Source organism: Crinia signifera, chromosome 7, assembly GCF_055691185.1.
Source record: "Crinia signifera chromosome 7, ASM5569118v1, whole genome shotgun sequence".
Lineage (NCBI taxonomy): Eukaryota > Metazoa > Chordata > Amphibia > Anura > Myobatrachidae > Crinia > Crinia signifera.
Genome location: NC_139223.1, coordinates 47,026,609 through 47,170,787, shown reverse-complemented (window position 1 = coordinate 47,170,787; position 144,179 = coordinate 47,026,609). Strand labels below are relative to the sequence as shown.

The 144,179-nt window shown below is 47.4% G+C and overlaps 1 protein-coding gene across 3 annotated transcripts; it reads left to right on the top strand.

Moving 5' to 3' along the window:
- Positions 1-46,061: 46,061 nt before the first annotated feature.
- LOC146020119 (glucagon receptor-like) lies at positions 46,062-142,360 on the top strand. Of its 3 annotated transcripts, none has more exons than XM_083152965.1 (15): positions 46,062-46,567; positions 47,765-47,893; positions 103,164-103,224; positions 115,762-115,858; positions 117,305-117,412; positions 119,494-119,615; positions 123,946-124,052; positions 125,650-125,806; positions 127,498-127,657; positions 129,652-129,712; positions 129,976-130,045; positions 135,136-135,224; positions 139,095-139,233; positions 139,645-139,686; positions 140,559-142,360. In XM_083152965.1, exons 1-15 carry the CDS (start codon positions 46,512-46,514, stop codon positions 140,628-140,630), a joined length of 1,470 nt encoding a protein of 489 aa, XP_083009091.1. In that variant the 5' UTR covers positions 46,062-46,511; the 3' UTR covers positions 140,631-142,360. The 3 variants fall into 3 exon arrangements, with proteins under 3 accessions (XP_083009091.1, XP_083009093.1, XP_083009092.1); XM_083152967.1 differs by lacking the exon at positions 46,062-46,567 and adding an exon at positions 84,743-84,905 and having other exon boundaries at positions 47,763-47,893; XM_083152966.1 differs by lacking the exons at positions 46,062-46,567; positions 47,765-47,893 and adding an exon at positions 89,100-89,322 and having other exon boundaries at positions 140,559-141,392.
- Positions 142,361-144,179: the final 1,819 nt, after the last annotated feature.

Here is a 144,179-nt window from a genome sequence, read left to right as displayed (position 1 = left end):
TGTGCCCCAATTTCTCCCGAGTATGGCAATGCCTCATGTGTGACCAAAAAGTGGCAGGACTCAGAAGGGAAGGAGTGATATTTGGATTTTGCAGCACAAATTCTGGTGGAATGTTGGTGGGTGCTATGTCGCATTAGCAAGACCCCCAAAGCACCAATACAGTGGAACCCCCCCACAAGTGACCCCATTTTGCAAACTACACCCCTCAGGGAATTCATCTAGGGGTATAGTGTACATTTCAAACCCCCATGGGTTTCACCAATTTTGATACAACTGGGCAGTGAAAATGAAAAATTACATTTTTTTACACAAAAATGCAGTTCTGGCTCAAAATTTTTCATTTTCATAAGGTATGAAGGAGAAAAAGCACCCCAAAATCTGTGCCCCAATTTCTCCCGAGTACGGCAATGCCTCACATGTGACCAAAAAATACCAGTTGGGTGCATGGCAGGACTCAGAATGGAAGGAGTGATTTTTGGATTTTGCGGCTCAGATTCTGGTGGAATGAATGGTGGGTGCTATGTGGCATTAGCAAGACCCCCGAAGCACGGTGAAATGATGAACCTAAAAATCCATAGATGTGTGGTATATTTTAAAACACTCCTTTATACATAGGCCGGGTTTGTCGGGGCAAGTGTCACACTGGAAAATAGTTTGCTTTCTTATTCCCTTTTTATAGCAAACTTTGCACCTTTTTTGTGTCCTGCCCTTTTTTCCAGTGGAGGGGATTTCATCAGGAAAATGCTGCCCTGGTACAATACGGGGGCCAGTACTAGAAGTACTGGGGCCCTCTGCCTGCTGGTTCCCAAATACTAGGCCCTTTATGACTTCCTCTTGAAAGTGCATAAATGTCCCCCTCTGGCCGGTAGAACGGAATAGCACGTAAGCGTTATACAGTGCCATCTGGATGATATACACGGCCAGCTTCTTGTACCAGATTTTTGTTTTCCGCAGGGCACTGTACGGCTTCAGTACCTGATCTGAAAGATCCACTCCGCCCATGTACCTATTGTAATCCAGGATACAATTAGGTTTTGAGGTGTGGGTACTGGTACCTCGTACAGGGACGGAGGTGGTACTGTCTCCGTGAATTGTTGTCAGTATAAGGACATCCCTCTTGTCCTTATATTTGACCAACAACATATTTTCGGTGCATATTCCCCTGCTTTCACCCCTTCTCATTACTTGGGCAATGTGCGTTTTTGGGAGGCCTCTTTGGTTCTTGCGCACAGTACCGCAAGCTGCTGTACCTCTTGAACCAAGGGCCTTAAACAGGGGGATGCTGGTGTAAAAGTTATCCACATAGAGGTGATAACCTTTATCCAGGAAGGGGTGCACTAAATCCCAGACAATTTTTCCACTAACACCTACGAGGGAGGGGGGGCATTCTGGCGGTTCAATTCTTGAATCCTTCCCTTCATATACCCTAAACCTGTGGGTGTACCCTGAGGTGCTTTCACACAGCTTATATGCCATACCTTGCCCTCTTACTGGGAAGGTACTGGCGGAATTTAACCCTTCCTTTAAAATGTATAAGGGACTCGTCTATGCAAATGAATTTATCTGGGATGTACATCTCTTCAAATTTGGCACTGAAATGATCAATGACCGGCCTGACTTTGAATAGCCGGTCAAAGGTGGGACCATCTCTGGGTGGGCACTGTGCATTATCGTTGTAATGCAAAAATTTAAAAAATCGAGCCCGGGGCATGGCCATACGGTAAAATGGGGTGCTGTACAGAACATCTGTACTCCAATATTGCCTAATTTCTGGCTTTTTTACTATGCCCATATGAAACACCAGACCCCAAAACGTCATCATCTCTACTGCATCTACAGGGGTCCACCTAGCAAATGATGACGTGGGGTTTTGAGCAATAAACTGCTGGGCATATAAATTAGTTTGGTCCACCATTAAATTTATAAAATCATCAGAGAAAAATAATTTGAAAAAGTCAATTTCTCTGAGACCTGTGGAATCAAATTGGATTCCTGGCATGGCCAAAAACTCAGGAACCTGGGGCTCAAAATTGTCTGGTGGTGGGGTCCATACGAGATCAATTATTGGGGGGGGGGTCTCAGCTGCTCTACGGGGGCGTCTTTGAGGGGGTCCCTCATCACTAGAGGAGGAAGAGGAGCTTAAGACGAAGCCTTCAAATTCCCCGCTTGCATCACTGGCTGTGTCAGAGTCAGAGGCAAGCATGGCATATGCCTCCTCCGCTGAATACATTCTTCTGGATGACTGGGATGACATTTGGGATGACATTTGGGATGACATTTGGGATGCCATTTTTATTTTTGTGTTACTGGTAGTGAAATGTTTCAACACGTGTATAGTGTAGGGGGGGGTACAAACTTTATTTCAACCCGGTGGGTATGTAGTGTGTAGTGTGTATGTAGTGCAAAAAAAAAAAATACTTTATACAAAAAAAAAAAATTGAAGGGGTTAAAAAAAAAAAAAATTGAAGGGGTTAAAAAAAAAAAAATTGAAGGGGTTAAAAAAAAAAAAAAAAGGTCCTGCGCCAAAAATTGAGCACAGATGTTGGTCAGTAACGTCCGTCACTGAACAGCGCTCAAAGGCAACAGGAATTTGATCAAAAAAAAAAAAAAAAGATCAACCCTGTGCCGAAAAAGCTGATCAGTGATGTACGTCACTGATCAGCGCACAGTGGCCACAGGACACCCACAAAATCACAGTGTGTGTAAAAAAAAAATTAAAAAAGACCCCACAGCAGCCTCAAAAAAAAAAAAAGTGATCAGTGATGCGACACTGATTACCAGTGAGGGGCAGCAGGTGCACAACCTTTGGTGCAACTGACAGTGCAACTGGCAGCAACTGACAGGTATATATATATATAAAAAAACAAAAAACCTCTGCACCCCCAAAAAGTTGCTGATCACCTCAGATATAGTGATCAGCACAAAAGGCGGGGGCAGCAGACACAAAATTTAGCACTCTCTATCACTCTCTGTCACTATCTCTCTCTATCTCTCTATCTCTCACTATCTATCACTCTATGACACTGCAGCAGCAGCACTGACAGTTATATATATGAAAAATAACCCCTGCACCCCCAAAAAGTTGCTGGGGGTGCACAAAAGGGGGGCAGCAGACACAAAATATAGCAGTCTCTATCACTCTCTGTCACTATCTCTCTCTATCTCTCACTATCTATCACTCTATGACACTGCAGCAGCAGCACTGACAGGAATATATATATATAAAAAAAAAACCTGCGCCCCCAAAAAGTTGCTGATCAGTTAATTTATACTGATCAGCACAAAAGGGGGGGCAGCAGTCAGTTATATAAAAAATATATAGCACAATCTGTCACTATCTCTCTCTATCTCTCTCTCTCTATCTCTCTATCTATAACTATATCACACTGCAGCAGCACAAAATATAGCACTCTCTGACACTATCTCTCTCTATCTCTCTATCTTTCTCTATCTATCTCTCTCTATCTAACGCTATTACACTGCAGCAGCACAAGTTCACAACACAGGAAGTCACAAGTAGTAACAGGATCCAGGAAGCATCCAGCACACTACAAGCAGTGATGAAGCAGTGATCAGGTAAGTATTTTGCTCGGTTCAGGTTAGGGATGGACATCGGAAGCCAACCATCAAATGATGGCAGTGCTTCCACCATTGAAACTTTCGATGCGATGGTAACTAACCATCGAATCAAAAGTATTCGATGGTGAAAACTAGTTATATGACTAGTGCATGCGCAAAAGCCTGTATTGCCATTTGTAAGGTAGTAATTGAGTTTGGTGGCAGGGCCCAGGCTCTGAGCAACATATTACTTTATCATTGGACATTGTGTGTATAATATACATATATAATATTCACACAAAGCCCAATGATGAAGTAGTATAATAATTTTGTACACATTATTAACACTTTAACAGCAAGTAATCAAAATGTAATAAAATTAGATAAATTGTAAACTAACTCGTTTTAGGTTTCACTATTTTTCCAGATAGGAAAATGTCTATTTATTAAGGCAAGTGTAACTACACACACACACAAATAAGGGAGATGATATAGTGGTCATCACATCATTTATATGATGAGATAAATATTGCAATGAGCAGGGCTGGCTCTACCATTAGGCAGCTGCCTAGGGTGCCAGGATCTGTGGGGGCACCACTATAATGCTACACACTAGGCGATTCTAGCTTCCATCGTCAGCTATATGGTCGCTCAGTGACCATATTGCCGGTGATACCTAGCGACCTTCGCCGTGTGTGCGCTCCCACCGCAGCCCAGCGACGGTCGCTGGTCGCAGGAACTTGCTAGAATCACTGGTCCCCAGTAAAATACTGATAACCAGCAATTCGGTCACTGAGCGACCAATCGCTAGCGACAAGGTCACGTAATATAAAAAATAGTTCACTATATATAAAAACAGTTAAGGTGCCCCTACACTGAGGCGATTTGGTCCGATTGTGGCCAATTGCGACCAATCGACCCCTTAAATCGGACCAAATCGCCTCTCCCTGACATGCTGTTGGGTCCCGTGCGCATCGGACCCGACCAGGTGCTCAGACCGGCAGGCAGCCACCCGTTCCTCCTGGCGGTGAGGCGGGTGGGAAGCAGGGATGCATGCAATCTATCACAACGGATCGCATGCGTTCCTGCCGCCGGGAAGGTCCCTGCAGCCTGCAGGCTGTCCTGTGTCCGTACACTGCTGCGAGACGTCACAGCAGTGTATGGGCACCTTTATCTTGGTTCATTCCACTGGTACCCCAGGACTGTGTATATTGTTCCTCACTATCTCACTATGGGGCAGATGTATTAACCAGCGTTAAGTGCAAAAATGCACTTAACGCTGGTTAACTGGGGGGGATTACGTCTGTCCCTAATGTATTACTAGCGCACCTAACGTGCGCTAGTGACAGCCCGCCGAGTTACGCTCGGCGGGGCTGTCCCTGCAATCCCCCCCAGGGATTAACGGCCGGGGCGATGTATTAACAGCCTTCAAGGCGTTAATTCGCCCCGGCCGCTTCGCCAGCTCAGGGCTAGCGTTGTCCTATCCCCCACTATGTGGACAACGCTAGCCCTGCGTCTGACTTGGGCTGCGCTGGAGATCTTGCGTTTTTTTGCGAGATCTCGCGCATGCCCAGTAAGCCGGGCAGGGGGGGCGACGGGGAGTGCGCATGTGCGGGGCGGCGAGGGAGCCGATAAGGAGAGCCGTTAACGCTGGGCATAACGGCTCTCCTTATCGGCTTGGGGGATGTTAATACATCTCCCCATAATGAGTGCCCGCTTCTCCTCATTATGCAGGAGAAGCGGGACTCGTTATTTCACAAACGTAACAAGCTTAATGATACATCTGCCCCTATATTCACAGAAACAGACAATCTCTGACCAACACTTCACTGATGATCATATAGTGGTTGCTGCCTGGTAATACTAATGCAGTATATTAATGAGTGTTGTATGTGACTGACATTCACAAATATCTGTAGCTAGTTGTATTGTGTACCTATTATTATTATTATTGTAGCCTGCCTGAGCTGGTATAACATTCAGTGACTTCTCCTCCTCTCTGAATCCTCCAGAGCTCAGTGTGTCTGTGAAATTTGCTGCTGTTTGAGTGACTGGTGCTGCAGGGTGAGGTTTGTGCTCTGATTGGCTCTCTGAGTCAGGGAGAGCCAATCAGAACTAGCAGTGGGCCCTGTTGCCTAGAAGCTACAGCAACCATAGAGAGGGAGAGGGAGGGAAGCAGAGAGAAAGTCAGACAGCCTCCAACGAACCTAGGAAGTTTCCCTGACACAGACACAGCAGCCAGGGGAGGCATAGCTTTTGTGAATTACAAAAAATAAGCCACCATCGGTACACCATCGAATGATTAGCATTCGATGGTGACAAACATCGGAAGGTCACCATTAAATGGTAAAAACACTAACATTGAAAGAAAAACATCGATGTTTCCGAAACATCGACCATCGATGTCCATCCCTAGTTCAGGTCAGTATACTGCGGCAGCTAGGCACGGTGACCGCACTGCACGCAATTCCAGACCGGAATGGCGTCTGCAGTGCAGTCACCGTTAGTTTAAATCCCCCTCCTTGGCTGTGATTGGCATCGCAGCCCCCCCTGGGCATCGCAGCCCCCCCTGGGCATGCAGGGACATGTCTGCTGTCAGGGACAGCAGACATGTTGAAACTGTCACCGCGTCTATAGACGCGGTGACAGTTACAAGCCATGACGTACATTTACGCCATGTGTCGGGAAGTACTTCCCGACCATGACGTAAATGTACGTCAAATGTCGGGAAGGGGTTAAAGTCGGATCTGTTTTGTCAGAGTCCAACTTCAATGCTGATGGAAATGCAGGATTTAATTATCCTGTTGGAAATAGTGACCAAGATTGAATATCCCCCATAGTCAAAATGTATGTATGCACCTTAAGAGACAAGACAGTGATACATCGCAATACTGAAGATGAGCGTTAAAAAAAGAAAAAGAAGAAGATAAAATCATGAACGGATTACTGGTTAGGGAACGTTGGCTCAGGCTGTTATGCACTGCTGCTATCATGTTAAATAGAGCACAGAATAAGAGGTAGTAATGGAATAATTGCTCAATGACACAATTTACATGGAAAAAGTATAACAAGAAAGTATACATTAATAAAGCACTCATCTCTCGTTCCCCACCCCCACTCGACCTGGAAGGCTTCTCCATTAGTCAAGAACAAAGGTCTAGCATGTCACCCGGAGCAAGCTCATGTCATAGGCTCCCCAACCATATATACATTGACACATTGTACCCCCCCAGAGGGGTTGGGGGTGGGGCTCGGGGGACCATTGACCTCTCCACAGGGGAAAAAAACATAAACACAATTTCCCCCATGGGAAAAAAACACACACATTGCATTGGCTCCCATGCGGAAACATAACAAAAATTAAACCACTGATCGCCTGATGCCCCTCACCACTCAACACCTTGAACCCCGTGACCTGTCTCCTCCCAATTCTTTCCTCTTTTGTAACCTTCCCCTTGTACCTGAAATAACCATTCGGAGTCAAGTAATTTTGGCGAATTAATTGGTCACAATTTATTAACTTGTTTACAAATTTTCTGTTACTTAATTTGGGTGGCAAAGATAGCACTGCGGTCCACCAGCCCCATATCAACTGAATCATGTAACCGCCTGGGAGACCGGGATCCCCTTCTCGCAACTGACGACCTGTACCCGTGGGTGATCCCGTTTTGCCCCCCGACGCCAGGCCTGGCGCCCTCCGTTGGCTGGCCCGCAGTACTTCCGCCCCCGACGCCAGGCCTAGCGCCATACCATGGCTGGTCCGCATTACTTCCGTCTGCTGCTTTGCCATCTTGACTTTGCTTGATGTTGTTCCTTCTTCCTCTTGGGATGGGTGGGTGGGATCCTTGCTGCGATGACTCTGAGTTTGCTGACCCCTATCCTCCCCCCTCCTTAAGTATGGCCTATACCCTGGGGAGGGGCTGCCTTTTCCATGGTCTTTTCCCTATCTCCCTCTTGCCCCAATCTGGCCCCTTCCCCCCCTGCAGCACCTATGTCTCTATTTTGTGGGGCACAGGCTAAGTTTTTATCCTCCTTCGCTGCTTTTTGCAGCTCATTCTCTTAAAGTAGAGATAAACCCTGATGCAGTATAGGCCCACCACTACCAGCAACCTAATCAAGATTGTACCCCAATGACCTAATACAGGACAAATTAGCAATGCTTTGAATGGTAGAACTTTATCGACTTTATGGATATAGGCCCTTATTCTGGTTGACTCGCTCGGGTGTAAATTTGCACGAGGATCGTTGTTTTGCGTATGTGCATGTGCAGCAGCATTTCTGTGCATTTGTGTATACGCTGGGTGCATGTAAAAAATCGCTTCGCTGGGTGCATGCTCCCTGCCTTTCGAGCAGGGGGTGGAGAGGGGTGTGGGGTGCCGGGCAGGGCCATTAGCATATGTGAACGCCCAGTGTTTCATGTGACGCACATGCAGGGGGCGGACAGCTAACATAACCAGTTGTCAGCTGTCCGGCCTATTCCCTGGGAGTCTACACGAGTGGTCTGGACCACCGATACATATGCGTGCTCTTTCAGCATTATTCGATGGACGTGACCATCGAAAGATGGGGGAGGTTCCCACTAGCATGCAAATTGATGTTTATGGTATGTTTACCATGCGCAAGTGTGCAATTTCGCGCCCGAGTGAGTCAACCAGACTAAGGGCCATAGGCTTATTAAAGTTTTAAGAATTAGTCCTCTATTCTTCTGTAATGATGATCTCTGCGCCCTTTTGGTAAAACCTTTTGTGCGGAATTATTGGAAACATCATAAGGAGTCACCGATCCTTTGAAAGGAAGTAATTTAATTCTGGTTCTATGGTTTAGGCCCGAGACATGAAACACAGTAATTACAAGTCTAATTGAGATGTGGGAGCAGTTGCGTATTTGGAGGCAGTGAATGCTAATGCTGCAGAAACAAGTGTTGGTACTTGTGTACTATCACGGCTCCCATCTCATCCCATCTCATTGCATACCATAAGGCTTAAGATGGTATGCAATGAGATGTGCTGCGATGGGACCCGATCTTATACAATTTAAAATTGTATACCATTGTATATGGCATACGATGAGATTTTAAATTGTATAAGCACACTAATGGGTGTTTTCAAGGTCAATTGGCCCCCCTATAAGATTTTTAATTGTATAAGCACCCTAATGGGTGCTTACAATGTTAAATGCACCCCCACGCCACCCCCATTATCAACGCCAACCCCGAAGCGTGGTGAGTGCAGCGAGCCCACGAGGGGCGGCGGTAGGCGTCCTCCGACCTTTTCATACCCCCACTATCCATGTCGGCGTGGAGTTGATTTTATATAGTGTGGCGAGCCACCGAGCCCGAAGCGTGGCGACGGGACGCGTAATACATGTAAAGTATTACGCGTCCCCTCGCGGGGCTCGCTGCGCTCGCCACGCTTCGGGCTCGGTGGCTCGCTGCGCTCGCCACACTATATAAAATCAACTCCACGCCGACATGGATAGTGGTGGTATGAAAAGGTTGGAGGACGCGTACCGCCACCCCTCGCGGGCTCGCTGCGCTCGCCACGCTTCGGGTTGGCGTTGATAGTGGGGGTGGCGTGGGGGTGCATTTAACATTGTAATCACCCATTAGGGTGCTTATACAATTAAAAATCTTATAGGGGGGCCAATTGACCTTGAAAGCACCCATTAGTGTGCTTAAACAATTTAAAATCTCATCTCATCGTATACCATTGAATGCCATATACAATGGTATACAATTTTAAATTGTATAAAATCCCATAAGATGGAAATCGTGGGAGCCGTGATAATACACAAGTACCCAAGTGTTTGTCCATCAGCGGCATATATGCCATCGTCGGCAACACAGGCTGCACATCGGTCACAACATCGATGGTTGCTCAGAATGACTGTTGGAACTAAGATAAAAGGGCCAGAAATGTGCGTGTGTAAATCTGCAGTCACTGGTAGAGACACGGCTAGAGATTGCATGCCCACACTTGACAAGCCACACACCCCCTGTTACCTTCCACAAACAGTAGCTACTGTACCTGTCACTCACTTTGCAATTAAATCCTCATTGCGTTCACCATCGCTAACCAATCACGTACGTCCACTGTTTGACTCTGATGAAAAAAAAAAGGAAAATCTCTCAACTGTGGAAACATCGCCACTGTGCGCTACTCTGAATAAGGCCCTATGACTTTAAAAGGTCTCTTCCACTTAAAAAGTAGCATAAATACATTAGGAATAATTTGTTTGAATATCTATTACTCATGTGCACTGTACATCATTAATATTATATTAGGATAAAAATGAATTTCTATATTACAGAGTACAGCTGGGAACACATTATCGTGCATTTCGTTTGGTGCATACCTGCAATATTGATAACCCTTTGAGGTACAAGTCAATTTGTCAAAATAGGTGTGAAAATGGGCAGCAAACATTTCTTTTCATCATAGTGACCTTTACCTTATACAGGAAATATAATCTTTTACACAAAATTTCTTATTTGAAATTATATAACAAATGTGAGCGACACTGGCATTTTATGAGATGTTGGTACTCAAAGGGTTAACAATGCATTCTTCTGCGGGTTGCTGATGATCTTCCATATTGTCTGAACATGCAGTGAAATCATGCAGTAAAATCAGATTGCCTCGTCAACGACTGCATGTTCCGGAGGAGGGGGGAGCAACAATATCGTTCGGAATTTAAGCACTATAAATATATTGTTCAAACTGGAGTACAAGCGATATTGGGGCCAGTGGCGTAGCCACAGCACCGCAGCCCCCGCGGTCGCGGGGAGGCGCTGGGTAAGTGCGGGCGCCGGGGGGCTGCGGTGCTTTTATAATGCCCCATCCCCCGCAGCTTTACCTATGTTCGCTGCGGTGGTCCCGGGTCCCCTGGCTTCATTCTGATGCTATTTCCACGGGCTATCATAAAATGTCCGCCCCAATATAGCACACAGTTCTATGAAACTGTCTGCTGTATGGGGGCGGCCATTTTGTGATGGTCCGTGTTTAGCATCAGAATGAAGCCAGGAGGGGAGCCGGGACCAGCGCAGCGAATACAGGTAAATATGCGGGGGATGGGGAGGGCATGGGCGGCCTGGGTGGTGGGGGGGGGGGGGGGCGTGATTTATTATCGGCGGGGGGGGGGCTCCCAAATTATAGTTACGCCGCTGATTGGGGCAGATGTATGAACCAGCGTTAAGTGCAAAAATGCACTAAACGCTGGTTAACTGGGGGGATTACGATTTCCCTAATGTATCACTAGCGCACCTAACGTGCGCTAGTGACAGCCCACCGAGTTACGCTCGGCGGGGCTGTCCCCTGCAATCCCCCCCAGGGATTAACGGCCGGGGCGATGTATTAACAGCCTGCAAGGCGTTGTCCTATCCCCCACTGTGGTTGGGCTGCGCTGGAGATCTCGCAGTTTTAGCGAGATCTCGCGCATGCCCAGAAAGCTGGCGGGGGGGGGGGGGGGGGTGTGGCGGCGAGTGCGCATGTGTGGGGCGGCGAGGGAGCCGATAAGGAGAGCCGTTCACGCTGGGGATAACGGCTCTCCTTATCTGCTTAATACATCTGCCTATAACGTTTGCCCACTTCTCCACGTTATGCTGGAGAAGCAGGACTCGTTATTCGCCAAACGTTATAGGCAGATTAATACATCTGCCCCATTGTTAGGTATATGGTTCACTAACGATATTGCATAGTGTGTACCCAGCTTAACCCTTTCAGGTCCAGCATCTAGTCAGGCTCAACAGCACCAGCGCTAGGTAGCTTATCCAATGGTGAGACACTTTAACATAAGAACATTAACATCGTTCAACATTCAATGTAGACTGTGAGGGTACGAGTTCCTCAATCACTCAGACACCGAGCAGATGAAACCAGAAGAACGGTTTATTTTCCACAGCACGCACAAATAAACAATAAACAGTGGTAAAGGTAAATTGCAGAGTAGAAAGATATTCAGGTAGCAGGCCCAAACAGACAGTCCTTGTATAGTCACAGTCCCAGATCAGTTCCACAGGGCAAACTATCACTTATCCCACACCGCAGTGATAGCATATAAGTCCACACGATACCTAGACAGAGCATAACCTCTTAGTCCAGGACAGTCCATCAAATTCTCCCCTCCTGGCTAGTCTGCAAGTCATTTTAAAAACTTCTCAAATTCCCACGGTGATCGCATCATCTGTGGGGTTGCCCAAGTTCCTGATTGGTGGATTCAAGCATAAGGTATATCCCACCTTCAATCCACAGTTGTCCAACTGCTGCTCTCAACCCCTGCTGGGTCGGTTCCAGTAAGTCTGGAAGTGGCCAGGGATATGCAGAGCAAGATACAATACAACACAAGATTACGTTATGGGCTGATCACCCCCTGTGGTGCCGGGTTCCACTAAGTCTGGTATTGACACAAAGGAGCTGAAGGTAGAGACACAATCATAGTCGGATTACATTATGTCCTGATTACCCCCTGTGAACATTTCCTGTTGGTAGCAGGGGAATTGGATCACCCCCTGTGAAGATTGTCCCTCAGCTAACACCCTCCTGTGATAGCAGGAACAAAAGTATGGTAATGGGACATAACCTTTTGGTGAATTATTTCCTGGGTATTCCCTGGCAGACCATATTAGGGCAAGAGCGATCTGATCTGGAAATACACACAGATTTGGGGGATAGAAACATCTATGGAGAATAAGAGGGTACCGACGGACTAAAATAGTACATTAATTACTACACCTAATAAAATATAGTAATTACAGATTTACAGTGAGTATGATAACCTCACATTCCTTCCCCTACTATTGTAGTCCCGGTACCAAGCTGTTCTGGAACCAATAACAACCTGGAATAGCGGGATGCAGAGCAGAGAATCTGGGGTTTGGATTTACCACCTGAGTCCCACAGGGTGACATCATACCAAACCCATCTTGTAAAAGGCGGCTGGTTTGCAGAACCAGCAAGGGCATGATTACAGTCTAAGTCATACATTGGAACTAACAAGGGATGTAGCGATTCCTCTTCTTCGGATTCTGGGTACCCCCCCTCTGCAACATTGTAACCTACTAATACTTTTGCCTCGGGCACAATGGGGCAGGGACCACTTTCCACCTCCCCCTCTTGCCCAAGGAACAGGGGCCAAACAGCAGGCCAATATAGGGGCTCTGGCCCTGGCACTTCCACCACCCCGTCCTGTCCTTCCTCCCCCAAACCCAAACTAGGGGCATGGCAAATTTCAGTCCAGCATTTGGTCTCAATGTCCAGGGCTGAGGAGGGACCCTCCATCACAAACAATTCCGCTGGTGGCTGCAGGACAGGCTGTGTCAGCTCTGTCCCCTTAAAAGCCAGATGCTCACCTGCAGCTACTTCTGCGCACACCTCCTTCTCCGCGATAGCCTCCTTCCCCAGCTGAGTATGCTGGGCAGCCCGAAACACGACATCATCTGCGACTGGTATGCTTGTGGCCTGGATGTTGTTGGATACTCCTCTAACCACGGTGATCTCCTCCTGGACGCAGTCCTCATAGATCCCCTGGCAGCAGGTTAATAATTCTGCATCTCCCACCTCAGCAAAAGGGAAGCAGTAGTGCAGCTCCTCCCGGGGTGCCTGGCTCAGAGGCCTCACTTCCTTCACGTTGGGGATAACCTCCCCCTGCAGAGAACACTGAGCAGCTTCCTCCCTAGGATGGGGGAGAAGCAGTTGCAAACGGTGCCTTTCATCACGCCCCCTGCGACACTGATCTTGCCATGCTGGGGTATCCAGGAGCCCGCGATCAATCGCCTCTTCCTCTGCCACCACGAAGCACTCCTCCAGACACTGCAATTGTTCCCACACACTCAGCTGTGCACCGAAATGGAGGATCCATGCCCGATAATCAGCAAATGCATTTGTAGGATCTCCCTGATCGTGAAGGATCTGCTGAAGGATTTCCCCGCGAGTGCAGGATTGAACTGGTATACCCCGCAGCTGACATTCTGCTATCAGCTCCTCCATACTCATTTCTTCAAGGGCAGTTAGGGGCCCCCCTGACAACGACCCTTCTCTTGCAGTAACAATTAATTCTGTGGCAGACCCCTCGGTTGTCTGCCCAGATTGCAGTAGCCCCCTTCTAGACCTTTCCTCTGGTTCTATCTGGGGCATCAATTTATTCTGGACTTGTCCTTCAGCCTCAGAATATTGTCCTCTTTGTAGCATCTGGGTAACTGTAGCAATCACTTCCTCTGTAAATTCTACAAACTCTGGCTCTCCCAGCAGATTCCACGAGGTGGCCTCACCTTTACAGTGCAGGAATGCATCCCCCAGGTAACACAACTTGTCCTGTATGCTGGATACTCTCCACCCGCTGACCATCTGCTGAGCTTCTTGCCAGTACTCCCAGATATAATGCATCTTTCTGACAATAAATAACAGATCCGGCTTCCCAGCCTGCCGATACACTGAAGAACCTCTATCCCTGAGCTCCTCTGCTCCTTCCCTTGGAAACATTTTCCCTTTCACAGGACTGACACCTGCTCACTTGCTGAACATCACCTTATTGCATTTTCCGTTTCCTTACATATGGTCTGATCCTCTGTTCTCTGTGCTTTCTGTGCTCGATGGTTGGTGTCTGAATGATCCCACTGTCGCTGCCGCCAAATGTGAGGGTACGAGTTCCTCAATCACTCAGACACCGAGCAGATGAAACCAGAAGAACGGTTTATTTTCCACAGCACGCACAAATAAACAATAAACAGTGGTAAAGGTAAATTGCAGAGTAGAAAGATATTCAGGTAGCAGGCCCAAACAGACAGTCCTTGTATAGTCACAGTCCCAGATCAGTTCCACATGGCAAACTATCACTTATCCCACACCGCAGTGATAGCATATAAGTCCACACGATACCTAGACAGAGCATAACCTCTTAGTCCAGGACAGTCCATCAAATTCTCCCCTCCTGGCTAGTCTGCAAGTCATTTTAAAAACTTCTCAAATTCCCACGGTGATCGCATCATCTGTGGGGTTGCCCAAGTTCCTGATTGGTGGATTCAAGCATAAGGTATATCCCACCTTCAATCCACAGTTGTCCAACTGCTGCTCTCAACCCCTGCTGGGTCGGTTCCAGTAAGTCTGGAAGTGGCCAGGGATATGCAGAGCAAGATACAATACAACACAAGATTACGTTATGGGCTGATCACCCCCTGTGGTGCCGGGTTCCACTAAGTCTGGTATTGACACAAAGGAGCTGAAGGTAGAGACACAATCATAGTCGGATTACATTATGTCCTGATTACCCCCTGTGAACATTTCCTGTTGGTAGCAGGGGAATTGGATCACCCCCTGTGAAGATTGTCCCTCAGCTAACACCCTCCTGTGATAGCAGGAACAAAAGTATGGTAATGGGACATAACCTTTTGGTGAATTATTTCCTGGGTATTCCCTGGCAGACCATATTAGGGCAAGAGCGATCTGATCTGGAAATACACACAGATTTGGGGGATAGAAACATCTATGGAGAATAAGAGGGTACCGACGGACTAAAATAGTACATTAATTACTACACCTAATAAAATATAGTAATTACAGATTTACAGTGAGTATGATAACCTCACATAGACCATTTTTGAATAATAATAATTTTTAAAAATGACAATTCATTTAAACATTGAAACCAGACTGTTTAAAAAAAAATTTGGACTGCAAAGGGTTATGGGCCGCATTTATCAATCAATATTTGCGGCTAAATCCCTGAAAACACAAGTTTTTGGGGGTTAGCCGCAAATATTAAGTATCCCCCGAATGTATGTAGGAGGGATCACAGCAGGAATCTCCAATCCCTGCTGCGATTCCTGCTGCACCACCGCTTTCCACAGCATCATCGGATACACAGCATCGGGCAGTCTGGCTTTGAATCCCTGGGCTACCGCCATTCTGAGATGGCGATAGCCCATTGTAGCCTATGGGCTACGGATCGCACTGCCCCAGCGGCAGTGCGGTCAGCAGAGGGCAGCACTAACCATGCAGACCCCCTTTTGGAGACCTCTCCCTGCGTGTCAGGATTACATAATACAATGCGATCCTGGGCAGTAATATTCCGCCCAGATCCCATTGTAAATGCGATCAATGGTAAATGGGCCCCTCAGTCACTTCTTATACTGTGACTATAGGCCTTATTCTAGTTTACTCTTTGTGACAAAATCCTTCTTAGATGGCCAAAACCATGTGCACTGCAGGGGGGCAGATGTAAAATGTGCATAGATAATCAGATTTGGGTGAGTTATTTTGTTTCTGTGCAGGATAAATACTGGCTGCTTAATTTTTACACTGCAATATAGATCTCACTTTGAAGTAAAACCCCACCCAAATCTAATTCTCTCTGCACAAGTTACATCTGCCCCCCAGGGCCGGCAAAAGAATTCTTGGGGCCCCATACACTGATATCTCTGCGGGCCCCCACCCCCTATGCTGAAACACATACCAGCAGCGCCCTGTGCCTATTACTGGATTGCTGCGGAGCAGGGAGGGAGGGTTAAATTGAGATGGAAAACTGCCTGGGAAATTTTTGGGAGCAGCCCTATTTCTGCAGCCTGCGCTTTATCAGACTGACACTCTACCTCACCTTGTGGCCTACACTTTATCACACTGACTTAAACCCTCACCTGCGGCCTGCGTTCAATCACACTGACGCAATCCCTCACCCTGCGGCCTGCGTTCTATCACACTGACGCAATCCCTCACCCTGCGGCCTGTGTTTTGTCACACTGGCGCAATACCTCACCCTGCGTTCTATCACACTGATGCAATCCCTCACCCTGCGGCCTGCGTTCTGTCACATTGGCGCAATACCTCACCCTGCGGCCTGCGTTCTATCACACTGACGCAATCCTTCACCCTGCGGCCTGCGTTCTATCACACTGACGCAATCCCTCACCCTGCGTTCTATCACACTGACTTAATCCCTCACCCTGCGGCCTGCGTTCAATCACACTGACGCAATCCCTCACCCTGCGGCCTGCGTTCTATCACACTGACGCAATCCCTCACCCTGCGGCCTGCGTTCTATCACACTGACGCAATCCCTCACCCTGCGGCCTGCGTTTTGTCACACTGGCGCAATACCTCACCCTGCGTTCTATCACACTGATGCAATCCCTCACCCTGCGGCCTGCGTTCTGTCACAATGGCGCAATACCTCTCCCTGCGGCCTGCATTGTATCACACTGAAGCAATAACTCACCCTGTGGCCTGCATTCTGTCCCATTGACACGCTCACTCACCCTGTGGCCTGCGTTCTGTCACATTGACACGCTCACTCACCCTGTGGCCTGCGTTCTATCACACTGACACGATCCCTCACCCTGCGACCTGTGTTCTATCACCCTGTTGCAAACCCCCACCCTGTGGTCTGCATTCTATCACACTAACTCACTTCCTAACCCTGCAGCCTGTGCTCTATAACACTGACGCGCTTCGTAACCCCCCCGCAGCCTAATCCTGACCCTCCTTGCTAGTGCCTAACGCATGTACCCTGTGGGTTAACCCACCCCCCTCTGCCCTCAGCTCAACCCACTATATATATATATATATATATATATATATATATATATAGGCGAACAGCCGGCACTTGCTATCACAGCGTTTAGTGGGGTGGTGCCTGAACAGAGACAGGATGCATACAGGCGAAAAACGGCACTCACCCACAATCCAATAACTCACGGAGGCTCAAATGTGCATTAGCAACGTTTCGGTTTTTTTTATTAAACCCGTCGTCAGGCAGTACAGAATAACAATGAACATAAAACAACACATACCTTTATACCTGAAGCGTGTCGCGCTGAACACTCAGCCAGTCCCTCAGTTTCCGCCCCTCTACCGGAAGTTCAGAGTGTGTAGTACTCCTGCTTCCCCCGGGAGTATGATGCGTTGCCATAGTTACCTGGAGCGTCAGCGTGTCCGCGCTGCATACAATACAATTCACCTGTGACATAATATAGAAAAAATTTTGGTACTTGTGAGTTATCCGGGCGTCCGATTTTTTGATTGTATGCCTTAAGTTAAGGCATACAATCAGATGCGATGCGATGCGATATCGCATCGCATCGCATCGCATGCGACCATCGGATGCGATGACCCGATTTTTCCATAGGAATCAATGTTAAAATGATTCCTATGGAAAAAGGGGTCCTTTTCATACCCCTACTATCCAAGTGGGCATGGAGTTGGATATAAACCTGTGGCGAGCGTAGCGAGCCACCGAGCCCGAAGCGTGGCGAGCGAAGCGAGCCCCGCGAGGGGACGGTATTCCGTGTCCCCTCGCGGGGCTCGCTACGCTCGCCACGCTTCGGGCTCGGTGGCTCGCTACGCTCGCCACAGGTTTATATCCAACTCCATGCCCACTTGGATAGTAGGGGTATGAAAAGGACCCTTTTTCCCATTGAATTCCATGTTAAAATGGACTCAGTCCATTTTAACATTGATTCCTATGGAAAAATCGGGTCATCGCATCGCATCGCATCGCATCCGATGGTCGCATGCGATGCGATGCGATGTCCCGATCCGACCCGATTTAAAAATCGGACGCCCGGATAACTCACAAGTACCAAAATTTTTTGTTACATATAATACATATATACAAAAGGATGGTTATAACTGTGCAATTCTTCAATCAACAATGCCACTAAACCGTCATATAATATTTAATGAATAAAGAATTGGTTATTCCGTTTATAAAAACATACTTAAATTAAGCTGCTCGTTTAATCCTCTAGGATACACCGTATCAAGTATGTGTATCCATTTGGATTCAAGGCATAACAACTTTTTACCCCTGTCACCCCCTCTGTGATCATCGGGGACATGATCAATAATCATGTGTTTAAAGTTAGATATAGTGTGATGTTCAGCAAGAAAATGTTTGGCCACAGGTTGGTCATTGCCCTTACCGCTAAGGGCTGCCCTTATGGCCGACCTGTGGAGTGCCATTCGTTCATTGAAGGGCAAAATGGTTTTACCCACATATGCTTTGCCACATGGGCATTTGATCATATAGACAACATAGGGGGTGCTACATCACACTGACGCAATCCCTCACCCTGCGGCCTGCGTTCTATCACACTGACGCAATCCCTCACCCTGCGGCCTGCGTTCTATCACACTGACGCAATCCCTCACCCTGCGGCCTGCGTTTTGTCACACTGGCGCAATACCTCACCCTGCGTTCTATCACACTGATGCAATCCCTCACCCTGCGGCCTGCGTTCTGTCACAATGGCGCAATACCTCACCCTGCGGCCTGCATTGTATCACACTGAAGCAATAACTCACCCTGTGGCCTGCATTCTGTCCCATTGACACGCTCACTCACCCTGTGGCCTGCGTTCTGTCACATTGACACGCTCACTCACCCTGTGGCCTGCGTTCTATCACACTGACACGATCCCTCACCCTGCGACCTGTGTTCTATCACCCTGTTGCAAACCCCCACCCTGTGGTCTGCATTCTATCACACTAACTCACTTCCTAACCCTGCAGCCTGTGCTCTATAACACTGACGCGCTTCGTAACCCCCCCGCAGCCTAATCCTGACCCTCCTTGCTAGTGCCTAACGCATGTACCCTGTGGCTTAACCCACCCCCCTCTGCCCTCAGCTCAACCCACTATATATATATATATATATATATATACAGGTTGATGGGGGCGGCGGCACTCAGACAATGATTACACACGGAAAACCAGCAACTTGTTTGCCAACGTTTCAAAGCCGTGTGGCTTTTTTATCAAGGCATACTTGTGAAGAACAAACAATACATGTAGACATACTTACATAAATAGACTCTCCAAGGTCCGTTCACGCGTCCCGGCGCGGCTCCGGACGGTCCAACATCTGATGACGTCATTCACGTCGGCGTCTGCCGGGGGGCGTGGAGGGAACAATTACACCTGACCCAAACGGGCCAATCAGTGCTGCATAAGTTGCATAAGGTTTAAAATTCGACATAGAGTGAGTTGCACCACTAAGTCAGTTGTCTATTTAATTGAATGTCCGTGTGGCCGACACTACGTCGGCAAAACTGACGGTATGTTTAAAACTCGAGCCACGGCACATAGATCTGCCATTAAATTGGCAATCCAATCTGGCCACAGTGACCAACCGGTGGCCAGACACTTCGTGGAAGCACGGCATACACTCACTTCACTTCGTTACAGGATCATTGATCACATCCCCCCCTTGAAGCGAGGTGGGGATAGATCTAAATTGTTGTTACAAACGGAAAGCCGATGGATATATAGGCTGGATACACTTGTGCCCAGAGGGCTAAATGAAAGCCTAGGTCTATCATGTTTTTTATGATATTGCTATTAGCATTATTAACATCATTTTTCATTAATAGCATTTTAGGAATTCATTGGACATTTAATGCATGTGAGGTTTAGCGCACTGAGGATTGTGCGCCTGTATATATCTGTTAGCAGCAGACACAGAAAGCGCTGACAGTGGTCTGCACAGAGGCAACTGTTAGTTTATTATAATTATGCCACTTAGTGAAGAAACCATTTACTTATGTATACTATGGATGTATTATGGTGCCCCTGCATGTAACTTTGTGCACTTTTGTACAGTTTATTTTCTTTTTTTAACACGGGTGTTTATGTTTATATCTCCATAGCAACTTATGCAGCACTGATTGGCCCGTTTGGGTCAGGTGTAATTGTTCCCTCCACGCCCCCCGGCAGACGCCGACGTGAATGACGTCATCAGATGTTGGACCGTCCGGAGCCGCGCCGGGACGCGTGAACGGACCTTGGAGAGTCTATTTATGTAAGTATGTCTACATGTATTGTTTGTTCTTCACAAGTATGCCTTGATAAAAAAGCCACACGGCTTTGAAACGTTGGCAAACAAGTTGCTGGTTTTCCGTGTGTAATCATTGTCTGAGTGCCGCCGCCCCCATCAACCTGTATATACAAGGACCGGGATTCCGCTCCTTTCTGGAAGGCACCAGCGTTTTTCTCCTTCTCCTATACTCCAAGCCTATCGGAGTGCCTCCTCAGGAAATTCTACATTAAGCATTGTGTGTATTTACACAGTACTGGAAGGCACCCACTGCTGCAGCGTTATTTAACCCTCTAAGAACCGGGGGAATTGCATCAACACACTTGTTCCGTTCAGGACAGTGTCGGAGTTGCTGATTTTAACCATCACATCACTGAGGTGAAAGTTGCATTTTGCGGGACTGTGATCATCCAAGTGCTGTTGCACGTTGTGGTTGCCATGGACAGCAGCCAGCTGCCATCACTATCTGTACCTGCATCGCAAACCAGAGTTGAGTTGACGCATGGATCAACTCACAGCTTTTCTGACTCTGATTATGAAAGAGTCTTGTTCAAAGATGACATGCAAATGTCGAGTGGAACACCTGATCATGCTCAGCTGTATCATGAATGGCTTAATCTAAAGAGAAGGGAAACTGATTATTATTTCCATGGGGTAACATTATCAGACTATGTACGCGAAAAGAAGATCCCTAGAGGATTTCGCGTTAAGAATGTACCCACCATCGGGCGATTTAACATACCCTTTTGTAAGACATGGACGTCAATACTCAATAAATGCTCGTTCGACCTGATGGTCGCCGTGATAGAGGAGGTCTCACGGGAATTAACGGTAATCCGGACCAAATTAACCGAATTTGAATACCAGCATAAGGAGCCATTGAGTAAAGACACCAGCGTCAATTGGTCAGAGAAACTGACACTACAAATAGATAAATATAAAAAGGAGTTAATCGCCTTTAAAAGAAGTAAAAAGGAAAAAGTCAATAGTGATTACGAAAAGCACGCGGTCTACCCGTGGTTGACGGGAGGCGACACTAACACAAGACCTTATAATAAAAGGACATTCAGACGCTATAACAGAAGAGGATTGGACACTGAATCATCCAAAGAGGACAACTCTTCTGCTAGCGACATGGAACAACCTAGCACTAGCGCTGAATCGCTCCCTCCCAGGGCCCGCCAGAGAGGCCAACCTCAACGCGGGCCAGAAGGCACACACGCCGAGGGGGCCAAAATAAAAGGTCGTGGAAGGGGCATCAAGTCCAGGTTCCAGCCGATACGCAAACAGAAGAATTAATCTTTAATTTATCAAATCGACCATTGTCAACAATTGAACATCAAGTTTTGTCTAAGGGACTGAACTTTGTACCTGTAACTAAAATGGATCCATTCAAAGTAAAAACTGAATTATTCAAACTTAACCGCCAACTCAAGCTACGCGAGTTTTTTCAGGATAAAAATGCGGGGGAACAATTATCATGTGAATACCCTAGTGTATTGAAAAAGAAGTCGAAGTTTGATCCGGTATCATTGAATCCGGCAATAAAGACTTTTAACAACATGATGGAATATGGCACTAACTGTGTCGACACTACTGCAGCAGAAGGACATTCTAATTTTAGCCCAGCAGAATGGAAAGCTCTCAAGTCCTTGAGTGATGACCAATCTATTTCTATTAGGCCAGCCGACAAGGGGGGAGCCACCGTCATCCTCAACATGAGCGATTATGTTGCTGAGGCAGACCGTCAGCTGAAAGATGTCGACACATATATGTTATTGGATAAGGATCCAACAATGGATTATAAAAGCGAATTGGATAGGATGTTACAAAAAGCAACACAGGAAAATATAATATCCAAATCCACCATGGAGGCTCTAAGCACTCCTTTTCCTATTTTGCCTTTATTATATCTAATTCCCAAAATCCACAAAAGTTTAGTCAACCCCCCGGGCAGACCCATCATATCGGCCCGGGGTTCCTTATATCAAGCCATCTCCATCTATCTCGACTACTTTTTACAGCCCTGCATTCAAGCCACAGAAACTCACCTGAAAGATACAAACTCTCTACTCCTTAAGCTGGCGGATCTGACAAATATACCTGAACATTGCCTTTTGAGCACCATAGACGTGTCTAGTTTATATACGTGCATCCCGCACGATATGGGTCTGGAAGCAGTGCGAACCTTGATTACCGATAATCCATTATATACAGGACCTGCTATACCACTGTTTATGCAATTGTTACATCTTACGCTTAAACGTAATTATTTTACATTTAATGGCAGATTTTATCTGCAGTTGAGAGGCTGTGCGATGGGGTCCTCGGTGGCCCCATCGTTCGCCAACGCGTTCATGTACACCATTGATTGCAGTCTTTTCACCAGGAACCAAGCGGTAACATCGTCTGTCTTTTTCTATATGAGATATATAGACGATCTGCTGCTGTTCTGGGTGGGGGACAGGACCACCTTGGTGGATCATTTAGAAACTCATAACAACACACAGTCTCCTGTAAAACTTACTTATGAGATAAATACCAGTGAGGTGCATTACCTCGATGTATGTATCAAGGTTGCTGATGGCAACATCAGCACATCGTTATTTACAAAAAGCACTGATAGGAACAACATGCTTCTTGCTTCCAGTCATCACCCTGAACCACTCAAAAAAGGATTGCCCTTTTCGCAAATGCTGCGGGCCAAGCGTATCTCCAGTGATGCAAACAACTTGGAGTGCGCTCTCAACGATATGGTGGAAAAATTTACAGCTAGGGGATATTCCCGCCCTGCATTACTAAAAACCAAACAAAAAGTTTGTAATTTGCCCAGAGAACAAACCTTTACCTCCATTAAAAAATCTAAAACAGAGGAGAAAATCATTTGGGTTAATTCCTTCCACTCAAAAAGTCGACACATCCGCCAATTAGCTCAATCAAACTGGCCCATTATTACTACTGATCCTGCCCTGCCGTCACTGCACCGTAAATCTATTATGTGTGCTTACAAGCGGGGAAAAAATCTCAAAGATCATTTAGTAAAAAATGATGTTAAATATCCATTGCCCAACCCTACATTTTTGGGCACACCAAAATTGGGCTGCTATCGCTGTTGCGGATGTGTTACCTGCAGCTTCATGGTCCAGGGTGACAATTTCCATCACCCCTATTCTGGCAAAAGGTTTAAAATTCGACATAGAGTGAGTTGCACCACTAAGTCAGTTGTCTATTTAATTGAATGTCCGTGTGGCCGACACTACGTCGGCAAAACTGACGGTATGTTTAAAACTCGAGCCACGGCACATAGATCTGCCATTAAATTGGCAATCCAATCTGGCCACAGTGACCAACCGGTGGCCAGACACTTCGTGGAAGCACGGCATACACTCACTTCACTTCGTTACAGGATCATTGATCACATCCCCCCCTTGAAGCGAGGTGGGGATAGATCTAAATTGTTGTTACAAACGGAAAGCCGATGGATATATAGGCTGGATACACTTGTGCCCAGAGGGCTAAATGAAAGCCTAGGTCTATCATGTTTTTTATGATATTGCTATTAGCATTATTAACATCATTTTTCATTAATAGCATTTTAGGAATTCATTGGACATTTAATGCATGTGAGGTTTAGCGCACTGAGGATTGTGCGCCTGTATATATCTGTTAGCAGCAGACACAGAAAGCGCTGACAGTGGTCTGCACAGAGGCAACTGTTAGTTTATTATAATTATGCCACTTAGTGAAGAAACCATTTACTTATGTATACTATGGATGTATTATGGTGCCCCTGCATGTAACTTTGTGCACTTTTGTACAGTTTATTTTCTTTTTTTAACACGGGTGTTTATGTTTATATCTCCATAGCAACTTATGCAGCACTGATTGGCCCGTTTGGGTCAGGTGTAATTGTTCCCTCCACGCCCCCCGGCAGACGCCGACGTGAATGACGTCATCAGATGTTGGACCGTCCGGAGCCGCGCCGGGACGCGTGAACGGACCTTGGAGAGTCTATTTATGTAAGTATGTCTACATGTATTGTTTGTTCTTCACAAGTATGCCTTGATAAAAAAGCCACACGGCTTTGAAACGTTGGCAAACAAGTTGCTGGTTTTCCGTGTGTAATCATTGTCTGAGTGCCGCCGCCCCCATCAACCTGTATATACAAGGACCGGGATTCCGCTCCTTTCTGGAAGGCACCAGCGTTTTTCTCCTTCTCCTATACTCCAAGCCTATCGGAGTGCCTCCTCAGGAAATTCTATATATATATATATATATATAGAAAGAGGGGGGTTCTATTGGAGAGCGCTGATTGGTGTACCACCTAATTACTTCAATGCAACATACAACACTGATACAATTTGTGTAATAACAGTTGATTTTTGTCACTTTTCCGAATGAGACGTGCCAATCAGTTCAAGGTATAAAAAAGTTCTTTATTGAAATGGGGTTTCAATAAAGAACTTTTTTATACCTTGAACTGATTGGCACGTCTCATTCGGAAAAGTGACAAAAATCAACTGTTATTACACAAATTGTATCAGTGTTGTATGTTGCATTGAAGTAATTAGGTGGTACACCAATCAGCGCTCTCCAATAGAACCCCCCTCTTTCTAAATCTCTTGTTTGACTCCCACTAACAGGGGAGTCCTATCGGAGCAGCAGCAGATTATTGTCAGCGCAAAACGAGGTCCATACTGTATTTCTATATATATATATATATATATATATATAATCACATCAACTCTCTGAAAAAGGCCACTAGGCCGACACGCGTTGGAGGACATTATTTCACCTCACACCATCTACAAGTCTCCTCCGGCGAGTGGAGTTGAGCGCATGGTGCCCGGCCCAGGTCACGGTCACCAGGCAGTCAGAGTGGAGCGACGCCGTCCTGCTTCGTGGCCGCACCTCAGCCACGCGGCGCTGTGGGGATTGGAAAATTGCAGCAGACAGGAGAGCAGTCAAAGGACGGTGACGCCAGCCTCCCGCACCACGGTTACCTGGATTGGAGCATTTAACATTCTGTTCCCAGTGACTTTACCCACTGCCCATCCACTCACCTGTCCTGCCATCGGCCACAGCCCGCATATCCATACCCTTACCTACCTACCCCCCAAACTACGAGTGTTATTAATATAATTAAAAACCTGTTTTTTTTACCCACTTGCAGTCGGGTGTGGTATAATTACCCGACAGTCGGGATTCCGACAGTCATTACTCAGACGCTGGAATCCCGACTGCACAGCGTGGGGAGCGCAATGAAGCCCCTTGCGGGCTCGCTGCGCTCGGCACGCTGCGGACACAGTGGCGAGCTGCGCTCGCCACTTATTTTATTCTCCCTCTATGGTGGTCGTGGACCCCCACGAGGGAGCAGTCGGGATTCCGACGTCGGAGTATTGACTGTCGGAATCCTGTCTGTCGGGGAGCCGTCCGGCACCCCTTGCAGTCACCATTTATAAAGCATTTCAGTGTTTCTATTACCAACACAGTTTTTTTCTGCCACTGTAAATCATATTGCACACTCTGTTTAGAGAAATAGCCATTCAGCGCAGGTCTCCACACCCCTATTTTGCACATATAAATATATATATATATATATATATATACACAACTGGAAGATTGGCGGCACTCGGACGACTTGAAAAAACTGGAGACCACACACTTTCAAGATCTTTCGAGATTTAATCTCGTCATCAGGAGGAGATTAAATCTCGAAAGATCTTGAACCTGTGTGGTCTCCAGTTTTTTCAAGTCGTCCGAGTGCCGCCAATCTTCCAGTTATATTTGCCAACCCTGTCGGGCTAGTGCTTGGGAAGGCACCGGGCGCCCATATATCACAAAGCAGAGGAGTGCCGGCTATTCCACTATATATATATATATATATATATATATATATACTCTTACCTTTAAAATAACAGTGCAGCCTGGCTGGGTGGGTGGGCCTGGAAACGCAGCAGCCTCTCCAGTTTGCAGACAGCAGCAGTTCCCTGAGTCAACTCTAGCTCCGCCTCCCGAGCCCCGTATAGCTCCGCCCCGCCGAGTCCCGTGAAGCTCCGCCCCCATAAAGCGCTGTGTTGTAGCTCCTGCTCCTTCCAGTTATGCCTGGTACATATGTGGAAGTCTAGTTGCACACACGCCATTTTAGGATAGTATGGCCGCCATTTTGGTTCGCAGAGTTGCGCAAATAAAGTTTCCATACCCGAGTATGTGTGACAAAGTGAACCAGAAGAGTAGCCATACTATCACACATAAATTCATAAATACATACTGACACTAAGTAAAATGTAGTTAAAGGTTTAGAACGCCACACATAGCTTAGTTAGCCCTGCATACATCTGTCTGTGTCATGTTTAGTACCGTTCCGTTCCGTTCATTGTACGAAGTATTCCAGTCATTGCGAATATTTCACAATATACACGGCCCGATAGTTATGGACATAATCCATATTCCAGGGACAGTTTCTGTTGAAAGTATGTAACAAAGGAATCTGGATGAAACTGGTTCTTATCACTGCTGACGCCGAAACCATCAAACAAAGGACTCTTAAAGTTCACTCCCCTGCACCTAGTCAAACCAGTTGTATCATCTTACCCCCAATCACAGTGGACCTGACATACGACCTCTGACCAATGAGAACGGCCTTTGACCTCCCCTTTCTGACCCTATAAGATAGGCGACCCAGAGCAGCCAGAGCTTCTTCGGCACATCTACCTTTTCCCTGACTTTCTACCGGGCTATAGTTCATCCCTGAACGATAGCGAGCTCTGACCGGACTGCGCTTCGCATATTTGATGAGACGGTAAACGGTTGCATTAACGGTATTTATCCTTAGTGTATTGTTGGCTGATTGTGTCTTGTATCTGTTTTTCTTCCCTTAGTAGAGCCTGTATAGTATATACTTTGTTAGACTATTGTATAACTTGTTATACCTGTATTTTCTATTTCTGTAACCCCCTTTTGTCCATTAGGGACTTAAATACATCTTTTTGTGGAGTTCCTATCTCCTTACTTCTATACCGTGGTTGTGTCTGTTATTCGCATTTAGCGATAAAGGTTTATTACGGACTCTGTCCTTAAAAGGTATATTCGCAGATCAGAGTCAAAGTACTGCGAAAGGATCTCTTATTAAGGTATTGGTTCTTTGGTGTATAATACACGATAAAGGTACGCTACGCTGCGCTACGTTTTGTTCGCACGTAGCTAGGCATAAAGGGTACGCTGGTTACGGACTTAATACGTAACTCGCGCTTTTCACTTATTGTTTCTTTGGTCATATTAAATCGCCATTAACAATTGGGGGCATCGTCCGTCCGCTCCACATTCCAGAACTCAGTACCAGGCGTGCGACCTGACCTATACCAGCAAAAGGGTGGAAGTATTTATTGTTTCCATTGCTGGATAGGCCAGGTCCGCGGCAGTGCGGGGTTCGGGAAGTGCTAGCGTTGAACCCGAAGCACAATAAGTGAAAGCCACGTGTTTTAAAGCATATATTAAGTGTTTAGTAAACTGTACTTCTGCCTGCCACAAGTAGTTTAACGGGGTATAGTGTCTTGAGTTGCTTGTTCATTACAGTATATGTACCACGTGCGATAAGGTTCGCACACGTGGAGTCTGTGTTTATTATAGTACATAGAGGATCCCCTCTGTGCAAAACTATAACTGTTTATTGTTAGTTACTGCAAAAACAGGGACTCCGCCACGTGGCGACAAGTCCTGGGCTTTTTGCAGTAACGTAAAGCGTCTATTGTGTATTACGCAAGGTGCGCGCGCACGTGCCCATATCGGGAAATTTTCGCATCTTTGTACGTGATTTACGGATTAAGTGCGGGATTTATTTCGCATCTTGATACGTAACTTTCGGACGGAGTTAAGGGATTTATTCCACATTTAGGCGCAATTACTGCGTATAGCGAAACCCGAGCGCAACCTTGCAAATACACTATAGAACACGTGGGTGGCCGATTCATCGGCGGCCTGTGAACAACGCACGTACACACGTGGCTGTTCATTGGTACTGCACATGCAGCACACATAGGAACTCAAAGGTGAACAGTATTGAACCATCAGCTTTATTTAAAACAGTATAGCAATATACTGTGCATAAGGCGGTGATTAAATAAAGAGAAAATAAGTTTTTTTTCTTTTTGTTCATTTTCTCATTAAGCAAGCAACTCAAGCATTGTTTTAATAGATTCCTATAGCTTATTATAAGGGATTTATACCTGCATAAGTATCTAGTGAAAAGCTACCAGCCTGGGAAGATTTTCTGTACAGAAATATTTCAAATATAAGCATAAGACCAAGGTGTAACTAGCGCCCAGTGTGAAAAATAACTGAGGCGAACGGGTGTGTGACGGCACGACTCAAGCGCAGTGTAGTCCAGTGTAGGACAGTCCAGGTAGGACAGGGTTCACGTGACGACGTGCCCATAGGAACTGCCCCTTCCGTGGAACTACCTATTTTGATCCACTGGAAGGGTACAAGAGATACATCGGAACCCAGTGATCCGATTAGCTACTTTAGAAATACCAGTTTTTGGGGGTACAGGAAAAACAAGTTTTGCTGTGCCCTGGAAAAACTGCCGCACCTTGCAAGTTGGCTAGCAGTTCGCTACTAGTTGAAAGACTTGGTGATTGAGTACATTACCTCGCATAGTGGGCTTCACGCTTGATTGCGGAATAGTGCCATTTTGTGGAGAAGGAGTGATTTGGGAGTGACTCACTGATAAACGGCCCTCCGGTTTCTGCTAGCTGTGAACCTTTATTTCTGTAATTATGGGTAATAACGGGTCACACAGGGATACCGAGTCAGTTAGGGAGGAATCTAGTCGACCCAAAGGGTCGGCGGCTTTCATTATGTGCAGGAAGCACGGTGAACTCGCAGTTGTTTACCAAAATAAATGGAGAAGAATGACACAAGGCAGCAAGTTAGAATTTCCCAGTGTTGGTAGCTTCGATCCAGAAATCTTATCTGCAGTAAAGGATGAAATATGTCTACTCTCCAGTCGTAAGAAGAGAGTGAAGCACATGGAAATTCTTAAATTGTGGCAGAAGGAAGGGCAGGAACAATGGGGAATCAAATGTCTGGCAGTGCCAGATACAATCAGCCACAATAAAAATGCAACCGTAGCCGCAACCTCCCCCACCCCCATATGTGCCGAAGGGGTTAATGACTAATAAGCGAGACCTGAGTAGTAATTTACCTGTTGCTAACTTGTACCCTGTCTTATCCCCTTATAAGGAAACCCGAGAGGAAAACGAGCAGCTGTTGACACTAGCCGTCTCCCATGCAATTAATATGATTAAAGGAAAGGCTGAACCGGCTAAACCTGCTGCTGGGGCTCTAGCACAGGAAGAGGAGACGGCTGATGCCAACAGCATAGTCTTGGACCCAGGTAAGGATGCACCACACAGCACAGACACGGACGACTCCCAAGCAGGTCCCAGTAATGCGGATGTGGTACAAACATATCCTATGCGCACACTGGAGGTTCCCTACGGTAAGGCAGACAGAGAGGGTGTGATACCTACCAGGAAGATGACCATGCTAAACCCATGGACACGGTTAGAGCTGCGGTCCATCATTTCAGATTTCCCTGATCCTAGGAAAGATCTGACATTATGTCAGAAATTTGTAAGGGATCTGGGAAACTCTGATGAGCCCACCAACAAGGATTGGAGAATCATGTTGAGGGCCTGTCTCCCCACTCACATCGATATCCCGAAATTCATTCGGGATAGTGGATTGAAGGTGGACAAGGAGATAAATGATGAGATCAACCAGGAAAATATACGCCTAATCAACTTGCAGTTGGGAGTGTATTTTCCTGCAGCAGTGGAATATAGCAAGATATTCACTATCAAACAAAAAGATAGTGAATCAGCTAGCGAATATTTCAACCGGGGTTTGATGACGGTATCAAAACACACTGGTGTCGCCGATCTTAAGGATAACCCACACCTGAGGGAGATGGTTGTCTCTGTGTTAGTGGAGGGGCTGAGAGAGAAATTGAAGAACAGGGTCCAAACATCGTTCCCAAATTGGCGAGGAATGACAGTAGATGCCCTACGGGAATCTGCCGTAGCCCATGACAAAAACATATCAAAACACAGGGAAATGCAAACTGATAAACTGATGATGGTTAGCATCCAAGCCCTTACAAATGCCCCAAATAAAGCTGCATACCAACGAAACACCAGGGACACAGTTAGAAAGCCAATTATCTGTTACAACTGCAATAGGGAAGGTCACTACACAGCTCATTGTAGGTCAGGAAACCCCAGGAGTTATCAGACACATAAGCGAGAATGGGAATCTCACAAAGGTGAGACACGAAGATACCCAGCCCCTAGACAATGGGAGGAGACAGACAGGTCACGCAACATGCCTCCTCCCCATCTGATGGCTGACACTGTGCTAAGGGCAACCCAGGTCAGGCAATAGGAAACAGGTCATACCTGTATCCTACAGCCAGTTAGATTAACTCAACACCTTAGAGAGGAACCTCAGGTGAAGGTTGATATAGCTGGAGTAAGGCAAACCTTCTTGGTTGATACAGGGGCGGCCAGATCTGTTCTCAACACTCCTCTTCACTTGGGTTTCACCAACCAATCAGTAGCAGCAATTGGGGTAACAGGAAAAATACAACATTACCCACTGACGAAACCAGCGGAGGTTACAATCGGGCCTTTGCATACCAAACATTCTTTCCTGTTGGCTGCAGCGGCCCCGACTAACCTCCTGGGTAGAGATTTACTATGCAAAATGGGATGTGTCATCTATTGCACCCCCGATGGGGTATTTCTGGACACTCCTAGAAATCTTACACAAGAAGTGCAAGATATGCTGGACAGTCCTCAGAGGCTAATGTTGTATTCCACTGTTGTAGAATCAAATCCATCTAGGGTAGCTGAAATTACAGCACAAATACCGAGTTCCCTTTGGACTAAAGATGGACAGGACGCTGGGCTGATGGCAAATGTAGCTCCAGTAGAAATCCGCTTAAAAGAAGGCAGGATAGCCCCAAAAATACCGCAGTACCCTTTAAAACCTGAAGTTGAGCTAGGAGTATTCCCAGTGATCCAACGATTGCTCCAACAGGAAATCCTAGTTAGAACTTCCAGCACGGCCAATAGTCCCATCTTTCCTGTGAAAAAGAGCGGGGGGAGGGGCTACAGACTAGTGCAGGATTTAAGAGGGGTGAACAAAGTAGTTGAGAGCCAATTCCCCGTAGTGCCAAACCCAGCTGTCATCCTAATGCAAATCCCACCTCACTGTACTCATTTCACAGTCATTGATTTGTGTTCAGCGTTCTTCTCCGTCCCTTTGCACCCTGACAGCCAGTATCTGTTCGCCTTTACTTACAGAGGAGTACAGTATACCTGGACACGACTCCCCCAAGGATTCATAGACAGCCCCAGCATCTTCTCCCAGGCCTTGCATGATTGTTTACAATCCTTTCAACCCATGAGTGGTTCGATACTGATACAATATGTCGATGACTTATTGTTGTGTTCTGAGTCACTGGAGTCATCAGTGGATGACACTAGACAACTACTGATGCATCTCTCAGAGACAGGACATAAAGTATCAAAGGATAAGCTGCAATTAGGCCAGACCAGGGTTAAGTATCTGGGCCACTGCCTTACCCAAGGGCTGAGACACCTCACCGACGACCGAATCCAAGCGATTCGAAACATGGCACTGCCACAGACCCAGCACCAGATCCGTACGTTCCTAGGCATGTGTGGATACTGTCGCAATTGGATCCCAGGATTCTCTATTCTGGCATTACCACTACAAGAGATGGTTTCCTCAACTAAGCCAGATCGGGTCTCTCATACTGAGGAATCTGAGCTGGCTTCCGAGGAACTAAAGGTGAGCCTAACAAAGGCCCCAGCACTGGGAATGCCAGATTATGGGAAACCCTTTGAACTGTACGGAACTGAATCAGGTGGGTGTGCGGCAGGAGTACTTGTACAAAAACATGGTGATGCCAACGGACCAATAGCGTACTACAGTGGCCAGCTGGACACAGTAGCACGCTCACTCCCAACTTGCTTATGAAGTGTGGCCGCAATAGCACAACTAGTAAGCAAGAGCGAGGACGTGGTGTTGGGACACGATTTAACTGTTCATGCTCCCCATGCTGTCTCTGCCCTCCTAAATTCTGCCCATGTGTCCTCAGCACGGTTCACCAAGTGGGAACTGGCGCTGATGGCCCCAGTAAATATTACCATTAAAAGATGCAACACACTAAACCCAGCCACATTCCTCCCTCATGTGCCCTCCAAGGCACAAAGGGTGGAGGGTGATGGGAATGTTGCTGAATATGGTAAAGCAGAGTTTAGTGAGAGTGAGGACAAGCATGATTGCATGACCTACCTGAATCAGACCTTTACAGCACGTCCTGACATAAGCGACAGCCCATTAAGTGAGGTAGACATAACCTTATTCACTGATGGTAGCTGTCATAGACAGACGGAGACGGGAGAGCTGTGCACAGGCTACGCGGTAGTAGATGGAGAAGGTATTGTGGAAGCTGAACCCTTGGGACCACCTCACTCAGCACAAGTAGCGGAATTGGTGGCACTGACCAGAGCATGTGAACTGGCCAAAGGAAAATCAGTTAACATATATACCGACTCCAGATATGCTTTCGGAGTAGTGCATGATTTTGGAGCCCTATGGCGCCTCCGAAATTTCATGACGGCAGCTGGCACACCAGTGGCGCATGCGACATACATTAGGAGACTTCTGGGAGCTATTCAGCTTCCAGACAGAGTGGCTGTTATCAAGTGCAAAGCTCACACATCAGAGAAGGACCCGGTGTCACTTGGTAACAGCCACGCTGATGAGGCAGCGAAAAGGGCCGCATGCCCTGTAAATATTTTCACCCATCCTACCAACCTTTGTACACTGAACATGGTATCCACATCCAAACTGATAGACATGCAGAATTTGTGTTCCCCACAGGAAAGAGCAGTATGGAAGTCGAAGGGATGTGGCCAAGAGTCCACCGGACTTTGGAGAGATGGACACGGGAAACCAGTGGCCCCCAGGGCATACCTTCCTAGTCTAGCCGAGGCGGCCCATGGGCTGACACATCTTGGGAAGGAAGGTATGTGCAAGCTGGTAAAGGCCTACTGGTGTGCACCAGGGTTCGCTTCTCAAGCAGGTAGAGTGGCAATGTCATGCCTCACCTGTTTGAGGAAGAACGTGGGAAAAGCCATCCCAACAGAGCCATCCCACATCCCTCCTACAGAAGGCCCTTTCCAGGTAATACAAATCGACTTCATACAGTTACCACCCTGTAGAAATTTGAAATATGTATTAGTTTGTGTTGACATGTTTTCCAGCTGGGTGGAGGCTTTCCCCGCTGCCTCCAACACTGCTACCTTTACAGCAAAGAAAATATGTCAGGAGTTTGTCTGTAGATATGGTATCCCAAAGGTCATTGAGAGTGACAGAGGCACTCATTTCACAGGAGAGGTCTTCCAAATCATGTGTAAACTCCTGGGGATTAATAGTAAACTTCATACTCCATATCGTCCCCAGGCGAGCGCCAAAGTTGAGAGAATGAATGGTACTATTAAGAACAAATTGGGTAAAGTTATGGCTGAAACAGGGTTGTTATGGCCAGAGGCATTGCCTATTGTGCTGTATAGCATTAGGACCACTCCCAGGACTCCGCTCAACTTGTCCCCCTTCGAGATATTGTTTGGTCGGCAGCCACACATCATGATAGACCCACAGGATGATCTCAAATGTAATAATGAGTTAACTGTACAGTATATCCTAAAGCTAAACAAACAGCTAAGGAAACAACAAAAGCAGCTGAATTTACTGAACCCTGATATGCCTACCGAGAATTGTCATAATCTTAAACCAGGAGACTTTGTCATGATCCGAAATTTTTTACGCTCAGGTTGTTTGATAGACCGTTGGGAAGGACCGTACCAAGTTTTGTTGACCAGCACTACATCAATTAAAGTCGCAGAGAGAGAGACTTGGATACATTCGTCCCACTGCAAGAAAGCCAGTAACCCAGAATCCCAGTGTGCAGAGAGCGAAAGAGAAGAAGTGTCGCTAGAAGCATTGTTTCGAGAACACTGAGAAGCAACCAAGGTCGAGCAACCTGAGCGAACAAAGGTCCAAGAGCAGAGCAAAATAAAAGTCCCCTGGTAGAGATGATGGAAGGACTCCAAGCAACAGGTTCACAGTTATGCATATATTTCTTTGTTTTCTTTCTGTGTTCTTTTCTTCATCCCAAGATACAGTACTCGGTGGCTGCCACATTCTAGAGCGATCGGAGCGGAGTTCTGACAGTGTAATAATGGACCCAGATATGGGTGAGGTAGAATCCCTAAACCAGCTTGACACTGTGCCCATGACAGGAGAAGGTAAAAGGTATGAGGGAAACGTAGTTCAAGGGCTATGTGATGAGTTATTGTCTGGTGAGTACTGTGTCTGTAGATATTGTCAACCTAAAATGGAAGAAGAATGCATCCAGCGATGTCGGTCGACAAGTAAGGCAACTACAGGCCGACATCCTTTGAGTGATTACCACTCACTAGTGGGTAAGGTCTTAAACCAAACAGAATGCTGGGTGTGTTCACAAGTGTTACATAAAAGGAGTAGTGTAGGCCTAGTCCCATACCCGCTTAATATTTCTGAGATTAGTGTACTAAATAAAGGGAGGCCACTGGATAAGAGATACCTGTATACCAGGTCCCCTAGTCTTAGATTACACCCATACCAAGTGGACAAATCCCTGGTATGTATGAACTTCTCCAGTTCCAGAACGATTGGTACTTGGGAAGTGACATGGCACAACCAGACAATAACTTACTCCCAGCATCCAGATGGAGAGCCTATTGATAAGGAATTATTGTTAAAGATCCGAACCAGTGGGAGACACTATAAATATGTCTACACGGAGTATAGAGTATCAGCCGGCTACTGTAATATGACCCTACAGCCAGAAACATGTGAGGAACGAGTCAGGGAGCAGGGGACGGGGATGTTCTTATGGATAATGTGTGACAAGATCATGAAATACTCTGTCCCCTATTTTCTCCCTGACGATGTTTATTATATTTGTGGTAGAAGGGCGTACAAATGGCTCTCCATGAACTACGTTGGAATTTGTTACCTAGGCAGAGTGTTACCTGAAGTGATGACCCTCACCCATGATGAGATGGTGAGCATACACAGAGGCATACCTCCTCCTTACACTCATACCCATTATGATCAAATCCATAAAAGGGATTTAACAATCAGGAAAGAACCCCTAGCTTCTGAAATGATACACGAGTCATTCGGTATCCAACTTCTCATTGCATTAGATATCACCCATACCGCCAGAGGAGTCATAAATTTTAAGTATATACAAGCATTAGCCAGCTTGGTAGATAACATCACGGAGATTTATGATGACACTTTTAGATACACTGGGAAGGAGTTGCAAGCATATAAAAGAGAGCTAGTCCAACATCGGATGGTGTTGAACTATCTGACAGCTATGACAGGAGGATATTGTGTCACCCTCTCTACACAGTTTGGGGTGAAATGTTGTACATATATCACCAACAATACTGAAGACCCAGAAGAAATCATCGATCATCGGATGGATGAGATTCTTCAGCTTAAATGGGAATTTAGAAGGGAACATAATATCAGCCTGGCAGAAATAGGTAACAAAGTTAGCGAATGGACCTCCTGGTTGAATCCAATGCACTGGTTCTCCGGTTTAGGAGAATGGGCGCAAGGAATCATCGCTAACATAGGAAAACTCCTTCTCTGTATCGGTGGTGCCATCATAGTCTTTGTGCTGCTGTTCAAATGTTTAAAGGTGATGACCCGGGGAAGGACAAAACGTACCGAAATCATGAGTGTAAGAACGAGAGATGCAGAGGAAGACCAGGGTTTGGTATATGACCCTAGAATTGAAACCACCTCCCTTTAAAGAAACCATAATTGTGAACGTGTATATGTCGTAACCTCCCTTGTTTTTATTTTTATCCCAAAATTGTACATTATCCTTCGTGACCCTGAGTAGATTGTTCGATAAATGCGGCCCATCGTTTATCCGTGATCCTGGATCGGCCAAGAGCAGATGGTTTACTCCCCTTATATGTTTATTTCATGGATCCCAATTTCTTTGTCAGGATTATGAATTTCTGTATTGTCGTGTAAAATGTTTTGTAATGTAACAGTTTTATATTTACTGTTAAAGGGTGGACTGTGGAAGTCTAGTTGCACACACGCCATTTTAGGATAGTATGGCCGCCATTTTGGTTCGCAGAGTTGCGCAAATAAAGTTTCCATACCCGAGTATGTGTGACAAAGTGAACCAGAAGAGTAGCCATACTATCACACATAAATTCATAAGGTACATATGTATTATCTGGGCTCCCATGTTAAATGCACCCCATTTTTTCATACCCCTACTATCCAACTACGCATGGAGTTGATTTTATATAGTGTGGCGAGCGCAGCGAGCCACCGTGCCCGAAGCGTGGTGAGCGCAGCGAGCCCCGCGAGGGGACACGGTCTCATAAGAAAAACGGGAGCCCAGATATTACATAAGTACCATTCATAAATACATACTGACACTAAGTAAAATGTAGTTAAAGGTTTAGAACGCCACACATAGCTTAGTTAGCCCTGCATACATCTGTCTGTATCATGTTTAGTACCGTTCCGTTCATTGTGCGAAGTATTCCGGTCATTGCGAATATTTCACAATATACACGGCCCGATAGTTATGGACATAATCCATATTCCAGGGACAGTTTCTGTTGAAAGTATGTAACAAAGGAATCTGGATGAAACTGGTTCTTATCACTGCTGACGCCGAAACCATCAAACAAAGGACTCTTAAAGTTCACTCCCCTGCACCTAGTCAAACCAGTTGTATCATCACCCCCAATCACAGTGGACCTGACATACGACCTCTGACCAATGAGAACGGCCTTTGACCTCCCCTTTCTGACCCTATAAGATAGGCGACCCAGAGCAGCCAGAGCTTCTTCGGCACATCTACCTTTTCCCTGACTTTCTACCGGGCTATAGTTCATCCCTGAACGATAGCGAGCTCTGACCGGACTGCTCTTCGCATATTTGATGAGACGGTAAACGGTTGCATTAACGGTATTTATCCTTAGTGTATTGTTGGCTGATTGTGTCTTGTATCTGTTTTTCTTCCCTTAGTAGAGCCTATACTTTGTTAGACTATTTTATAACTTGTTATACCTGTATTTTCTATTTCTGTAACCCCCTTTTGTCCATTAGGGACTTAAATACATCTTTTTGTGGAGTTCCTATCTCCTTACTTCTATACCGTGGTTGTGTCTGTTATTCGCATTTAGCGATAAAGGTTTATTACGGACTCTGTCCTTAAAAGGTATATTCGCAGATCAGAGTCAAAGTACTGCGAAAGGATTTCTTATTAAGGTATTGGTTCTTTGGTGTATAATACACGATAAAGGTACGCTACGCTGCGCTACATTTTGTTCGCACGTAGCTAGGCATAAAGGGTACGCTGGTTACGGACTTAATACGTAACTCGCGCTTTTCACTTATTGTTTCTTTGGTCATATTAAATCACCATTAACACATACCAGGACGACTAGGGCCCGATCCCATCAATCTAGATCCAATTCCGACCAATTGGATGTAGATTGTGTGGTGATTGGGCCCTTTTCTGTCCTGGTGTGGACCGATACCGATCCGATGCACGGTCCCGCAGGTCGGTCGGTCATTATTCAGATCCTACCTGCAGCAGGTAGGATCTGAAGAACGACCATACAGCCGGGTGCGGGTCGTCATCGGATCGGACCAGCTCACGGTGCACATCGTGAGCGGGTCGTGCCCCCCCGCATCATCGTGAGCGGGTCTGAAGAAACACTGACGACCCGCTCACAATGTGCATCGTGAGCGGATCGTCGTGGTGTGTACCCCACATTAATCCTCACTGACTCAAACCCTGCATCTTGGTGTTCTGGCCGGGCGGCTGAAGGGACCCGGTGAGGGAGTGGAATGTGCTCCCTCACCACTCAGAAGTACTGAGCGGCAGGGGAGCATGCTTTGTGACGGCTGTCCCCCCCCCTTGACACCCCCCCCCCCAGTCGGGGCGGCACGTACAGACTGTGCACACACAGTAGATGACGGCAGTGTCGGACTGTCAGTAACGCAGCTTATAGATGGGCCCCGGCCATGGCAGGGCTCTGGGGCCCTTCAGATCGCCGGGGCCCGTCACACATGTCCCCCTTGACCCCCCTGTCGCCGGCCCTGCTAGCCCCCTGCAGTGCACATGGTTTTGTCCATCTAAGAAGGATTTTGTCAGAAAGAGTGAACTAGAATAACCCCCTGAATGTCAGGATCCCTGTGCACCAGCTTGTCTCAGGGTCCGTCAGCTGATAATGCAGCAAGTAGGTTACAAGACCTCTTTAGAGAGAACACTCATGCTTTTAAGCAGCGCTTGTCTTATTCTGTTCTGTAATATTTATAATGCCAGAGGAAGCATGAATGTAATGAGACCTTTATGGGATTACATTAAAGCTTCAGCCAAGGCAGGTAAGAAACTTGGTTATATAAGTTATGTCACAATTAATGAAGCCTGGTATCTTGATATCCGTACTGTTAATTGGGTCAATGACATATTTGTATTGTAACATACCGTAGGGCCTGAATCACAGCTGAAAATAAGATTTCCATTTCATTATCAAAAAGGAAAACAGATGCTTGTAAATAATTGTATTTGATATGTTTCCTCTAATTAGTTATACTGTACATCAGTGGTGTCAAACTCATGGCCTGGCCCTGCCACAGATTTTTTATCATGGATTGCTAAAGCTGTGGCAGGGCATGCTGGGATGTGTAGTTCCACAACAGCGGGAGGGCCATGAGTTTGACACCACTGCTGTACATGGTATATGTAAATTTTGCATTTATTATTAACATTGGGGGTAATTCAGACCTGATCACACGGCTGCAAATTCCCGTGGCAGCTGATTATCGATAGAATGCGCATGTGTACGGTTTGCAGTACATGTGTGCAAGGCTGTGCTAAGATAAAGTAGGTGTCTGGGGGTGGAAACCAGCTGTTTAGTGGGAGTGCTAAGAAAAACGCATGCGTGCCTAGGAAAAGCTGGCAGTGTCCAGGAAAATGCTAGGCGTGTCTGAGCATTTTAGGCGAAGGTGTGTGACATCAGCTCCAGACCGGATATGCCTTTTCCCATTGCACTGCGGACAGCGATGGACTGGGCCGTCGAATCGGCCCTGGCATTTGTGCACGCACGAAACCTTTGTTCCTCAACTGCACATGCCGGGCACGCGCATGCACACACACATGCACCACACATGCGCGCGCTGCCTCACCCGGCTTGCAGAGGAGAGGGGAATAGCAGCATGTGATGCACAGAGAGAGCCACCAGACCCGCCGCCAGACCAGTGGCTCTCTCTGTGCACCAATCGGGAGGCAGAGCCGCCAATTGCAAGAAGACATTTGGGAGTCCTCCTGTAAGTCGCTGCTCTGCCAGCATGTAATAGACACTGTGCAGGGGCGTAACTATAGCACCGCAGCCCCCGCCACCGCGGGGGGCGCTGTGCATGTGGGGGCGCCGGGGGCTGCGGTGCTATAGTTTCCCCCCCCATCCCCCGCAGACTTACGTATCTGGTCCCGGCGGCTCCGTTCTTCTGATGAGGACCACAACAAAATGGCCGCCCCCATATAGCAAACAGTTCTCTGAAACTGTCTGCTGTACGGAGGCGGCCATTTTGTGGTGGTCCTCAGCAGATGAACGGACGGAGCCGCCGGGACCAGCGCGATAGGTAAGACTGCGGGGGAGGGGCGGCGGCGGGGGGTGGGTATGGGCGCCCCCCCCTAACGGCGGGGGGGGGGGGCGCCCAAAACGTAGCTACGCCACTGACACTGTGCTCCTATTTTTTTGGGGTAGTCACAATACAGGAAAAGTGGGCACTCCTTCTGCATTCTGCCCACTTCCTAGTGAGATGCGTAGAATGGGGAAGTAAACAGTGTATTTTCAGCCCTGGGGGAGGGGACAGGGTCATGATGGTGTGATTTTATGCTAATGGTACTTCTTGCACCCACTATAGTTACACCCATGGTAAAACTGGCTGAAGCACTAAATGACGCATATTTGTGTCATTTAGCCCTGTCACTGGCTACACAAATCGGAAAGGGAAAGAGAGAGAGAGAGAAGGGGAGGAAGGGAGAAAGGGAGGGGGATCGCAGAGAGAGAGAGAGCGAGAGAGAAGCAGCAGTGTGAAGAGAGTGGGACAGCACAGAGGGCCTTATTCTAGTTCACTCTTTCTGACAAAATCCTTCTTAGATGGACAAAACCATGTGCACTGCATGGGGGGCAGATGTAAAATGTGCAGAGAGAATTAGATTTGGGTGAGTTATTTTGTTTCTGTGCAGGGTAAATACTGACTTCTTTATTTTTACACTGCAATATAGATCTCACTTTGAAGTAAAACCCCACCCAAATCTAATTCTCTCTGCACAAGTTACATTCTGCCCCACCTGCAGTGCACATGGTTTTGTCCATCTAAGAAGGATTTTGTCAGAAAGAGTGAACTAGAATAAGGCCCAGAGAGAGGAATGCAAAGAGAGAGAGAGAGAGATGGATCACAGAAAAAGAGAGAGTGAGGGATCACAGAGAAAGAGAGAGGGATCACACACATAGAGAGGGATCGCAGTGAGAGAGAGAGAGGGATCGCAGTGAGAGAGAGAGGGATCACAGCGAGAGAGAGAGGGATCGCAGTGAGAGAGAGAGGGATCGCAGTGAGAGAGAGAGTGATCACAGCAAGAGAAAGTTGGAGCACAGAAAGATAGGAGCAGAGAGAGAGAGGGAGCGCGAAAAGAGAGGGAGCAAGAGAGAGGGAGAGCAGTGGGGGAGCAGAGAGAGAGAGAGAAAGACAGAGCCGGTGATGTCACCATTATGCCGGGAGGGGAGGGTGGTGTAAAAGGGTCCACAAGCCAGGTTCAACTCGGCTTGTAGATATAAAAGGGGTATCAGAGGGACTTCCGGGGCTGGGGATGAAGCCCCACCCCATTACAGCAAATGCTGCAGTTCTTAGGGGAGGGGGCTGGGCTAAAATTACATGATTTGCATAATTTAGCCCCTCCCTGAAAGCCGCAAATCAGGTGAAGGCAGATGCTGTGGGGGGAGAGGTCGATGTGGCGGGGCGCAGGGGGGGGGGGGGGGGGGCGTGAGTGAGACCCAATCTCCAGGAGCCCCCTGGCCATTCTGAGACGGTAGGCCAGTATATTTTGTACACATATTTCATGATGGTAGCCACCAACACTGTCAGAGATACCAAAGTGCCTGAACTGTGTGAAAGGGGTAAAGGTTACATAAAGATTACATTTGTTAAATATATGTTATACAAAAAGAGTACCACTAGAAAGAGTCTTCTACTTGGCATTCCTTTGCTCTTTGGGAAAAGAGAATGAGCTGCAAATAGCAGCGAATGAGGATAAAAGCTCAGCCTGTGCACCACAAAAGAGAGACAAAATTGCTGCAGGGGGGAAGGCAGGTAGGGTAGGTGCCAGCTTAGAGCAAAAGGGAAGATAAGGTAAAGGACAATAGGTAAACGGCCCCTCCCCAGGAGATAGGCCATACTTAATGAAGGGGGAGGATGGGGGTCATTACACTCAGAAGCAACTCCAGCAAGGATCCCACCCACCCACCCCAAGAGGAAGAAGGAACAACATTAAGCAACTTCAAGAAGGCAAAGCAGTAGACGGAAGTACTGCGGACCAGCCATGGTATGGCGCTAGGCCTGGCGTCGGGGGCGGAAGTACTGCGGGCCAGCCAAGGTGGGCACCAGGCCTGGCGTCGGGGGGCAAAACGGGATCACCCGGCGGTTACAGGTTGTCAGTTGCGAGAAGGGGATTCCGGCCCCCCAGCCGGTTACATGATTCAGTTGTGATAAGGGCTGGTGGACCGCAGTGCTATCTTTGCCACCCAAATTAAGTAACAGTAAATTTGAAATCAAGTTAATAAATTGTGACCATTTAATTCGCCAAAAATACTAGACTCCGACTGGTTATTTCAGGTACAAGGGGAAGGTTACAAAAGGTGAAAGAAGGGGAAGAGATGGAGCTTTGGGTTCAAGGTTAGTTGACTGGTGAGGGGCATCAGGCGCTCAGCGGTTTATAGAAACACAATACACACACTTTGGCACATGAAATAAAGCTTATATTACACCTCATTTAGATGGCTTTTGTGTTCTTGGAACCTTGGTTCAGCCCACGTATAGCTGTTTGCACTGCGTGTAGGTGACAGGCATAATGTAAGGATGTATCTTTGATCAGCCGCAGATAATTGCTATGGTGACTTGCTGTGTCTACCGTAACACCCACACTAGGCAAGACACCAATTTAAGATAGATTTGCGCTACCTTAAAGAACCCGTACAAGAGAATCAATCATCTGACATTCTCTATGTATGAATATAAATATAATTGTTACTCCAGTCTACGAAAAAGTAATTATCCTACTCGGCAATGGGATCCCCAGGGAATATATTTGATTTATTGTTGTTCATACTTTAATTGATAGTACATTTTGTTTACTGGAGAAAAGTGACAAAGAGGTTTAATTGGCTGGTTTATAGAAGACGGTACTTTTAACCTGCAGATTGTTCGATACTGGTGCTAACCATCCCTAAATGACTTCCCGCAGTGCATGAGGAATAAAAGCTTTGATTCCAGTTCACCTGTACTGTTCTTTTTCAATAAGCCATGCCATGAAATGTACATTAGCTCACTATTGCGTAGGTAGCCAAAGGCAAAAACTATTTGCTTCATTTGATCCTCTCATGAAGGACTCCATCATTCAATGTGTGGTTCACAATTGTGTCTTTGTATTGGAACTGAGCTGACAGTACATTATTAGAGATGGCACCTGCTGTAATAAATGCATGGCTGAGGGCCTGACCTTTAACACTCTTTTAGGCAAACTCCTATTGGTAAATGCCAGAGTATGCCACTTTGCTTAATCTGCTCAAATAATTAAAACAAAGAAAACAAATAAAATCATGTTGTTTGGAAACATTGAAAAACAACTCTGCGGCGCTGCGTTTTTCCCGCAGCCCTTGGGTTTTTCTGTACAATAAGTAAAGAGAATATTTCCCTGCACCCCCAGAGCAAGGGTGATTTTTCCTATAGTTAATCACTGGGACTTGCTCTGGCACCCACTGGGATAATTTAGGCAATTGGAAGTTTACAATTAGCAAAACTAGTCAGTATTTACCCACCTTCCAAATCGATGTCTTCTCCAGCCTCAGGAAACAGACTTCTGCAGAAGTGGTGAAAATATGGGGTAAATTTTCCAAGGTGGAAGTTCTATTGAAGTTGCCCAACCAATACAATTCTATCTATTATCTTCTAGAAGGTGCTAAATAAATAGATTCTGATTGGTTGCCCATAGCAACATCCCATCTGAAACAAAACTGAGCAGGGATAAAAAAGAGAGAGTATTAGGGATAGAGAGAGAGAGATAAGAGAGTGGGGTTTACTTTAGAAGGAGAGTGTCAGGGATCAGTGGCGCTTTTTACCTATTGGCTACTGGGCTGCAGCCCCCAGGTAAAATCCACCACTGCAGTGAAGCCAGATGCAGTCTGTAAGATGCACTGGCTTCACTGTGACTGGCAGTGACTTCCTAATGGAAGTCCAACCTGCCAGTCACCAAGGCAGTCCCATTGGGAGGTGTACCTTCCCTCCGGGACGCCTTTCTGCAGGCTGCAAAGCAAATTTCCCAATTGCACATGCGCAGTAACTACATTGGTACTGCGCACAAGCCGGTCCCGGTGCCTGTCATTTGTATTACACAGGTGCCGGGACCATGATTCTCTTTTATGGGCTGTTGCCGGAGAAGCCCATAGAAACTGGCCACATGCACAGTACATATGTTTGTACTGCGCATGCGCCAGTCCCAGTGCCTGTCATCATAGCTGGGGACCAGGAGGAGAGGCAGTTGCGGTGGCGGTGACGGTCCCCAAGAAGGTATGAGCCGCCACTGTCAGGGATAGAGAGAAATGGGGGATGAGAGAGGGAAGAGAGAGAAGGGGGTGAAAGAAGGTGTCAGGAATAGAGAGCAAATTCTGTTGCGCTTTACCATTAAAAACAGTGAAGAAACAAACTGGGTATTTACAGACAATCAAAATGGTAGGAAGACACTGCTTGCCAATTGGTGCCTTATTCTAACCCTCCCTCTCCACAGCCTAACTCCAACCTTCCCCACCCCACAGCGACAGCCCAAGTCTAAGTCCCCCCCACTAGTTTCTAAACCTAACCCCCCTTTCCCAGCTGCCCGCTAGCAAGACCCGCATAATAAGCAATCGGGGACCCTGCTGTCAGTGTTTTGGTGTCGGGATCCTGATCTATTCAGACTTCTGCCACCAGTGTTGTGAGGTCAGCTCAGGTGTCAGTTTATTGAATGTCGGCATCTGGACTGCTGGGATGGCCTATGGCCACATTCAATTGCAGTGTAGGAAACCAGATGAAGTGTGTCCTCTATGGCTTGTCCATTATCCTTATATTGTCATAACACCAGAATTATTAATGTCAAGTCACAACTATTATCTGTCCGTATCCTCAGTAGCTGTTGCTATATAGAGATTGTAATCCACATCTATATTTTTAGGAGCAAACTGAATTTGGTAAAATAGCTAATTAGTATTATTAAATGTGCATTTGGGATTCTGAAGTTGATATTCCACTAGTATACGTCTTATATTTTCATTTAATTTGAAAAGTACATTTCTTTGTCAGCTGTAAATCAGCTTTTGTTTCTAATGGAAACTGTGGCTCTTATTCTGATTGACACATAGCGCTGCGAAGTTCGCAGAGCTTAGTGTCTTTTTAAGATCGCCCGCCGCTCGCACAGACCGGTGCCCCTCTCTGCAGGGCAAATTCCCCGCATTGCTGAGGATGGATGTTTTTCATAAATATGCATTCGCAGTCTACGGGGCAACACCCACATCAATCGATGGTCACTGACCATCGAATGATGTGGAGCGCACATGCTAAACTAAGATTCTCTCAGGCGTCTTAGGTTTGCGTGTGCCCTGTGCGAGGACAAAAGGGCATTCCCCTGCTTCAGCCACGTGCAGGGCCGCCGACAGGGGGGTGCCAGGGGTACAGCTGTCCCGGGCCCTGGCCTCTGCAGGGGCCTGGGCAGCTGCCCACAGTGGCATGGCAACCCCCCCACCCGCACAGTATCCTCCATCCGGCGCCGGTGACCAGACGCGCACAGTACACAGTGCAGCCTGCAGAGTGCCGAGCCTAGGATACAGAGGGGCTCTGCAGGCTGCACTGTGCAGTGAGTGCTCCGAGCCCCGAGTCCCAAAGGGAGAAGATACTACGCCACCGCCACCGCTGGTAAGTAATAGTAATGGGGAGGCGGGGTGCCGGCGCTTGAGGGGGGGGGGGGTGTTCTGGCACGCGCGAGGGGGGGGGGGTTACTAGTGGCGGCCCTGGCCACGTGTCTGCCCCCGCCCAGGCCCGCCGAGAGGGGAGGGGGGCGGGTACATTTTACCTGGGCCCGGGCCTATCAGGGGGCCCGGGTCCGAGGACACACAAAAAAAAACACTTTTATTTTTTTTGTTATTTTAGCAACGGCTGCCGTTGCACAGCGCGATTCTGTGTAGAGGGAGCGCGGGCGGCAGTAGATCGAAGCAGGAGAGGGGAGCGGGTGCTTACTGTTTGCTGACTGTCACTTCACTTCATTGTAAGTGCGTGCAGTCAGCGTACAGACGCGGCGCTCCACCGCTGCGGAGCTTCCGTGTAGAGACTCTGGCAAGATGATGATTACATCATCTTGCAGGTCTCCTGTGCGTGTGACCGGTTGCTGCAGCCTGCTTGTTGTGCAGCTCAGTCAGCTCTGTGTGCCAGAGCTGGGCTGACAGTGACTGTGTGTCCAAGCCAGGGCAGCAGCAGCACCGACTGTCAGTCAGACAAGTTCAACTTCTGACAGCCGGACGAGTTCCCTCCTAAGGCCCCCAGCAGCTCAGCTTCCTGCCCGGGCTCTGCAGTAGCCCCGCCCCCAACTCTCTTCCTGTCTTCTACTGACCTCCTCTGGTCCTTGCTTCCTCCTACTACACCGACCGCACAGGATGGACTGGAGAAGGCTGGAGTGGACCTGTGATCAACTGCAGATCGTAACTACAAGGTACCACTACTCCCTGACCCCTGCAGTCTACCTCTACCTTTCCCCTGCTGCAGTTTATTTCAATATCTTCCCTGCGGTCCCTCCCACTCTCTCCCTCATCCCTGCTGTCTCTCACTAACTCCCCTGTGGTCTCTCTCACTCTCTCCATCTACTCTGCTGTCTCTTTCATTATCTCTCCTGCTGTCTCTCTCTCTCCCATGCTGTCTCATTAACTATATCCCTAGTGGTCTCTCTCCCTCTCCCCTGCTGTCTCTTTTACTATCTCCCCTGCTGTCTCTTTTACTATCTCCCCTGCTGTCTCTTTCACTTTCTCTCCTGTGGTCTCTCATTCTCTCCCCTGCTGTCTCTTTCACTCTTTCCCTGTGGACTCTCTCCCTATCTTCCACCCTGTGCTTTTTCTCTCTATTTCTGTCTCCCCTGCGCTCTCACGCTATCTCTCTCCTGCGCTCTCTCTCTTGCTATCGCATTCTACCCAGTGCTCTCTCTCAGACTCTCACTATCTCACTCTTCCCTGCGCTCTCTCTTTCTATCTCCCCCTCCACTGTGCTCTCTCCCACTATCTCCCCCCCCCCCCCCCCTCTCTTTCTCTCGCTATCTATCTCTCTCCCACATGTGTTTTCCCTTTCCGGAGTGGGCTGCTCCCACAGCACTGCTGTGTGAGGGATTCAAAACGGATCCCTCCCAGGAAGCCCTGTGGCCACCTGGGTCTGTGCGCATGCGCAGGGGGACTTCTAGGTAAGAAACCCGGGAGTCCAGGCAATGTTGTGGATCACAGTTGCCAGTGCTTATCACTTTGTGTTGCTTATCGCATACAGATGGGGCAGGTCCCATCTTTGCAGGGGATGGCGACGCCAGCCCCCATCCCCCACCAGCGCCATCTCTATAGTGAGAAGGGGACGCACACGCACGAGAGGCGCGCACGTCCCCTTCTGATGGCGCTTCCCCCGGAATTGAGATTGAGACGCGTGTGCGCGTGAGACGCACGCGCGTCTCAATCAGATGGTGAGGCAGGCTGCTGGTGGATCGCCAGCGCTGACGTTCTGGGGATTTGCCAGCAAAGAAGAGGCCTGCCCCATCTGTATGTCAGTAGATATGCGATGAGCATTGTGACGATGGGCGGCAGGATGTACCATTACTGCTTGGTGCATCCCGCCCTCTATCGGAGTGATGGGCCACTCTCTTATGTTTTCCCCCCAGGCTAAAAGTTGCCAGCCAGCCCCTGGTGGTGGGACTCCGGAGTCGTGCACCAGGAGGAAGGCGAAGGTGCAGTCACAGTGGAGCCGGCCCGAAGGAGCTTACAGCTGAGCTCACTATAAACTGCCAATTGTAAGTGCATTTGTCTCCTCTGCCTGGGCTGGCTTAGTAGCTATGATTTATTTGCATAAATAAATGACAATATAATATTAATATTTTATGTACACACACACACACATATGTATATATTTGGAAGACAGTTAACCGGCACTCTAAGCTTGCATCCACAGCTTGCACCCGTTGCATATCATCCCAGCGTGTCCTGGATATACAATGTCCAAACCGACTGCACACAAGGGTTATCCACAAATAAACTGCTCCTTTTCATGCATCATAGCTGCTATGATGGCGTGAAAACGAGCAGTTTATTTGTGGATAACCCTTGTGTGCAGTCGGTTTGGACTATATATATATATATATATATATATAGCGGGCTGGTGGGATATATATATATATATATATATATATATATATATATATATATATATAGCGGGCTGGTGGGGCGGCACTCACAGACTGCACATTAGGACTTGAAACGGTGTAACAAGTGCATTTAATGATAACGTTTCGAGGAGCTAGTCCCCTTCCATCTCCGTCCAGCGCCTGTCATGCAGACTTCCGGCAGAAGTGATGTGTTGGAGGTGGCTGCCTCCAACTGCCGGAAGTCTGCGTGACATGAGCTGGACGGAGTCTGCGTGACATGAGCTGGACGGAGGCGGACGGCGCATACGGGACCGCGACGCGCCCGGCATGGATTGGTAAGTGATCCAGGTATCCTTGAATCAGCTGTTGAGCAGAAGCGATTGTGGTTTACTTATACCATATTAAGGATTAATCCTGAACCATTTCAGAACGTCATTCTACTTACTATTCCACACTTGGTATAAGAAATTGGTGTGCTTACACCACAGTAAGGAGTAATCCTGAACTCCTTCAGAACGTTTTTCACCTATTTGTCCTACGCTTGTTATAAGAAATTGATGCTGACAAGCATTATGATTGAGATCTGTTAAAGATCCACTCCTTCATGTTCTTTCAAATGAAAGCTGTATCACACTGTGACTGAAAAAACATTAAGTTACCTGTTGACGGTTACCCCTGAGGAAGTCGTTTTAACGGCGAAACGCGTTGGGTTCTGTGTATACTGACCGTTATAGAAATCCATGACTCCATACAGATGAAAGAATTTTACTGTCATATTTTATCTGTTTTATATTAAATTTGTTGTATCGTGACCACATTGTCACCATTTGTTCTATTGGTGGTGGATACACTATAGGAGGGCGCACTTTGTTCATCTTTTGCTATTTCTCCTTTTTCCCCTACTAGCAGGGGGGATATACTTAGTTGCTGCCCATACATTTTCTGTAGCGCATTGAAAGGGTATCCCCTCTATTTGTGTATATATATATATATATATATATATATATATATATATATATATATATATATATATATATATATATATATATATATATATATATGGGTTTCTTATGCTGCTTTCCCACTGCCTACCCGGGTAAAGACCCGTTTTTTTTAAACGTGTCTTTACCCGGGTAATAGCCACAAAGACCCTTTCCCACTGCAGCTTTTAAACGTTAAAATAACGTTTAAAAGCAGTTTTTGTCCCATTCACACTTACCCGTGTAAACCACAAAGCAACACGTTTAAACTCTCTAGTAAACCTTGTCTGTCATTAAAAACATCACATGCACCAATCATGTTCTTAACCTTTATTATTATTTCTAAATACCGTTTAAAACCCTTTCCCATTGCCAAAAAAACGGCTCTTACACGGTAAAAACACTGCTTTTTACCCGGGTAACAAATACCGGTATTTGTTACCCGTGTAAAGCACCCTGGAGCTTTCCCACTGCAGCTCTAGCCGTTTAAAAAGGCTAAAAAAACGGCATTTTACCGTGTAAAGCCTGCAGTGGGAAAGGGGCATCAGGAAGGCAACCAGGCAGTAAACCTCATCTTCAGAGTGCCAGACAATACAGACTGTATATATATATATATATATATATATATATATATATATATATATATATGTGTCCAAGAGACCGGCACAGTCCACAGCAGCTATGCAGAGGAAATTGGCTGGGTGCCTGCACAGAGGGATAGCATACTTGGTGGGGATGGAGCGGCACTCTCAGCAGGAAGAAACACAGGTACACGTTGTTAGATAGAGCGACGTTTCAACGTCCTTTATTTGGACATTTTCCTGAAGAAAATGTCCAAATAAAGGACGTTGAAACGTCGCTCTATCTAACAACGTGTACCTGTGTTTCTTCCTGCTGAGAGTGCCGCTCCATCCCCACCAAGTATATATATATATATAGATATATATATATATATATCTATATATATATATATATATCTTTGTTAGGGGGGGGGGGGTTCTGTCTCTCTCTGTTTTGAAGCTGCTGTGCTGGGTGCATGAAAATTGTACAATAGATGGGTGAGGAGCGGCACTCCTAGCAGCTTGTCCAAAAAAAAATCACTTAATGCAGCATCTTGTGACAACGTTTCATTGCCTTTATTACGGCAATTTCTTCAGGTGATATACACCTTCAGGTGATATGCCCTTACTTTGTGCTGTAATATGCGCCTTTCCAGAACCCACCACATCGCTGACAGGACTTTGTTATCTGCAGCTCTTCCTGCTGCCTGCTGCGCTGAATGGCCTGCCCCTCTCAGCCCTCCCGTGTTCCCCAGCGCCTCTGCCGCTGCAGCTGCGAGTGTATGAGAGCAGAGCTTGGTGGGCAGCACCCTACCCTAAAAAATCCTAGAGTGAACACTATATTTATATGTCTATATTTGTATGTCTTAAATATACAGTATGATTTAATCAGGTGAAAGCCCCTCCACTATAGTGAAATCCCACCTTGTGAATTAATGTGCATGCTGTGTTAATAGCATGCACAATTCCATTAGGTACAAAATACTCTATTCCTGGACTTCCCTGCCAGTGGCAGTTACAGAGGTTGGACTCCAGCACAGTAAAAAATTCAAAGAGGGAGGTCACATCAACTGCCAGTGAGTCCAGGACAGTGATGTTTGGGGTGGCAGTATATGTGGCTCCCCTTTTAGAATTTTGGACTGTGTTGCAGCCCCACCTCTGCAACTGCCACCGGCAGGGAAGTCCAGGAACAGAGCATTTTGTACCTAATGGAATGGGCCATGTTGGAGGGTATGTGTAAATCATTTGCAAAGAGCATGTAACCCCTGGCAGAGCAGGTTAATCCCATGGCAAAGAGCATATTATTCCCTGGCAGAGAATGTTAACCCCTGGCAGAGCATGTAACGCCTGGCAGAGCATGTTAACCCCTGGCAGAGCAGGTTAATCCCATGGCAAAGCGCATGTTAACCCCTGGCAGAGAATCTTAACCTCTGGCAGAGCAGGTTAATCCCATGGCAATGAGCATGTTAACCCCCTAATATGCAATGATCATTACGGTGTGTGGCATAACGTGTAATTAGCATTATGGCATGTGGTATAATATGTAATGGGTGTGTGACGTGTAATAGGCATTACAGTGTAAATTTTTGTCCCTGTATCCACCTTGGAAGCAGTGGCGTAACAACGGGTCCGCAGAGTGTGCGGGGAGCTCCGTCCATGGGGGCCCCAGGAAGTTCTTGTACCGGGGCCCAGGATTTCTCTTGGCGGCCCTGCCCCCGCCCGTCCCATCTAGAGCGAACGGCTTAACGATTGTGGAACTCGCCGAAGCCGTTTGATCCCAGGGTTTGGACATGTGCATAAAAGCGCATGTGCAAATCCCAAACATCGGTAAGGGGCCAAATTCATCTGAATCAGCCCCAAAAAGCTGTTCTGCCAATAAGGTGCGCAGTAAAAGTATTTGGGACATGTTTCCTCTGTTAGTTTAAAGATGCTGTGACCAGGGATGTGGATTATTAGGTCAGAAGAAAATAGGTCAACAGCCAATAGATCGACAGTGAAAATGTCGACACAGGAAAAGGTCAATCATGCAAAAGGTAGGACAAAACACATGAGAACAGTCACGTACGCACAATGTGTAAAGGATGGAGAAAGGAAAGGGAGATTATTTAATTAAGCAAAATCCAATTTACTTAAAGGTGTGATGACTCGTGACAAAGCTGTATTGTAATTTGCAGAAGATTGAAACTGAAGCCTTGTTAACCAGGTGGAACTGAATTCCCAGTGTTTCTCTACACCAAGGCGTACACCTTCCATGTAATATATAAATCTATTCCTTAATGGAAGGTGAGGTCACAGACTTCCAATGCACTGGTATAACCCTTTTGATACACTATTGAGGAATTTGAGTAGGGACTTCCTATAATGTGTAAGGAGGCCGTGATACATATCCAAAATCCAAAACTATACTTCCTAGAATACAGTAGTTGTAGATACAGAAATAATTTTCTCCCAAAAGGGGTGTAAAGTTAGGCAAGCCCACCATAGGAGAGCCTTCCGCTGAGTTGCAACACCAACCTCTATCAGATACTGACTGCAGGGAACATTTTAGCTAATATTTTAAGGCACCGGTACCAACGTGTGATCACTTTATACTGGGTGTCTATTACTGAATAACTGATTAAGCCAGCTAAAGAATAATCAAAAATCTGAAGCCGATCTATGGGGGTTAGGGATATCTGTAGATCACGTTCCCAATCACCTAGAAAGTTAGGAAAATCGGGGAAGGCATTATCAAGAAGTAATCTGTAGCATAAAGATAACAGATGTGGAGATTGTTCGGGGGCTAGGCAAAGCTCTTCGCTACTTTGTAGATACCGCCAAACCTCTACTGCCGGCAGAGCCCATTTAGTTTAAAGAGAATCGAAGGGCAACTCCCGTACAGAATCCATCAGCATGGCCGTGATCAGATAGAATGCAAGGGGAGAATTCCAGCAGTTTTAGAGTAGTGATGCAGTCCAGTAAGTTTGAGCAAGATGGGTTGGTCGGGTCACTTGCTGAGAGTGGAGGGTGGATGATGGATGTCACAAAAACAGATGAATCCATTATCTTGTATAATCAGGTCTCATCCAGTCCAATATGATGCCACCAGCATGGTGGCATTATAGTAAGTAGTGAAATTAGGGAGGTGAGGACCCCCTTGTTCTTGCCCCTGAAAAGTATATTATGTTTGAAGCAGGGCTTTCTTCCCCCCCCCCCCAAACAAAGGCCCTAATTCAGGACCGCTCGCTAAGCAGCGGTCTTTTGCTGCTTAGCCAGCAGTTTAACGCCACCTGCCGGAATAATAATAAGACTCGGGACAAGACATTCATCTTCATCACACTCACCTTCCAACCCAATAAAAAAATTTTGCGGACCAGTTACTCAGGTCAGTTCTCAAAGACTGAAGCAGGGGGCGTAAATTATCTGCAAATACTGTAAGTTGGAGATATCTATTCTCCGGCTGGTGCGGTGGTGGGAGCGGAGAGTTTAACACAGCACGCTGCAGCTATAATAGTGGCTTCTGGTAAAGGTTGTCTTGATGCCCAGATTCCAATGTGCAAGGTAGGCCACAACCTGCAAGGTCTGGAAAAACCCATCTCCCCAGCACCCACCCACCCACCAACTCTGGGAACCAGTAACAGCAAGGTGTGTGAGGGCAATTTTTCTTTAGGGAATGTGTGGCACCCCGCTCCACCCCTTTTATTCCTGTGCCCCCAGGGAGTTAACATTGCAGCCAATGCTGCCAGAACAGGTCCTTTCCCCTGTCAGCAGGGCTGTGAGGGGTTAACAGACTCAGCTAGTGTCCCTGCACATGTGACAGGAAGCTGGGAGGTCAGAGGTGATCCCAGCAGCAGTGTGAGAGAGAGGACATGTGGAGAGAGGGTAAAAGCTTTGTGAAGAAGAGCTGCAACAACTCCAGTGTCAGAGAGAAAAGGAGAGTGCTGCCTAAAGACAGAGGGAACAAGTGCACTGAGGCATGTGAAAGGAAGATAAAGGAGGTTGCTGTCCCAAGTATGAGCAGAAAGAAGAGAGAGAGAGAGCACACTGCAGCACCCAGCAGAGGGGCCAGACAGCATGCCGCAGTATAGCCAGAGATTCATGTGGCAGAAGCCAGCAACACCCAAGGTACTTATCCAGTCCCCCTGAGACAGCATCTGCACCCTTGTAAGGGGATATCAAGAAATAGAGCCACCTCATAGACTCCCACTACAAAGGCTAGTACCCTACTGAGCCCTTCAGACAGGACAAGGTCTGCCTAACCCAGTAAAAGTATATAGAAGCAGGGCAGAGAAGTGCCTGCTAGATTCAACCTGTCCAGGACAGATCTATATTGAGGCTATCCCTGCAGCCTGTTTTACAGTTACAAACAGGAGGTTACCCCTGAGCCGGAAATCTGCCTGCCCCTCAGTGAGGATTGTTGTTGTCATTCACCCTTCCCTAGGAATCATAAATAAGTGTGCACACTATCATAGGGACATACACTTATATGTTTGAGGACCCGTCGACGAGGGTTTACTATAAATGCCTGTTTATTGAGTATTTGTTACATCATTTGCAACTTATTGAAATATTGCAGCGGCCAGTCAGTGTAGTTATAAATAAAATTACTGTCGCTGCTAATTGTGGTACTGTTGCTTTTGTGGGTCCTCCTTGGGTTGTGCCATTTCCTGCCACAGGTTCATCCAAGAAGAGGCCGTGAAGATCTGAAGCCGGCAAGTCCAGAGTCCAGGTACTCATCACACCACACCGTGTCAGTGAGTCTGTCACACTTGGCGTCACGAACAGGATCGGACATGGAAGTGCATAAAGGCAACCCCACCACATATGACCAATCCATCAGTGAAATGTCTGTCGCACTGGATGGAATCATCAAGATGATGACGGAGATGAGGAAAACCCTAGCTGACCAGAGAATAGAACAGGAGGAATATGAGCATAGAAGATGGCGACGCGAATGCGACAGAAGGTGCAGACAGCAGTGGAATCCCCCATTGAGGTCAGAACGACTACCCTCTGACCGAGTCATCGTATGCCCACAGACTGCGAGAAGACACGTGAGAGGAGGTCCACCGACAGTGTTTCAGAACACAGCAAGAACATCCGGTGTGATACAGTCAAGGGATAGACCGCGAACCGGCCCAAGAAGAATGTCAGGTCGTGTCCTGTGGTTCAACGTACCACGTGGGTATGGCTTCATTCAACGCACAGATACCGGGCGAAGCGTGTATGTGCATTTCACCGCCATTCAGCATGACGACCCTGAGCACAACTTCCGGAGCCTGAAAAATGGCGAAGCCGTAGAGTTTGAACTGGTGAACGGGAGGAGAGGCACCAAGGCCGTCAACGTGACCGGCCCGAATGGAATCCAGGTGCACAACAACAGACACGCTCCAGAGCAACATTGGCGCTACCCGCACCATAAAGAGCCTCCACAGTACCATCAGCAAGGCTACCAGCACAACAGGACAACAAATGGCAAGAGTGACAGATTTACCGCCAACCCTCCTCAACCGGAACAGATGCCCCGCCCACCGGAACCTGACGTCACGAGGCAACGTGAACCGATGAGAGAAAGCGAGAAACCGTTTGTGCTGAGTGAGGCAGTCCACCAGAACTGGCAAGAAGTGACCAGGCCTCACCTTCCCCCTGAGCCGACGCGGGAGTATGTACCCAGAATGGACAATGCCGACTACCGGGTGGCAAACCTAAGGCAGACAAATGCCAGGGTGATCGACCTGCAGAGAAGCCCTGAGATGGTGGTCCACATGGCTGCGACACAGACAGTGGAGCCATCAGAAGAAGAACGAGCAGAACCAGCTATGCCACCACCCGAACCCAAGGCTGAGATAGAAACGCCGAAGAGAGATGAGAAGGCCGAGACCTGTTCCATCAATGGGAAGCCTGTAACGAACAGAGAATATACAACCATATCAGGAGAAGAATTCGCCTTCAGGGTCCAGCAGGCGATACTGAGATCTAAGAAGCAAGACCGAGAGGCGAGATGTGCTTAGAGCCGATTGCACACCGTGAGAGTGGGCACCATCCATGGACAACAGTGAAGCACCTGGACCGCAGAGGGATGGGAGTCCTGTGGCGGAGGGATGGTTGACCCAGGGAGCCCACTTTAGATAGCCAGGTGACAGCAGAAAGGTAGTAATGCGTACTTGTTATTGAATGTATAATTGTACCTGTTTTATTTGACCGTTCAAATATTTTGTCATGGACATTGAAAGACTGTACTCAGGATTGAATGCCCCTGGTTGGTTGCCTGGGGACAGGCAAATTTCTAGCATGGAGGTATGTGGCACCCCGCTCCACCCCTTTTATTCCTGTGCCCCCAGGGAGTTAACATTGCAGCCAATGCTGCCAGAACAGGTCCTTTTCCCTGTCAGCAGGGCTGTGAGGGGTTAACAGACTCAGCTAGTGTCCCTGCACATGTGACAGGAAGCTGGGAGGTCAGAGGTGATCCCAGCAGCAGTGTGAGAGAGAGGACATGTGGAGAGAGGGTAAAAGCTTTGTGAAGAAGAGCTGCAACAACTCCAGTGTCAGAGAGAAAAGGAGAGTGCTGCCTAAAGACAGAGGGAACAAGTGCACTGAGGCATGTGAAAGGAAGATAAAGGAGGTTGCTGTCCCAAGTATGAGCAGAAAGAAGAGAGAGAGAGAGCACACACTGCAGCACCCAGCAGAGGGGCCAGACAGCATGCAGCAGTATAGCCAGAGATTCATGTGGCAGAAGCCAGCAACACCCAAGGTACTGATCCAGTCCCCCTGAGACAGCATCTGCACCCTTGTAAGGGGATATCAGGAAATAGAGCCACCTCATAGACTCCCACTACAAAGGCTAGTACCCTACTGAGCCCTTCAGACAGGACAAGGTCTGCCTAACCCCAGTAAAAGTATATAGAAGCAGGGCAGAGAAGTGCCTGCTAGATTCAACCTGTCCAGGACAGATCTATATTGAGGCTATCCCTGCAGCCTGTTTTACAGTTACAAACAGGAGGTTACCCCTGAGCCGGGAATCTGCCTGCCCCTCAGTGAGGATTGTTGTTGTCATTCACCCTTACCTAGGAATCATAAATACTGTAAGTGTGCACACTATCATAGGGACATACACTTATATGTTTGAGGACCCGTCGACGAGGGACCATTGGTTTGAGCCAGAGACTGGTATTCTGTGGCAGTGTATGTTAAATGATTTGTTGTTAGAGTATATTGAGATTTTTGAATCATTTAAATTAATTGCTGAAGTAGAGAGTGATTATTTTTTGATTTTATGCTTTACTATAAATGCCTGTTTATTGAGTATTTGTTACATCATTTGCAACTTATTGAAATATTGCAGCGGCCAGTCAGTGTAGTTATAAATAAAATTACTGTCGCTGCTAATTGTGGTACTGTTGCTTTTGTGGGTCCTCCTTGGGTTGTGCCATTTCCTGCCACAGGTTCATCCAAGAAGAGGCCGTGAAGATCTGAAGCCGGCAAGTCCAGAGTCCAGGTACTCATCACACCACACCGTGTCAGTGAGTCTGTCACAAATGGAGAAATATCTGTGCTTAGAGCCAGATGCTCAGGAGCCCACTAGAATCACCTCTGTCTATCCTGGTTGCCCGCAAAGCAAAGCCACGCCCCCAGTCACTATATAGTTTTGACCAAACAACAATTTTTTTTTAACGTATGTTTGACGAAGGCCATACACTTCATTGGAGGCAAAGATCTGCAGACGAAACCCAGAGCATACAGCTAATTTCTGCCGATCCTACTATTAAAAAAGAAAAAGGAATGTATTGTATACACAGAACTTCAAACATACCTTCCAACTTTTTACATTACAGAAGTGGGACCTGCGCGCAGCTGGCCCTGAAAAAGGGTGTGGCTATGTGCAATGGGGGCGGGACTGGGCATCGAGGCCCTGGATTTTCCATCCTTTTTGGACGGTGTACCCAGCCCCGTCTCTCCTCACTGCGCACGGCACCTATCCAGCAATCACCGGCTGTTCCACAAGGCAGAGCAGCCATGATCACCTTCGCCCCCCAACTGTCACCCACGGGAGGGACATCAGTGCAGGCTCCAAATAGCGAGACTGTACAACTGTAATCGGGACAGTTGGGAGGAATGCTTTAAATATAGGATCATGTAGCGTCTGTTATTTCTATAGCACGCTTGCCTACCCTCCCGGAATTGCCGGGAGGCTCCCGAAAATCGGGTCCCCCTCCCGGCCCCCTGGGAAGGTGGGCAATCCTCCCACATTGCCCAAACAGCCCCCCGCAGCCCCCTTCATTGCTGCACAAAATGCCGGGTCCGCGGTGGGCTAAAATTATGCAAATTGCGTAATTTCACATCATTTTAGCACCTCCCCCAGTTCGAGGAACCGCGAATTGCACTGTTTGCTGATTATGGGGGGCGGGGCTTGTTGACATCTGTCCTGCGCCCACACCCCTGACATGCTAATATCGGGTCTCCTCTCCGGGCATCTCTCCCGGAGAGGAGTACTCAAAAGTCGGCAAGTATGTTCTATTGTCCGACTCTACCTGTATGACTAATTTGGAAGGTTAGCGGTGATGCCCTAATTGTTTGAACTTTAGGAAAACACAGAGGCTGCTTCTTTTGCACAACGTTTGGGAATTTATGATATTTTAGTTTTCGGGACTTGTCTGCTCTGTTACATAACAGTTGGTACTTGTGAAATAACTGGGCGCCCGATTTTGAGATCGGGTCGGAAACCAAATCGCATGCGATGCGATCGACGCGATTTTCAATAGGATTCAATGTTAAAATGGTCCTGTTCATTTCCCCACTATCCAAGTGGGCATAAAGTTGATTTTATATAGCGTGGCGAGCGCAGGGAGCCACCGAGCCCGAAGCGTGGAATACATTTTAAGTAATCCGCGTGCGCTCGCCACGCTATATAAAATCAACTCTATGCCCACTTGGATAGTGGGGAAATGAACAGGACCATTTTAACATTGAATCCTATGGAAAATCGCGTCGATCGCATCGCATGCGATTTGGTCACGATGCGATGCAATGCAATCCCCGCAGACCAAAATCACGTTGCATCGCATCTGATTGTATGCCTTAAGGTAAGGGATACAATCAAATAATCGGGCGCCCAGATATTATAGGGTGCCGGATGGGTTCCCGACAGTCGAGATCCCGACAGTCATTTACCCGACCACGGGATACCGACTGTCAAAACGCTGACAGCCGGGTGCCCGACGTCCACCCGCTATTTTCCCTCGTGGGTGGTCCACGACCCCCATAGAGGGAGAACAGAATAGGTGGCACGCGTAGCGAGCCACCATGCCCGCAAGGGGCTTTTTTGCGCTCGCCATGCTGTCTGACTCCGGGCAGTCGGAATAATGAATGTCGGGATCCCGACTGTCGGAGTCACATACCACACCCGATATTACACAAGTACCTAACAGTTTATAGACGCTGTGACCAGGGGCGAGGTTCATTAAGTCAACAGTAATTTGGTCTATTGGTCGGCAGGGTAAAGGTCGACACACGAAAAAGATCGACCTGGTTTAAGTTGACATTGACAAAAGGTCGAAACAAGGAAAAATGGGAAAAGGCTGCATGAAAATGGTCAACACAGGAAAAGGTCGACATGAGTGATTAAAAAATTGTCTATGTGGAATAAGTCACCCATATGTTTTATTCATTCAGAATTCTACGCTAATGAAATAAAGACTCGGACACAAATAATTTGACTCGTAGACAATAAATAATGACTCAGACAACTGTGTAAATTGGAAAATTAAGGTCACAGCCAAAATTTATTTAAACGAATGGCTGGAAAATCAAGGATTAATCAAAAGTGGCCCAAGAAGCATGGTCCTCGGCAATCGCCTAAGTATCAATGCAAAAATGGGCGTGGCCATAGCCACGCCCTGCGTAACCTAACTGAGTAGCTCAATTTTCCCTTAACTGGCAGAGCACTGGTCCCTCCCTAAGATGGTGACCTGGTCCTCCCCTAAGGTAGTGACCGACTCGCCTCTCTCCCAGGGAAAATGCTAGCCAATTTCTGTCACGCTAATCTCTTTCAACCGAGGAGCCATGCTCTCCGCCCTCCATCACTCTTGCAAGGTCCTAAACCTTTGCACTCTTCCTTCGCCCTTCAATTTGCAAGGCCCTCAACCTTTGCAACTTCTCCTTTTCCTCCTCCTGCAAGGTCCTAAACCTTTGCACTTACACAACAAAATTTCTTACTTCAGGTGGGTGGGTGGGAATCCAAAAATGGCAAGAGGGATAATTTACCTCAGCCAACACTTATATAACCTTTCAAACTCCTCCCCCTACTCTGTCACTACTGGCTAAACCCACCTGACCTGCAACCAACCAGCACCTAGCACTAAACCACCAATGACAACTGCTCTACTAATTCTTACTACAAAAACAGGGTGCTTATTTCATCTCAAGCTTAGGTAAGCTTTTGATTCTATTAAGTCACCCATATGTTTTATTCATTCAGAATTCTACGCTAATGAAATAAAGACTCGGACACAAATAATTTGACTCGTAGACAATAAATAATGACTCAGACAACTGTGTAAATTGGAAAATTAAGGTCACAGCCAAAATTTATTTAAACGAATGGCTGGAAAATCAAGGATTAATCAAAAGTGGCCCAAGAAGCATGGTCCTCGGCAATCGCCTAAGTATCAATGCAAAAATGGGCGTGGCCATAGCCACGCCCTGCGTAACCTAACTGAGTAGCTCAATTTTCCCTTAACTGGCAGAGCACTGGTCCCTCCCTAAGATGGTGACCTGGTCCTCCCCTAAGGTAGTGACCGACTCGCCTCTCTCCCAGGGAAAATGCTAGCCAATTTCTGTCATGCTAATCTCTTTCAACCGAGGAGCCATGCTCTCCGCCCTCCATCACTCTTGCAAGGTCCTAAACCTTTGCACTCTTCCTTCGCCCTTCAATTTGCAAGGCCCTCAACCTTTGCAACTTCTCCTTTTCCTCCTCCTGCAAGGTCCTAAACCTTTGCACTTACACAACAAAATTTCTTACTTCGGGTGGGTGGGTGGGAATCCAAAAATGGCAAGAGGGATAATTTACCTCAGCCAACACTTATATAACCTTTCAAACTCCTCCCCCTACTCTGTCACTACTGGCTAAACCCACCTGACCTGCAACCAACCAGCACCTAGCACTAAACCACCAATGACAACTGCTCTACTAATTCTTACTACAAAAACAGGGTGCTTATTTCATCTCAAGCTTAGGTAAGCTTTTGATTCTATTAAGTCACCCATATGTTTTATTCATTCAGAATTCTACGCTAATGAAATAAAGACTCGGACACAAATAATTTGACTCGTAGACAATAAATAATGACTCAGACAACTGTGTAAATTGGAAAATTAAGGTCACAGCCAAAATTTATTTAAACGAATGGCTGGAAAATCAAGGATTAATCAAAAGTGGCCCAAGAAGCATGGTCCTCGGCAATCGCCTAAGTATCAATGCAAAAATGGGCGTGGCCATAGCCACGCCCTGCGTAACCTAACTGAGTAGCTCAATTTTCCCTTAACTGGCAGAGCACTGGTCCCTCCCTAAGATGGTGACCTGGTCCTCCCCTAAGGTAGTGACCGACTCGCCTCTCTCCCAGGGAAAATGCTAGCCAATTTCTGTCACGCTAATCTCTTTCAACCGAGGAGCCATGCTCTCCGCCCTCCATCACTCTTGCAAGGTCCTAAACCTTTGCACTCTTCCTTCGCCCTTCAATTTGCAAGGCCCTCAACCTTTGCAACTTCTCCTTTTCCTCCTCCTGCAAGGTCCTAAACCTTTGCACTTACACAACAAAATTTCTTACTTCGGGTGGGTGGGTGGGAATCCAAAAATGGCAAGAGGGATAATTTACCTCAGCCAACACTTATATAACCTTTCAAACTCCTCCCCCTACTCTGTCACTACTGGCTAAACCCACCTGACCTGCAACCAACCAGCACCTAGCACTAAACCACCAATGACAACTGCTCTACTAATTCTTACTACAAAAACAGGGTGCTTATTTCATCTCAAGCTTAGGTAAGCTTTTGATTCTATTAAGTCACCCATATGTTTTATTCATTCAGAATTCTACGCTAATGAAATAAAGACTCGGACACAAATAATTTGACTCGTAGACAATAAATAATGACTCAGACAACTGTGTAAATTGGAAAATTAAGGTCACAGCCAAAATTTATTTAAACGAATGGCTGGAAAATCAAGGATTAATCAAAAGTGGCCCAAGAAGCATGGTCCTCGGCAATCGCCTAAGTATCAATGCAAAAATGGGCGTGGCCATAGCCACGCCCTGCGTAACCTAACTGAGTAGCTCAATTTTCCCTTAACTGGCAGAGCACTGGTCCCTCCCTAAGATGGTGACCTGGTCCTCCCCTAAGGTAGTGACCGACTCGCCTCTCTCCCAGGGAAAATGCTAGCCAATTTCTGTCACGCTAATCTCTTTCAACCGAGGAGCCATGCTCTCCGCCAAAACGAAGGCCGCCACCGCAGGCCAGAGTCCGCCACCCAGCTAGAAATCCTCACATACCCAGCGCTCCCAACAAGGCTGTGACAAATAACTTCATCCCTTCCCTATTAAGATGCACTTCATCTGCTCTATAAAGCTCCGCCTGCTCATATTTGATCCCCGGGTGCTTAATTACAAAACCTCCAATGCTCCAGATAAACTTGGACACTGCTGCATTGAGCTTTCTCCTCACCTTATCCAATGCAGCTCCTCCTTGTGTCCCTCTCCATACCCTCCTCGGAATCATCTCCGACCAATACAACCTCACTTCGGGCCATCTCTCTTTTATGCCCTAAAGATCAATCTTAATTGCTATAATCAATTCAACGCCTTTGCACGACCCTAAGTCGTTACCACCTGCGTGAATGATCAGCACATCTGGAGCACCCCACTTCTTCTCTGAGATCAATAATAAGTCCCATAATCTGAACCAGCAAAGACCTCTCACACCAATCCACTTTACCCTACCAGCCCCTTTGGTCCTGTTCTCGTGCTTTCCTGCCCAATAAACATATGAGTGTCCTACAATCCACACCCTACCCACCACATCAGCCGAACCTAAAATAAAATTATACAAAATAACCATTAGAAAATTAAATTACTTAACATATCTAAAGCAACTAGCCAAGGTAAGGTAAACTGAGTTGTTTAGGCTACCCAGATGGATGTGAACAACACAAAACCTCAGATTTTAAGAGGAAAAAAGTGAAACGCCATCCAATCCCCCTTCATAAAAGGCAGGCGGCTTATGGCCCTGGGTTACCTAAAAAACAAACTCGCCAGGAGCGCGCTCTCTATAACTTATCCCCTCTTATATACGCCTTAAAAGCTGACGATCTCCACCTACCCAGCCTCTTTATTGCCTCCTCTGAACTGCCTGCTACCGCTGCGCAAGTTGCTGCTCCTATTCTAAAGGAATGAGTACCATATTCTTCCTCCGGGATGCCCAAGGCCACCAAACATTTACCAAAAACACTAGAAAATTGAAATTTAGTTAACGGCGTACCATCCCTATGCACTAACCACTGAACCCCCCCCTTTGGCCTAACCAAATTGAATTTGTTTGCTAATTCCACCGGACAGATCCCCTTATGCTCCTCTGCCTTCAAAGAAATCCAGCGCCCCTTACCCAGCTGATCCGTTTTTGATCTCTGAATCTTTATCAACGCTAAATCTTTTTTAATCACCAAATTCTCTTTCAAAACCCCAGAGACCACACACAATTTGTTTCTTGCCACTAACTCCCCAATCCTAAACGCCCCAAAAAACGCAAGCACAAATGCCAAACCAAAAAGGGCTGATTCATACTCATCCACTGCCACCCCCGAAACTGCCGTGACTAAATCCTGCAGCAAACCCTGATCTATTGGCCTTCTCGAATCTCCTTCCACCCTCTGTTCTCTGGCCCACCCCTTCAATGCCTTAGACAACAGGAATGACTTGGTAGGATCTTTTTGACCCTTCAATTTAGCGAAATAAGCGATTCCCGCCAAAGCCCCGGACATTGCTGCCCTAGATCTACCTTCCTGGTGGCAAGCCCACACGAATTCCAACATGACTTCCTCTTGGCACTTACCCTCACCCCACCTTGCTGAAAAAAACGACCATTCATTCCAAGCCGCCGAGTAACTTCTCAGCGTACCTGGGGCCAAAGCCTTCATGGCTAGACTCTCGATGCCGGCTCGATGATCTGCCATAATTGAGAAGGACATGACACACCGTCAATATCTGCTGTTGGCGCCAGCCTCCTGAACCTATCCCATTGGAACCTCGATAATGCATCCGCTATTTCATTCTTTACCCCCGGAACATGCCTTGCTGAGAAAGAAATATTCTCCTGCAAACATCGCAGAATGAGATGCCTAAGTAAACGCATTACCCTTGGACAATCCGACCTCTGATTGTTAACTGAATGAACTACTCCCAAATTATCACACCAAAAAACAATGTTCTTGTTAGCAATCTGCCTAGCCCATAGTTCCACTGCCACGATTATTGGAAAAAGCTCTAACAGCAACATACTAGCAGTAAATCCTTTCACCCTCCAATCCTCCGGCCACGCCTCTGCACACCATTGCCCCTTAAAATACGCTCCAAAACCTACTGCCCCAGATGCATCCGTGAATAATTGCAGTTCGTTATTTGCCATCGCCTCCTGCCAAATCCTAACTCCATTAAAATCCTGCACAAAAACTAACCAAACTTTCAGATCTTCTTTCAACTCCGCGGAGATTCTTACTTGATGATGAGGCTTCCTAACCCCCGCCGTAGCTCTCTCCAACCTTCTACAAAAAACTCTGCCCATTGGGATCACCCTACAGGCAAAATTTAACAACCCCAGCAATGACTGCAACTGCTTCAACGTGACTCTTTTCACCTCTAAGAACTCTTCCAACTGCCCTTTCAACCTCGACACCTTTTCCTCTGGAAGCCTGCAAATACCCAATCCTGTGTCTATCTCAATACCTAAGTAAGATAGCCTACTAACAGGCCCCTCCGTCTTTTCCTTTGCAATTGGCACCCCCAGTACCCAAAACAATGCACTGGTTGAAAAAAGTAACTCACTACACACCTCACTATCCGCCGGACCTATTAACAAAAAGTCATCCAGGTAGTGGGTAACCCCTTGCTGCTTGCAACCTGCCTTAATACACCACTGCAGGAAGCTGCTAAAACGCTCAAAGAATGAGCATGAAACCGAACAACCCATCGGTAAACATCTGTCTATATAAAACTCCCCTCCTAACTTAAAACCCATATACTTGAACGATTCCGGGTGCAAAGGCAAAATCCTAAAAGCTGACTCCACATCTACCTTAGCCATCAGGGCTCCCTTACCATACCCCTGCACCAAACTTAATGCATGCTCAAACAATTCATAGCTGACGCTACAAACCTCCTGATCCAATGCCTCATTCACTGAGCCCCCCTCTGGATAAGATAAATGCTGAATCAACCTATATTTCCCAGGCTCTCTCTTAGGTACCACCCCCAGCGGAGAGATACATAGATCCGCGATTGGGGGCTCCTTGTATGGTCCTACCATTCTGCCTAAGTTTACTTCGCTCTGCACTTTTTTCCGAACCACCTCTGGGAAATCCCTAGCCGACTTCAGGTTCCTATTTGCCGATGCAATAACCCTATCTATAACCGGTAAACGAAAACCCTCTGAAAAACCCTGCAATAAAAAGGCTGCTTCCTCCCTAAGAGGATAGAGCCTTAACCACCTCTTTAACTCCTCAATCCTAACTGGCGACTCCGCCTTGCCTATTGCCAGGCCCAGCCTCTCCTCTCCCAGCTGCTTGCCCCCTTGGTCTTGCACACTCCTTTGCTGGGTGGGCCCCGCTGCATTGCAAGCACACGTGCCTGTACCTACACCCTGCTCCTTTTGAGCACTGCCCGTTGTTAAACGCATAGCATTTTCCCCTCCCGGGCACACTGTACCCGGGCTTGTTAAGAAAAAGCTGCCTTCGCCCCCCCCTGCTTCACTTGACCCCCTCATTTGTTGGGTAACTTCCAACCACACTTCCACGTCCTTAAACCCTAAACTAAAAACTTTTTGCCCATCCTGCTTTTTCCTAAAAAGCTCATCGTACTGCCTCCATGCATTAACCCTGCCTGTTGAATACATGTTATGTATTAGATGAAAATACTTAAACATATTCATATGCTCCGATGACCTGGTTTCCGTGTAGCATGCTGCAAACACATAAGCCCCTGCCAGCCAGTTGGTATAAGACCTCCTAGCCTCCTCTGCTGCCGGGCCTTTTGCCTTGGTCGCATCCAATTCTTTCTTTGCTTCATGTGTTATAGCAAACATGTCCACGAAACGTCCCTTCTTTATTTTGTCTCTAATTTTTGACCTCACACCCCTCAATATGGCCGTGTTAGAACAATGCACCGCGTCACCCGATGCATCCGGACCTACCCTGGCTGTGCTGCTAGCTACGCTCCTCGAACCCCCTGCTCCCTTTTTCTTTCCCCTAATTTTCTGCGCAAAGTACTTCATCAGCTTGCGCGGCCTACCATCTGAGCTGGATGAATCAGATGAACTGTCTGAATGCGACCCTTCCGCTTGCTGCTGCGCTGTGTGCGAGATCTCACCTGCTCCCGATGTTGACGGCCCCGCCTGCTCTTCAGCTCTAACCGACTGTCCCACGCCGCGCAGTGCGCCCACCGCGACTTGACTCGATGACTCCAGGACTTCAGATACGCTTCCAGGCCCTACGCCTTCCGAAACCGCCTGCAAAGGAATACTAACAGGAACAGAGCTCATAACATTCTCTTCATCAGCATCTAATGTAATAACCTCTTCACTGCCACCATGCTCCCTGACAGGCCCCCCTCCCTGCCCAACCTGCTGAAGCGCTGCAGTTACCATGGGGGGTGCGGCCTCTGGCATGGGCGGGGGCGGTGGTGGGGGTGGCAATTGAAAATTGCTTTGCTGCGCTGAGGTGATTACGCCCTGCTGTCCACTAACCCCATAAAACCCACCTGGAGCTTGCCCAAATCCCTGATTTATTGCCCAAAACTGCTGGCCCTGGTTACCAGGCACCGTGCTCAGCCAAGCCTGACCCTGTGGTTGATAAAATGGCTGCTGCATGCTCCCCCACTGCGGCCCCACTGGCCACTGCCCCTGCATCCCTTGCTGCTGGGCTGCAGTGTTAAAATAGGGGGACCAACTCCTGAACTGAGCTGCCTGGACCGCTGCTACATTGTTCACTACCCCACCCACTGCCTGCAGCCCTGCAGGCTGCACTACCGACACCGGCCCCTGCACTAACACTGGTGCAGGTGGGGGCTGGGCGAAGCTTGACAAAGGAGAGGATCTAACCCTAACAATAGGTGAAAACGCACCTCTCACTGACTGAGGTGACTGCCAATCATTTATCCTAAAATCCTGCTGCCTGCTGACAGGGGACAAGTTACTTGACTGCCCCCGCTGCTGCATGTCCCCAGCTCCTAAAGCTGTAGGACTGCCCCTTGCATGATAATATTCAGTGGACAAAATGTCCGCCTGAGATAAGGGGGCGGGGCTAGCCGCCACCTCTGTACCCCCACTGTCCGACCTGGGCCCCCCCCTCTGTGTATTGCTGACCACCGAGGGTGACCCCCTGCCCTGCGCCCCCCTAGCCAACCAAGCCTGCAGGCCGGAAGGCGAGGGGGCCGGGCGCGGCGTGCCTACTACCGCGGCCGCCATTACAGAGTCCTGTCCCCCGGCAGAGCGAGCAGCCGCCCGCCCTACCGACCCACTGCGTCCGCGCGCCCTCCCTCTTACTCCCGCCATGTTAACTGGGGGAGCAGGGGCCAGGCGCGAACCCCCCACCGCCGCCGCCGCTGACAAGCGTGCTCCCCTGGAGACCTGGGAGGACGCGGCGGCCTGTAACGGCCTGGCCGCTTCCACCAGCCGCCGGGGAGGGGGCGCATTGCGGCAAGGGCGAGACATCCCACTACCTACAGAAAAACTTTTACCACACTATGCGCTGAAAGCCAGCAGGTGCAGCAAATGACTGCAGCCAGCAGCCAGACACTGAAAAAGGGGAGAATGACAGAAAAATAAAACACTCAAAAACTAAAAGAAGAATTTATACACGGAGATAGACAGAATAAGAAATAGAAAGCTTAGAGCGAATAGAATATAGAAAAATAGTAATTAAAGCGATACTTAGCCTATCCAGACTCCAGAGGGACCGCAATCTCCAGGGAATCCAAAAATGGCAAGAGGGATAATTTACCTCAGCCAACACTTATATAACCTTTCAAACTCCTCCCCCTACTCTGTCACTACTGGCTAAACCCACCTGACCTGCAACCAACCAGCACCTAGCACTAAACCACCAATGACAACTGCTCTACTAATTCTTACTACAAAAACAGGGTGCTTATTTCATCTCAAGCTTAGGTAAGCTTTTGATTCTATTTCTGTTGACACGAGCACCGTATAGGTGTACCGCGACACGGACACACAGCTCAAATTTATATTCACTTTCTCTTTATTCACTTTTTTATTTTTAACGTATTTTGCTGTTGTATATTAGTCAGTAACAAGTAATTTTCTGACCATGAATACAATGTATATTTATAACAATTGGTGTCACCCTCCCAATTGTTTTAAATATACATGTATTGTTCTAAATATACATTTTATTAATTGTCAGAAAATTACTTGTTACTTGACTAATACAACCAACTTGACTAATGTCAAGTAACAAGTAATTTTTATTTTTAAAAACCAAAAACTCAGGCTGCTCCCGGATCCGAAGGCGCTACACCCCACGCCCTTGCGACAGCGTCCCTAACTATATACTGCTTGCGCTTCCCTAACTTTAATCTGTAGGGTCACAGGAGGAGGACTCGAACCCGTGGCGGCTCAGCCTGAGCGGCTGTCCCAGTCGCTAGACTAACGACACACGCCACTGTGTCAGCCAATCTAAGAGAGACTCTCCGTGTAATTCGTAGCTCCAATGCAGTGACGTCATTCACTCTTTAGTCCACTGCCCTGTTGTAACAATTGTAACAGTTGTATGTATATATACATGGCAACACTCGGGTACTTTTATGTGTGCGCACAAGGGGGAGGGGGGGGGGTCGCACCTCCAATCAGGAGTGTCGGAATTTGGGAAGCAAGGGGGCAGCTTGACAGCCCCAAATAGGAGAAAAGCGCTGATACAGTGGAGTAGAGGAGCGGCAGGCAACGCGCTGCGCCGCTGACTTTTTTTTTTTATCTGTCAGAGCAGTTCAGGGCAGCGCCAGCGGGTTGTGAGCTGCAGCCTGCGGGGCGGATGGTGAGAGGACTAAACTCCTCAGCAGGCAGCGGCGGGGGCGGCATGGGGAGTTAGTGAGAACCAGAGCCAGGGGGCGGGGCAGACCTGACATTTGTGAGATGCGCCTGTAAGTACCGGCCGCCAGGATGTGTCCACACAGTTGATCCCAACACCAACAGCCCTTCTCTGCCTGCCAGCTGGTCCTCCTTCCTCCCCCGAGTACATGCACGCTGCTCTGTCTGACAGCACTAGGCTGCCAGTACACTGACTGCACTGCAGGAATCAGGTGTGGGCTGGCGTCTCCTAACACTAGCCTGCCCTATTCTTTCCTCCCCCATCCCTCCCCTCTTCTTGCCCCTCAGCTCTTTCACCCATGCCTTGTTTCTCCCACCCTGGCCTTAGAACCAAAATGCTTTCCTCCACTGCAGACCCCTTTGTTTGTCTGTCCCTGCGCAAAAAACCCCATCGCCCCCCACCCTCTGGCATAGAGCCTGCCAGTGGCGTAAGTTCGTCCCAGTTGCCCGGAGGCAAGATTAATATTGGTGCCCCCCTCACACACACACAACCTTAGAGATATTGACGGTTTTCAATTAACTGATTTAAACTTGCAGGGGAGGAGAGGTGCCCCCTTGGGAGCAGGAGCCCGGCGGCAGATGACTCCATTGCCTCCCAGAGTTCTGCCTCTGGAGCCTGCTGTGCTGTCACCTGGGCATTAGTAAATGTGGACTTTATATTACAGCCTGACCTCTCCCTACTTTATCGCAGTCTGCCCTCTGACCACTCCCAACCTGTCACAGCCTGCCCTCTGACCCTTATTACCTATCACAGCCTGCCTTCTGACTCTTGTTACCTATCACAGTCTGCCCTCTAACCCCTCCCTACCTGTCACAGCCTGCTCTCTGACCCCTCACTACCTGTCTGTCACAAACCGCAGATCCCACCATCGGAAACATCGCTCATTACCATCTCGATGGTCTGTGCTGCGTGAGAGGCCTGTCATCCGCATGGCTTCTGATGTGTGGCGCGATGTCCCCTGTGTCCCCGCGGCCCGTTGCCATGGTTCCCTGCCAAGCGCACGCCGTTCCCGGGCAGCATGGGTGCCGCCATGACACTCTCAGGTCAGCTGATTCCCCAGACCAATCCCCGCTGCCCATCCACGTCACCTCTGACCCACACACCTGTACCTGGTTTAAGGTGTGTGCTCCTTTCTCCAGCATTGATTGGTGCTGCAGCCGGCAGCCAATCACAGACAAGCAAGGGGGATAAAGCCGGTCTGCGGCCTTCCTTCCTTGTCTTGAACAATTGCTTACCTGCTCTCAGTATTCTCCTGTGACAGAGAAGTTCCCAAGACTCCGAGATCTCCAGGCTCTCCTGTGTTTCTCTCCAGCGTTATCTGCACCCGCTATACCTACCTGGGTTATCCATCTCCAGAAGACTCCTGCCTTTCCACCTCTGCAGTCGAGTACAGGTGCCTCGCCATTACCACCATTGGCTTCCAAGCCTTTCAGCGACATTCTCCATCTTGTCCTGAACTAGCGACTGGCTCCGTCGACACCAGCGTCGACATTCAGCTGCTGTGCTCTATAGAGACTTTACCAACTACGTCCTATTGCTCCAGCATATACCTGAGCCACCCACCAGCCGTCGGCACCATTGTCGGCACCACAGTCTACCTCAGTTGTCGACATCCTGTGCAATCCTCCGCAGTTTCCAGATTGCCTTTTCTTCTTCATTATTACCTCCAGTATCATCTCCCTTGCCTGCGTCCAGAGGACCAGGGCAGGGGGCCGCGACCTGCCTGTCAGACGCAGCTAAGTCCAAAGTTCCTTGCGGGGCTCCCTGGTGAATACCGCTGGCAGGTTAGACTCCGCGCCCCTGTTCCTGGTCTCCGTCAACTCTCTGGTTCGCTGTGCCCTGATCTCCCCGTGTATGTCCTACATCAAACCTTCTGCCTTTGGCTCTCCAGCGCCCTCCACTGGTCCACCACGGTCACAGCCGGGAACACAGAACCCGCCTGCGCTGACAGTTTGTTCAAGACCGATGGACTCGGCTCAAGACCCCAGTGTGGGACCAGCGGTCATTCAAAATGTTACCGCCCGAATAGAGACTCAAGAAGCCACGCAGCAGCGAGTGATAAAATTCCTTCAAGAAGTATCCAATCGCTTGGACACATTGCAGCAGTCATTGCCGACTCCTGTGTCAACTGCCCAGGGGAATCTATCTCCACCCGCTGCTTTACCTTCTCGTCTCCTGCTACCAGTTCCCAGCAAATATGACGGCGATCCAAAACTCTGCCGGGGGTTTATCAACCAGTGTCAGATCCAGTTTGAACTTCTTCCACACAATTTCCCTACCGCCAGAATTAAGATAGCCTACATGGTTTCTTTGCTAACTGGCTCCGCCCTCAATTGGGTATCACCGTTATGGGAGAGATCTGATCCCCTGTTGTCAGACTATGGCAAATTCTTACAGACTTTCCGCCGTATATTTGATGTACCTGGACGCTCTACTTCAGCATCCACAGATTTACTATGGGTCAAACAAGGGTCCCGATCCATGGGACAATATGTGATCCAGTTCCAGACTTTGGCCTCTGAGTTACAATGGAATAACGAAGCCCTGACAGCCGCGTTCTGGCTAGGGGTATCAGACCGCATTAAAGACGAACTGGCCACCCGCGATCTTCCTGATTCCTTGGAAGACTTAATCTCCTTGTGTGTAAAGATTGATCTCCGCCTCAGAGAAAGAGGTCTAGAGAAACAAAAGAAGTTAATTCCCAAGTTTACTCCTCGAGTACGCTCAGAGTCCCCTGCGAGTGAAGAACCAATGCAAATAGGTAGATCACGCCTGACTCCTGTGGAGCGTTCCCGTCGACAGCGCAACAAACTCTGCATTTACTGTGCTGCTCCCAGTCACTTCATCAATGATTGTCCCGAGCGGTCGGGAAACTCCAGGGCCTAACCTGTAACGGAGGAGTTAGGTTAGGTCATGTCTCAAAGTCTCCTCCCTGTACTGACTTTACCCTTCCAGTGTCCTTAGAGACCCCTGCTGGACTCAGATCAAGCTCCGCTTTGGTCGACTCCGGGTCGGCAGGAAATTTCATTTCTCAACATCTTGTTATCAAGTTACAAATTCCCGTGATGCCTCTACATCCTCATCTCATTGTCACAGCAGTGGATGGCAGTAAAATTCCGGGCAGTGAGGTACGTGCCTGTACCGAACCGGTTCTGCTGAAAGTGGGCACATTACATCAAGAGCACATTAAATTTTTTGTCATTCCTAAAGCGTCTTATGATATTGTATTGGGTCTTCCCTGGCTCAGGCTCCACAACCCCACCATCAACTGGTCGCTTTTACAATAAGAGCAATGGAGTCATCTTTGTCATCAGCATTGCATTAACCCTGTGATACCTGTGCGCTCTGCCGTGGCCACCTCTGTGCCTGGTCTCCCCGAAGTTTACAGAGACTTTGCTGATGTGTTCTGTGAACAATCAGCCGACACACTGCCGCCCCACCGTCAGTGGGATTGTCCAATTGACCTCCTCCCTGGAAAGACTCCTCCCAAGGGACGTACATACCCCCTATCGGTCCCTGAGACTCAAGCCATGTCTACATATATTCGTGAGAACTTACAGAAAGGCTTCATCAGGCCCTCAAAGTCCCCAGCGGGCGCAGGATTCTTTTTTGTAAAAAAAAAAAGATGGTGGTCTGCGACCTTGTATTGATTACAGAGGGTTAAATAACATCACAGTCAAAAACAGCTATCCGCTCCCCTTGATTACAGAATTATTCGATCGAGTGAAAGGTGCCACCGTCTTCACCAAGCTGGACCTCCGTGGGGCATACAACTTGATACGTATCCGCAAGGGTGATGAGTGGAAGACTGCATTCAATACGAGGGATGGTCACTACGAGTATTTAGTGATGCCCTTCGGCCTCTGCAATGCCCCAGCTGTCTTTCAACAATTCGTTAATGAGGTCTTCCGGGACATGCTGTACGTCTGTCTTGTGGTCTATTTGGACGACATTCTAATATTCTCCAGAGATTTACATTCACACCGTTCCCAAGTCAAAGAGGTCCTCCTCCGTCTCAGAAAAAATCGACTCTACGGCAAGATTTCCAAATGCACATTTGAGGTACCCTCTGTCCCATTTCTAGGATACCTTATTTCCGGGTCACAATTGAGCATGGACCCCGAGAAATTGGAAGCCATCACTGGTTGGTCTCAACCCACTACATTGAAAGCCGTACAACGCTTTATTGGCTTCGCCAACTATTACCGAAAATTCATCCGGGGTTTCTCCACTCTGATTGCTCCTATTACGGCTCTCACCCGCAAGGGTAGCAACCCGTCTGTCTGGTCCCCAGAGGCCTTGTCGGCATTCCAGTTGCTGAAACAGTCATTCATCTCTGCACCCATCCTGTCCCAGCCTGATATGGAACGACCTTTTTCCCTAGAAGTCGATGCCTCTAACATAAAGGTAGGTGCAGTACTGTCTCAGACATCCGAGGATGGGAAACAGCATCCCTGTGGTTTTTTCTCACGCAAATTCTTACCAGCAGAGAGAAATTATTCCATAGGCGACCAGGAGTTACTGGCTATTAAATTAGCACTCGAAGAATGGAGGTATCTCCTGGAAGGTGCCAAGTTTCCAGTCATCATATACACTGATCATAAAAATCTCCTGTACTTGCAGTCGGCTCAGTGTATGAATCCTCGTCAGGCCCGGTGGTCTTTATTCTTTTCCAGATTTTCTTTCAAGATCTTGTACCGTCCTGGTTCTCAAAAAGTAAAGGCCGATGCCTTATCTCGCTCCATGGAAGAGGACCCTCTAGTACCCAAGAATCATCCCATCATTGACCCCATCGCATTTGCTCCCACGCAACTTTCTCCGGTACCTCTTCCTGGCAAAACTCTTGTACCCCCTGAGCTCCGCCAAAGACTGCTGTCCTGGGCTCACAAGTCCTTATTCTCCGGACACCCTGGCGTCCAGGGCACTTTTGAAATCCTCCAACGTTCTTACTGGTGGCCCCAGATGAGAAAAGACGTCAAAGACTTTGTGGCATCGTGTACTGTCTGTACCCAGCATAAAACCCCTCGTCAAATTCCTGCTGGGAAACTTTGCCCCTTATCTATCCCAACGCGTCCATGGACGCACATTTCAATGGACTTCATCACAGAGTTACCCAAGTCCCAAGAATACAACACCATCTGGGTGGTAGTTGACCGTTTTTCGAAGATGGCCCGATTCATACTCCTCTCCGGGTTACCCTCCGCTCCTAGTTTGGCGCAGTTATTCGTGCAGCACATCTTCAAAAGCCATGGCCTGCCTACAGAAATCCTCTCTGACCGAGGAGTGCAATTTGTGGCACGCTTTTGGAGAGCACTGTCTTCAGCCCTTCAAATTAAATTGAAGTTTTCATCTGCTTATCATCCGCAGTCCAATGGCCAGACAGAAAGGGTCAATCAGGACCTCGAGACATTCCTACGGCTGTACATCTCATCTTCCCAAGATGATTGGGCCAAGCTACTCCATTGGGCTGAGTTTGCCCATAATTACAGGTACCATTCATCCACAGGTCACTCCCCCTTCTTCATTGTTTATGGCCAACATCCCAGGCCACCCACCTTCGAGGCATTAGCAACCATCGAAGTGCCAGCAGCTACCGCAGCCCTGAGACACTTTTCACAGATTTGGAAAAAAGTGCACTTCAATCTGAAAAAAGCTTCGGTTCGTTACAAGTTCTTTGCAGATCGTAAGAGGCGTGCAGTACCAGAATTCCGTCCTGGTGACAAGGTATGGCTTTCTACCCGAAACCTACGACTGAGGGTCCCCTCGATGAAATTTGCACCTCGATTCATAGGTCCATATATTGTCGAACAGAAGATCAACCCGGTAGCATACAAAATAAAATTACCCAAGTCTTTGCGCATTCCCAACTCCTTTCATATCTCTTTGCTACGACCTCTAATTCTTAATCGCTTCCAGTCCTCGTCCCCGGTATCACCACAAGTCAGAACTGAGCGAGGAGTTGAATTTGAGATAAAAAAGATCGTGGATTCTCGCCATCGTTATGGGCGCCTTCAGTATCTCATTGACTGGAAGGGATATGGTCCTGAGGAGAGAAGTTGGACTAATGCTGAAGACGTTCATGCTCCTCGTCTAAGGGAAAAGTTCCATCAGGAACATCCTTCCAAGCCCAAAGGGTGTTCGGTGCCCACCCTAAAAGGAGGGGGTACTGTCACAAACCGCAGATCCCACCATCGGAAACATCGCTCATTACCATCTCGATGGTCTGTGCTGCGTGAGAGGCCTGTCATCCGCATGGCTTCTGATGTGTGGCGCGATGTCCCCTGTGTCCCCGCGGCCCGTTGCCATGGTTCCCTGCCAAGCGCACGCCGTTCCCGGGCAGCATGGGTGCCGCCATGACACTCTCAGGTCAGCTGATTCCCCAGACCAATCCCCGCTGCCCATCCACGTCACCTCTGACCCACACACCTGTACCTGGATCAAGGTGTGTGCTCCTTTCTCCAGCATTGATTGGTGCTGCAGCCGGCAGCCAATCACAGACAAGCAAGGGGGATAAAGCCGGTCTGCGGCCTTCCTTCCTTGTCTTGAACAATTGCTTACCTGCTCTCAGTATTCTCCTGTGACAGAGAAGTTCCCAAGACTCCGAGATCTCCAGGCTCCCCTGTGTTTCTCTCCAGCGTTATCTGCACCCGCTATACCTACCTGGGTTATCCATCTCCAGAAGACTCCTGCCTTTCCACCTCTGCAGTCGAGCACAGGTGCCTCGCCATTACCACCATTGGCTTCCAAGCCTTTCAGCGACATTCTCCATCTTGTCCTGAACTAGCGACTGGCTCCGTCGACACCAGCGTCGACATTCAGCTGCTGTGCTCTATAGAGACTTTACCAACTACGTCCTATTGCTCCAGCATATACCTGAGCCACCCACCAGCCGTCGGCACCATTGTCGGCACCACAGTCTACCTCAGTTGTCGACATCCTGTGCAATCCTCCGCAGTTTCCAGATTGCCTTTTCTTCTTCATTATTACCTCCAGTATCATCTCCCTTGCCTGCGTCCAGAGGACCAGGGCAGGGGGCCGCGACCTGCCTGTCAGACGCAGCTAAGTCCAAAGTTCCTTGCGGGGCTCCCTGGTGAATACCGCTGGCAGGTTAGACTCCGCGCCCCTGTTCCTGGTCTCCGTCAACTCTCTGGTTCGCTGTGCCCTGATCTCCCCGTGTATGTCCTACATCAAACCTTCTGCCTTTGGCTCTCCAGCGCCCTCCACTGGTCCACCACGGTCACAGCCGGGAACACAGAACCCGCCTGCGCTGACACTGTCACAGCCAGAGCCGGCCCTAGCCTAAATGATGCCCTGAGCAAAATTTTGGCTGGTGCCCCCTAGCACCGCCACTAGTTCCGCCTCTGACCCTGCTCCCCTTTCCCAGCACCATCAACCCTCATCATAGCAGTCATCATTTTGGTGCTCATACACGTAATATTTTAAATAGAAACAGTGCACACATTTGGTGTACAGCCCAAACAGGGGTGTGTTCTTGCTGGGAAGGGGCATGGCCACACAATAGTACCCCCAATTCAAATTATGCCACACAGTAGTGCAACTTTATTCACATTATATCATGCGATGGTGTCCCTTATTCACGTTACATCACACTTTCTCCTCACATTATTCACATTATACCCTTAGAAAAAAATCCTGAGAAATGATTGTATTTTAAGCACCCTCCATGGCCACACTGCAACCCAGCACAAAGCAGTGTGTGCTGGGCAGAGGAGAGAGCTGCAGCTGCAGCTGTCACTTAAGGGGAGGGGGCCCGGGGCTTCCACTGGGCCCTTCCATCAGACTTTGGCCTGGGTAATTTGTACCCCCTACCCCTTTCTCTCGTCACCCCTGATAGTACCACACAGTAATGCCCCTTACACATGACACACATTATTAATGTCCTTATAACCATAATGCCCCTTACACATTATGCCAACCTTTATTAATGCCCTTCCTACACATAATGACACCCATAATGCCCCTTACACATATGTTGCACATTATTAATGCCCTTATACACATGACACACCTAATGCCCATTACACATATGTTGCACATTATTAATGCCCTTAAACACATGACACACATAATGGGGGTTATTCTGTTTGGTATGGTGAAACGTACGTACGGTCCGTCACACTGTACGTTTCCCGTACGCTCACGGTGAGCGTAAGTCCGCCCACAGAACAGCCGCACAAGGACTGTCACAGACACCAAAAATGGGGATTGGCGTACACTTGAGCATACGCCACAGTGTACGGACGGATCTCCCTCTTAGCCACCGATACCTGGCATACATCAGAGCATACGCCACAGAGCACGGACAGATCTCGTCCGTTTTCCCACCGACACCTTCTGTATATCTGAGTGTACGCCACATGCAAACATGCTCTAATATTGTTCAAAATAAGACTTTAGAGTGTGATAGGCAGATGTTGGGATCCTTTGTTAGAGATATGTGATTGCAATAATGTGCTTGGTGGCATCTTACATACAGAGTGTGCTACATAAAATTCATAGCAGATATGAAAGTGCATAATGCATGTTGTTGGGCAAAAATATACAGATTGTGTGAAAAATAGTGGCCATGGCCTTAGGACATTGCTCCACCATTGCAAGTAGAAATTGAGTCCAAAAACATCCTTGTTGCTCTTAGACGTGATTTATGTGTCTTTTTCATAATAAAAAACTGGTATGTTTGTGTTACAGTGAAAAATTTGACACATGTCGACTCCTGTGAATTGAGTGTCCTGCTTTTTAAAGTAGAAAAAAACACTTTCTGAATGGGTGTAGATGGTTATAAAATAACTACCTTGACATATATAACCAGGTCATAGAATGAATCTTACCTAAAATTAAACCAACCTTTACATGTTGAGAAGTGTACAAAGATAAGCTTCCAATGTGTTTGTGGGCTGTGTGTGGCTTGCAGGTAGTGAAATAATGATTTTCACTTAATAGCCTGCAGCATTGCTTATTACATTCAGGTGTATGTGTTTGACTAGTAATCAGCGTTAATTAGCAGACCCAGGCATCCGCTCTCATATGGGGGGAGATTCTCTAATCGAAAAATGCGGTAAAAACCCCGTTATCGCAGTTTTTACCGCATTTTGGGATGCTGTAAGCATCCCCCGCCGGGTTACCCCGGCAGGGGGCATCGCCAGAAAAATCTGGCGATGCCCCATAGAAGCCAATGGGCTTCTACCGCAACCCTCCGCCGCCCCGCGCCGACCCCCCGCCGCCCCGCATCGCCCCCTCACCTGTGTCCGGGCAGCACAGCGCTGTGCTGCCCGGACCTGTGACCTCCTCCCTGCACTGATCCTCTTCCGGGTGGAGGGAGGAGGAGAGCCCGGCGCAGCAGCAGCAGCGCCGGGTGTGTGAGGGAGGGGGGAGCCGCCGGGACCTGCTGGGACCCGGCGACTCTCACCGCAAAGGACAGCTCTTAACGCAAGAGATGTCCTTTGCTATAATTATCGCATATGTTAGAACATATGCGATAATTAAATATGCAATGGGCGGAGATTCTTAGAGAATCTCCCCCCATGGTATCTCTAGGGGTGGTCTGGAGCTATCTTTGGCGTCCACCTGTTTTGGGCCAAAATGCACCGTGCGTTCGCCGATCGAGGCGTTTGTGGCACCGTGCATTTTGTGTGCACACCCCCATGTATGCCCATGTTTACGCCCAGTTTTCCTCATTATTCCGGCCACTCCCATAAAAACGCCCACATGCCGCCCACAATGACCGTGTTCTTGCGGACAGTTTTTTTCGCACAGAGAGCCCCGTCTGTGAGCGGTGTGAGGTCGCCGCACATGCGCATTGCGAAAGATACGCATGAGCAGATGAAAAAAAAAAAACGATCCGCCCGTATACGGTCCCACTGTACCAAACAGAATAACCCCCAATGCCCCTTACACATATGCCGAACACTATTGCACAACCAACCCACCCGCAGACAGCAATCGTACAGCCGCTAGCACTATGACCTCTGCCTCTGCTTGGATAAAGATGTTTCGGTACTTGTGTAGTTTCACGGCGCCAGCATGGCGCCGTGCTACTTCCGGGTTCTACGCTCGCCACAAACTATTTTTAAAAAAGTAACTTAACTCCATGCCAACATGGATAGTTCATACCCCCACTATCCATGTTGGCATGGAGTTGATTTTAAACAGCGTGGCGAGCGCAGCGAGGCACCGAGCCCGCAGCGTGGGCGAGCGAAGCGAGCCCCGCAAGGGGACTCAGACGCACGGCGCCATACTGGTGCCATGAAACTACACAAGTACCGATGTTTCCTCATACATCTTGCCTCATTAGGCCATTCAGCTCCTGGCCAGTTCTGCTAACGTTGCATGCTTTTTTCGCTGAAAATTCATCTTATTTGCATTGTTATGACCAGGACACACAAGGAGCTTCCGATGATTAAAATGACGTGTGGCATGAATATATTCTGTGTGTGACTGTGGCTGTACCTGAATACGGAATGCTATGTTACAATGATTTCCATGAAAACACTATTTCATATGTAGATACAGCCTCACTCATACACAGAATATAGGCATGCTGCATATCATTTTAATCAGCAGAAGCTGCTGGTGCCCCTAGGCATTCCAAATGCCCTAGGCAATTGCCTAGTTTGCCTATGCCTAAGGCCGGCTCTGGTCACAGCCTGCCCTCTGACCCTTATTACCTATCACAGCCTGCCTTCTGACTCTTGTTACCTATCACAGTCTGCCCTCTGACCCCTCCCTACCTGTCACAGCCTGTTTTCTGACCCCTCCCTACCTGTCACAGCCTGCCCTCTGAACCCACCCACCTATCGCAGCCTGCACTCTGGCCCCTCCCTACCTAGCACAGCAAGCCCTCTGACCCCTTCCTACCTGTGACAAATTGTCAGAGCCTGCCCTCTGCGGTAGTGTCTAGTTCACATGCAGTTTTGGTAATTTTCCCACCATGCACTGGGTCCACGTATACCTGGAGGGGCAATATAAATCTGTGGACTAGCTCCAGGGCAGGCAGGGAGATTCCAACAGAGCCACAGAATGAGGGTGTCACCCCACAGAGTTGCAGCTGAGAGAATAGAAACTCAGGTAAGCATTTTGTGCGGGGCTGTGGTTTTTATTTATTTATTTCCAGTGGGAAATAATGTGTTTTGTTTTATTTTTTGTGTGTGTGGGGGACAATGTGTTTTATTTTATTTCTGCAAGAAACTACATCTTCTGAAGTTTTTTTGACCCTGTGGAGGGCCGATTTGTGTGTGTGTTTTGTGGGGCCAATGTGGAGTTTTTTATTTACAGAAAGACCTGTTTAATTTTTTTTTTACCTGATGCGAGGAACAATGCGTCTGATTCAGGATTAGGCACAGAAGTGCAAATAACACTATCAGTCATTTTTCTCACTTCTGCACATGCGCAAGAAACTCTAAGGGCGGGATGTACTAAAGGGGAAAATTTCCTATTTACCATTACCCGTCCGTCCCGTTTTCGCTTGGCAGGGTATCGCCACCCAGAGGGTGGCGATACCCTATAGAAGCCTATGGGCTTCTATCGCCGCCCGCCGTCCGCTTGTCCCCCCCTCCCGTCCTCCTGACCTCCTCCTCCCCCAGCAGGTGTCACAGCCGGGAGGACATCCGGCTGCAGGGGGGAGGAGGAGACGCAGGGGGACACTGGCAGCCGCCGGGATGTGACGGAGACCCCCGCACACCACATTACAGGTATCACGGGGGTCTCCGTCACCGCAACCCGATGCTAGCCGCATATGTTAGTACATGTGCGACAGCATCGCCCTAAGTGCGATCGCATCCGCTAACGATGTGATCGCAGTTGATGGGCTGCAGGGTAGGCGACATGGTGTCTATACCATGTTTAGGGTGGGTGCGTGATGTCACACAAAGTAGCTTCCAGCTGACAAATAGCGGCGGTGGTGTGCTTGTACAGCCAGGCTGCGAAGGCAGGGAGCTACGCTTGTTCCTGTGTATCCAGCCTTCTCCTCCGGCGGTCTCCAGCGCTCCAGCTTCAGTGGAGATAGTGTCTGGCATTATTAGTGCCTTTGGTGTGCACTGTCCCTATTTTTAAAATGTTGTCGAGCCCTGGCATAAAATGTAATGGGCATGTGCTATAATATGTAATGGGTGTGTGACGTGTAATAAGAATTACAGTGTAAATGTTTGAAGCACACCTTCGGCGTGCACCGTCCCTGTTGTCTCTATTTTACAAAGATTTGTCAAGCCCTGGCATAATGTGTAATAGGCATAATGGTGTGTGCCATTATGTGGAATGGGCATTACTGTTTGTGGTATTATGTGTGATGGGCATTATGGTGTGTGGCATTATGTGCAATGAGCATTACAGTGTACATTTTTTTAGCGCGCCTTCGGTGTGCAATGTTCCTGTTTCTAGTGTGTGTTGGGGGGAAGGATTCATTCTGAAACCCAGATACATAAATAAGTCACAATCTATTTAGTTTGCATTGATGCCCAATAGGCGGTGATGGACACGCCCAGTAGGCGGTAATGGACACGCCCAGTAGGTGGTGATGGACACGCCCAGTAGGTGGTGATGGACATGCCCCTCCAATGGTGCAACCCCATAGAAAATTGACTGCTCACACCTATGGTAGTGACTCCACTGGTGTGGTCACAGAGAATGCAAGCACCTGCCATAGGTCTGGTGCCAGTCTCTATGGTGCAACCTATTGTTGCATCTCTAAGGATTCACCAATCGTATTACAGCATACAAGGATGCTAAATGTGGGTGACCTGGCACACTGGAAGTACCCCAGGGAAAGCATTTGTTGTGGTATTTATTTATCGCAAGTTACAGATGGGTGATCACCAATGGATGCTGATGACTACACTCAAGCCCATAATGTAATTTATTATCTATCCTCCAAATGACTCCTACATTACTGGATGCCACACAGTTACATATTAATATATACATATTAATATACAGTTATATAATGGAAAATAATAGAGGAATCTTTCGATATGTAACATTAATTCAGGCTTCCCCTCGCTGCAATACGGCTTCTTCAGTGTGGCAGCCAGCTGGCATCATGTTTATGAATGACCCATCCCGAGGGATTCAGTATTGAATCCCGGCGGTCGGGATCCTGGCGTTCAGAATCCCGATGCCGGAATCCCGACAGCCGAAATGCCGACAAGGGGGGGACGTGGATCGCCCCCCCTTGCGGGCTCGCTGCGCTCGCCACGCAGCGGGCCCGGTGCCTCGCTACGCTCGGCACACTAATTTATTTTCCCTCCAGGGGTGTTGTGGACACCCACGGAGGGAGAATGTGTCGGCATTTCGGCGGTCGGGATTCCGGCGTCGGGATTCTGAACGCCGGGATCCCAACCGCCGGGATTGTAATTGCATCCCATCCTGAGGAGTCTTTCTACCCTTCTGCTTTTATTTACAAGACAAGTTCTCTTTATCAACGCACTGCTGAGGATATAATGAGTATGGGGCCTATTTATTATTCAGTATTTGTGGAATATCTCCCCCCCCTCAAGGCTGTGACCACTGTTTCTTGGGCTGGGGGGGGGGGCAGAGGCTCTGTCCGGCGGGACTCATGTCTTGCGGTGTGCTGTGAGATGCGCTGATGGGCCCCGCCATCACAAATTGTCATGGATAGACGGAGAGTCAGCAGCAGGCAGTTTAGTGTAGAGTAGCCTGGGCCCCCTCCCCTCTGAGCTCGGGACACTTGTCCCCGTAGTACCCCCCCCCCCCCCGGTGGCGGCCCTGGCAATGGATGCACACGAACAAAGAGGTGAATGCTTATGTGACCCGTTTTTAGCCTTACAGCTATTTAAGTTTGAAGTGAGGCATCGTCTTTTAGGTTTTAGAGCAGCAGGAAAATTAGATCCAGTGTATAGTTCCTAAACTGATGTGATCAAGGTGTGGCTGAAAAGAAACACCTGTGGCTTCCTGTTATATGTGTGTCCAGGGCAGGAGGTCATTGATCTCAATGCTGATAAGCAGCTGGGTGATACGCCGGTAATGTAATATTATGTTGGGTGCTTTGGAGTGTACCCTGACTGAAAAATCTGTGGAAAACCCTGCAACGCTGTAACCTTGTTTGCTGAGCTGTAAACCTGGTATGCTGTTTACCTGCTACAAAATAAAGACCCAGAAGAGAGATTCCGGGCATACGTAATACGGGCCCAATTCAAATTGCGAAACGACAGCTTCCGTTTATTCCTCTATATGCGCTTTAGTTATTTGTAGTTTATGAACAGTCTAATACCATGCTCTGCTTATATATCTATTTCACCTTACAATTACCATAGTGTTCTCATTCTGCTCCCTTTTAATATTTATATATTGAAAAAAGTATTTTGCATTTTAATAGAGACTGAACAACAGTAGATATACTGTAATATGATATGATCTTCAGCAGTATGCATTGAAGGCCATTTATTTGCATTTTAATAGGAACCCAATAACAACAAATATAGTATAGTATAATGATATATTAACCTTTCATTACACCAGCTGGTGCCAAGCATGACATCTCACTCTAACGCATACATTGCTGAATAATGGGCATAATTATGAATTAGCAGGTTTTACAGTTAACATTTATAATAATTACTCATTGCCACTTATGCAGCATTAAGAATAATATGCGGGAACGGGGTCTCTAATGGAAGCCCATGCCTGCAAAATGCAAAGTGATGGCTAATGTGTTATTCAAGAGTTGGCAGTGTTGCTTAGCGATGGCAATCGACGATTTGAAATCATTGATGGTTTATGGCTGATGTTGAATACTTTTGCGCATCCCCTTTCCCCGCTGGTTCAATTACCGCAAATCGCGGGTCTGCGGAGAGGGGACGGGGCTAAAATGATGCAATAGCGGCATTTTGCATCATTTAAGTACCGCTCCCTATCCACAGCCCGCGAATCACGGAGTTTTATGGCAAGGGGGCAGGGCCAAGTGATGTCAGCCTTGCCCTCACCCCCCCTGACGTGTTGCCTCTCCGGGCTTCTCCAGGAGAGGGGAAAATCAAAGTAGGCAAGTATGCTCCACTGATGGCCACCCCTGCTTTCCTATTCACATGCCTGTGTTTGGAGATATGGAGACAGTCACTTCTCCCTCCCCCAAACGGCATCAAAATGTTAATCACTGACAGTCTAATGCGGTTGTGTGACCGACATTGCAGACCCGTACTTGTGCATAAGACGCTACTCCAAACACATCTGAATCAGTCCCTTTATCTCCCCTAAGTTGTAGGACACTTACCTACCCTATATGATGTCCTCTTGGTGATACTTTACTGCCTACCCTTCTAAACAGCAGGAGAACTATATCTCCTAAATGTAGATGTGACCTAAGTATCCACTGATTAATGGGGTGCCGGATGACTCACGGACAGTCGGAATCCTGACTTACTGTACATGGGCTATTTCCCCTCGACACCACTGCTTTACAGCTATTCATTTTCCCTTACTCAGCGCTCCACTATCCTGCAAGTACTGTGTTCCCCAGTGTAATGGCGCATTCTACAAACTGGAGCAGGTCCTTAAGGAGACACAGCTGCATAACACTCCTGTGCAATTGTTGCCACTATATTTCCTTATTTCCTGCGGTCTGACTGGTTTGGTTCTGTCTCTCTCACAGACGATCAGACCGGAGACCTGTCACATGAATGGATAGAAGATCTGTATTGAAGCATAATGGCATATGACAGCTGGGAGGCGGAAGATGTAATGGACAGGATTGCAATATCATGAATGGAGAGAAGGAACCTACAGAAACTAAAGCTGGGTACAGATTAGACCAGGTAGACAGGGTCATTAGGTCGACACAAGCATTATGTCGACATGGGGAAGGCCAACATTCAATTATCCTGGAGAACAGGGGAGTTGTGACCACACCCAATCACATGTCCGTACTCCCCACACACTGGGCGACTTTGAGCTGAAACAGCAGGTTTTAGCGACTTTCAGCTCAAAGCCGCCCAGTGTGTATGCCCCAGCGATGAGTGGTGAGCGCTGCTGCGCGCTCCCGCAACATCGCCGGGAAAGCCGCTCATCTGCTGGTAATACCAGCAGATGAGCTGCTTTGAGGACAGCTTTGCATAGCGCTGCGCTATGCAATGCCGTCCTCCCCTCGCTGATGGCGCCGGGCAGGGGGAAAGCCGCTCAGTGTGTATGCACTGAGCGGCTTCCCCCCCCAGCGGTGATTGTTATCATCGCTGTCCATACACGCTGGGCATAGTCACCCAGTGTGTATGGACCCTAACACTTCTAAAAATGAAAAGAGGTGATGCTGTCTTAAGTAACCAATCAGCTTCTGTCCATCATTTCTCTATTGCATCATAGAAAATGAGAGGCAAAATCTGATTGGCTGCAATCAGCACAACTGCTCCCTCAGAATGTGCAGGGGTTTCCTTTTGCTGAATTTTAGGGGGTTTCTTCCTGACACCCAGGAAATTAAACAGGGCCGTTTCTAGAGGCGGACAAGCCGTGCAGCCGCCCTGGGCGCAGCACGGCTTGTCCGCCTCTGTTGAATAGCCGGGGCGCCCGGCAGCTCCCCCCACGCCGCTGCCCCCACCTTCCTCCGCCTCTCCCCGGCTTCCGACACTGTTGGATAGCCGGGGCGCCCGGCAGCTCCCCCCACGCCGCTGCCCCCCCCTTCCTCCGCCTCTCCCCGGCGTACGTACGCCGCGGCCACACCAGCAACAGATGATTTGAAAGGGGAGGAGAGGAGCGCATAGCGCGTCTCTGCCTTCCCCTGTCTGTGTCACTGGGCTGTTAGCGAATCATCTCGCGGGCCTGCAGCCAATCAGGAGCCAGCCCGCGAGTTATGATTGGCATAGTGAAGGGGAAGGAGAGATGCGCTAGAATGCGCTCCCCTGATCCCCTCCCCTCCCCTGGGAACTGATGAAGCAGCAACAGCAGCAGCAGGAGACCCGGACTCTGCTTTCCCCAGCAGCAGCAATGGTGAGTTGTGCTGCTGCTGGGATATAATATTCTAGCACTGTGGGGGCATATAGGTCTTGCACTGAGGGGGGCATATGTGTGGCACTGTGGTGGCATATATGGCACTGTGTGGGCATATGTGTAGCACTGTGGGGGCATATGTGTGGCACTGTGGTGGCATATATGTGGCACTGTTCGGGCATATTTGGCACTGTGGGGGCATATATGTGTGGCATTGTGGGGGCATAGCTGTCACTGTGGGGGCATAGCTGTCACTGTGGGGGCATGTTTGGCACTGTGGGGGCATATTTGGCATTGTGGGGGCATATATGTGTGGCACTGTGCGGGCATAGCTGTCACTGTGGGGGCATATATGTGTGGCACTGTAGGGGCATATATGTGTGGCACTGAGGGGGCATATAGGTCTTGCACTGAGGGGGGCATATGTGTGGCACTGTGGTGGCATATATGGCACTGTGTGGGCATATGTGTAGCACTGTGGGGGCATATGTGTGGCACTGTGGGGGCATATGTGGCACTGTTCGGGCATATTTGGCACTGTGGGGGCATATATGTGTGGCATTGTGGGGGCATAGCTGTCACTGTGGGGGCATAGCTGTCACTGTGGGGGCATGTTTGGCACTGTGGGGGCATATTTGGCATTGTGGGGGCATATATGTGTGGCACTGTGCGGGCATAGCTGTCACTGTGGGGGCATATATGTATGGCACTGTAGGGGCATATATGTGTGGCACTGAGGGGGCATATCTGCCACTGTGGGGGCATATATATGTGGCACTGTGGGGGCATGTATGTGGCACTGTGGGGACATATTTGGCACTGTGGGGGCATATATGTATGGCATTGTGGGGGCATATATATGTGACACTGTGGGGGCATATATGTATGGCACTGTGGGGGCATAGCTGTCACTGTGGGGGCATATATGTATGGCACTGTGGGGGCATATCTGCCACTGTGGGGGCATATTAGTAAACAGCATCAGTTGTATGGCAGCGGCGTGTGGGGCATAATGTGTAATAGGCATTACGTTGTGGGGAGTATTGTGTAATTGCCATCATGGTGTGCGGCATAATATGTAATTGTCATCACAGTGTGCGTAATGTGTAATTGTCATCACAGTGTGCGTAATGTGTAATTGTCATCACAGTGTGCGGCGTAATATGTGATTGTCATCACAGTGTGCGACATAATGTGTAATTGTCATCATGGTGTGCGGCGTAATATGTCATTGTCATCACAGTGTGCGGCGTAATGTGTAATTGGCATCACGGGTAAAAAGTGTATAATGAATTAAGTAGCCAGTCATTGTTTGGCCTTGATCTGTGAGGCGTACTAGGTAACTGTGTGGGCCTTTATATTTTTATGTCACTGTGTGGCCTTCAGCCCGCCAACTTAAGTGCGGGAGGACAATGTCTAGATGTGCAGGTTGCAAAAGTGAGATGTAAGGTAATTGTTTCCTGATAGACCACGCCCTTATATTAAGCCACGCCCCCTTTAAAATAAACCACGCCCCCTATTTTGGCGCGCGCAATTTCTTCTATACCATGTTATGTATTGGGGGGGGGGGGGGGGCGCATTTTTATTTCTTTGCCCTGGGAGCTAAATTGTCTAGAAACGGCCCTGAAATTAAACCACCTGCCTGGATGACACCCACTTCCCAAAGAAAACATTTTGCAACAATGGCAGAGCTACATCCATAATGACATATATCAGGTCAGCACGCCCCCTGCACTTTCACCTTTGACCTGTCCCTTTTCATGTCATAGAACCACACTGCCTTTTTCCCCAGTTCTCAAATAGGGAGGTTCTGAAACGTGGTCCTCAAGGCATCTCTCCAGGTTATAAGTACATCCATGCTTTGCCACAGGCACTGGCGTAACTACCGTCCCGCAGCCCCCGCCGTGGCGGGGAGGCGCTGAGGGTATGTGGGCGCCGGGGGGCTGCGGGACGACAGTCACTGTCTGCCTGCCTGTCTGTGTGTGTGCGCACCGTCCGGGTCCCAGCTCTCCCGGCTATTGCCGCAGCGCTGCTCTCTCACTGATACAAAAAGTGACACTTGGAAAATGGCTGCCCCCATACCGCAGACAGTTTTTCGTCTGCTGTATGGGGGCAGCCATTTTCCAAGTGTCACTTTCGTTAGCAGCAGTAGCCGGGAGAGCCGGGACCCGGCGCGGACGGATGCGGCCCAAGGTAAAACACACACGCACACAAACACACACATACACACACACACGCTCTCTCCCCTCAATCCCCTTCCCTCCCTCCCTCCCTCCCCCCCCGCGCGCCACGGCTCCACGCTGCTTGTTTTTGTTTTTTTTTGTTTTTTTTTAGGGGGGGGGGGGCGCCCCCCTGCATTTTCGGCAGGGGGGCGCACAATTATTAGTTACGCCACTGGCCACAGGTAACTTAATTAGTACCTGTCAGTGCTGACAGGTGAATTAATTAGTACCATCAGTGCTGAGCCATGGGTATACCTAAAACCTGGACCATTGGGATGCCTCGCGGTTTTCCTTTACGGAACCTCTGTACTAAGCTCTACAGAGTGATAAAGTGGGCGGAGATAAAGGGCCAACCAATCAGCTCATAACTGTCATGGTGCAGGCTGTGTTTTGAAAAAAACCCGACAGGAGCTGATTGGCTGGTACTTTATCTCTCTCTACTTTATCAGTCTCCAAAATAAATTTCAAAAACTTGTGCCAGCCTTTTAAATGTGTCATCGATGCCCATGTCGACCTTAAGCTTGTCAAGCTTCTGTCAATGTCAACTTATGGTATGTTGACCATTTTTAGCTGCTCGTCCTGGTGATTGTCGACATGGACATTGTCAACCCGGGGGCAGGATACAGTTGTAAATGAGGGCTAATTAATGTACGAAGCAAATTTATTTAAATTATGTGGAACTGCAAATACCAGCATTTCTTACCTCGAACACACATTTACTGTTGACACTTTTGAGATGGAAGGGGAACCAGAACCAGGGGGAGGGAATGTATATGACGGAAGAAACGTGTAGGTGCATACAGTCTAGAGACAAAGAGAATGAGACACAAGGAGTGATGGGGAGAGGAGGGGATTGGTAGAAGGATGCTGAGTGCAGCGGAGTCACCAAGCTAAGAACACAACGTAGGAGAGAGTTTGGGAGCTGGAATGTAAATATCTCTGTGGAGCCTGCAGCACCTTACTCTCCTACTGTCTGGGCAATGAAGTGGGCACAGGGGGGCTGGCTGCACTGCAGATTTCATCACTTTGCCAGGTAAGTTCCCTCTGTGGTACCAGCCTGTAGGCATGTATTCCATTCTGCGCCAGGGCAGCTGTACAGCAATATAGTGTGGTACTGTAGTTCCATGATCTGTAAATTTACTAAGATGGGAGTTTTATTGAAGATGTGATGTTGCCCATAGCAACCAATCGGATTTGATCTATTATCTTCTAGAAGGTGCTAAATAAAAAAGTAGAATCTGATTAATTGCTATCTGCAATAGAACTCCCATCTTAGTAAATAAACCCCTGACAGTCCAGGTGTTGGCGATATCCAGACTTGCGCACAGTTGACTTAATTAGTACGTCAGTTAATTTGATTTAAGCATCTGTGTTTAAGCATGGATGCCACTAATCCTGCACGTAAGTGTGCCTGGTGGTTGGGATGTCTGTTCTAAGGGAGGGATGTGGCCAGTGTCCCGGGGGTCAGGATGGCGGTGTTCAGTATATCTACGCCGGTATCCCGATTTCTATCAGAAAACCGGCGCCGGATGTTCGAACAGGCTAGGAATCCTGACAGCTGACGTCCCGATCGGGCTAGGGTAGCATGCAGCTGGGTCGGGGGAATAGGTCTAAGTGCGGGAAGGGTAAGGTAAGGGTTAGGCTGCAGGGGGAGGCTTAGGCAATTACGAGGGGGGTTACAGTTAGGCTGTGGGTCAGGGGGTTAGGATTAAGTGGAGGAGTATAGGAGTTAAGGTCTGTCGGGAGGCTTAGGGTCAGGCTGTGTGGAGGGGGTAATGGAGGGTGCTGCTACTTGGAAGGGTTAGGGGGGGAGCTGGGGGAGGCTAAGTATACTTACCTGACCCCCTGTTGGGATACCGGCGCTGGTGTTCTGACCACTGGCAATCCATATGTATCCCTATGTAAGGTTATGCACAGAGTCATGTTGGACAGGAGTGCTGTATCATTTCTATATATCTAGTACAGTTGTTCCTAAATTTGGGGTCTACAAGGAGCATTAACAGTCCAAGTATTTCCATGGCTCAGCACATATGGTTACATTTTATTGACTAAGGTATTAATTAAGTCACCTGTGGCCAAGCATTAGTATTCTTAAAAACCAAGACCATTATTGCTGAGTTTTGGAAACTTTGATCTAGTTTATATAATTGTTCTGCCTGTAAGTACAGGTGCACAGTACTATTCCGCTATTACTACTCTGCCTGTAAGGACAGGTGCACAGTACTATTCCTCTATTTCTATTCTGCATGTAAGGACAGGTGCACAGTACTATTCCTCTATTTCTATTCTGCCTGTAAGGACAGGTGCACAGTACTATTCCGCTATTACTACTCTGCCTGTAAGGACAGGTGCACAGTACTATTCCGCTATTTCTATTCTGCCTGTAAGGACAGGTGCGCAGTACTATTCCGCTATTACTATTCTGCATGTAAGTACAGGTGCACAGTACTATTCCTCTATTTCTATTCTGCCTGTAAGGACAGGTGCGCAGTACTATTCCTCTATTTCTATTCTGCATGTAAGTACAGGTGCACAGTACTATTCCTCTATTTCTATTCTGCCTGTAAGGACAGGTGCGCAGTACTATTCCGCTATTACTATTCTGCATGTAAGGACAGGTGCACAGTACTATTCCGCTATTACTATTCTGCATGTAAGGACAGGTGCGCAGTACTATTCCTCTATTTCTATTCTGCATGTAAGAACAGGTGCGCAGTACTATTCCTCTATTTCTATTCTGCATGTAAGGACAGGTGCGCAGTACTATTCCTCTATTTCTATTCTGCATGTAAGAACAGGTGCGCAGTACTATTCCTCTATTTCTATTCTGCATGTAAGGACAGGTGCGCAGTACTATTCCGCTATTACTACTCTGCATGTAAGGACAGGTGCGCAGTACTATTCCGCTATTACTACTCTGCATGTAAGGACAGGTGCGCAGTACTATTCCGCTATTACTACTCTGCATGTAAGGACAGGTGCGCAGTACTATTCCGCTATTACTATTCTGCCTGTAAGGACAGGTGCACAGTGCTATTCCGCTATTACCATTCTGCGTGTAAGGACAGGTGCGCAGTACTATTCCACTATTACTACTCTGCATGTAAGGACAGGTGCGCAGTGCTATTCCGCTATTACCACTCTGCCTGTAAGGACAGGTGCGCAGTACTATTCCGCTATTACTATTCTGCGTGTAAGGACAGGTGCACAGTACTATTCCGCTATTACTATTCTGCGTGTAAGGACAGGTGCGCAGTACTATTCCTCTATTTCTATTCTGCATGTAAGGACAGGTGCACAGTACTATTCCGCTATTACTACTCTGCCTGTAAGGACAGGTGCACAGTACTATTCCTCTATTACTATTCTGCATGTAAGGACAGGTGCGCAGTACTATTCCTCTATTTCTATTCTGCATGTAAGGACAGGTGCACAGTACTATTCCGCTATTACTACTCTGCCTGTAAGGACAGGTGCGCAGTACTATTCCTCTATTTCTATTCTGCATGTAAGGACAGGTGCGCAGTACTATTCCTCTATATCTATTCTGCATGTAAGGACAGGTGCGCAGTACTATTCCTCTATTTCTATTCTGCATGTAAGGACAGGTGCGCAGTACTATTCCTCTATTTCTATTCTGCATGTAAGGACAGGTGCACAGTACTATTCCGCTATTACTATTCTGCATGTAAGGACAGGTGCGCAGTACTATTCCGCTATTACTATTCTGCGTGTAAGGACAGATGCGCAGTACTATTCCGCTATTACTCTTCTGCGTGTAAGGACAGGTGCGCAGTACTATTCCGCTATTACTATTCTGCGTGTAAGGACAGGTGCGCAGTACTATTCCGCTATTACTATTCTGCGTGTAAGGACAGGTGCGCAGTACTATTCCGCTATTACTCTTCTCCGTGTAAGGACAGGTGCGCAGTACTATTCCGCTATTACTAATCTGCGTGTAAGGACAGGTGCGCAGTACTATTCCGCTATTACTATTCTGCTTGTAAGGACAGGTGCGCAGTACTATTCCGCTATTACTATTCTGCTTGTAAGGACAGGTGCGCAGTACTATTCCCCTATTACTATTCTGCATGTAAGGACAGGTGCGCAGTACTATTTCGCTATTACTATTCTGCGTGTAAGGACAGGTGCACAGTACTATTCCTCTATTTCTATTCTGCATGTAAGGACAGGTGCACAGTACTATTCCTCTATTTCTATTCTGCATGTAAGGACAGGTGCGCAGTACTATTCCGCTATTACTATTCTGCGTGTAAGGACAGGTGCGCAGTACTATTCCGCTATTACTCTTCTGCGTGTAAGGACAGGTGCGCAGTACTATTCCGCTATTACTATTCTGCATGTAAGGACAGGTGCGCAATACTATTCCGCTATTACCATTCTGCATGTAAGGACAGGTGCGCAGTACTATTCCGCTATTATTATTCTGCGTGTAAGGACAGGTGCGCAGTACTATTCCGCTATTACTCTTCTGCGTGTAAGGACAGGTGCGCAGTACTATTCCGCTATTACTATTCTGCATGTAAGGACAGGTGCGCAGTACTATTCCGCTATTACTATTCTGCGTGTAAGGACAGGTGCGCAGTACTATTCCGCTATTACTCTTCTGCATGTAAGGACAGGTGCGCAGTACTATTCCGCTATTACTATTCTGCGTGTAAGGACAGGTGCGCAGTACTATTCCGCTATTACTATTCTGCGTGTAAGGACAGGTGCGCAGTACTATTCCTCTATTTCTATTCTGCATGTAAGGACAGGTGCACAGTACTATTCCTCTATTTCTATTCTGCATGCAAGAACAGGTGCGCAGTACTATTCCGCTATTACTATTCTGCGTGTAAGAACAGGTGCGCAGTGCTATTCCGCTATTACTATTCTGCATGTAAGGACAGGTGCGCAGTACTATTCCGCTATTACTATTCTGCGTGTAAGAACAGGTGCGCAGTACTATTCCGCTATTACTATTCTGCATGTAAGGACAGGTGCGCAGTGCTATTCCGCTATTACCATTCTGCGTGTAAGGACAGGTGCGCAGTGCTAGTCCGCTATTACTATTCTGCATGTAAGAACAGGTGCGCAGTACTATTCCGCTATTACTATTCTGCGTGTAAGGACAGGTGCGCAGTGCTATTCCGCTATTACTATTCTGCGTGTAAGGACAGGTGCGCAGTGCTATTCCGCCATTACTATTCTGCGTGTAAGGACAGGTGCGCAGTGTTATTCCGTTATTACCATTCTGCATGTAAGGACAGGTGCGCAGTACTATTCTGCTATTACTTTTCTGCGTGTAAGGACAGGTGCGCAGTGCTATTCCGCTATTACCATTCTGCATGTAAGGACAGGTGCGCAGTACTATTCCGCTATTACCATTCTGCATGTAAGGACAGGTGCGCAGTACTATTCTGCTATTACTATTCTGCGTGTAAGGACAGGTGCGCAGTGCTATTCCGCTATTACCATTCTGCATGTAAGGACAGGTGCGCAGTACTATTCCGCTATTACTATTCTGCGTGTAAGGACAGGTGCGCAGTGCTATTCCGCTATTACCATTCTGCATGTAAGGACAGGTGCGCAGTACTATTCTGCTATTACTACTCTGCCTGTAAGGACAGGTGCGCAGTACTATTCCGCTATTACTATTCTGCGTGTAAGGACAGGCGCGCAGTACTATTCCGCTATTACTATTCTGCGTGTAAGGACAGGTGCGAAGTACTATTCCGCTATTACTATTCTGCATGTAAGGACAGGTGCGCAGTACTATTCCTCTATTTCTATTCTGCCTGTAAGGACAGGTGCGCAGTACTATTCCGCTATTACTATTCTGCATGTAAGTACAGGTGCACAGTACTATTCCTCTATTTCTATTCTGCCTGTAAGGACAGGTGCGCAGTACTATTCCGCTATTACTATTCTGCATGTAAGGACAGGTGCACAGTACTATTCCGCTATTACTATTCTGCATGTAAGGACAGGTGCGCAGTACTATTCCTCTATTTCTATTCTGCATGTAAGAACAGGTGCGCAGTACTATTCCTCTATTTCTATTCTGCATGTAAGGACAGGTGCGCAGTACTATTCCTCTATTTCTATTCTGCATGTAAGAACAGGTGCGCAGTACTATTCCTCTATTTCTATTCTGCATGTAAGGACAGGTGCGCAGTACTATTCCGCTATTACTACTCTGCATGTACGGACAGGTGCACAGTACTATTCCGCTATTACTATTCTGCCTGTAAGGACAGGTGTGCAGTACTATTCCGCTATTACTATTCTGCGTGTAAGGACAGGTGCACAGTGCTATTCCGCTATTACCATTCTGCGTGTAAGGACAGGTGCGCAGTACTATTCCACTATTACTACTCTGCATGTAAGGACTGGTGCGCAGTACTATTCCGCTATTACCACTCTGCCTGTAAGGACAGGTGCGCAGTACTATTCCGCTATTACTATTCTGCGTGTAAGGACAGGTGCACAGTACTATTCCGCTATTACTATTCTGCGTGTAAGGACAGGTGCGCAGTACTATTCCTCTATTTCTATTCTGCATGTAAGGACAGGTGCACAGTACTATTCCGCTATTACTACTCTGCCTGTAAGGACAGGTGCACAGTACTATTCCTCTATTACTATTCTGCATGTAAGGACAGGTGCGCAGTACTATTCCTCTATTTCTATTCTGCATGTAAGGACAGGTGCACAGTACTATTCCGCTATTACTACTCTGCCTGTAAGGACAGGTGCGCAGTACTATTCCTCTATTTCTATTCTGCATGTAAGGACAGGTGCGCAGTACTATTCCTCTATATCTATTCTGCATGTAAGGACAGGTGCGCAGTACTATTCCTCTATTTCTATTCTGCATGTAAGGACAGGTGCGCAGTACTATTCCTCTATTTCTATTCTGCATGTAAGGACAGGTGCACAGTACTATTCCGCTATTACTATTCTGCATGTAAGGACAGGTGCGCAGTACTATTCCGCTATTACTATTCTGCGTGTAAGGACAGATGCGCAGTACTATTCCGCTATTACTCTTCTGCGTGTAAGGACAGGTGCGCAGTACTATTCCGCTATTACTATTCTGCGTGTAAGGACAGGTGCGCAGTACTATTCCGCTATTACTATTCTGCGTGTAAGGACAGGTGCGCAGTACTATTCCGCTATTACTCTTCTGCGTGTAAGGACAGGTGCGCAGTACTATTCCGCTATTACTATTCTGCTTGTAAGGACAGGTGCGCAGTACTATTCCGCTATTACTATTCTGCTTGTAAGGACAGGTGCGCAGTACTATTCCCCTATTACTATTCTGCGTGTAAGGACAGGTGCGCAGTACTATTTCGCTATTACTATTCTGCGTGTAAGGACAGGTGCACAGTACTATTCCTCTATTTCTATTCTGCATGTAAGGACAGGTGCACAGTACTATTCCTCTATTTCTATTCTGCATGTAAGGACAGGTGCGCAGTACTATTCCGCTATTACTATTCTGCGTGTAAGGACAGGTGCGCAGTACTATTCCGCTATTATTATTCTGCGTGTAAGGACAGGTGCGCAGTACTATTCCGCTATTACTCTTCTGCGTGTAAGGACAGGTGCGCAGTACTATTCCGCTATTACTATTCTGCATGTAAGGACAGGTGCGCAGTACTATTCCGCTATTACTATTCTGCGTGTAAGGACAGGTGCGCAGTACTATTCCGCTATTACTCTTCTGCATGTAAGGACAGGTGCGCAGTACTATTCCGCTATTACTATTCTGCGTGTAAGGACAGGTGCGCAGTACTATTCCGCTATTACTATTCTGCGTGTAAGGACAGGTGCGCAGTACTATTCCTCTATTTCTATTCTGCATGTAAGGACAGGTGCACAGTACTATTCCTCTATTTCTATTCTGCATGCAAGAACAGGTGCGCAGTACTATTCCGCTATTACTATTCTGCGTGTAAGAACAGGTGCGCAGTGCTATTCCGCTATTACTATTCTGCATGTAAGGACAGGTGCGCAGTACTATTCCGCTATTACTATTCTGCGTGTAAGAACAGGTGCGCAGTACTATTCCGCTATTACTATTCTGCATGTAAGGACAGGTGCGCAGTGCTATTCTGCTATTACCATTCTGCGTGTAAGGAGAGGTGCGCAGTGCTATTCCGCTATTACTATTCTGCATGTAAGAACAGGTGCGCAGTACTATTCCGCTATTACTATTCTGCGTGTAAGGACAGGTGCGCAGTGCTATTCCGCCATTACTATTCTGCGTGTAAGGACAGGTGCGCAGTGCTATTCCGCCATTACTATTCTGCATGTAAGAACAGGTGCGCAGTACTATTCCGCTATTACTATTCTGCGTGTAAGGACAGGTGCGCAGTGCTATTCCGCCATTACTATTCTGCGTGTAAGGACAGGTGCGCAGTGCTATTCCGTTATTACCATTCTGCATGTAAGGACAGGTGCGCAGTACTATTCTGCTATTACTATTCTGCGTGTAAGGACAGGTGCGCAGTGCTATTCCGCTATTACCATTCTGCATGTAAGGACAGGTGCGCAGTACTATTCCGCTATTACCATTCTGCATGTAAGGACAGGTGCGCAGTATTATTCTGCTATTACTATTCTGCGTGTAAGGACAGGTGCGCAGTGCTATTCCGCTATTACCATTCTGCATGTAAGGACAGGTGCGCAGTACTATTCCGCTATTACTATTCTGCGTGTAAGGACAGGTGCGCAGTGCTATTCCGCTATTACCATTCTGCATGTAAGGACAGGTGCGCAGTACTATTCTGCTATTACTACTCTGCCTGTAAGGACAGGTGCGCAGTACTATTCCGCTATTACTATTCTGCGTGTAAGGACAGGTGCGCAGTACTATTCCGCTATTACTATTCTGCGTGTAAGGACAGGTGCGCAGTACTATTCCGCTATTACTATTCTGCATGTAAGGACAGGTGCGCAGTACTATTCCTCTATTACTATTCTGCTTGTAAGGACAGGTGCGCAGTGCTATTCCGCTATTACCATTCTGCATGTAAGGACAGGTGCGCAGTACTATTCTGCTATTACTACTCTGCCTGTAAGGACAGGTGCGCAGTACTATTCCGCTATTACTATTCTGCGTGTAAGGACAGGTGCGCAGTACTATTCCGCTATTACTATTCTGCGTGTAAGGACAGGTGCGCAGTACTATTCCGCTATTACTATTCTGCATGTAAGGACAGGTGCGCAGTACTATTCCTCTATTACTATTCTGCGTGTAAGGACAGGTGCGCAGTACTATTCCCCTATTACTATTCTGCATGTAAGGACAGGTGCGCAGTACTATTTCGCTATTACTATTCTGCGTGTAAGGACAGGTGCACAGTACTATTCCGCTATTACTATTCTGCATGTAAGGACAGGTGCGCAGTACTATTCCGCTATTACTATTCTGCATGTATGGACAGATGCACAATACTATTCCGCTGTTACTATTCTGCGTGTAAGGACAGGTGCACAGTACTATTCCGCTATTACTATTCTGCATGTAAGGACAGGTGCACAGTACTATTCCGCTATTACTATTCTGCATGTAAGGACAGATGCACAGTACTATTCCGCTATTACTATTCTGCGTGTAAGGACAGGTGCGCAGTACTATTCCGCTATTACTATTCTGCATGTATGGACAGATGCACAATACTATTCCGCTGTTACTATTCTGCCTGTAAGGACAGGTGCGCAGTACTATTCCGCTATTACTATTCTGCGTGTAAGGACAGGTGCGCAGTACTATTCCGCTATTACTATTCTGCATGTAAGGACAGGTGCGCAGTACTATTCCGCTATTACTATTCTGCATGTATGGACAGATGCACAATACTATTCCGCTGTTACTATTCTGCCTGGAAGGACAGGTGCACAGTAGTACAGATGGAGCCGGGCTCCCTCTTACTGTCGAATCGCCAGACTGTCTCCGTTGGCGATCCGCCAGCAGCCCGGCGCTCCATCTGACAGACGCGCGTGCGTCTTACGCGCACGCCCGTCTCAGTTTCCGGGTGGCGGGGCGATGGGAACCCTGTCTATCTCTGCTTCAGGGAGACGGACAGGGTTAGGGGGGGTGCGGGGAGGCGGTGGGGACCCCAGGTGACCGGCGGGGACCCGTCGGAAGCGTCGTCGCAAGGAGACGTGTGCGCATCTCGTGCGCCCGCGTCCCCTTTCGCAGATACGGCTGGCGGCTGGCGATTCTGCCGCCATCCCCTGCAAAGACAAGCCCGGCTCTATTTGTATATTGCATGGCTCTTGTTTCCTAACATGGCGCCCACTAAGCAAATAGCTTAGTGGGCTATTCTGCGTAGGAAAATTGCATCGCATCGTGTAAAGTGCTGTACGATGTCCATATTAAGTGCACAGGTGTGCTTATACAATGAAATATTGCATATGATCGGATGGCACCAAATGGGATGCGATGCGATATTTCATTGTATAAGCACCCATGCCATGTGATGTGATGGGTGCTTACTATGCCACTAGGTGATTCCTCGCGCCCTACGGGCGCTCTTCACACCGTCGCAAGGGGCTGCGCCCCCTTAATTTGTGAACATTTGTATATGAAAAAGATGGTTAGAATTGTATGACAGATGCCTGTATTGCAACTTGAGTTATAGGTGAAATGTGTTAAATAGAGAGCATATGATGTGGAAGGGGGTGTGTATTGTTTTGTTTAATTAAAAAGCGGTTACAGAGTAAGATGTACATTGATAGTGTGGATGGTACAGTAACATTTGTGGGTGTGGGGGGGGCTGTGTGTGCATGTTGTTTAGGTGTGTGTGTGCAATAGTATAGTAGAGTGTTTCTGAGTCAGCGGCTCCCCACTGGCGGAGGTCACGACACAGGAAAACAGGAGGCTGGGTAGTGATAGGGGTGTGTGGGCATAAGGGGGACTAAAGAGGAGGGTGGGAGATACTGTGCAGCTTCTGCCAGTGGGTGAGGGTCCAGCGTGGCAGTACAGGAGTACAGGATGGTGGCCCTTAGTCAGTGTCTCCTCCTACTGGGTGGGAGTTCGGGTGCATGAGAGCAGGAGGCTGGGCTATGAGGCATGATAGGGGTATGTGGGCAAAACAGCGTCAGCGACTCCCCAGTGGTGGAAGTTACGGTTCAGGAGAGCAGGAAGCTGGGTAGTGATAGGGGTGTGTGAGTATACGGGGGACTAAAGAGGGGCTTAGGGGTGCCGTGAATTGCGGGAGGGGCGCGGGGGGTGCTGTGAATCAAGGGAGGGATGGGGCGCAGGTGTCGGCGAATCGCGGGAGAGGGCGGGGGTCCGCAAAGCGTGGGAGGGGGCGTGAATTGCGCGGGGGGGGGGTGTGTTGCGAATCATGGGAGGGTTTGTGCGCGGGGGTCCGTGAATTGCGGGAGGGGGGGGCACGGGGCGCGATGAATCACCTAGTTGGTTATATATTCTTGTAGAAGGATGGTAGGATGTTGCTGTCATTCAGAATGCATTTACATAAACAGTAATAGTAGCAGTAAAAGGTCTGACTTAAAACACCTACAGTAAAACAGAACAGGTGTTATATATTATACAAACAATTGGTTGATTATGTGTAGGATGACGTGCACATAGTTCATAGTTGTCACTGGAAAAAAATTGCTACAAGAAAAAATCAACACAGAAAGTTCAACACATGTAAATGTTGACATAAGTGTGGCACTTCATCGGTGTTCATGTCGACACATGAGAATGAATATGAAAACATAAAAAAAAAAAATCTTCAAAAACTCATGTCAACCTTTTTCATTGTCGACTATAGCCGTGCCAGTGTTTTGCATGTGCCATTTAATCCTGGGGTTGCCGTGAATCGCGCTCAGGGGTGGAGGGAGGAGGTGAGGGGTGTCCGCGAATCACGGGAGGAGGGGTCGTGGGTGGATGCCGTGAATTGCGGGGGGGGGGGGGGGGTCGCGGGGGTGGGTGGGTGCCGCGAATCGTGGGATGGGGGGGGGGGCGCGGGGGGTTGCAGTGAATCGCGGGAGGGTGGGTCGCGGGGGCGAGGGGTTGCCGCAATGACAGGAGGGGGGGTCAGGGGTGGGGAATCGCGGTGGGGGGGTCGTGGGGGGCACCGTGAACCGCGGGAGGGGGGGCCCGGGGGGTTGGCGCGAATCGTGGGAGGGGGGGTCGCGGGGTGCCGCGAATCGCAGGAGGGGGGGTGTGTCGCGGGAGTCACTGGGGGTGCCGCGAATTGCGGGGGGTGTGCTGCAAATCGCGGGAGAGGGGTCGCGATTTTCATACCCCCACTATCCACGTCAGCGTGGAGTTGATTTTATATAGTGTGGCGAGGGGACGCGGAATACATGTAAAGTAATGCGTGTCCCCCTTCCCGGTGCAGAGAGGAGGAGGTGGAGCCCGGCAGTCCCTGCAGCCATCTGAGCAGGAGCAACCATCCGCAATCCTGGCTCGGATTGCTGAGTTCTGGTTCTCTCACCCCTGCTTAATTCCAAATTATCTCACCATACACTATACAACAATATGAAAACATGATATATATATATATATATATATATATATATATATATATATATATATATTGGGAGCCATTACGATGGGGGTTGGACCGACCACCGGCAACTTTATTACCAACGAAAGTATGAAATGACTGAATACTGTAATGCTTGTTAGTTGCTATATACAGTATGTGTCCTCATCGGTGTTCAAGAATCATCTCCTGTCATCTGTAATGGTATAACTGCCTAATATAGTGTCTGAAGCTACTTGTAATAGCCATCGGCATCACTGTTGCTATGGTAACATATGAAGAGCTTTTTGAATGGGCAGTATGCAGTGGGCAGTTAATTATATAAAAATAATTAGTGCGTCCTTATAATGAAATAATAATTAAAGCGCATCATTTAGAACAATGCGTGTCACTCATTTAATTTGCAGTATTTTCTATGAAGCTGGGTCTACAATAGTCATATATATATAGATCAAATAGATATTGAATGACTGCCAGGTTACCATTGCCACATGACCCCACACCCACGAAAGTTACCCCTGCCCTTGTTATCCCTACACAAAGGGTTCTGCAAGTACAATGCCTAACAGCCAATTAGAACTGTCTGCCTATATTCAGAAGGGGTTAGTATAGTTAGATACACAACTGTGCTGCTGATTTCTGATGACGGTTGGGGGTCTCATAATGAGTTGCCTGCGTAACGGGATTAAATGACTATATAGAGAAGTAGACATGCACATTGCCAGTTACAGAACTTAAGATGTATTCCCTGCAGGAGGGTATAGTAAAAGTTTACCAAGTGCAGCGAGCCATGCAAGGGGACTTGGTATATATGGTGTCCATGTTGACATAACCTGAAACATGACAAACTTGTGTCGACTTTTTGATTGTCAACTATGTACATGTTGACCTTAAGCTTGTGGTGAGCTGTCACTCACGAGCTAGGGAATGTTGACCATTCTAAGGCGTCGACCTAGTCACTGTTGACCAATAGTAGTTTACCTAGTGACTGTCGACCTAGACATTGTCTACCCATTATCCCAGAACTGTAAGTAAGTTGCTGTAAGTTCTCTGTTAGAGATAACCGATGAATTCCTGTAATTAGCACTAATCCTCCGTTTCCGAAACTTCCATGATCACAAGAGGTCCATACATTATCTGTAAGAGATTCGGTACTTGTGTGTGTGTGTGTGCGCTTCTGTCCTGCCCTCGGTACAGCGCTGGGGCTCAGGACCATGACCTTTATGCATCTGTCACGTCTGTCAATCATAAGTGATGCTATGCATTTGTCTTGCGAGATAAATTGACTGTATTGCAGGTGTGTCGATAATGTCGACACCATATTATCGACATGCACAAGGTCGACATAGACAAAATGTTTCCATTGTGAAATGATCGACATGGAAATGATTGACACATGAAAATGTTGACATGAAGTTTGTTGGTTTTTACTAACTTTTTCACACTTTGCCATCCACGTAAATGGTAAAGATGACGCGACCCTGGCCCGAAGCATGACAAGCAAAGTGGTACCCAAATTCAGGCTCCATGGACGCAAAAACTGATATTGACCTTTTGCATGTGTCAACCTTAATGGGTTGACCTAGACACTGTCGACCTTATGACTGTCGACCCTGGGATCCACACATTGCAGGTGTAGATGTGATACTCTGGAGTTCTCTAGAATAAACCCGGCCAACCTGTGGCTCTCCGGCTGTTGTGCAACTACAAGTCCCAGCATGCCCTGTCATTTGAACTATTTGGGAATTCTAAAACTGTGGCAGGGCATACTGGGAGTTGCAGGGAGAAATTTACTAAGATGGATTGTTGCTATGGGCAACAAATCAGAATCTACTACTTATTTATTTAGCACCTTAGATTATAGATAGTTGCCCATAGCAACATCCCATGTGAAATAGAACTCTCATCTTAGTCAATTTTTCCCATAGTTTCCCAACAGCTGAAGATACGCAGGTCAGCCAGGCCCACCCTAGAATAAAGGCCTTCATTCTTCGCACAGGAAGAAGTCACATAAGAATTCCCCTCCCAGGTGGCAGGATTGCATGTGATATGTCAATATATCGCATTCATTCCCATTCCCCGCTGCAGGGAGGCTGCCCGTGTCGGAGGTCAGACCTAGAGCAGGTCCGATCTCTGACCCTGATCCAATGCACACAGGACCGTGCATCGGATCGGATCAGATGTCAAACACATCCGCTGTGGCCCCCTTTCACCCGATTGGCCTAATCCATCGGAATCGGGTGAAAAGTGTCCAAGTCGGATAAGTGTATGGCCAGCAATAGATCTGCAGATCTAGCGGTTATTGGTGGTGTTACGCAGATTGCTGATCCTGTCTCTGCTTTATCTCCCGCAGCTGGATGAGGCCGTCACCTCTGCTGTCATTCCTCAGTCTCTGCACTCTCAGTCATTCGCAGGTAAGCAATGGAGACCGCCACAGAAGGTATATACGTTTTGGAGGAAGTATTTGTCTATTCCGCACTGAGTGCTCCTTTGTGTGGACCACATACAATTCCCTTTTGCTTATCTATATATTTTTTTAAATTTGTAGGTTTTTCCTGTATCACACTGTATCTTGTGTGTCAGTATTTTTATTTTTCAGCAAATGTGGTGCTACCCTTCTCTAGGTACCGTTCATATGCATATATGGGCCCTTATTCTGATCGGTGCGGCCGGAGCCGATTATGCGGCCAGGACCGTGCGTGCGAAACCCCGCCTTCCATACGGATCGCCAACTCCGTCCGTACGCGGTAAGAAGCTGTCCGAACGGACCGCACGTGTATTTTTTCACGGAATACGCCTCCTCCATCTAAGGGAACCTCCCCCATCATTCGATGGTCGCAGACCATCGAATGCAGGACCGAGTGCTCCACCAGCACCCGCAACCTCAGACCACACGGACATTTTTCCGTGCAAAAGGAGAGATCTGGGCGGGCAGCTTACATCCGGCGATGTCATATGTCCGCCCCCTACACGTGCGTCACGGCCGCATTACCATACGTACGCCCAGCGTTTTCATGGGAACTCCCATGAAACGCGGGGCGTATGCATATGGTAATGAGCCCAAATAGCCCTTCACGCCCCTCTCCACCCCCTGTTCGGAGTGTTCACATATCATGCGGAATTTGGCCGTACGCCCCGCTCGCACATGCGCAGAGACGCCTCTGCACATGCGCAGACACAAAACATCGGCGGGCCGAACGCATGCGGATATATCCGCACCGATCAGAATAAGGGCCATGGTGAGAGAAGAAAGAGTTTAGAGATAGTCTGGGTGCACCCTGGGGGATGGTTATGCGGTCCATTCAACTAGTTTGAGAAAAAACTTATTAAAATGTAACCTTTATTTATATTCTCATTAAAAAGAGGGGAGATATGTCATTTCTCCTCTCCACAAAAGAAAAAGAAGGTAAAGAAGTGCATTAAAGATAAGAAATAGTGATTTCAAATGCGTGATTGTGATCTTCTGATTTATACGTGCTGTAATTTGTAAGCTTGTATTAGCGTGTTTTGTACCCCTTATGTTCTTCCAAACGCTGTTTCCCTTAATGAGGATATATTTTATTTTTATTTAGATTCCTCTTAAGTGGGTTAATTTCTCCTCCTTTGGTTATCTTAGAAGAAATAGGCTGGATTTCCTGTTAGCATGTGTCTCATTTGATACGTCTTATACTTTGTATCACTTTCAGTTCTACTCATGTATCTTTTAGAGCTTTATGATCTCTTCCTGAGCTTGCTGCCAGTTTTCAATTACAACTATGTTATGATACTTTGTTTTCATTCAGCCTTGTTATATTACGCAGGCTTTTTTATGGGAGACCATGGGGCGATATATTGCTGGGCGATATATCAGCGAACGATATATCGCTCAATGCCCCCTTTTCATCAGCGACAAGAGATTGTCGCTGATGAAAAGAAACCTCTGCCGGCGGTGCTGCAGAGGTAATCAGCTGGTCGCAGGAGCAAGCTCCTGTGACCAGCGATTAGAACGAGGCTGAAAACGGGAGGGTGAACCTGGCGATTTATCGCCGGGGCGCACTCCCATCACTGGCAATATGGTCGCCAGCGACCATATTCCCAGCTATATCAGCCCCTATCGCTGCCGTGTGTACACGGCATTATGTTTTTAATTGCTTTTGATCAATGCCTATGTCCATGAGGATGCTTGTTGGTGCCTTTTTTCCTATTTTGATCTTATAAACATTATTCTTTATTCGGAGTCGTCTGAACCATATACATATATATGAACTACCTGTTCATCATTTGTGTGTCAGCTGGCATACGTACAGTATGTTTGTATGTTTTAATGCTTCTGATATTTGCTATAATTAAAGGGCAAATATGTAGGGTAATTATATCTTATGCACTCTCTCTTGTGTGCATATATTCATTGTAATTGCAAACTCTTAAATGATCCCTCTGTTGGGCACAATAAACAAGCATAAGAGAAGATGTTTATTCTATGCAGTAGTTATTTTCAGCTGCTAATGTCCGTGTTTAGCCCTATACAGGCTCTAACGGCTCAATCCGCTGTTCTTTTCCCTGCTTATGCGGCGTCTCCGTCAAGCACTGTAATTGGCCACTGTGATTAGCGGTTATGTCTTTATTAATAACCCCACTTATATAGTATGTTTATCCTTTTATGTGTTTAGGCATTAGATAGTATATTTAATCACTCCCGTTGCTGGCGTCCGTGCCTGGCCGCATGCAGGCTTTCACAGCTCCGTCAGCAGTATCCCCCTAACATATGCGGCTTCCCCAGGGCCGGTGCAAGCCCTGTCAGCACCCCAGGCAATCCCCCCCCAGTTGAACATTCACATCAGTCCCTGCCCCTAGTGGAGCTTACAATCTATGGGGCAGATGTATGAACCAGCGTTAAGTGCAGAAATGCACTTAACGCTGGTTAACTGGGGGAGATTACGATATTCCTAATGTATTACTAGCGCACCTAGTGTCCCCTGCAATCCCCCCCAGTGTTTAGCGGCAGGGGCGAAGTATTAACAGCCGCCCAGGCGTTAATTCTCCCCGGCAGCTTCGCCAGCTCAGGGCTAGCGTTGTCCTGTCCCCCACTGCAGGGACAACGCTAGCCCTGCTTCTGGCTCGGGCTGCGCAGGAGATCGCGCGGTTTTTGTGAGTTCTCGCGCATGCTCATTAGAGCTGACAGGGGGGGGGGGGGAGTGCACTGAGCATGTGCGGGGAGCCGTTAACACTGGGCATAACGGCTCTCTTTATCGGCTTGGGGGTGGGGGGGAGGGTTTAATACATCTCCCTATAAGGAGTGCCTGCTTCTCCTCGTTATGCAGGAGAAGCGGGACCCGTTATTTAACAAACGTTAAAACATCATTGATACATCTGCCCCTATGTTCCCTACCACATGTACACACACACAGACATTCTAGGGTTAATTTTGTTGGGAGCCAAATAATCTACCAGTATATATTTTTTGGATTGTGGGAGGAAACCGAAGTACCCGGAGGAAACCCACGCAAGTACAGGGAGAATATACAAACTCTGCACAGTTAGAGCCATGGTGGGAATTGAACCCATGACCTCAGTGCTGTGAGGCGGTCATACTAAGCATTACACCATCCGTACTGCCCTGTATATATAACATATGGTGGGGATAGACCCCATGACCTCAGTGCTGTGAGGCAGTAATGCTATAACCATTACACCATCCGTAATACCCTGTATATATATAACACATGGTGGGAATTGAACCCATGACCTCAGTGCTGTGAGGCAGTCATACTAACCATTACACCGTCCGTACTGCCCCGTATATATAACACATGGTGGGGATAGAACCCATGACCTCAGCGCTGTGAGGCAGTAATGTAACCATTACACCGTCCGTACTTAGTTTAGTTATAATAATGAGCTTTATTCATTACCAGAGCAAATAAGATAAATAGGTAAATTGCAGAGGTTTAAATACATTATAATTAAAAAAATGTGTAATTGATTCTGGATATATCACGTATATGGGGCCTGATTCAGAGTTGATCGCAGTAGCAAGATCTTTGTTCACTGCAGGTGGGGCTGATGTAACGTGCAGAGAGAGTTAAGGCCCTGCTTTCAGCTCAAAACCGCCACCCGCCTGCCCGATCCTTCCCCCCACCCATCCCCTCTCATGCGGCTGAAGGGGAGAAAAGTAATTCGATGGTCGCTGCCCAGCAAATTATTTTTTCTTCCCTTCGGTAATAAAAGTCTAAATTGACAGATCTGAATCAGCCCCTAAGTTCCCAACCTGCCCCTGTATGTATTATATCTATTTCAGCACAACTTGGCAGATAATAATGAGGAACCTGTTGAGAGGGAGTTGGTGTCACCTGCGTAGGCTGTGGGCTTGAATGCGGTATTGATCGATGCACAAATCACTATCCTTGTACAGAGTTAATTCTTATTGTGTTTCCTTTTATGATTCCATCCTTTGCCAATTTGATGAAGGACTGAGAGACAGATGTGGCCTCAGCTCCCGGGGGAACTGAGTGCGTGGGAAGGTGGCAGGCAGACAGTAATGTAAATTACACATATAAAACGTATTGGTGGCAAGCACTCATACATTTTGGCAAATGTAATAAATTATGTATTTTTCTTTATATGTGCATTGTCTAAATCTGGATTTGTCATATGCCGAGGCTTGAATAGGGTGGTGGTGATATTGCGCTCCACTCTTTTTAATGCAGTATGGTGCAGCAAATTCTGGGTTCTAATGTCTGTAGAACCCGGTAGTTCAATGGTATTTTTGGGGGTGAATTACGCACTCACTTGTGTGTCCAGCGTGTGTGGACCTCTGGTTTTATTAATTAAAGATGTACTGAGAGACTGATTATGTGTAAACTCAAATATTTTATTTGACTATTACAATATCAATAACATTGGTATAAAAGCGGGATGGTGCTGGGTTGGGGTGGGGGTGAGGTGGTCGCACTTGTGGGTGGGCGTCACAGGGCCAGTGGCATCCTGCAGATCTCACTTGTGTGTCTTCTGCGGGTGCTGGTGTGTGACAGCCCTCCCTAGTGAAAGCAGCCTGGATGGTGGTGGGAACAAGCAGAACCTCTGTGTTTTGGCAATGCACGGGGTCTCCTTGGTGGGTGGGGTGGGATTGTGCTGGGATTGATGGCTGGTCGGAATAGGGGTGGGTGCCTAAGACCGTTGGCCACAGGCAGAAGTCTTTGATCTTTGTGTCAGTCTCTGGTGGTCAAGGCAAGTGCTGGCTGGTAACGGGGGCTGGTGCCCCTACCCTCCGGTGGTGCACCGATACACTTACCCAATACCTGGCAGGTGCTTGGTCGCTGATGATCTTCGCCGTGTTTCTTCTCTGTCTTTACCGGCGTCCGCACTTCCCGCGGTGCAGCCGGCAGTTGATCCACACTGCTTCTACAGCCGCTCCTGTCACTTCCGGGGTAGGCTCGCGAGCGTTCACCCGGAGTGTAAGGGCAGCTGGAGTGGTGTGCGCTCTACTCCTTCTGGAGGAGACTTGTGTGGTGCTGGGTGGGTGCAGGACGCTATACAAAGTATACAGCCAGAGGCCAGACAGAGAGGGACATGATTCCTGACTGCACTCTACTCCTCCGCTAACAGAGACAGTACACAGCCAGCAGCCAGACACAGGGGGACACGATTCCTGACCACACACTACTCCTCTGCTACTCCTTAACATAGGTACACGCATTAGGACACACATACCACTCACTTCTACTCCACTCGTTAGTACTGTGGCTATTTCAAATTGAGAGGAGGGGTACTCATATTTGAAAAGTCTAATCAAGTGGTACACGAGAGAAAAAAGGATGAGAACCACTGTGCTAGATAACTTAAACAAAATGCCCACATTGTTTGTAGATATAACACTAATGAGGCTTATGTAATGGCTCCATGGACATAATGATAAGTGATGGTGGGCCCCCGTATGTAAGAAATGTGTGAACTGAGGGTTCCTGGGGCTACCATAGTTGCAAGACTGTGTTTGGGCTTGAACCCGATATCCATACCAACTGGGGCCCACACAAGACTCCCAAGTGGCCAGCCAGATGACTGGTATACAATAGACAGAACAGCCTGCCATTGTCATACAAGACAGATAGCCTTCCAGTGACAACCATTCAATAGATAGTGCTTCCTGGGTATACTGACATTAGGTCGACAGTGAAAAGGTCAGTGCCCGCTGATACGCTGTCTGGTCTGGCCAAGGGGACATCGCCGGAGGGGGGGGGGGGGTTTGCGCTCCCCCACTTCCTTAGTACATCTTATCGGTGTCCCTTCCAAGGAAGTGTTATAGTGGCGCGATAGGCACGGCTATAATTCATCTGCCCCTATGTGTGATATATTTTGCTATGCCCAAGTGAGTTGAATGGCTCTTGCGCAGGTGCTGTCATCAGAAAACATTGCAATTAGCATAACGAGTGGTAAATGGTGTCTAATGATGCTTCATTGCTCATTATATAGTTGAACAACTGTAATTGTCACAGGCCTATGCTTCAGGCACAAAAGACTCTATTATGAGCCCTTTATATAATTACACTTGTTAATGTGGATGACCTTCCTCTAATGCTGTGTACACATGGTGCAATTTTGACTATACCCTCCGATTTTGACTATATAGTCAAAATCGATTTGCCTAGTCATCGAATGGAGATAGAACATGTTTTTAAGCTTTTGATCCCGATTTGATGCCGCTTTTCGCACCCGTTCAGATGAAATCGAAAAGCCAAATAGACAGTGCAGCAGTGACTATTTAGTGCAGATTGAATGTAGATAGTGTGAATTGTATGTAAATAGCACATGAGTTGGTGGAATAGCAAAGGAATCTCACCGTGTGTAAACTCCATTAAGCACAGATATATTTTGTGTTCGTTATAATGAGAGAAGTGTAAAGGCCCACACACACACGTAGCGATTTTGAGCTATTTTCTAATATGGGCCCTACCCACAGAGTGATATTCAGCCACTTTCTGAGCAATTTTACATAATTTAATAAAATCACCCAGAAAGTGGCTGACATAGCGATAGGAATGCGCGGCAATGCGGGGCCACGATGTATAACAGCCCTGCCGGTTATTGTCGCTCAGAGGCCCACACATCTCTGCTTGTGTGGTGGCCTTCTGAGCGATTGAAGCCGCCTTGTATACCTCGGCACTATGCTGGCTCTCCGGGTGATGACTGGCTTCTGAAAGCCGCAGCCTGCATCGGGAGTAGCTGGTGCGCAGGCTGCGAAGAAGGAGGCAGGACCCAGCTGCCCGCCCAGCCATCACCATGCTGCCTGCTAGGGCCACGGTCCTGCCATCATCACCCTGCCGCCCGCCTGGCCGTGGCCCTGCCATCGCTGTGTCACCTGCCTTCTGCATGCAAGCCCAGCCATCACCCTGTTGTTGTACAGGTTGGGGATTTTTTAAAAGGATTTGTATTTTAATATCATGGGAGTACCATTGTACCATGCATAGGTGTAGTGGTGATGGTTGAATGGAGAGGTGCAGTGGTGATGGGGGCACGGAAAGGTGTAGGGGGGATGGAGAGGGTGAGGGGGGATGGAGAGGTGCAGCGGTGATGGGGAGAGGGAGAAGTGCAGCAGTGAAGAAGGGACAGAGAGGCGAAGGGGGGACAGAGAGGGTGACGGGGGGACGCAGATATGCAGGGTTGGGGATGGAGAGGTGCAGCAGTGATATAAGGATGGAGAGGATGAAAGGGGGACGGAGGGGTCTAGGGATGGGGACGGAGATGTGCAGCAGTGACCGGGGGGTGGGGGGCGGAGAGGGTAATGAAGGGACGAAGAGGTGCAGCGGTGCTGAGGGGATGAAGAGATGCAGCTGCGACAGAAGGATGGAGAGGTGCCGGGGGAGATAGAGATGGTGGTGGGGGGGGGTGTACAGGTGATGGGGGATGGACAATCAATCAATACATCAATCAATACATCAGCAACAAGAAGCGTCACAACAAGACGCGTCACTCCAGTACTCTTTATAGTGAAAAACTGCTGTGCTTTATTATGTCAACAGCGTTTCGGGCAGCGCCCATCTTAGTGTCACTAACATGTAACAGGACTATGTAAACTCAGTCAAGTTCAAAACATGGGGGTTGCGGGACATGGTATAGGGCCCATTTATCATTCAATATTTGCGGCTAAATCCCTTCTGGGGTTAGCCGGAGATATTAAATATCACCTGAATGTAAGATGAAGGGACCGCAGCAGGAATCTCCAATCCTGCTGCAGTCCCACCTGCACCACCACCAGCCACATCCCCCATAGGTTTCTGTATCAACATCAGGCAGCATCGCTTCAGGTCCCTGGGCTAGCGCCATTCTTAGATGGCGGTAGCCCATTGTAGCCTCGGCTGGGGGTCAGCACTATCGCACAAGCGCAGACCCCCTGGTGCCCGGATCAGCACATCGCAGGGACGAGCTCCTTTAGAAGCCCTGTCCCTGCATGCGGGGGATAATACATTACAATGTGATCCTGATCAGTATTATTCCACCCAGATCGCAAGATGCGATCCTTCATAAATGGACCTCTCTAAATCACAAATGTTTATATGTTTGGGGGGGACCTGTGAGAGATTTTAAATCTCTCATGCTGAATCTCCCATTATGAATCTCTGCCACAAATCTGTCTGTGTGTAGGGCCTTTAAATGAACTGTTGAGATTGCTTAGAAAGTAAACACAGATCACTCCATATGTACAGACCATATCACCATCACCATCTCCTGACTAGATTTTGACTGCATGCATTCAAAATCTAGTGAAATCGCCAGTGTTCTCACTAGAGAAGACTGGTCCGCATAGATCACTGGGTGGACCAGTGTTAGGCTGTAGAAGGGGTGGGTTAGGGGTAGGCTATGGGAGAGGGGACAGTTAGGTTTAGGCTGCAGGAAGTGTGGGTTAGTGTCAGGCTGCAGGAGTGGTGAGAGGGTTAGTGATGGCCATGGTTGCAATTGCCATCGATGGTTGCCATTGACGGCAATAGTGCAACTGGCCATCGATAGTGGCATACTATGCAATGGATGACCATCAATGTTTTTAACGGTACTTGTTTCCTAGCACGGCCACAAATCTTATGGATCGTGTACCTTTAGTTAAGGTACACGATCCATACGATGGACCCGATTTCCTTTGAAATCAGGTCCATTTGGCCGGCTAGGACAAAATATCGGGGGCATCGCGTCGGTCGGGACCGTTAACAATGGTCCCGACGTGACCGACGCGATGCCCGCGATTTCCCCATAGGCTTCAATGTTAAAAAATATTTTAACATTGAAATCGTGTCGGGAAAGGTAAAATATCGGGGGCATCGCGTCGGTCGGGACCATTAACATAGGTCCCGACGCGATGCCCCCGATTTTTACATAGGCTTCAATGTTAAAAGATTTTTTAACATTGAAATCCTGAAAAAATGTGAAAAATGTGAAATGGGCCAATATGACCCATTTCACATTTTAGATGTCCCCGTCGTCACCCCACGATAGACGCCAACCCGAAGCGTGGCGAGCGCAGCGAGCCCGCGAGGGGCGGCGGTGCGCGTCCTCCGACCTTTTCATTCCCCTACTATCCACGTCGGCGTGGAGTTGAGAATAGAATAGTGTGGCGAGCGCAGCGAGCCACCGAGCCCGAAGCGTGGCGAGCGCAGCGCGCCCCGCGAGGGGACGCGGATACCTTCACAGTTATACGCGTCCCCTCGCGGGCTTCACAGGTGTCCGTGGCGACGCGGACACCTGTGAAGTCCGCGAAGGGACGCGTTTACCTGTGAAGGTATCCGCGTCCCCTCGCGGGGCTCGCTGCGCTCGCCACGCTTCGGGCTCGGTGGCTCGCTGCGCTCGCCACACTATTCTATTCTCAACTCCACGCCGATGTGGATAGTAGGGGAATAAAAAGGTCGGAGGACGCGCACCGCCGCCCCTCGCGGGCTCGCTGCGCTCGCCACGCTTCGGGTTGGCGTCTATCGTGGGGTGGGGTGTACGCCGTGACATTTGGGGGGGTTGGGAATATTTTACATTGAATCCAATGTAAAATCGGGTCCCAGGGACCCGATTTACATTTCATTAAAAAAAAAAAAAATCGGGTCCAAAATCGGTCGGTCGCGTCGATCGCATCGCATGCGACCAAATCGCATGCGATGCGATCGACCCGATTTTTCCGACACGACCACCCCGATGTAAATCGGTGTGGCCGTGCTAGGAAACAAGTACCTTTTTAACTATCCATTTTCTTAGACTGATTGGCTTGTGGGCCAATCAAAAAATGGGGGCAGTACTTCATAGGTGTCGGGGCCGAGCTATGCTCCGTGTCCCGGCCTCTTGGGGTAAAAAATAAATAAAAACTATTTGTTTATGCTCGACAGCAATGTAGGAAACCATCTGGCTCTCCACCAGAAATGGCAAAACTATTCTACATCAACCATAAGCCATCAATGATTTTGGGATAGGCTATGGGAGGAGTGGATTAGGGTAAGAGTTAAAATACCAAACTCCATCAGGATTTTGAATGTTGGGAGGCCGCTGCCTGCTTTCTGATAGTGGGGTTCCTCCTATATTTTTCCTTCAGCCGGTGTGACTCGCAGACCCCCAGTGGGATGCACACGTGACAGCACATCGCATCAGACCTGATGTCAATCACATGCAATTTGGATGCTTTTCATGCTATATATTGCTGAAAATCGTATGTGACTCTCCCTAGTGCGATGGTGGCGCTGGGCCATGGGAACGCCCAGCATTTCATGGGCATCCCCATGAAAACACTGGGCGTTCCCATGGGTACGTGGGCGGGCCTATGCCTGTCGGGGACGGGCAGCGGACGTCATATAACGTCAGCCGTCTGCCATGTCTTCGGCCCGGTGGCCACAAGTATAAGTCAGTCTCAATTGACTTATATGTTCAATGAGTGGGGACCATCAAATGATTTCTCCAGCTGCTGGCACATGCGAGGAGATACAAAAGCGGGGCATCAGCATCACAGAAACTCGGTAAGCTGCAGGCTTCGCAGCTTACCAAGTTATTCAGAATGACCCACTTGGTTTGCTAATGGGAAAAACCATGTGCACTGCATATGGGGCAGATCTAACATGTGCAGAGAGAGAGAGTTAGATTTGGGTGAGTTATTTTGTTTTTGTGCAGGGTAAATACTGGCTGCTTTATTTTTACACTGCATTATAGATATCAGTTTGAAGCACACACCCCACCCAAATCTAACTCTCTCTGCACATGGTACATCTGCCCCACCTGCAGTGCACATGGTTTTGTCCATTAGCAAACCAAAAGCGCTGTGCAAGTCAACCTGAATCACCCCCAAAATAACATATGTAACTGCATTTGAACACTTGTATCTTTAGTGTATTTGAAGCACAGGGGCTCAAAATAATGGGGAAATAAATCTTACTGGGAAAAGTTTTAAGCTTCTTGATTTATCCACCACCACTATCTGCTAACAAAGATAAGCCCCTGCACCACCACACATATCTTTCTATAAATGGCGTGCCCCACCTTTACCATCTGTCCACAAAGGTTAGGTTCAACTTCCACCCTCAGCTCCACAGCTATCAACAAATGTGATCCCTTTACCACCATCACCGACTATTGTCCACAAAGGTGAGCACAATGTCCATTATCTGTCCACAGAGGTGAGCTCCACCTCTATCACTACCTGTCCATAAAGGTGAGCCCCACTTTCACCACTATCCTATCTTTCCGCAAAGGTGAGCCTCACCTTTACCATCTGTCCACAAAGATGAGCCAACCACCATCACTATCTGTCCACAAAGATGAACCCACCACCATCATCATCTGTGCAAAAAGGTGAGAACCACCACAACCATTATAGTCTGTCCACAAAAGTAAACCACACCACCACCAGCTGTCCACAAAGGTGAGCATATCACCATCTGTCCACAAAAATGAGCCCCACCCCCATCATCTGTCCACAAAGGTTAGGTCCCACCACCACCACCATCTGCCCACAAAATGTGAGCCCCATTTTCACAATATATTCACAAAAATAAGCCCAACTTCATCATCATATGTCCATAAAGGTGAGTCCTCAAAACAACCATTACCATCTGTTCACAAAAGTGAGCCCCGATACCACCATCTATCTTCAATGATGAGCCCCACCTCCACCATCTATCCACAAAGATAACCCCCCACCACCACCACCATCTGTCCACAAAGGTGAGCCCCACCACCATCTGTCCACAAAGGTGAGCCCCACCACCATCTGTCCACAAAGTCGAGTCTCACCACCATCTATTACCAAAGGTGAGTCCCCACTACCATCTGTCACCCAAGGTAAGTTCCCACCACCATCTGTCACCAAAGGTGAGCCCCCATCACCACCTGTCACCAAAGGTGAGTCCCCACCACCATCTGTCCACAAAGGTGAGTCCCCACCACCATCTGTCCACAAAGGTGAGTCCCAACCACCGTCTATCCACAAAGGTGAGCCCCCACCACCATCTGTCACCAAAGGTAAGTCCCCACCACCATTTTTTTGCTTGTTTTCTGAAAACAAACATCTGGAATCCCTGTGTAGAAATTTTGAGTTTACACCTATTTCAATTTTTATACCTATGAATATTGAGCACAATCTAATATGAAATGATGTATTGGTGCCAGCACAGTGGGTGCCAATATCTGTGTAAAAGGCTATATTTATCGAAGCTTGGAGATAAAATGTGGAGAGATAAAGTACCAATCAATCAGCTCTTAACTGTCAATTTACAGGCTGTGTTTGAAAAACTGCAAACCTGCTTGGTTGGCATTTTATCTCTCTCCAGCGTTGATAAGTATCACAATAATTGTGTATTAATGAGACAAGCAGCAACGAGAAGTCCTGGGAGGTCCTACAAAAAATACATAGCACCTTCAGCCCACATCAATGATGATAAATGAGCGATTGATGTGATATTTTCCGTTTGCGGATCCACGCATGACTCATCCCTTTGTTTCATCTTCCGGGCTCCTTGTAGAGTGCAGCAGGAAAGGTTTTGGAGAAAACAATTGAAGAGTGGATGCGATATAGAGATGAATGCCACCGATGGATGACAAGGACCCCGCACCCTCAAGGTTGGCTGCTACGCTTCTTTCTGCTTTGTTACCACACAATGTACAGTAATGTTCCCATTAACAGATGACATGAGGTCAATGATGACTTTGTATGGTCTTTCTGGAATATGTCATTCTACACAGACCCTGTATTTTGTTTCTGTAATAAGTACAATGCTGCTAAGTGTGTGGGTATAATGTATTGTTGGCTGCCCTTATATCTCTGTGCCACCTGATTGTGTAGAGCCATCTCAGGAGGGTGTTAGTAGGAAAAAAACTGAGATAACCCATTTCATGAATAAATCTGACCTTTCAGCCTCAAGCTTTTTAAAACTAATGGAACATCATTGAAGGGGCCTGCCTAATGCTGGGAAGTGATAGGATGCCCCTGTTGGTCCCCTTTCATTGCCGCACATCACTTACAGAGCTGCAGGGAGTGGGATGTACCTTCCAAATGCCTGGTCAGTCAGGACAATGCAATTAATATCCTGCTGGCAGTACAGACCCCTAAAATCTGGGCTATCCACCCACAACCTGGGATGTTGGGAGGTATCCACCCAAGGAGATTAGGGAGGGTAGGTCACTATGAGATCTGGGCATATGTTTATACAACATTGGAATAGTAGTAAATGATTCAAATTTTTTTTTAATATAGGGGTCCAGTCTGAGTTTAGCAGTCGATGTGGGCTGTGCTGCATGCTATGGGTCTACTTTAATTCAGATTTGTGGTTGTGGGGCTGTGCGTGTGCAGAATTGCACAACTGCTACATTCCAACATTAATTAGGCCCCATACCCCATATCCCATTCCCCTGGAAGTATGGATGCCAATCCCTGGTTCAGTATCACAGGATATCTGACATTTTTGGATGGGATTTTAACCCCAGGATTGACGCCTATAATCCCTGGATTCCGTGATTGAAATGCGCATGCACATTTCATCCTTTTCTACTGGGCAGTGCTAAACTCGAGCTGCCCAGAAGACATGCTGTGACGCATGATGTTAAGAGCTTACACTGCGCAGCCAGGAACTGGCTGCCCCGACCGCCTCCCCCCACCCACCCTCTCCCTGCTGCATGTGTGTCTCCACGTCCACCCACCCACTACTGCTGCCTACGCCTTCAATGTCCTGACTACCGAGTGTCGGAAAGTCTGAGGATTGGCGAAAATGGAAACAGTTGGAAAAAACGCAGTCATTTCCGACAAAACAGATCCAACAAGTTTTAAAGTCAGATCTGTTTTGTCAGAAATTGTCTTGAATGCGGTCGGAAACGGCAACATTGAATAGGCGGGGTCGGCTTTTTCCACTGTCGGAAATAGCGTCGGGGATTGAATAACCCCCTAAACTATAAACATGGAGGCTGTTGGTTCTATTCCCCTTTGTGTCCTCTCTGTGATAGATAACATGTACTGTAATAGCCTCTAGTTTGTGCTTCTAGGTAACTCAGGCCTGCTGTCTCTCCTTACAGGGCTGCACTGCAACCGCACATTTGACATGTATGTCTGCTTACCCGACGGGACGCCTGGAGCCATCACTAGTGTGCCTTGTCCTTCTTACCTTCCTTGGTTCCACAAAGGTATTTACTATTTGTTTTATTCTTATTTTTTTTGCAGCCGTGCAGGGGAATTGCTTACAGCCAATATGATAAGCAAAACCTGTGCTGGTGGCTGACGATCATACAAAAAGAAGCAAACCCTATCCCACGCCACCTAATTAAACCAAAGGATGACCTATAATCAATAATCACTTACTTTAATATTCTTTTCAAAATTTCTCAATAACAAACTTTGTCCTAGGGGTGTCATGAAAAAAAAATCTAATTCTCTAGGGTGCCATGATTCAAGAAAGTTTGGGAACCACTGATATACGGTCGTATATAACACTTCCCTTTCCAATGTCCTACTTGCTCCCTCTAGTGGTAAGATAAAGGCCTGCTGAAGCAGTAATAATACTAATGTGGCATATGCAGACGGGTTGGGATCATTAGGTCTACAGCATGATGGTTGACAGTCATTAGGTGGACACCATTAGCTTGACATGGGCAAAGGTCGACATGGGAAAGGGTCGACATGGCTCTAGGTTGAAATGTCATTAGTTCGACAATCTGTAGGTCGACAGTGAAAAGGTCTACATGGTTTTTTTCACTGTTTTTCGACCTGAATGTCAACACAGTTGACATGGACACAGTTTAAAGTGCACTGCATCCCCTCGCATCGCTCGGGGTACACTATTTTATTCTCCCACCACGCCCTAGTGGATGGTAGGGCATGAAATACCGCCTATCAGCACATGTCGGCTCAAAAAACAGTGAAAAACCCCATGTCGACCTTTTTAATGTCGACCTAGACAATGTACAACTAATGACCTGTCGAACTAACGACTTGTCGAACTAATGACCTGTTGACCTAGAACCATGCCGAACTTTTCCTATGTCGACCTAGACCCATGTTGACCTTTTCCCATGTCGACCTAATGGTGTCGACCTAATGACTGTCTACCATAATGCTGTAGACCGAATGACCGCATCCCATGCAGATCCGGTACTATGCTGGGCACAAACTGGGTGATTCCTGACACCGCAGATAGCGATAATACCCACTTTCCAGCCCTATTAGGTACAACAAGGATGTCTCCCACATATACACCCTTCATTTTGTGATAGGTAGATCCTGGTGCCCTAGACAGCTGTCCAAAGCTCTAATGGTAGCCAGCTCTGGGCATAGGGTAAGAGTTTGCCAGAGGTGTGGAGTGACACCATTAATCCTATTCGATAAAGAGCACTATATAAATCAAATTATTATTATTTTCACTCCCCAGGCGAGCCCCAATTCCCCACGCACTAAAGAATCCATACAATCAAAGCTCAGGATGGTATGGATACAGGGGCGCTAATCCAACAGTGACACCTAGTGGCCAGATTCATTTTTAATTCATTTCAGTCACTTAGAGTCAATCAATATTTTTTCTAAAGAGTATTTTATTATGAACCTTGTCTTGCACAGCAAGGTTAGCCATAGCCTATAGTTTTTATTAATAGTAATTTAGCTTATTTCTTATTATAGTAAGTGATCAGTGGACTGCAATCCAGCAAAATTGCTGCTGACATAGCAGCGCCTGATTCAGATTTGCATACAAACCCAATGGTTTATGCACATATTTCATATTTCGGAATTGGGAAGCACGAACGGGATCCATTTTGCAGCTGTGGCGCGCGCCATTGTCTGTTATGGGGGCACAGTCCCCCTGAAGCCAGTTATGACGACTTCAGCTTACGCAGACCATACTCGCCTACAGGGTAGCCAGCTGGTGCAATGGAAAAGGGGCATGATGGGGCGGAGCTTATGGGGGAAGTAGTGTGTTTGGGGCATGGCCAGTGCGACCGCATCATTGCGGACATGCCCCAAACATTGCAATGCCGGTATTTTCAGGCATTGCACAGCGGGGTGGGTCAACAATTCACGTCATTTGGTCACGGATCATTCGTACAGTATTGCACAGACGCTTCCCTGCAGCTGTGAAATTCATTACCAGTCAAATTCAGGCCCTGAGTCCTTACCATAGAAATGTATTATTGTATGTCAGCTCATTGCTCTGGGGTGCACACTGTTCCATGACATCAGGTTATGCCCATTTGGTAATTAGTGTTTGTCTTGGCAGTAAAACATGGACTGGTATCACGGCGCTGTGGGCTGGACGGTCACTGGGAGATGATCAACGGGACACACCCTTGGATGAACTCGTCACAGTGTGAAGATGAGATGGAGGTGACCAGCAATGAGGTAACGCCTTTATTTTTATGATGCCCATAGTACTGGACTCTTGTAGCACGCAACAGCCACTGAGAGGCTTGCTTTCATTAGCATGGCATCAATATGACTGTTCAAAGCTTTAATCTGATTGGTTGCTATGGGCAACTCATGTTACGGTCGGTACGGTATGGACATATTTTCAGTACCATATTATTTGATGACTCCATGTGATCAGTGCGGGTGTGGATCGTATTGTCGACCAGAAGGTCGACATGTTTTTTTTTAATGGGGCGATCATTTACCAGGCAAAACCATGCCTTGCAAATGATTGCCCCTTTAAAAAAAAGTGCGGCATCCCCAGCAATAAGAGACAATGGGGAATTCCGTGAAACCTCTGTGAAGCTTAGGAAGAATCACCTGGACTTGCTCTAGAATCCGCCCAAGGACTAATTAAGCAATTGGAAGTTTCCAATTAGCTTTATCAGTCAGTAATCACACACCTTTCAAAGCAGTGTCTTTATCATCCAGCATAGAGCACAGGGTTTTCTACAGCAGGGTGAGTATGTGAGGTGTGTGAGTGTAAAGGCAAATCGGCCCCATACACTGGGCCGATTTGTCCTATGGAGGCTCGCTTACGATTTGGCACTTGTTGTGCAATTTTTACATGCAACAAATCGCATGCGATTTATTGCATGTAATATCTCCCGGGGAGCTGCTGCAGCAGCAGCGGGGTACGGGCAGCGAGGTCTGAGCGGCGGTGGCCAATGCAGCTACCAGCTCCCTGCTGCCAACACCCCACCGCTCCACATAATTGTGTGCCAGCGGTGCTTCACCAATGGCACACACCTACAGATTGGACCCGACACATCGCGGGTGCTTTTCAGCACCCGCGACGTGCCACTGATGGGTCCGATTGCAAATCATCTTATGTCCTGCCGGTGCAACCACAGGGTGCAGGTCCAGTGCGCATACATACAACCAATTTGGGCTGATTTCACGGCCCGATCCATCGGAATTGGCCGAAATCGGACTAAATCGGCCCAGTGTATGGGTGCCTTAAGTGTGCCTGAGTGTGTGTGACAACCCCCCTACCTGCCCAGAGCAGGATGCTGGGAGAACTTTGTGTCATAAACATGAGTAGTGGAAAATAAATGTTGTTTTTGTGGTGCACCTCAAGACATTAAAATATAACTTTTATTAGTGTAATTTAAGCCTGCAAAATATTAAACTAAAAAAAAAGATGTGAGTTTGCAGTTCTGAGATTGGTACTTGTGTAGTTTCACAGCGCCGTGCGTCTGAGTCCCCTTGCGGGGCTCACTTCGCTCGCCCACGCTGCGGGCTCGGTGGCTCGCTACGCTTGCCACGCTATTTAAAATGAACTCCATGCCAACATGGATAGTGGAGGTATGAACTATCCATGTTTGCATGGAGTTAAGTTACTTTTTTTAACATAGTTTGTGGCGAGCGTAGAACTGGCGCCGTGAAACTACACAAGTACCCTGAGATTTTATTTCAGACTGATGTGTTTGTGGAACCCACTGTCAAAAGTAACACATTCACAGTGTAGTGTATTGCCATAGTGTTGCAATGTCCCCGCATTCACAGTGTAGTGTATAGCTGTAGTGTTGCAATGATCCCTGCATTCATAGTGTAGTGTAGTGGTTTCCAAACTGTGCGCCATGGCACCCTGGGGTGCCTTGGGGGACTTTCCGGGGTGCCCTGGGTTGATGGTCCAGGACCAATTCAAGTTATTTATGTACAATATACTCTAATAGTCAAGTTAGGGACAAACAGAAGTGAATCCTGTCCATTGCCATATAACTGATCCTAAGGATGAGATATAAACACAATTTATTTAACTTAATATTTGTTTCTGATTTTCTCAATGAGAACCCTTTAGCCTAAGGGTGCCGCAAAAACATTTCTGATGCTTTGGGGTGCCATGATTCAAAAAAGTTTGGGAACCACTGGTGTAGTGTATAGCTGTAGTGTTGGGGTGTGGTATGCGGTTCCGACAGTCGGGATCCCGACAGTCATTAGCCCGACGTCGGGATCCCGACTGGCCGGACTCAGTCAGCGTGGCCAGAGCAACAAATCCCCTTGTGGGCACGCTGCGGGCACGGTGCCTCGCTGCGCTCGCCACCTATTCTATTCTCCCTCTATGGGGGTCGTGGACCCCCACGAGGGAGAATAGCCGATGGCCGTCGGGAACCCGGCCATCTGTGTTTTAACAGTCGGGATCCCAACGTTGGGTTAATGACTGTCGGGATCCCGACTGTCGGGACCCTGTCCGGCACCCGTAGTGTTGCAATGTCAGATATAAACACAATATATTTAACTTAATATTTCTTAGGCTAAAGAACCCTTTAGCCCAGTGGTTCCCAACCCTGGTCCTCAAGTACCCCCAACAGTACACGTTTTCCAGGTCACTCAGCATGTGCACAGATTATTCAGGCACATTTTAAAATCCACAGGTGAAGCTAATTATTTCACTTGTAATTCTTTGTAGAGACATGGAAAATGTGCACTGTTGGGGGTACTTGAGGACCAGGTTTGGGAACTACTGTTTTAGCCTATGGGTGCCGCAAAAACATTTCTGATGCTTTGGGGTGCTGTGATTCAAAAAAGTTTGGGAACCACTGGTGTAGTGTATTGCCGTAGTGTTGCAATGTCCCCGCATTCACAGTGTAGTGTATTGCCGTAGTGTTGCAATGTCCCCGCATTCACAGTGTAGTGTATTGCCGTAGTGTTGCAATGTCCCTGCATTCACAATGTAGTTTATTGCCGTAGTGTTGCAATGTCCCAGAATTCAGTGTAGTGTATAGCTGCAGTGTTACAATGTCCCCGCATTCACAGTGTAGTGTATTGCCGTAGTGTTGCAATGTCCCAGAATTCACAGTGAATTGTATAGCTGTAGTGTTGCAATGTCCCCGCATTCACAGTGTAGTGTATACTGTAGCTGTAGTGTTGCAATGTCCGCGCATTCACAGTGTAGTGTATAGCTGTAGTGTTGCAATGTCCCTGCAGAAGTGATGCTGATCTATATAGTCAACAATTCATCACAATGTAACTGCAGTTTACGCCTATTAAGTCACAGGAAAGATCAGTATTTTGTTTCATCCAAGTAAAGATAAACATTTAAGCGCCATTTCTAAGCAATCTGACTAGATCCAGGGCCGGATTAAAGGTGTGGGGGGGAGGGGGGGATGGGTTTGTGCATGGGAGTGGGGTAGTGCTGCAGATTCACATATCTGCCAATGTGACAATGATTAATGGTGCTGAGCATCGGGAGCTAAGGCACACTGACTGCACAAGTGTGCAATGCATTGCTGGGAGTTGATTAAGTCCCATGAGACTTTGCACAAGAGGTCAGAGGCTGAGCTCTGCTTGGTGGAGCTCATGATATGCTTCTCAGGCCCATGGAGGACAGCAGCAGCGGCCTTGTCATGGGTGGGTTTTTAATCAGAGGCACCGCTGAGCTTTCAGGGCTCCTACAGAGTAAGGTACAGAGGGACAAACACAGGCTGTTCATGTGGTAATATATATATATATATATATGTGTGTGTGTGTGTTTATATTAATCCTCCCCCCCCTGCAGTTCCCCATTGACCAGGTTGATACTGCCTTTACTCTGTGTTTAGACAGTGTAATATTCTCCCGTGCAGTTTGTGGCCAGTAATGACAAGTGGGAGGGGGCCCCCTTGTCTAAAGTGCCCAGGCCCCCCGAAGGCTTAATCCGGCTCTGACTAGATTGCTTGGAAATGGAGCATGGATTGCTCCGTGTGTACACCCTATAGCGATGGTGATGCGCAGTCCCGCGTGTCCCATTTCCGGTAGAGATATACAGTGCTTGCACTGTCTATCCTACTTAGATCTCAGGGTTTTGCCTAAAAGCATAGGCAGCACATATTGCGGGTGCATCACATGTGTACCACGATGTATGCTGAGCGAACTGTGCTGTCCGTTGCCCCATATGTAATTAATTAAATATGATACCTCCCACCATATGTGATCACTTATAGCAACAGTGGTGATAAATGATAAGCATGTGAGGTTGGTAACTCTTCCCAGGAAAGAGACTCTCTGCTGCATTTCTGGAGGATGGGGGAATATTTGCTGTCATTGAGACCCACCCCCATTCTTGTAAATTTGCAGCTCTTCGGATAGTGGGTGGTACTAAATGAAGCAATTTGTCTGTGCAGCAATGCAGGTTGTCTAGTACTGCTGTGTGTTAACATGAAAGTCCCCAGAATGCAGTGTTCTCTGTCCCTCTGCATCACATCATGTGACTGCATGATTTTAATTGCAAGCTAATAAGAATGAGAATGATAAGTAAAGCTTTTTGTCTATGTGTTCTCAGGTGCAGACAAGGGACTTGTTGCTTAGCTTCAGAGCTTTGTACACTGTGGGGTATTCCGTGTCATTGATAGCACTCTTATCATCCCTGATGATCCTCACCATGTGCAGGTAAGTACTCTGCCCTTGAGAAAGCTTTCACACTGCTAGTTATTGACAGCTGCCTACAGGTTGGGAGGAGCATAGCAGATGTAAGTAATGAGGTTAGTCCAAGCCAGAGCAGATTTTTTTTTTTAATTAACAAAATTCAGGTTTTAGACTATAAACAACAGTCAATAAGATACGGTATCAATCTCTACTAGGCTAAGTACTGTACAGCCAAACAGTACTTTGATGCTCCAGTAACTCAATGACTTACTTTGGCACATGTAGACCTTTTTATAGATCCAAATAAACAACATGCACCTGCTGCAAAGTCTGGCATTTAAGTTTGTGATTAATATTTACTTAGGCATGTGATGTTTTTTTGTGGTTGATGAGTCATACACAATAACAGTTAAGAGACAGCTTGTTGCATTTAACCATTAACCAACAGGTCAACACTAGTTACCCCTGACTGATCACTCTTACACTGCTTACTGCACCGACCTCTTATGCTGTTGACTATACCATAGTTGCCTACCCTCCTGCACCCTGCAGGAGGCTCCCGTTTCAGTCATAAATCCCATGCTGCCCTGCACTGTACTCCTAGTCTCCCGGATTCTTCATGTTCTACCACGGATTCCACTAAGGAGTTTCTTTACAAGGACAGTGATTTGCTGTAATCACTATGATTTGCTGTAGCTGCTTACGAGTCTCTGACAAACGTATTCCCCCTTGTGGGAACCACTGACAGGAGACAGACAACAAAACCATTTTCACACATGGGGCCTGATTCAGACATTGTTAATTGAGCAGGTAAATGCCACCTCAGCAAGGTCTCCCGCATCCCCATATACTGCTGTGAAAGTGTTTGCAGCTGTGCACACAGGGGTGTACAACCATTTGCAATCACTCATCATAAAATGGTTCTTCCCCCATGTCCGCAGTGCCGAGTTAGTCTAGACTTCTATTTCTTATTCATCGTGTCTATTGCTATTGCTATTGTGGTTTCATACATTCTCCTCAGCCTAACAAACCTTCCGACCTTCCTGTTCCATACCCAAAAAGGTACGGCTGATTGTGGAGAAGAGTAACTCTTTCACCTATTCATTCACTCCAGTTTTGACCAGACCTGCCCAGTAGGTATGGCCATCGTTGCCATTGCCATCGATGGTTGAAATTGATGGCAATTCAGCAACTGGCCATCGATAGTGCTTAACTATGCAATGGATGACCATCGATATTTTTACATATCGATGGTCATCCATTGTGTTTGATTGATTGGCCTGTGGGCCAATCAAAACACGGGGGCGGGGCTTCGCGGGTGTTGGGGGGGCGGATCTATGCTCAGTGTCCCAGCACTTTGGAAAAAAAGAGCGAAACATCGTTTTGCTATTCCATCGATGGAGGGAAACCATCTGGTACTCCCCCATCGATGGCAAAAGTATTCGACATCGGCCATGAACATGTCAATGGCCATCCCTACTGCCCAGTGGCCTTATCCCAAAACAAATCCCTGATCTGACAGTGCATGATCAGATTTTCGATACCCCCCTTCATGTACCAGAACTAGCACTGTTCTGCTGCTCAGTGTTTTACACCCCACTCGTCTCCTTTTTTCCCCCAGGAAGCTGCGTTGCACCAGGAATTACATCCATGCCAACCTGTTCCTCTCCTTCGCTCTCCGTGGAGTATCTGTAATCACTAAGGATATCTTGCTGGAGAAGAGATGGGGCATGCAGACCATTGAGGTCTCAGATTGGGAGATTCTCATTAGTAATGAGGTCAGGGTTATGGTATTTTCCTTCCCAAAATTGTAAGATTTTCTGCAGCTATACAGAACTTGTATGTCTTTCCTGCGGGAGGAACAAGTGTTACCCAATCAGCCAATGGATTATATAACTTATCTAATAATTGCATGAAATTTTAATTTAGGTCAACATTCATTGGATCGACCACTGAAGGTCAACAGAACTTAGGTCGACACCTGATATAGATTGACATGGGTAAGGTTGACAGGGTCGGAAGGGTCAACACAAGCATTAGGTTGACTATGGGAAGGACAACAGGCAAAAGTTCAACATCAGTTTTTTAATTATTTGCTCTGAATGTCGACACAGTCAACATGGACACCGTCTAAGTGTACTGCATCCCCTCCCATCGCTGGCTGCCCTCCCCATGCTTTGGGCACATGCTGCCTGGTACTATTTTATTCTCCCACCACACTGTAGTGCATGGTAGGATATGAAATAATGCCTGTCGGCACATGTCGGCTCCAAAAAAACCATGAACAATTCATTCTTTTGACTGTCAACCTTCCCATTGTTGACCTAATTCTTGTGTCGACTGTCCGACCCTGTCGACCTTACCAATGTCAATCTATTTCAGGTGTCGACCTAAGGCTAGTCGACCTTCAGTTATCGACCCATTGCATGTTGACATTAATGACTGTATACCCTTTTAATGACCGCTAGACATGAAATTCCACTGTAGAATTGCAATACTGTAATTCTCTAACTTTCTAAGGGTCCAATATAGGGTGTCTAATGACAATGGACGGTCTGAGCAGTGCTACAGTGTGACATCATGATGAAAAATGGCCTGGTACCAGCATGGAGTCAAATTTTTGCCAAACTGCATGGGAAAATCAGTGGAAGTTTCAGTAGAGTATTTTGCATTGGCTAAATAAAAAAGATGGGTGTAGTTTCTTGCCATTAGCTGGTGCTGCCCATGGGCTGCATTTGGTGGTGGTGGTGGTGGTGGTAACACATATAAACATACATGTAATGTTGTATGTAATATAAATATGCTGGCTACAGCAGGAGACACCGTGTTCAGCTTGTCTATCGTCTATAAGAGGAATCTAGGGATGGGCTTATCAAGGATAGACCAGCTGAATGCTGTGCCTGAGGCTGAAACATGTGGGCATTGCATGCAACAAGCAGGATGTGTCTTGCCTGTATTACAAATGTGGACAAACTTTGTCCGCATTGAAATTTGGACTTGCTTCTGATTCTAAGGGTGGTATTCAATTGTTACTTCACGCTCGATCTCCCATCTAAAATGACCGGAGACCGTAGGGCGATATTCATTGAACTATTCTTTTTGCGCATATTGTGCTCATATGGTCAGGTTTAGCTACGCATTTGCGCATTTCAGCTCACCACCCCCAGGAATAGCGAGCTGCAATGCTGGTGAAAAACAACTGAATACCGCCCCAAATGTTTCAAGCCTTCTAAAGATTTGACATGTGGAGGCGTGACTCATATCAACCATTCAACTGCGAGGTTGCATTTATCAAGTACATTCTTGAAAATGAGAGGCTGATTGGTTGCTGCTTTAGAGAACTCCCCCACTCTTTATAGCATTGATCCACTTCTCCCCCTAATTTGGACCCAATATGTTTCATAAATGAGGTCCAGAATATACAAATAATGCCGTGGCAATAAGTACTAATATAATCTTTTCACCACAGGCTGCAATTGGATGCCGCATTGCGCAGGTTATTATGCAATACTGCATCCTGGCCAATCATTACTGGTTCGTGGTGGAGGCGGTCTACCTGTACAAGCTTCTTATTGGTGCAGTGTTTTCTGAGAAGAACAATTACACTATATACCTGTATCTCGGATGGGGTGAGTGACTTGGATAATACTGACCCTGTAGAACAGAGAAATTAAATAGAAAATAATTAAGGGTGGGGGGATGAGATCATAAGGCCATGGGCTCCTTAGCCAGGGGCAGGAAAAGGGACCCTCCACAGCTTAGCACAAAGCAGTGTGTGCTGGACTGAGAAAAGAAGCGGCTATTGCGGATCGGTAAGACATAAGGCCAGATGTACTTAGTTTGAAAAGTGATAAAAAGGAGAGTGATAAACCAACAGCCAATCGGCTCTTACCTGCCATGTCACAGGCTGTGTTTGAAAAATAACAGGTAGGAGCTGATTGGTTGGTGGTTCATCACTCTCGTTTTTATCACTTTTCAAGCTTAGTACATCTCGCCCTTAGCCCCCTCAGACTCCTACAATAAGCACAGGGAGCGAGTAATTCATACCCACTCCTCTCCCCCATCAGTGCCCCTGTATACCTGAATTTTGCACTTAGAATGAGATACATACAGTATATACAGTAGATGACTTTAGGTGAGAATGCTGGTGGTCAGAAAACTGGTTTTGGGGCTTTCTGCTTCTGTGACCTCCGGTGCTGTAAAGTGAGCTTTGTAACGTCACTTTACTGCATTGGGGGTCACAGGTACAGTGCAGAACCCCGATGACCACCAGCCCTCACCGGAGAACCGATCTCCGGACCCACGGTAGGTACAGTAAGTAAGGTAAGTAAGTCCAACAGGACTCAAGCACCTTGAGCCCTGTTGGAGAAAGTCCGCTATATAAATTTAAACTTACTTTTTATTATTATTGTTTTTACACAATGATCAGCTTGTGTGTTTATCAGACACACCTAGCTGATCACACTGGCCCGGTACATGCACTTAGGGAAGACAGTCCCAGCGCATTTTTTTCAATTCCAGGATTCAGGATTGAAAATTGCTCAATCCCGGGGGTTCCAGGATTGGCTTCCCTAATAAGAAAAAAAATGCCCCGGGAAGGGAGCGAGGTGGGTGCGGCGGCCTAGGCACCATGACCTCTGACCACTGGTGCTCAGACGCTGGCTGGCATTAAACTGCACATGCACAGTCTTGGGGCCAAATCCCAGGATCTCACCAATCCGGATCACGGAATTGGCCACCCACCCTGCCTTCTCTGAGTAGGAGATTCCACCAGATTACACTTTACATTTTTTTTAAATGAAGACCATATTGTCAAGAACACTTGTCATAATTGTGTCTAACAGATAATAAGACATATATTTACTAAAGCTTCTAAAAATGTTGCCGTAGAGCTAATCAGATTCTATCATTTTCTAGGATGCAATAGAGAAATAATAGATAGAGTCTGATTGGTTGCTATGGGAAACATCACCTATTTTAATTTATAGAAGCATTACTTAATTAACCCTAAGGGAGTGTAATCATTTATAGTCATTCATTGACATCATAACGGCAGGAACTTTGCATCCCCTGCAGCCTGACCACTTGGGAGGACTACCTGTAACTATGACCACTGCTCATGTTCTACCTTCTCATTTCCTAACTGGAATAACTAGAGTTACTTGAAAACTATATACAGTATCCGGGACAGTAGGGAGGCCGGGCCCAGCTATGTATTGGGGGTGTGGCCTATTCACAGAAGGCATCGCCACACACTCTTGAAATAATATACAGAAAAAGCAGCACCTTAAGCACTCCTTTTCTAGCCACACTGCAGCCTAGTACACAACAGCATGTGCTGAGTTGAGGAGAAGAGCTCTCCTGCTCCTGCTTCCAGGTCATGGGTGGTGGACCAGGGCCCCCGCTGGTCCCCTCCATCAGACCTGGGCCCGGGTAATTATTCCCATCCCTCTTTCCATCCCAGACAGTATCTAGAAAGTCACTAAATGAGAAATTCATAGAAAGGATGGGATGAGACCACTGTACACTGGGTGAAGTGGGTGATGTTGGACGTTATGGGAGGAAGCAGGGCAGATATAGTAATTATGGACATCACCCAAGACTCCCTCTATCTCTCTTACAGGGACTCCGGTTTTGTTTGTGGTTCCCTGGATGATACTAAAGTATCTGAATGAAAACAAAGAGTGAGTGACTACTTGCAGTGATGAAGATAGAGGATACCGCATTATAATGACCATTCCTGACTGTCTCCCCGTGCGCGCACACTCACACACACACAGACATATACACCTCACCCAACAATACCACCATGCCCAACAGCCGCTGCACTAGTGCACAGTTTAGAACCGGCCCTGTGTCAGACTTCCCCTTTTACCTCCTATCAGCCATCAGTAATTTCTGGCATTGCTTTAAGCTAAGTTGTTCTCTTTCCCAATCTCTGTTTCAGGTGCTGGGCTCTGAATGACAACATGGCCTACTGGTGGATAATCCGGATTCCCATCTTGCTGGCCTCAGTGGTGAGCTGACAACACTCTCACACATCCTGTTACACATTGCGGTTTGTTAAATAGAAGACGAGATTTTACTTCTCTGAATCTAAAGTAATATGTATATTCATGGATGAAGAACTCAGAGATAGATGCAGATCTCTGCACTGATGGGTCTGTCTGTGCCATCTATGTCCCCCCTGTGGCAGTGCAGTTACTGGGCATCCTTGTACCAGGATCATTTCAGCTGGTTGTGCCATGGACTAAATGAGCCTCATTCAGAGGTGAATGCAGGAGTGATTGGTGCTGTTTCTACAGAAGCAGCGTTTCTGAGAAGGAATGTAAATAATGCAGGTGTCATCTTCTGAGGATCGGGAGCATCGGACAGACCATCAGACATCAGAGAATCCTAGTTACCCAGAATGTCAACCGATCTAATCTACTGAGGCCAATGTATCTGCGTCAGGAGCTGGCTGAGGCACCCCAACCAAATGGAGGTGACCAACCCCTCAATAGGCTTATTAGGCTGCAGCCTGGAGCGTTGGGCTTTGGGGGGGGGGGGGGGGGCAGTGCCAGCACAATAGATTGCACTGGAATAGGAGCGCTTCCTGGTGCTGCTGGAGTTGGGTCAAGCAAGGTCTTGTGAGATCTCCCACAAGAACTGTGGGAGCAGCACTGCCTGATGGGAATGCCAGCATCACTGAGGTAGGGCTCTTCTGTATTAGCCTAGGGTGGAACCTATAATCAGGCCCTGGCTGGATTTATCTATCATACCTAAGATGTGACAACTGCGATCATTCTTTTATTTCTTGATAAATGTTCTAACTCAGTGGTTCCCAACCTGTGGTACTAGTACCACTGGGTGTACTCTGTAGACCAGTTGAGAGTACTAGAAAATAATATTTCTAATGGTGGAAGAAGTCTCCCATTGCCATGGAGATGAACCACATTGCATCACTTCCGGTTCTGTCTGCAGCATCACCAGCGTCTCCTCGTGCTTTTGCCTGACCGGCAATCCACCGGGAGCTACCCGCACTGCCATCAGACATCAGCGATCATCTGCCCCATGCTGACACGGGTGGAGGAAGCAGCAGCATTAATCCTACAGGCGTTATTGGGAACCCCGGAGACGGTACACGGCCTGCGGCCAGACACAGGGGGACCTGATGCCTTAATATAAGGACGTGCTTGCTGCTCACTTCCACTCCGCTCTGTACTGTGGATATTTGTAATTGAGAGGAGGGGGTACTTACAAATGAAAAGCATAATCAAGGGGTACGGGAGAGAAAAAGGGTTGGGAACTGCTGATCTAACTTAACAAAACGAATGAACGCTGATTGTTGGTTTGTTCTTAAATAGGAGCTGCTGGCTTTTCATTTGTTCCGCACAGAATATCATTTCCATGACTACTTATATCTTACCTTGCTTGTGTCTATCAGGAAATCAAATTATCTGACTTACTTACAGACAGGTCTTTTTACGATGCGTGAGGCATGGGACACTCCACTTGTATGTTCTTCATACCTGTATTACAAGAGATGTGAGTGTGTGTGTGGGGGGGGGGGGGCAGGGCAATGTGATTAGTGATGCTGATTTTCTCTTCTCATTGTTTCATGAGTAACTCATGGGGATGCTCAGTGATGTGACCAGGGCTTAATCATACATTGACATCATCACATGACCACTTTGAGAGCCAGTGATAAGAATGGATTCCTGGATACAAAACTATTTGGTAGTGGATGCAGGAGTGAAGCAGCTGAGACTTTTGGATATTCATGCAATCTCAATATGCGACTCCCGTCAGTAACCATCGGTAACCCCAGGGGCGGATTAAGCCTTCGGGGGGCCTGCTGGCTCGCTGCACTCGCCACACTTCCGGTTGGCGTTGATAGTGGGGGTGCATTTAACATTGTAAGCACCCATTAGGGTGCTTATACAATTAAAAATCTTATAGGGGGGCCAATTAACATTGAAAGCACCCATACGTGTGCTTATACAATTAAAAATCTTAGAGGGGGCCAATTAACATTGAAAGCACCCATACGTGTGCTTATACAATTTAAAATCGTATCTCATCTAATCTCATCTCATTGTATGCCATTGTATGCCATATACGGAAAGCGGTCATCTATTAGAATGAACTTAGGTCTACAGTCATTAGGTCGACCCCACTAGGTCGACTGGCAGGAAGGTCGACCTGACTTAAGGTCGACATGGGCCAAGGTCGACATGACTTAAGGTCGAATTTGCATAAAGGTCGACATGAGGAAGGTCGACATGAAGAAGGTCGACTGGTCATAAGGTCGACATGGGTTTTTCACTGTTTTTTGAGTCGACATGTGCCGACAGGCGGTATTTCATCCCCTACCATCCACTAGGGCGTGGAGGGGGTTATTAAAGCTGTGGCGAGCGAAGCGAGCCACCGTGCCTGAAGCATTGCGAATAGTAGAATAATAGAAGTAGCACTTACCTAACCTTGCAGTAGGGAAGAAGACAGACAGCACTCGTTTTAAGTAGAAAGAAGATAAATGTATTGAAGAGTATTTACAACATGGCAAACATCTTATAGAACATCAAACAGACCCGACAGGCTGTTTCAACTGTAATCCAACCAGTTTTCTACAGGGGTACAGCAAGATAGCAAAATAAGCAGTATTTAACATAGAAAAAGGCGCCAGTCCCACCTTGAGTTTCAAATTGCGCTGTCACTCAGCACCACTAACGGTGCTGAATGCGTCATGTTGCTAGATAACATTGGGCTGGCCTGGGGCGCGTCATTAGGGGGATCCCCGTGATGCCTGTTGTGATATGCTAAATGCCGCTTGATGTTTTAAGAGAGCGGGTATGCCGGAGTACGGGGCTGTGCGGATAGAGAGCTGTCTTAGTGTGGGGGCTGATCGGACTACCTTAATGATGTGAACTGTGCAACAAGTGATATCATATATATTATATATATTAGCGGGCTAACTGAGTAGAGGCACCTAAAAAAGAGGTTGTATGTTTACCTGATCTCCTGGTGTGGACAGTCAGGTCAATAAGCTACTGTGGAATGTAGCAATCAATTGTAACTGCAGGCAACAAAGTATATATGCAAAGTATACACAGTATCTTATCATAAGACTGGGCTCAAAGCTTAAAACAAATATTGGACACTCGGCGGTGTCTAGCTTTATAACACCTTGCTAAAGGCTCAGTGATTTTGAAGAAGGCAAAACCAGAAATGTTCACAAAAGGGGTATGACAGTTGGATAAATAAAGTATACTTATACAGCGTCTGCCGATCAGTGTAGATTTAGGCAGCAACACACGGAGGTGTTGCATAAAGCACACGGCGGTGCTTGTATATAGACACTGTCACTTAACCAGACGAGCTGACGATCATTATGGATTTGGCAGCAACACACGGAGGTTTTGCATAGAGCACACGGCGGTGCTTGTACATAACCACTGTCAATCAACAAAATAAATGCATAATCAAGTATCCAGCAAGGTCAAATAACAAAGTGTGTACGGGCTGACACACGGAGGTGTCATCCAGCATAATACTATGGGCTTTATTCTAGTTCATTCTTTCTGACAAATTCCTTCTTAGATGGACAAAACCATGTGCCAGGGGCGTAACTATAGCACCGCAGCCCCCGCCACCGCGGGGGGGGGGGGGCGCTGTGCATGTGGGGGCGCCGGGGGCTGCGGTGCTATAGTTAAACCCCCCCCTCAATCCCCCGCAGACTTACCTATCGCGCTGGTCCCGGCGGCTCCATTCTTCTGCTGAGGACCACCACAAAATGGCCGCCCCCATATAGCACACAGTTCTCTGAAACTGTCTGCTGTATGGGGCGGCCATTTTCTGGTGGTCCTCAGCAGAAGAACGGAGCCGCCGGGACCAGCGCGATAGGTAAGGCTGTGGGGGATTCAGGGGGGGTTTGCATGGGCGGCAGGGTTGGGGTGCTCGGCGGGGCGGCGATGGCGGGGGGGCGCCCAAAACGTAGCTACACCACTGCCATGTGCACTGCAGGTGGGGCAGATGTAACATGTGCAGAGAGAATTAGATTTGGATGAGTTATTTTGTTTCTGTGCAGGGTAAATACTGACTGCTTTATTTTTATACTGCAATATAGAGCTCACTTTAAAGTGAAACCCCACCCAAATCTAAATCTGCACAAGTAACATCTGCCCCACCTGCAGTGCTCATGGTTTTGTCCATCTAAGAAGGATTTTGTCAGAAAGAGTGAACTAGAATAACCCCCAATGTGTCTGAGGTGCAATTAAAAAATGATGCAATTACAATTCAGGACAGCAGATAAGCTGTCTGGCCTGTTTACATCAAAATAATATACAGTATGATGGGCTTTAAACATATGTGTTTTAATTGTTTGTAAAATAGCCCATTAAGGCTAATAGTACAATACATGCATTATGGGGGAAGGGTTAGGTGTATCAGTTAGCCAAAAAAAGGGAGTACACTCAGGCACTGTGCGTGAGGTGGGTTCAGATAAAGCAACCCATTTTGAAGTCTTCATTGAGACCGTAAGGGGTCACGGTATTGAGACGGTAACTTGTAGTTCCCGTTGGAGCAAAAGTTTGTCACTATCCCCACCCCGTCTGTGTGGGGGTATGTGGTCATTGAGATGACATTTAAGTTGTATAATGTTAGGGCGTTTCTCCAGAAAATGTCTGGCCACAGGGAGTTGTTTGAGATCCAGTGTCTCTTAATTGGTGGTGAAGCTTTTTTTGATGGACGATCTGTGCTGTCTTAGCCTTTCTTTGATCATCCTGGAATATATATACCACATGAGAAGCCTGTGTTTGTCCCTCTGTACATTACTCTGTAGGAGACCTCACTGGCTCAGCGCTCAGTTCTAATTAAAACCCTGCCATGATGAGGACGCTGCTGCTGTCTCCATGGGCCTAAGAAGTATGTGATGAGCTCCATCAATCAGAGCTCAGCACAAGCTTCTCAGCCTCTGACCTCTTGTGCAAAGTCTCATGGGTCAACTCCCAGTAATGCACTTGGCTCCCGATGCTCAGCACCAGTTACATTCCTATTGTATTCTCAGTCATTATATTATCCAGTACATCCATCTACGTCCCTTATCCCTGTCTCTCTGTGTCATCATCAGATTAACCTTCTCATCTTCATGAGGATCTTGAAAATGATATTGTCCAAGCTGAGAGCCAATCAAAAAGGTTACGCTGACTACAAGCTAAGGTGAGACCACCTACATGAGCTTCAATCACCTACGCCTGCATGTGCCACCTACACCTGCATGTGCTACCACCCCTCACGCTTGCATGTGCCACCACCCCCTATGCCTGCATGTGCTACCCTTCATACCTATACAATGTATTTCACTGGATGACAATGGTAAAAAGTCTCAACCAGTCTAGTGTTTGGATTAATGGAATCAGTCCTAGTAAGCGATGAAATCAAATGTACTGTACCACAGAAGTTTTTTGATAGGAAAAGACATAGGGCCTGATTCAATACCGCTCGCTAAGCAGTGGCCGTTAGCTGCTTAGTGAGTGGTTTAATGCCGCCCAGCCAAATGCCTGCTCCGGCATCTGCCTGTTCTCCTCCCTCCCCTATATTTGTGTTTAGGAGTAAGTTAATGCGCTAGGTGCTGCCTCACACTGTACAGTTAATATGTCACCACATATGGACAAATTGATACAAGAAAAAAGATACTGACAGTTTCTCAAGGCGCTCCTCGCTCTCAATTCCGTTCTATATCATATACTTCTTATTCTCAATGTACATGAAAAAGTAAGAGAGAAAATACATAGGGTGATACCCGATTTTTATCAGTTCTTATAGAAGGAAAAACCCTGAGTGGGGAACCGTACCCTCTATTGTTGTCCACTTTGAGCTCAAATGGGAGAGGAGTCAACTCCACATCGCATTCATCTGTCCCTTTGTAAACCGGTTACCATGCAGGAGAGAATGGAAATAGGCCTCCAATGGTGAAATACCGTTTTATTCAATTCAACAAAATACAATAAAAAATATACAGATACAGCATAAGATGGAAAGACCACAGGCGTCCCCTCCCTCCCTTACCCATTCGAACGGCTTGGTGACTGTGATAGTCGCTGAAGGTATTCGCACAGCGGCCCTGCACATGCGTATAATCGCCGTAGTGCAACAATCATACAGAAGGATAAGGAGTCACAAGACACTAACAGCAGCTTATCATATAACATATCTAATGCCATAAGGGAACAGTGTGTGACCTGCTGCTCTGAAACAAATGGGGCAAGCCGAGAAGAGGCAGGAGGCAATAAGGAGGTGTGTGTGTGTGTGTATATGTGTGTGTGTGTGTGGGGTCCCCAATGTAATAAACACACAACTGTGGCACGTGGGTTCTGCCTTAATATAGACAAGTTACATTGGGCCCCATTCAGATATGAACGCAGGGCTGCAAATTTGTAATTGGACGGCCGCACATGCGCAAGGTACGCTGTGCGCGGGATGCAGTTAGAATCCCGGCGTTCAAAATCCCAACGGCGGAATCCCGACCGCCGAAATCCCGACAGCAAAAATCCCCTCACTTTCTCCCTCTATGGGTGTCTACGACACCCATAGAGGGAGAATAAATTAGTGTGCCGAGTGTAGCAAGGCAGCGCAGCGAGCCCGCAAGGGGAGGGTGATACACGTCCCCCCCCTCGTCGGGATTTCGGCGGTCGGGATTCCGGAGTCGGGATTTTGCGCGCCGGGATTTAGTGCCAATCCCCTGTGCGCATGTGTGAGCCATCCATGCAAAGACAGCCAATCCTTCCTCTGCTGCATATCTTCTGTGTGTTGCACCCTGGTGATTGGATTTTCGCAGGTACATGGAGTGCCTGTCTTTGGCCATGTAATAAGTATTCACAACGAAGACCATAACTCCTCAAGGTCATTCTGCCATTGAAACAACAGGTGCATTCTGATTACTTGTCTGTCAATGGAGGAAATGATCTCTTCCTTCCCACCCTCTTATGAGTTACATGTGCCATTAATACCCATTTGTGATAATGGTGCTATCTCTGTGTGACAGGTCCTGCCATGCAGGCTGCGTCCTAAGGCATCACCTCTTCCAGTATAGACCGTATGAATACTACATTCTCCTAAACTGCTTGTGTTCTGTCTCAGGTGTACAGTATACAGTATATATGTTCAGAGCCGGTGCTAGGGTGTTCGGTGCCCCCCCTGCAAACTATAAATTTGTGCCCTCCCATACTTTAAAAAGAGTTGTAAAAATGCTAAGTACTGTAGTAGTGCCTCTACATTATGTGCACAGCAGCAGTACCATAACTAGACATTTTGGTTCCCTGTGACAGAAAAGGAATTGGTGCCCCCCCCCCCCCCCCCCAACACACACACACACACACACACAGTAAAAATAGGTTCAGTGATCGCTGAAGGCTCGCGTTGAAAATATAGGGCATAGATTCATGGCCACATAATAGTACCAATTCACATTACACCCCACAGTAGTGTCCATTATTCACATTACACCACACAGTAAAGCCACATTGCACCAGCTATAGCTCCTTAGGTACACTGCACCAGGTAGAGCCCCTTAGAATCACTGTGCCAGGATTATGCACACAGTAATGTCCATGACACATTATACCATACACTGTAATGCCTATTACATATTATACCACACACCATAATACCTATTACACATTATGCCACATACATGCCGCTTACCTACATATTTGAGGAGTTACATGCTTGTTGGCAGGGGTTTCTTGCGCATTGCCAGGTGGTTACATTCTCCTTCCCACGGGGTTACATGCTCATTGCCAGGGGGTATTATATGCTTGTTGCCCAGGGAGGAGTACATTCTCGTTGCCCAGGGGCAATTGTATGCTTTTTTGCCAGAGTTACATGCTTTCTGTCAGTCCCAGCAGTCCCTCCCCCCTGATGGCTGCCTCGTTGGCATTTACATTAGGCTTAGGGATATCATTAAGGGTTAGGGTTACCATTAAGATTAGCATTAGGCATAGAGTTAGAGTTACTTACCATTAAGGTTAGAGTTATGCTGAAGCCCAGGGCTGTCCCTCGCATCCTGGTCTGTGGGTGCCGGCTGATTTATTTATGCAAAAAAACATACACACATTGGTTGTGCAGTGGAACGACAAGTCCCAGGAAGCCTCCCCTGCCTGTAGAGACTTGGAGAACCACAAGTCCCAGAATGCGGGGCATTAAAGGGCCCACTTGGATTTGTAGTCCCACTGCATGACCAATGCGAAAATAAAAACACAGACACCCAGTAACGTACAACTGTATTCTCATACATACACACAAACACACACCCATACATACTTACCTTGCCACACGCTCCCCTGTAGGTCCAACCGGTTCTGCAATTGGCATCTCCGCTATAGTGAAGGAAATCAGTTCCCTCACCCAGTCAGGGCTGACCTCCAGGGGATTTCCCCACCTGATTGGATGTAGCCGTCTACATGGAGATGGCTACATCCAATCATAGCTGACCTCAGCCCTGATTGGGTGAGGGAAGTCCCAGTAACTGATGAGTGGAGATGCAGACTGAAGAAGTGGACGGGCCTGCTGTGGAGAGTGTGGCAAGCTAAATATGCATGTATGTGTTTGTGTGTGTGATTGTGTGCATGTATATACAGTATGCATGTATGAGAATAAAGTTGTACTTTACTGGGTGCAAGCAAGCAAGCAATGCGAGGGTGTGCTGAACACTAATTGGGCATCCATATACTTAAATCTACAAATCGACACAAAAAAACCTTGCGTGTCGACCATTTCTGCCAAACTTTTGGGGACCCCATGTTCCACGCCCATTCGGAAAAGGCTGTGTGCCGCTTTAGGGGAAATTTACTAAGATGTGTATTCTACTCCACATGTGATGTTGCTATGGGCAACCAATCAGAATCTACTTCTTATTTATTTAACACCCTCTAGAAAATAGTGGACAGGATCTGATTGGTTGCCCATAGCAACATCATATATGAAGTAGAATACACATCTTAGTAAATGTATCCCTTTAAGTCAAATGGTAACAATGTAGTGAGACACAGCTAATGTAACATATGATAATATCTCTCTGTCCTCTCATAGGCTGGCGAAAGCCACACTGACACTGATCCCACTTTTTGGCATCCATGAGGTTGTGTTCATCTTCGCCACAGACGAGCAGACATCAGGAATTCTGCGCTACATGAAGGTCTTCTTCAACCTCTTTTTCAGCTCCTTCCAGGTGAGACCAGCACTGGCTAACAGTTTCTTTTTTCCTAATTGCAGACATGATTTTGTTACGAGTGTTATTGCCCATGTGTGGGTCCAGACAGTTGTCTTCCTCAAACCTGTAGTAACACATAATAAAGAACAAGATGATAGTACACGCCATCAGCTGGAGCCATTTCTGAAAACAACAGGGTAACATGGTTTTTGAGTCCTTTGCATGTGCGATAGCTGGACCTATTAATCATGGCTTGGACACACACAGCCACCATAGCAGCCGTGCTTAAAATTTCCAGGTGGTAAGAGGCAGCCACTGTTATTGGCAATATGATAAGGCGCACTGATTGACAGTGTGTACGTGGCCGGGATCATATAAAGTATTCTGTACAATAGACGTCATTGACTCCTTTTACTGTCTCTCTTACAGGGACTTCTAGTTGCAGTGCTGTACTGTTTCGCAAATAAAGAGGTGAGTTTTCAGGTTGTTGCCACGGAATACATACGCGAGACCGGCAGTTAGGATGCCGCCGGTCAGAAGACAGACAGCAGCACCCCAGTGAGCTGAATCCCCACAGGGGCTGGTTTGATACCCCAGGCTGGCTGTTTATCACTCTCTATTTTATCACTTTTGAAGCTTAGAGCATCTAGCCCCAAGATCTCTGCACCCTTTATGTGGTCCTTCTTCTAATAGTCTTTGCACAACAGAGAAATTAATTTCTCTGTTGGTGCTTCAAAATCATCTTATTTATTTTTATTGTCCGGTTTAATATCTTTAATTTCTACCTACTCCAACACACTGACTTCAGCTTTGGCAATAAGAACCTTGTTAAGGTATCTGGAAAACAATTTGGTTGCTAATTTCTAGTTTGCTCGTTTTCTCCACCAATTGTGACAAGAATCACAAACACGGGGAACTCAGATGAAGACTTTGTTGTTTATTTTGAACAGCATGTTACAGCATAGCAGATTAAATCCATATGCAGTCGCTATTACAGGCAGTAGCATACAGGCACTCTAAGCATAGCAGACTCTTGAAAGGCTCCAATGGTCCATTCAATAACCCACACACTGCCAGCCTGTCACTTGGGCAGATATTCCACCATCAAGAGCAATGTGACTCTGCCCTGGAAACCCTTATATCAGGAAATCCCATTTGCTGCTGATTACAAACCTGGGATTCTGCTACTGCTCCCAAAACCTGGTCTGGATCTTCCACATTACTTTCATGTGGGTGAATGCTGACTCTGCCACAATTTATATATAGCAATAGCAAATTTGTAATATAGAGTGATATAGGCTCTACAGCTGCACTAACATTACTGATAATTCTTCCCCTCTCAGGTGAAGTACGAGATCCAGAAGAAATGGTTGATATGGAAAATGGACAGGACAACCATGCTGTGCCACCGGTGACCTATCCCTGGTCAACCACTGGACTCTTAATGTGAGCCAATTAGAAATTAACTCTGGGCTGCATCAGGTCACATGGTTACCTATAGTTATGCCCCTCCCATCCATCCTTTCTCTGCTCGTATTAAGGATGTAACAACACAGCCAGAGAGGACAATCTAGGGTTCACTGACCAAGGTAACCATGAACATGTTCTCACCATTGAGAAGCTGAAGGCCGCTTTAAAAGAATAATAGAAGATAACTGGGCTTATTGTGTCTGTCTACTCTGATCTCAAAGCAGCTGAAATGAAGCGTCTGGACAGAATAAATAAGACATGTACACATGTTATTGTGAGTGCATAACAGACTGGTGTGTTGGTTCTTTAAGATCTGCCATTGGCAGAATATTGATTAACCATTCCACTACCACAGGCTTCATTCAGCATCATTTAAAACTGGCTTTCATAACCCTTCCATCAATATGGCCAGTGGGTGGTCCCTAATACAGGATGCATCTGTGTGTCAGTGCAGTCCAAATGAAGAACAATACCCCTTAGGGCGGCACTCATGGGACATCTACAAAGACTCAGAGAACAGAGTTCAGTTCAACTTTTCGGTGTCGCTATCGTTATCAAGAACGTCTGTATCTTCCACTATAATGCAATACATTATGTACTCAATGGATTACTATAATCACTCTGTAGGCAGTGTGGGAATTTAGAGCATTAATGAACAGCACCATGGTTTAAAGGGCCTCAGCTGTGCAAAATCAAACTGGTTTTGCAGTGTAAATGATTGCAGCTTTGAAAAAACTGGAGATTTCTTACCAAATCTCTCCCTTTCTTAATCTCTCATCCTATTACATTTCAGCCAAGGAGCCTGATATGATTCTGGTTCACTCGTAAAAGCAAACTCCTTTTTTAAAGGAAAAAACTATGTGCACTGCAGGTGGGGCAGATGTAACATGTGCTGAGAGAGTTAGATTTGGGTGGGGTTTATACTTCAAATTGATATCTATATTGCAGTGTAAAAATAATGCAGTCAGTATTTACCCTGCACAGAAACAAAATAACTTACCCAAAACTAACTCTCTCTGCACACAGGGTTCGGCAATGACAGTTAGGAGCAGAGTGGGTGGTTATTATTATTATTCTTCATTTAATCACTTTTTGAAGCGTGATACATCTGGCCCATAATCTGTCTACTTTATCTCTCTCCGAGGCTAAACATACCCTTTTATCTATCTCCACAACTTAGTAACTAGACTCCTTATAGTATTAATAGAGTCAATAGTTGACAAGACGGATGTTTCACCCATGGTAGAGGATTGTGTGAGAGCATGAATATCACTGACCTGGGGCGGGCTCCACATGAGCCATTAGTGGTTTAGCTAGTAGAGATGGAAGCTTCTAGCATTGTAGCCCATGAAATCCCTATTGCAGGTCATTTGTAACTGTCCTCCTAAAACTAGAGCTAAGTTATAGAGGGGCTTCTTTTGCCAGGATAACTTAGGAAGTGAAGCTGCTCAGTGAGCTGTAGAGACTTAAGGTGCCTATACAAGTTACAATTGCCTAGTGCGATGAGACGAGCGCTCCCCTGCACATCCCATCGCACAGCTCAAAATGTATGTGCTGCACATACTTTTTGTACTAGATTGCATTGCAAAACGTACGCAATGCGATCTAGTCCAAATTGCATACAATAATTGTACCGTGTATGGGCACCTTTCAGGGGCAATTGCAGGATTTATAAGGGGGGGGGGGGGTTCCTCTCTTTTGGATGGGATGCCATCAGTCACAATACTAGCATTGGCATCACAACTACGGCCAGGAGGCCATTGCCGGAATGCTGACGTCTAAAAGGTTATTGGCACCAGAATCCTGACTCCCGGCATAGCAATCGCAAGCAGGTGGGGAGTAGTAGCGGATGAAGTTTAGGTACTATAGGGGGCCTTAGAGTTAGCCATGGGGGGTTTAAGCACTTAGAAGGGTGGTGGGTTAGGATTAGGCAGCGAGATATGGGGGTTTGGTTAGGGGGCAGGGGGAAGGTAGACATCTGGATGCCAGTATTCTGATTGCCGGCATCTCCACTGCCGGTCATCTGTATGTATCCTTGAGTGTATGCTAGGGGTATGGATCATTAGGTCTACAAGAAGTTTGTCTACAAGCATTGGGTCAACACCATTAGGTCAACATGCAGAAAGGTCGACATGGGTCTAGGCCGACATGGGTCAAGGTCAACATGGGTCTAGGTCTACAGGTCATTAGGTCGACACATGCATTAGGTTGACATGGGCAAGGTCAAATTTGTGGCCCAAGACTCGTTAACCCTTGCAAAACTACAGCTACTTATTCAAAATCGTTAAATAGGGTGCATGTGCCCACTTTTCCAGCGTATTTCATGTCCAAATTAAGGTTGGGCCAGGCAAAAAAACACTTGGGTCACATGCAAGTGGACCCCTCTGTTGATTTCAGGTGTCAAATTTGTGTCCCAGTACTCATTAACCATTGCAAAAGTGAATTTTCTGAATAAGAAGCTGGAGCTTGAATAAGAAGTGAATGAGAAGCTGGCTGAATAAGAAGCTAACTTCAGCCTCGTTCCCTGCATCTCACACTCACTGTGCACACTGGCGGCAGCCCCTGGCGTCCAACACACTGCACTGTGCCCCCAACACAGCCTCACACATGGTGCATAGCTCAATAGATGGCTGTCGGTAAGCCTCCCCCTCCGTGGACTGCTTAGATGTTCCAGTGGGTCCCATCTTCTTCAGTGGCACCTCTCCCACTCTCTTCAGCCACCAGGGTCATCACTGCAGCCACTCGCTCTCAGGTCTCCCTCTCTGCCTGCCACTTGGAAACTTCAACGGCTCCCAACGCCTTCACAGCCCGGAAGCATTGGGCACAGGTACAGGACGGCTACAGTACTGCTGCCCTTCCGCGCCGCTCCCTGTGGTTCACGTGTATACCGATACTGCTGATCTCCGGTGATGGTCAGCCAATCCGGGTGAAGCGCATCCCAGGTGACCCGCCTCTTTTGAAAAAGTGAGTCTCTGGTCTTTCATTTAGGGTAATGGCCAGATGTATTAAGCCTGGTGAAGAGATAAACTGGAGATAAAGTGGAAGGAGATAACGCACCAGCCAATCAGATCCCAACTGTCATATTTCAAACACAGCTGATTGGCTGGTGAGTTATCTCTTCCATGTTATCTCCACTTTATCTCCAGTTTTATCTCTTTTCCAGGCTTAATACATCTGCCCCAATATGCACTATAGCACGCTTTTGGCGAACTCTGGTTTGTAAGTACAGAAATCCACACAAATAGGAAATCCCCATATGTATAGAAGTCTTTGCAACACACTTGCTTAACTGCAGTTCATATCATTTTTTTGCTTAATCCTATATTATGCATTCCTTTCCCATTAGTTACAATCACCCTATTGATCAGGTGCTATGTCGCAGCTGATACAGAGCCAGCATCTGTCTCTTCAAAGGGACCTACATACTTCTGAATGATCTCAGCAGAAAAGTCTAGTAAGTATGATTATCTGCCAATCTACCAATGAAGAAATAA

Coding starts and splice junctions, on each gene's coding strand:
- LOC146020119 (XM_083152965.1), top strand. CDS start 46,512: ATGGACTGGAGAAGGCTGGAGTGGACCTGTGATCAACTGCAGATCGTA. Junction 47,894..103,163: donor CTCACTATAAACTGCCAATT/GTAAGTGCATTT, acceptor TATCTCCCGCAG/CTGGATGAGGCCGTCACCTC. Junction 135,225..139,094: donor TACGCTGACTACAAGCTAAG/GTGAGACCACCT, acceptor GTCCTCTCATAG/GCTGGCGAAAGCCACACTGA.